Here is a 124,839-nt window from a genome sequence, read left to right on the forward strand (position 1 = left end):
GATAAAGCCACCTATAGTCTTTGAAGGAGCTTAAGTCTAGAGCATCAGAGCTCTATACATTAAAGGTATCCAGCAAACTTTTTAGCTATATCAAGGGTTGCAAACTCAAGTGTCTTCAGGATTTGCATTGGTAATGCGGATGAGAAGAGCAGGTCCCAAGTGAACGTGGAAAACTTGGGGACAGCCATGACGCAGCTTCAGTCAGCTGATGATTGTCATGGGGCTCTATAGCCCAGGTACTTCCAAGATCTTCTGATTATTCACAAAACAGAAATCCAGGTATTTATGTGAATCTCCCAATTTTTAACATGTAAAGTCTCACATTTTTTATAATTTCCACACACCCCAAAGAAAATGTAACTGTGCACCAGAGAAGTCCCAGAGGTCCAGCTCGCACCCCCAGGCTCACATGCTCCTCAGTCTAGAGCTGGTTTCACTCCACAGCCAGTGTCCGGCCAGAGAGCCTGTTCAAGGACCGAGGGCTTTTGGCGTGGCACAGGAGGATCTGGGAATTGCAAGGAGCTCTCTCAGACAGGCTCTTTGTCCTTAGACTCAGCTGCCACCCTTTCTGAATAGAACCCCATAAACTCTGCATGTGTCAGTCACAGAGTTCCAGGAGCAGGTCCTTGGTGGTGGCCCTCAAGATGACATATTCCTTACTAGAGCTTGTCCTAGGTCACAGGAGCGTAATGCTCACTAAGTTCACATCTAGGAAGTGTGACTCGAGTTCACCCCAGCCTCCCTAAAACAGGTAGAGTTTCCTTCCCTAGAGAACATCTTCAGATGACCAGGAGCTAGAAAGGAGCCCTAATTCTCCCTCAATTTAGTCCCTGAAAAGCCCCAGGCAAACGTATTCAGGGATTCTCAATGATACATGATGAGGGGTGGCCATCTCCACCCCCAACACAGTATTAGAAATATTTTTTAAACTCTCTCCACATTTTTAGAGACTCCTAAGAAGACTCATGACCAGAATCCCGCTCATTATGCCCAACAGTAAACATTCCCTGAGCACTTAATATGCATAAGGGACTTGAGGATGGCCTAAGGACAACTCTGGATATCACTGCATCTCTGTGAATTTAGGCAACAATTTAGAAGAACTGTTGCTTGTGGGTCAGCATTTGGGAGTTTTTGCAAAATTTGTGGTATCTCTGCTTTTGCTTTATTGATCTCCCTGTGAAAATTTTAACCCAAATGATGGGAAATAGCCCAGCCTTTGCTTTTGAAAGTATAACATTGTGCAATTGTGTTACTGGGAATCTTGCTAAAGTGAATCAGGTTGTAAGCAGAGATTGTTAAAGCTGTGATGTCATTCTGTGTCACAGGGAACATCTCTTTTTTGGGTGACAGGTCAGCACTTACACCAATATCCAGAACAGTAGTGTTCTGGAACCAAAGCCTGCTAGGGCCTGACCACCTTTGACCCACATCTTTGACTTCCCAGTTAGAAACTCAGAAACTCTCCCTCCCAGCCGGATGGCTTCCTCAGTCTCTCGCTTCCCCAAACCTCCATGATTGAGGCCAGGAACCACAGCTCTATTGGGATGGATAGAGACACCAGCACAATATCCTCAAGACCTGGGTTTGCATATGTGTAAACAAAATCAAGCCATCCTGTGACAGATAATCAACTTTAAAGACAGATTTTTCTCTTTTAGAAGGATCAAAAATTGTGTCCGTAGAAATGTCTGTACAAGTCATCTTCCTCATTTGAAAGTACAAGTGGATTTTTTTAATACACTGATACCCATGTAAATCATTCAACAGATCTCTGATTTCAGGTGTATTGTTTGGAGACATATAATGAGTCTCCAAACCAAAACTCACATAATGAGTCTCCAAACCAAAATAATTTGGGGGTAAAACTAGTAAATTTCAGCATCTGAAATGGAAGCTAACAAGAATCGGTATAAAAACACAGTGACCCTCCCTAAGAGATGATCTGTTACATGTGTTGCTCGTTCGTACATCAGCTCTATGAGCATTTAGTGGGTCCCCGCTAAGCACCAAGAGATGAGCTCAGCGCAGTATGATGGTGTTTTCTAAGCCTCTATCTGGGAAGTCATGTCAGGGTTTCAAAGAAGGCTGACTGGTAAGACCCCTAGAAGGAAGGCTAGAGTCCTTTCCATGTGTTTGAACTTTTCGAAAATAATTATTTTGGGGCTTCCCTGGTGGCGCAGTGGTTGAGAGTCTGCCTGCCAATGCAGGGGACACGGGTTCGAGCCCTGGTCTGGGAAGATCCCACATGCCGCGGAGCAACTAGGCCCGTGAGCCACAACTACTGAGCCTGCGCGTCTGGAGCCTGTGCTCCGCAACAAGAGAGGCGGCGACACTGAGAGGCCCGCGCACCGCGATGAAGAGTGGCCCCTGCTCGCCGCAACTAGACAAAGCCCTCGCGCAGAAACGAAGACCCAACACAGCTAAAATATATATATATAAATTAATTAATTAAAAGAAAAAAAGAATTCTTAAAAAATAAAAATATAAAAAATTATTATTTTGTCACTGCAGTTGGTGGGGCTGCGTGAAGACTGTAAAGAGACAGCTAACAGGAAAGGTGTCCCTCAGCGTCACTGCGGCACTGTTCCAGGGGAGGCGGGCCGACTGGCCAACCCAGGTCTTCTAGTTGACGTGGGTGCCGTCTCCCCAGAGCGCACAGAGCGCCATGTTGTAATATGGATATATAGCTGATGGTGCATTCCACTATGATTGGCAATTTCCCTCTGCACAGACGTCATGCTTCTATGAAGCTGTAAGCTCCATGAGAGTACAGAGTCCATCTATTTCACTCATCATTATATTCCCAGTGCCTGGCACCAGGTAGGCAATAATTATCTACTGCTTTTTCATCAAGCAATCCTGATAAACACCTGGTTCCCTATGCAAGCTTTGCTATATGTGCGTGGGCACTGGGGGAGGCACGTTGGAGGCAGAGAGGATGAGCTAAATAGATGGTCCGAGTCCCCTAGTTCAGGCACAGCAGCGAGTCTCAAACTTGAGCACTGATGAATTGGGAGACTGGGATTGACCTATATACACTAATATGTATAAAATGGATAAGGAATAAGAACCTGCTGGGTACAATAAACAAAATAAAATTCAGAAAGAACCTTAACTCTTAAAGGTATTTTTCAATAGTTGAATTTATAATTGAAGAGAGTGACACTTTCATCATAATAGTCATTAATCTAGAGAAAGAATTTTGTAAGAGAGGACTTAGGAGATTGATATAGTCTGAAATAAACTACTTAAAGCTTTAAAAAAAAAAAGAAAATTGAGCACTGAGAGTCACCTTCACCAAGAAGTCTTATTAAGACGCAGACTGATGGGCCCATTCCCCAGAGTTGAAATTAGAATTGGCATTTGCAGTGCTAACAAATTCCCAGGTGATACTGACGCTGTTGATTAGGGGCTGCATTTTGGTAAACCCCTGACAGACAGAAAAACATCCTGAGTTACACATCTCGTGTGCTTAGTTAGTGTACTTCACTTCCTCGGACATGGATTATCTTTTGTAAACTGAAGCTCAGATCTTAGATCTGGCGTGACTCAAAGTGCAGGCATCAGGAAAGGCCTAGTAGAAAGCAGCACTTTGTCATCTTTAGCCTGCAATTGTTGTTGAAAACTCACATTAACAGTGTCTACTTACTAGATACACACGTACGTATTATTTGCTACAGCAAAACTAGAAGCAATCCTAGAGAGTGTCTAGTCAAACCTCTTTGTTTGATAAAAGAAAAAAAAAAAAAGCCTGGGGAGGTAACGTACATACCTAAAGTTGCACAGCTCACTGGCATCGCTAAGCTCCCACCTAACACCGATAGAAGAGACAACCTCTTTATAGACCAGGGAGTGGTCCCAGACCATCAGCATCAGCTGGGAGCTTGTCAGACATGCAAATGACCAGGCCCCACCCCAGACCTACTGAATCAGAACTGCTGGGGATAGGCCCAGCAATCTATGTTTTAACAAGCCCTGCGGTTGACTCTGAAGCAGCCTCAATTTGAGAACCACTGGCTTACAGCAGGGCTTCTCAAGTTTTAAGGTGCATAAGAAGCACCTGGGGTTGCCAATGCTTCTAGTGCACGCATCTCTCGGAACAGCAAGCAGCTCTAGAACATTCTCAAACATTGCTGCACATTAGAATCACTTGAGGACCTGTCAAAAATCCCAAAGCCCAGCCCCATCTCATAACAATTAGATCAAGATTTCTGGGAGTGAGAGCCAGGCATCCGTACTTTTTTTAAAGACTCCCAAGCGATTCCAGTATGCAGCAAAGTTCTGCAACCGCCGATTGAGAACAAGGGTAATATGAAACTATAAGCTCTTGACAAAGATTCTCTCCCTGACCAAACTCTACCCAGGCTCCTATGAGCCCTCCTCCCTACTAGGCCTCAACCTTGGCCTAGAAAGACTTGAACAAAACAGTAGCATAATTTCGAACAGCTCAAGGCCACAGCCCTGGGATGATCCTACATCCCCTTAAAATGCCTGCCTGAGAAAACACAAGGCTGCCAAAAGATTTACCGTTTGTTCCAGCCAACACCTGAAGATAGGGCCCCTGTCCCCTGGCCTCTGTGGGAGGGTAGGAGGCTAACTTCCATAAGCATCAGTTAGCAAACCCAGATGGGCTTCCCATGGACCGACCCCCTCTTCCTGCTTTTTGTAATTTTTCACTTCCCCGACTCATACTAAGTCCCTGCGTGCATACTTCCTGTTCCCCCATTCTCCCTCTAAAATGCCCAGTGACTGCTGTACAGATCAAGTTGAGCCCAGGTCACGCCAGACTCTTTTTTCTATTGCAGTAGTTATTACTGATTAAAAATCTGTCCTTACTACTTTAACTAGTGGCCAGCTTTGTTTACCTTTAACACTGTTAATATAACCAATTTCAGAACCACTCCCTGTAAAAGCACCATCTGAAATGGAAAGAAAATGATTTTTTTGACCTATGAACTCACCATGGGTAAGCTGCTTGTGAGCACAGCTTTTATCTGACTATAGTGTGCAGGGAAAAAAAAAAAAAGTACAAATTCCAAACCTAGAGAGGGAACATTTAACTATAGTGAAGGACTAGAGGGGTCTGCTGAATGGTGAACTTCTGATCAAGGACAACCATGAACAGTAGGGTCTGCTGGGAACAGCATGGGCTTTACTGAGGACAAGGAGACCTGGGTTTGCCCACGTATAACCTGTGTGACCTGTGGCCTCCGTTTTCTCATTTATAAACTGTAAGCCACAGTGCCTAACTCAAGCTGTCTGCCTTCTTCATACCAAGGGCTCCTCCAAACTCTTTTTCTCACAATTAAAGTCAAATCTTCAGCATACTAAAAAGCAAAATCCTTAAGTACATTCATTCAGGTTCCAGAACATGCCCTGGTTAGTTAATCATTATTTCAGTGGTCAGCAAAGGAAACCATAAACAAAATGAAATGGCAACCTATACACTGCAAGAAAATATTTGCAAATGACACTACCGACAAGGGCTTAATTTCCAAAATATAAAAGCAGCTCATACAACTCAGTAACAAAAAAAAACAAACAACCCAATCTAAATAGACATTTCTCCAAAGAAGACATACAGATGGACAATAGGCACATGAAAAGATGCTCAACATCACTAATTATTAGAGAAATGCAAATCAAAACTACAATGAGCTACCACCTCACACCAGTCAAAATGGCCATCATTTAAAAGTCCACAAACAATAAGTGCTAGAAAGGATGTGGGAAAAAAGGAACCCTCCTACACTGTTGATGGGAATGTAAATTGGTGCAGCCACTATGGAAAACAGTATGAAGCTTCCTCAAAACACTAAATATAGGGTTGCCATATGACCCAGGAATCCCACTCCTGGGCATATATCTGATTAAACTATAATTCAAAAAGATACATACAACCCAATGTTCATAGCAGCACTATTTACAATAGCCAAGACATAGAAACAAACTAAATGTCCATCGACAGATGAATGGATAAAGATGTGGTACATATATACAATGGAATATTACTCAGCCATAAAAAAGAATGAAATAATGCCATTTGCAGCAACATGGATAGACCTAGAGATTATCATACTAAGTGAAGTAAGTCAGAAAGAGACAAATACCATATGATATCACTTATATGTGGAATCTAAAATATGACACAAATGAACTTATCTATGAAACAGAAACAGATTCACAGTCATAGAGAACAGACTTGTGGTTGCCAAGGCATGGGAGGGAGGAGGATGGTTTGGGAATCTGGGATTAGAAGATGCAATCTATTATATATAGAATGGATAAACAACAAGGTCCTACTGTATAGTACAAGGAACTATATTTTACCCTGTAGTAAACCATAATGGAAAAGAAAAACAAATATTTCAGTGGTCAATTAAGTGACACAGGATATGTTTTTTTCAGGGACAAGCACAATTTATTTCCACATTATATTTCATGAAACTTGAAAGTTTCAGTGTCACAAGCTAAACCACAGAAGCTGCCTGTCAATACACCACCCTAGACCCTTTCTCTCTGACCAGCCTGCTGGAATCTTCTGGATCATGCTGGCTTAAACTATTTGTATCCTATCATAGGTAATGAACTTCTATGAGAATCTGATAAGAAATCATTGGCTTTCTCCCAAGAAAAATGCACATAAACATAAGCACATAAATTCAGCATACAATTTTGAGGCCTCCAGAGTCTCCCTGAAACACATTCATGGACTCTGGCTGAACCCCCTGGTCTAAACCATTGCCTGCAGAGGGCAGCAGGGCAGCTGGAGCCCACATGGAGAGCTGCATTCAGGAAAGCTGGGGACACTGTAGAACTTGATTAGTTTTTTGAAGGCACTTTTCTTTAGTATCATCATCTCTTCTGGAAACCTAGAAAAGATTCTGACCCGGGAGGAGCCGCCATTCTTCACAGAGCCATCTGTGGGCAGTGGCTTCTGATCGCCTACAGGCACACTGTTGCAACTGAGGGAACGCACTGCCTTCTTCTTATTCTGCACAGACAAATAATTGAACAGGAAGGAGGACAGCTTGTGCTTGGTGAGGTCTGGGGCCTCTTCTGAAAAGCAGTCATCAAGTGGGTCCAGCAGGGTTTCAAGGTGGCAGCTGCCTTCCCCTCTCACGGGACTGGCTCCCACATGTGGAGGCTGCGTGATGATCTTCCTGGCCTGGGCTGGGTCATCTCCTGCCCCGCTGACAGATGGAAAGGACAGTTCCTTGGCCAAGGCTCTGGGGCCTCTGGTTTGGGGGATGAGGTTCCCCCCCTGAGGGCTAGGCTGGGAAGTACAATGCTGACTCAGGATGAGAGTGGCAGCATCATGAATGAGATTCCAGTCTCTCAGGATGTCATCCCTGGTGGTGAACTGGGATGTCACAGTGAAACGGATGATCAACTTGTCCTGGATAGTGGCTGGGATGAGGAAGAGACGGCCAGCTTTAGCTGTTTCCTTTAACACACTTTCTGTGAGGCAATTAGGACCCTGTTTGAAGGATAAAGAGAAGTAAAGTCTGTATCACTTTCCCTGTAAGCATCTGCAGAAGCCCAGCATTTACATTTCCGAGAGGCTGAAAATTACCAAATAACATCCTTCACATGAGATGGAAGATGGCATTACCTTTAGACGAAAAACCACCAGGCCAAGGTGCCTCTTGGCAGGAATTTCAAAGAAAGGTTCGTTTCTGACCAGAGATTCAAAATACTTAGCCATTTCAGTACCCTAGGATTGTGAACATCAAGAGAACTGAGATTAATAACAGGCGAGAGAAACCGTGCATAAACTTCCACACTGTTAAAGGGGTTTAAACCAGTCACACCTTTGAACTATAGAGACCTAAGTGGCTTCTGCCTGATTTTCTTCTCCATTTGATTTTGCTCATATTCCAAACTATAAAACCTCCAATGGCTCCCTATGTCTTGTCACATTAGCTCCACTTTGAGAACTCATGTCTCAGGGCCCTCTTTCAACCCACCCGCAGAACCAGAAGGCTTGTGGGATCCTGTTCCCCGACCAGGGATTGAACCTGGGCCCTCGGCAGTGAAAGCGCAGAGTCCTAACCACTGGACCACCAGGGAAGTCCCAGAAGACATTGGCTTTGCCATCAAGGCAATGTACCCTCATATCCCGGCTTCACATATCTTGGCTTACAGACAAGCCAAGAGGGCTAGCAGGGGCCACAACATAGCCCATGTTCTGCATTCCCAGCCAGGTGCCTCTTATGGGCTACAAATGCTCAGAGGAAGAGACTTTTGTTTCTCCTGTACATAAAGGCACCATGTGAGCTGTCAGCAGCCCTGCCCCCATATCCTAAGTCTACATCTTCCCCTTGCCTCTCAGACCTTTTCACCTCAAATGCCCTTCATCCCCTTTTTTCTGACATTCCACAAAGAACATATTTTTCATATCATACCCATGTACACCATGGAGAAGGCTTTAAACCTGTTTAATGGGTACAGAGTTTCTGCTGGGGATGATGGGAAAAGTTCTGGAAATAGCAGTGACAGTTGCACACATTGTGAGTGTACTTAATGCCACTGAATTGTACGCTTTAAAATGGTTCAAGTTGCAAATGTTATGTCATCTATATTTTACCACAATAAAAAAGTTTTAAAGCTTTGTACCATATTAATCTTTCACTGAAGTTATCATTTTTTAATTTCCTTTTTTTTTTTTTTTACTTAGTATTACTAACTAAACAAGGACAGGACTTGCCCTTTCTTTCATTTTTAAAAATTTCTCCAGGCATCCAGAAGGATCTCAATAAAATATTTTCTAAATAATTGCTATCACCTGGTTCTCATACTGGGTACTCTATTTCAAGAGAAGTCAAAGGGTTTAGCTAACAAGTTGCTACAAACCCGATCCAGAACCACTTTCTCTCTCCACTGCATGGTCTGTTTAAAATGGTCTCCAATCCCTACCCTAAGCATTTTTCATTGTCAAGTCGTAAGGCTCTCTCTGGGAAAGCACGCTGCTAAATGTTTTCTCACTGTTTTATACTTTTGCAATTTACTTTCTAATTTTGTCATGATTCTCCGCTGTGCCTCCTTCCCTCCAGGCCCATTTCCATCCTGTCCTGCCAATTTTGAGATCTTTCTGTGTAAATGTTTCTTAAGTCTACACGAGTAAGACATCTCAGGTACAGATCTAGAATCAGGCTAGCCAAAGACCATGAAACTGATACTTCTGAGCAAGGAAAGAGAGCCAAAAGTCATCTTTGTTCAACCTCTTCAGTTTCTAGAAAGAGCCAAAGGAAAGTGGCGTCCCCAAGGTAGCAGTGGCAGAATGCAGGTCTCTGGTCACCAAGCGCACCCCCTACCATGCTCTGTTGTCTCCTGTAACACACGCTCTTGGCAACAAGAGAGAAGAGGGGCCAGAGGAGAGAGGAAAGAGCCCAGGCAACATCCTGCCACCAGAAACCACCTACCTTTACGGGAGATGAAAGCAGGGCTACAACCAGTGCCCTTGTACCATCCTAGGGCAGAGGCGGGAAAACTGCAGCCCCCAGGCCAAATAGAGCCCCACCTCCTTCACACCCGTTTTTGTAAATAAAGTCCTTTGGAACACAGCCACGCCTATCTGTTAATGTACTGTGTATGGTGGCTTTTGTGCTACAATGACAGACTTGAATACTCACAACAGAGACCATATGGCCTGCAAGGCCAAAAATATTTACTATCTGCCTTTTAAAAAATAGTTTACAAACCCCTGTTGTAGGTGATAGGAGATGATGGTGACGACAATGCTGACTTATTATCATTAGAAGAAGGAAAAATTGGAGGAGGAGGAGGAGGAGAAAAGGAGAAGAAGAAGGAGAAGGAAGAGAAGGAGAAGGAGAAGAGGAAGAAGAAAAGAAGAGGAGGAAGAAGAAAGAGGAGGAGGAGAGGAAAGGGGGAGGGGAAGGGGGAGGAAGAGGAAGTGGGAATAGGAAATGTTTGAGTACTTAGTGGAATATTAGGTCTTGCACTAAGTAAGGGCTTATGTGTATTATTTATCATCACCATAAACCTTTGAGAGAGGTATTATCATTTTCTCATTTTATAAATTAGGAAGGCAAACACGGAAAGTTTAAGTAATTTGTCAAAGGTCACCAAATAGTAAAGGGTAGAACTAAAAAATCAAACCCATATCCCATTCTCTAAAGCAGTAATCTATAACAGGGAGATACACAACTTGGTTTTATATGACTTTCAAGAGCTCACATAATAGAAAATAGCCCAGAACTGTAAAGAAAGGAGGCCCTCCTCTCTTAAGCAGGGCAATTACCATCTCTGAGCCTCACCCATAAAATGGGGTTCATCAGGGTGACTGCCCCAAGCATTGTTGTAAGAACCTAATGAAACCCTATAAGTTATTTCTTTAAGACACTGTGCAAGTAAAAATAATTATGATCGCAGTCAAGCTGAAGAGATAAAATTAACTCACATCAAACAACTTCATTGTAGTTCCACCCTTTACTTTTGTGGGACATTGGTAGCTTTTAGAGCTCAGTTTTGTAGGTGTGCTTGAGTAGGTGGTCCTAGGAATGCCGAGCAAGCAGAGACGAGGGCGGATGGAATAGTCAGGGAAGCTCCTGGGAGGAGCGGAACTTAATCCATTGGCAACATTTGGAGAAGAGAGGGTGATCCAAGAGGGCAACGCACAGGTGAAGGTGCAGAGGCACACTGAGGATGGAGTTGGAATGGGTCATTGAGAAGCCTGAGCTTAGAGGCTGATAATTGGGTCCTCAAAAGCCAGGCCCAGGAGTCTGGGCCTAGTGTAGGCAAAGGGGAGCCGATGGGAATTCAGGGCTCTGAGTTGGGAGAGGCAGCATGAGGGTAATTAGCCAGCACCTGCACGTTGAATATCCAGTCCTGAGTTGGAACCAAATGATAACCTGTAACCTCCACCACCTCATCCCCCAGCTACCTACTTTCCAGTCTTGAGTCTGAGGATAGAGAGAGAGCAAAAATGCCTAATGTCCCTGGGTGACAGCCATTCATTGATAAACATCCAGTTAACCAACACCTTGATGTTGATAACAAGTGTAAAGTTACCAACAGTTAGCCAGTCATACGTACTGATTCAACCACTGCATTTGGCCTTGTGTTTGCTTAATGAGGACGGAATTCCCTAGAGGAAAGGTGGCCAGGGAAAGACACGCAGAGGAACAAAGGACAACATCTTTGGAGTAACCCTGTTGTATTTATCAATACCTTTGTCTTTCTCATAGGCACTCATAAAAATGAGAGAAAATTGCTGCTGACCAAAATTCTTAGTTAAGTTCCACCCCTTCCATGAAGACTATGACAGAGGAACTGTGCCTGTCTCATTCAGCTCTGGGTCTCTTTCCTAGCACAATAATTCTGTTGTTGAATTGAGTTGAAATAAATTGTACCAAATATGCCTTCAGTAAATACCTCTTGACATCATGCAGGGATGTTTGTTCCAGACTTGCAGGTCTACATGTCCAAGCCAGGCGAACCCTGTTTCTGGCATAACCATAATAGTGACTAAAATTTTCAGACAGCCATGACAATCAGAGTAATTTTTTAAAAGATAGGCTCCTACCCGGGCCACAAGCTGACCTTTGATTTACTTTCTATTTCTTTCTCTGCAAACCAGGCTCTCGGGCCATCCCTCCCCAGTGCTCGATGATAGCAGAAGGGATGGTGAGACAGTCAGGTGGCGGGGGTGGGGGGGGACACACCAGACAGCCCTCAGTGTCATCTTCTGCTCAGTGATCCTCTAGCTAGCAAACAGACGGCCTCCCTGAATCATCAAGTCCCAGGAGCTCACAAACAGGCCCAGGCACCTGAGCCATACATCACACATCCCCCCCGGGAAAGGTCTGCAGAGCAGAAAGCAGCCTTCCTCCCCACTAGGCCACAAAGCGAGCCTGGGCTCCTCCCAAGGTCTGCCCACTACATACATGTCTGATGTGTGCTTGAAGATTCTTCACCCCGAAGGACCGGATCACAAACCAGAGTTTAATAGAGCGAAACCGCCTGCTCAGGGGGATCTGCCAGTGCTAGAACAAAGGAGCACAGTGCCATGGTTAGAGACAGGGACCCCTGCTGCTCCCACACACACCCCTGAGCTTTATCATCTGTCGTCTGCACAACCCTCCATGGATGCAGAGTGTCACCAGGATGCCCGAGGCTGTTGCTAAGGAGAAGCCAAGGCAAGATACACAAAGGCTACCTCATCATGTGACCAAACCTTTGTCCAAGAGCAGCACAGGTAGAAACCAAGTCCATGACCCTGGGCCAAGGAGAAGACACTTTGCTTTAAATGCTGCTTTAAAAATCTCATCCCAGGCTGAAATTCAAGATAGGGGCAATACGTTTCTTCTCTAAAAGAACCTAAGCTACCTTGAATAGCAGAAAATAGAGTTTGATTTCTCTTCCCCACAACAATGTAAAGTATAGGGTTCAAGAGCTCAGATGCTGGAGCCTCACAGACCTGGGTTTCTCCTCCATCTCTACCTCTTACTTGGGCATTGCTGCCTCTCTGGCTCTTTGTGAGACAAAGAATGAACAGCACCTCTAGGGATGTGGTGTGAGGAGAACCAGGGTGAAGGGCTTCACAGGAAGTTGTCAATAAGTCCTGGCTATTTAGATGATAAAAATGTGAGCCACAAATCACAATGGTGTTTCTGCCTAGAACCAAGATGATTATTATTTAATTTCACTGCCCTGACCTTATTTTTCCTGTGACGTTCTATGCCCTCAGGAGGACACCAGCCCTCAGACTGCAAATAAACATCTATATCTCGGCCTTTGTTAGACTAAAACTGACCCTCTGTTCCTGATGACCAAATTCAACAGAGCTTAAAGTTCAAGGTTGCGGGCACCAAAGGTCTGAAAATTTTCAAACCAATTCCAAATCGATTTCTCAGATCTGTAAACAGAGCAAAGGGTTTAGCACACATTTGCAATTATTCTGATGAGTAGTGTGATTTCTAATGACCTCTTCGTCAAATGTCAGAAAGCATCACCACAATTTCTGTTGACTAAAAATAAATATTTTTCCCATCGAATATTTATCTGTTCCTCCATGGGATTGCCTAATCCTCAAAACTGTGCACACCTTCATCCTTTGCCCCAGTTTCCTGACCCAGGCACAGTTTGGACATGACCCCTTGGTTGATGGACAATGTTTCTCTATATCAAGCACTAAGCCTTTGATTTCCAAGCAAAACACTCCAGGGCTGAGGACCAGCATGGGGACTTTCTTTTCCCTGTAACAAGGAGAGCGTCAACTCCACCCTTTGTTAGATGGACACTCCAGATGGAGACTAATGAATGGATAATAGTGGCCTCTGAAAACATTGTTTTCCAGATGGTTATGGCCAATTGACTACAATAATTCACGAGCCAATTAAATGAGAGGCAGAGATGATTTTAATTTTGATTTCTTTACAGTCTGAACATATCCCCAGTTGTTCCTCCTGTCAGTATTCCACAACCAATCCATGCTGACCCAGCAGGGTGGTTCTAGCAGATATTTTCTGCTGGAACAGGAAATTTGGACATGGCTCTTCTTTAACTCAAGCCATTCCCAAGTCTCCTCTGTGTCCTATCAAGGTTTTGCCGGTCTCACAGCCAAGAACAAGACAATTTCCCCTGCACTAGTTGGGGGGAGGAGAGGGAGCTTCCTGATGTCAGAAGAATCTAGCCTTGATTTTAGGTGGCTCCAGGGCCCGAGGGATGAAGTCCCTAAGTCTTCTCTCCCAGGATGCTGCTCTATTTCTGGCTCATCTCAAAATGGTTGGGCTTTTATTTAAAGCTTCAGCCACCTGGGTGAAAAAGAGCTTGGGGCAAGGGGCAAAGTAGCAGTGAAGACCCCCAGGATCATAACAGACAGCAGCTTCAGTTTTCTAGGAGTTTCTTTGAGACTTAAAAATTAAATCCATAGGATTAGAGGTGAGGGAAGGAAAAGATAAAGTAACACATTCTGGACCAGGGCTAAGAAAAGTATAATTTAATATTTTTATAAGTGATCTGGAAGAGAGAGAGCAATGTAAAATCTCTGAACTGATGGGAATGAACCACAAAAAGATCCTGAGATACTGTTGTGGACAAAAAACAAAAACACAAAAAAGTAACATAAAATCCAAAATGGGCCAAGGTAAGAAAATGCTCTTAAGTTATGATGATCCAAGTTCACTTATAGAAAAATGGGCATTGGGCTCCGCTGGTGGTGCAGTGGTTAAGAATCCACCTGCCAATGCAGGGGACATGGGTTCGAGCCCTGGTTGGGGAAGATCCCACATGCCGCGGAGCAACTAAGCCCGTGCACCGCAACTACTGAGCCTGCGCTCTAGAGCCTGCGAGCCACAACTACCGAGCCCACGTGCCACAACAACTGAAGCCCACGTGCCTAGAGCCCATGCTCCGCAACAAGAGAAGCCACCGCAATGAGAAGCCCACGCACTGCCACAGAGTAGCCCCTGCTCGATGCAACTAGAGTAAGCGCGGGCACAGCAACAAAGACCCAACACAGCTATAAATAAATAAATATTTTTTTTAAAAAAAGCATATATTAAAAAAAAAAAATGACTCCCAGATGGCAGACATTGCTCTCTGTGCTTCACTGTATTAATTCATTTATCCCTCACAGCAAGGCTAACTAAGAAGCTAGTACTGTTATTATCACCATCATTTTACAGATGAGAAAACCTAAATAGCTTAAGCCATTTGCCCAAGACCACACAAGTTAATAAATGGAGGAGCCAGAATTCAAACACAGGTCATCTGTGTTTTTAACCTCTTCACTATATAACAAATCTCTGCAGCTTAAAAGGAGAGCTTTTAGAAATATCACACCTACCATTTATTAATCATGTACCACATTCCCAGTAAGAAGTGATCTACATATATGTTCCCATTGCAGCCTCACAATACCCTGTGAAATCAGTGCCACCATGCCCATTTTGCAGATGAGAAAGTCAAGGCTGAGAGAGGTCCACTATGTCTCCCAAAAGCCCACTGCTGGTATGGAATTCCAAATCAAGCTTGTCTCACTCTGCCTAGCCTTGGCCATGTTATATGTAACTTATTAGTTTACATCCCTGTCTCCCTTACAATTAAAGGAAGGGCTCATCTTCAAACTGAGGAGTAAATCTGAAGAAGTTGTCTCCCCAAGAGATAGTACAGATTGAGAATGTGGGCAGGGTCGAGAGATTGAGGTGCAGCTAGTGGGCAAGGCAGGAATGCCTGGAGGCACCCAGAACCTCGGGAAGGATAACTATTGCCCCATCCCCACCGTGGAGCCTCCCACAGTGCCTCGATGGGGACAAAAGGATGAAAACAGTTTAAGGAAGGAGCCTCTTTTCCTATCCATGGAAATTCTCCACCCTGCCCTGCTGCTAGGGAGTGAGCAGAGAAGATTATCCAGGACAGAGGCAGAAGGGAATTGGGAGAATTTTTAAATGCCACAAATACTCAGGAAACTCGCATCCTACCTCAAAGGTTGGTTTCATTCTCTAGGGTTTTTAAAGTTTTCTGGGTTTTATTCTATATGCTTAGGCACAGCTTGAAACCAAAGGTACACAGTGGAAATATTATGGGATGGGCTTATAGTGTGAGGGAAGGAGACCCTCATCAGACTCAGGCCGTTTCCATCTCAGAGGCTGCCATGCTGCCCGTTCCTGGCCACTCACCATGAAGTCGGTGGCCGCACCCGAGTCGGCATGCCTGAGGTAGACGGGGTTCACGCTGAAGGTCTGCTGCAGCTTGTACTTGTCCTTGACCCTGTGGGTTTCCAAATGGGCATTAGTAGCTGAGGATGGCTTTCCCACAGGCTGGGAGCTTGGCTGCCACACTCACCAGAACCCAGTACAGTCAAAGTGCACCATCATCCACTTGGAAGGATTAAAGGTGAAGGAATCGGCGTACTCGATGCCCTTCAGAAACCCCCGGAACTCAGGGCACAGGAAGGCAGTGCCCGCGTAGGCAGCATCGATGTGGAGCCACAGCCCCTCGTTGGCACCTGAGGAGGCAAACATCACCCATTGGGGGTGGCACTGGGGGTGGGAGTGGATTGCCACCAGCCAGCTAAAAGGCATCTCTTACCTGGTCCATCCAGCTGCTGGGCTGCAAGGGAAGGGCTGAGAAAGGATGCCCATGGCTGATTGAGACACGGAGGCATGTGGACATGGGGGGAGGGTGTCAGTGCAAGGAGTGGGGCTGAGTGAGGCACGGCCACACCTGCAGGGAAAGCCTACAGAGCCTCACCTTTCACTGACCAGAGGGTCGACACCCTCTTGGCCTCCACCCAGAGCTTTCTGGAACAGAAACCAACTTACCACTGGCCCAGAGAGCAATGTTAATGCATCTAATACAAATGTTAGAGAGGGGGTGTCTCTCTTTCCTAGTGGGTTTCTTGCTTGAGGATTTTGAACAATCACATTTGGGTTTCCTTTCTGCCTTTATCTCCCCCTCACCCCGTGGTTTCCCCTACCCTACCTTTTCATTTTCATTTTCTCAGCCTAGACTAGAAAATATTCCACTATGACTCACTCACCCTGTGTTTTGGATATGTCCTGCTTTAAGCAGATTTCAACATACAAGTGAGAGAGTGAGAGACCTGAGGTCCTCCCACTGTTGCCTCTGAGGACAGGATGCAAGGGGGTCAGTGACCTGGCTGCCTGGAAGAAGGTACTCATGACCTCTGGTGGCTCTTCCTACACTCTGTGCATTGACCACGGAAGGACCAGAGAATTGCACTGAGCTGGTTTCAGGCTCTTGCTCTAGGGAAAATTTTAAAACTCATTACTTGTCTTCCTAGCCAGACAGGGCAGACACTTACAGATGGGGCCCAGCTCTGACAGGCGGTCAAATGCACAGACCCCAGTGGTCCCCAGTGTGGCACAGACCTGGAGGAAAACAGAGGAAGTTAACATGGGAAGGTGGGCTCGTGTGACACATTCGGCCTGAAAAAAAAGATTTCATCACAGATATTATCAACCCCCTCCATCCCACTAGAACAGGGTATGTTTCACACTGTATTTTACCATGACCCACAGTAAGAAATACATTTTGTATAGCAACCTAGGACATATACACATGTGTATCTGAAATAAAAGTTTTACCAAACAATGCATATTCTCAACACAGGAACGTACTCTCATATTTTCCGTTCTATTTCTTTTTTTTTTTCCTTATTTTTTTAAAATTAATTAATTATTTATTTTTGGCTGTGTTGGGTCTTCGTTTCTGTGCGAGGGCTTTCTCTAGTTGCGGCAAGCGGGGGCCACTCTTCATCACGGCGCACGGGCCTCTCACTGTCGTGGCCTCTCTTGTTGTGGAGCACAGGCTCCAGACGCGCAGGCTCAGTAGTTGTGGCTCACGGGCCCAGCCGCTCCGCGGCATGTGGGATCTTCCCAGACCAGGGCTCGAACCCGTGTCCCCTGCATTAGTAGGCAGATTCTCAACCACTGCGCCACCAGGGAAGCCCTTTTCTTCTTTTAATGTTGGTTCTGACCCACAAAATTTATTTCCTAACGCACTAACTCATAATTTGTAAAACATTGTATTTGAGGACATTTCTGCTCTTGTTTGCAGCATGTTACTTACCTGAATTCTGCCAAAATTCCTTCCTCACCTCCCAGCTCTATCATTCTAAGCTCAGAACATGGTCTGACTTACAAAGACGGGCACCAAGCCCTGTTCTCTGTCCTCCTTGATGGCTTTCTGAAGAACTTCCCCTCGGAGTGAGAAGTCGTCATCCACAGGCAGGAATTTCATCTTGACCAGAGAAATCAAACCAGCCTTCTCCACCGAGGAGTGGGCCTAGAAGGACAGTGGAAAGCTCTTAGCAGAGTCATCCTGGAACGAGCACTCCCAGAAACTGCTGAAACCAGACCAAGGGAAGCAATCACAACATGTGACGTTTGCCTTCCCCCAGGGTTCCTTGGACAACCTCTGAGGCCTGGGCTGCCCTGAACCCAGCGGGCTCATGTCTACAGAGAAATCACTCAAGGACTAAGACTCCAGAAGCCAAGCCCTACCTGAAGGTTTGGCTTATGTTGGGCAACTCACCTGGTCGGAGGCATAGGCAACAAGCCGGGCGTTCAGGGAAGACTCATCCGCCCCAGGCTCAGATGCTTTTATTTCCAGGATTTTGTTCTTCCTTGCTGCCAGCAAGGCGATCAAGGTAGACTCACTGACAGTGCTCTGCAATGGAAGAAGGTTCCCAGTGGCAGCCTCTCCATGTATTTCCTTGGCAAATGCCCCAGGTTTTGTAGGTGTGTGTGAGTGTGCTTAATAGCTATTCCTGAGGAAGTACACAGCGCCTGCCTAAGGAGTTGCCCTTCCCCCCAGCTCACATGCCTCTTCTACATTCTACATTCACAACTTCCTATGCATTCCTGGGACACCTCCCTCTCCTATAATTTTCAGGGTAGTAATGAAAGCAAATTTTCAACATCTTTATTAGGCCACAAAGACCAAAAAGAGAATGTTCAGGGAATGTTAGATACAAGTCTGCTTGTAGATATGTTCGTTCCCCATGTTAAAAAAAAAAAAAAAAAAAGAACTTTCCATGTATTAGGTGTGGAAATGGAGTTTGTTTCCACAGAGATATCCCAGAGAGAGAGGGTCCTGGCCTACTTGAGAGATAACTTTGGCCTCAGTTTTGCTGCCAATGGCTCTTGTGACCTTGAGCTAATATTGCCCCTCCAGAAGGCTCGTTTCCATTTATAAAATAGAGAGCATCCCTTTAGCTGCCTACCAGAGTGGGAGTATCAATTAACCAAAAAAAGCGTTGGGTAGGATTTTGCTCTGGCCACGATTGTGGGAATCCTGGGGGCCACCTCAGCAACGTCACAGAAATCTTGATGATTTCTCATCATTCATTTGCTCAGTCTTTGGTGTCTTTGCTTCTTGAAATCCTTAGGTGACCTACAGCTGATTGCTCCCTGCTGAAAAGCCTAGAGACTGTGTCACAGGAAATGCTATAGACCAGATCCCACAAGATATTCAGTGGCTGAAAATTACTCCACAATTAGGAAGCCAGCAGAATAGTAATAATAATATAATAATACCACCTTCCATCTGTATAGCTATTCCTAGTTCACAAAACACTTTCTGCTATCGCATTTGCTCCTCATCACACCTGCGACACTTGTGATTCCTGTCTACATATGACAATAGTGATGCTCAGAGAGGTTACAGAACTAAACCAAGTTCATGTGGCTGATGGATACGGGAGAAAGCATGGTTTGGATTTAGACAGGGTCAGGTTTGACTCCTCATTCTTCCACTTACCAGCTGTGTGACCTGGAGCAAGTTTTTAACCTCTCTGAGCTTCCGTGCTCTTATTTGAAAAATTGGGGATGGGGCTTCCCTGGTGGCGCAGTGGTTGAGAGTCTGCCTGCCAATGCAGGGGACACGGGTTTGAGCCCTGGTCTGGGAAGATCCCACATGCCGCGGAGCGACTGGGCCCATGAGCCACAGCTACGGAGCCTGTGCTCCGCAACAAGAGAGGCCGCGATAGTGAGAGGCCCGCACACCGCGATGAAGAGTGGTCCCCGCTTGCCGCAACTAGAGAAAGCCCTCACACAGAAACGAAGACCCAACACACCCATAAATAAATAAATAAATACATACATACATACATACATACATACATACATACATACATACATAAATAGGGGATGACACTATTTACCTACAGGGTTCTTGAGATAATTAGATGAAAAGCAAGGTCATGCCCAGCAGGCATTTAGCATGTTCTTCCAGATATAATATTTGAAGCTATAACTATCTGCTAACAACCCAGAAGGTCCACAACATGCAGTAATTTGTCTTTCTTGTGAGGGTCAGATTTTAATCTTGGTACAAGACTGGAGTGAGAGAGGGAGTCACTTAGCTAGCAAACGGGCCCAGCAAACTTTCCATTTCTCATCTCAGGGCAGCATGGCTATTTTTATTTAATAGAGGAAATCTTTGAATCCTCACATCCACCTTTTGAAGGAATTATTATTATTATTATTTCTCTATCTTATATATCATAAGATCAAGAAAATTACACATTACAGAATAATTCAAGAATTTGGGGGTTCTCAAAGGTCTCAGAACCAAACCCTCATGAATGTCAAGGGTTTATAGATGCAAAAGTACCTAGCAATGTGCACGGTCTACAGGAGGCACTCCTCAAGCTCCACTATGCTGCACTACTCTTGATAAAAAAAGAAATATTTGAACAACTGTCATTTGACAGATATTCAAAAGACAGGATTATAAGATACATCGATCTACATTGTTAATTTCTCTCACTGCCAAAAGTCTCCTGGACCTAAGAGGGAGGAAAGAAGTTTCTACTCGCCTTCTCTTTTCTACTTACCATAAGGCGTAAAATGGGACAAGAGAGGGGAGATGTCAGATTAGAAACTAAGAAACGTGAATCAAGGAATACTAGAAATGTGATAATGTGTTGACTTTTTAATTTTTTTCAAAGAAAAACTAAAAGAAAAGTGGAGACAGTCGTGGCCATGGTGTAAAGGCAATGGAAGTCAAGATGGTAGTGGCAGCAAAGGTGGGAGCGGGGACTGTGGTGGAGTTGGTGGTGTGGGTGATGGTGGTGTCAGTCATGATAGTTATGATGGTAATGGTGATGGTGCTGGCAGGGACGGTGGTGGTGTGAGTGACATGGGGGAAACTCCACGGAAAACATGAGAATCACCCGGGTAAGTTTGGCTTATCTTTCCCTACTTAGTCCCTGTGCTAGGAGGAGCTTTGCCAATGGAGGCACCTGCAAGACGCCTCCCCCCTGGCTGCCAGGGTGGTGGTGCAGGAAGTGCTCTGGAAGCCCCAGCATTTTTGCCAGCCAGTCCATGACATTCATCTCCAGTTCCGTGCACACAGGGCTGGAAGCCTGAAAGAGGGAAAGCAATGTCATCTGGATTGCCCCAGGGCACCAAGATGTCCCCACCAGCCCCAGAAACACATCCGTCTCTGCCTTGACCCTCCCCAGGCCTGTCTTGTTGCTGGAGAAGGCGCCACTTTTAGGTCCTGTGGCGCCTTCATCCTCTGCCAAACCAGAAAGGGGAAAGAATGTGGGGCTTTGGTTCATGCCATCCTCAATGAGGTGGATTCTCCTGTGACTCCAAGGCCCGATGGAAAAACAGCCCTAGAAATGATTGCTTCCATTTGGCTCCCCAAGTCCCTAAAATACCCAGCTGAAAAGCATTCTAAAGGCCAGGGGGAAGTTTTAAGACCAAGAAAGAATGCACTTCCTCCTGGAAAAGATAGCAACTCTCCCAGCTTCCAACCCACTCCACCCACCCACCCCTACACACACACACACACACACACACACACACACACACACACACACACATCCTATAACAGTTCAGGCTTAAAATAGAGAGCTGTTCTAGGAGGCTTGTGGCACAATTTAAAGCTGATTGGTGCTTAAGGAGTTATTAAGGGAAGCCTTAGGGCATATCCCTAACCCCTCAAAGACAAGAGCAAGGGGAAGGTTGTACCCACAGGGACCAAAGTGCTTAGAGAGTGTAACAAATTGTGGCAATAACCAGATCTTGGTCCAAATCTCATCTCTGTCTCGAGAACTATGTGGTCTTGGGGAGATAAATTACTTAAGCCTTCATTTTTTAATTCACCCTTACAAAATGGGGCCACTACTCATAATTTCACAGGGTTAAAGAATAAGATGAGATCATTTATATAAAGCTTAAGCTCAAGTAATGTAGCCATTGTTAATATCTAACTTGAAACCCTGTTCAGAGACCCGGACAAAATATGTCTGCCCCAGGATTTCACTTCCTGCCATGTCCCCTTTTCCACTGGTTATAGCTGCAGCCATGGTTACTCACCCAGGTAAATCCCAAGCAGTTGATGGCATCAGCCAGCATGTCTCCCAGAAGTGATGGCCAAGAGGTGAGAGCTGGGTAGTAGGCGTGCATATGGGGGCTTTGCCAGTGTACCACCTGGAAGCAGAGCAGGTACACGGGTGGCACCAGGGGCAGCTACCGGCGGCTTTCCTCTTCCAGAGACCCTCCCTGGCAAGGGGCAGCGCCCACTCTAGAGACTGGCTGACACTTTTAAGACAACCAACAAGTGACACAAATCCATAAAAGTAAGGCATAGTCACAGTGTTCTTGCCGCCCACGTTTCTCATATTCTGAGCTAGTTCATCCGTGGAGCTTTGCACACACGCAGAGACCAGAAGGGAATATGCAAGATGAAAATTGCTATGGGAATTAGAGTTGTGGATTCTGGGTAGTGTTTGCATTAGTCTCCAAAGCTTACCCCCCGCACGGCTCCTACCCAGTAATAAGAGGAAGGGGAGACTGTGAGCTCTGGAAGAGCAGGTTGCTTGTCTCATTCAGTCTCTTGCAAAAAGTATCCAGAGTTCTTTGGGCATGCACTCTTGCAGAGGGCCAGTGTGCCTGGGTTCAAAGCTGTCCTTAGCTTCCCAGTGGGGATGGAGTGAGGAGACTAGAAGACAGAAGTGCCAGCCCAAGGGCATGGGAAACTGCCTCCAGGTTAACCCTTGAGCCCACAGTTAGATTAACCGGACGAAAGGAGGGGCCCGTGGACAGGAAGGGCCTCCTTCAACTGCTCTCAGAAACATTTTCGGTGCCTCATTGGCCTCACTGATTATCTAATCTGGCTTCATCTCACTGTTCTACAATCATACCCTGTTCGTATCTGCGTTCATGTCTTTGAGCAAAGCTGTGTCCCCTGACAGGAAGGCACTTCTCATACAGACGGGACCTTCCAAAATCTGCTAACTCTTAGAAAACCACTAAATATTCATTTCCTCTATGAACCCTTCCCCAGGTCCCCATCCACCTTTGATCCCTTCCCCGGGCCCATGGAATGTTCTCATTCTAGATGTTTCACGCTACTGAGAACTCACAAGATAACATTTTAGTGTATTATCGAGTTATTTCGTGTACACAAATCCCTTTAACCCTTTAAGAGCAAGGACGGTGTCCTGGATAGTGTGTATGGTAGAAGGAGCATAAGATTTAAGCCCAAGGACACAGGTTCCAGTCCTAACCCTGCCGTAACCAGCTGTGTGACCCCGTAGATTTATTGTGAAGCTAATGAACTTAAGCATCAAGGTCCCATGTTTGCATGGGTCTCTTTCAAGATCCATTCTTAATTTTTTTTTCTTAAGTGGGGGGGGGGGGTCCCAATTTTTTCATCCAATTCCCACCCCATAAAACCAGGATCCTCCCTGTACCTCTCTCAACCTCAGTTTCTCATAATAAAATAAATCCTGTCTCCTGGGGCTGTTGTGTGGATCAGCCTGGGAGGAAATTTGTAAAATGTAAAGCACTAATGTTAATGGTAAGCTGATCACATGGTGATGGACATATCACATATCCTGACTTGACTCTTAGATAATCAGACCTCGTCCTCCGACTTTCACCAAGCAGACGGCATCATAGGTAATGACAATATCTTCCACTTCCTATGCTTTATCTTGTTTAATTCTCACAGCACCCCTATTAGGTAGGTTCTAACATTATCCCTGTTTTACAGATAACAGTTGGGGCTGGTGGAGAGAGAGAGCATTCCCATGATCACGTACACCTCATAGGGACAGATGTCAGAAACCCAGGGCTTCCTGACTCTGGAGCCCAGCACCTAAGCAGTTTGGCACCCTGCCTTCTCCCCCTGCTCTCCTCTCCCTCCCTCATGAAGAGTAGGTGGGGTTTCTCTAACCAGGGTTGGAATTAAAGCAAAAAGACAGTTTTTCTTCTCCTTGTGTCTAGGAGGTGGCATGGAGGGGGAAATTAATCCAGTTTTAAAGGAGGCGCTGACCCTAATGAGAAAGCAAAGGGCTGATGGCTTTCAGGCCAACTCTCAGAGGCTGGTGCAGCCTGAGAGATGAGATGAAAGATTGGGTCTTCATTACTGATGTGATTAGTGACAGTATTTTGGAAACCCTGGAGAAGGCCTTCCACCTCCTGGCCCTATCAAGAGGCAATTGTCTGTTCTAATAAGATACATAAGATAAGATAAGTCAAAGGAATGCTTATCAAAACAGACAGACCTCTTGGTCCAGAAATGAGCCTCTTTAACCGTACCCCCAGCAACTGCTGGAATTTCTTTCAGTCAAATGAATCAGCTCATTTCCCTCTCTTCTGACAGCTGCTTTCAGTCTCACTACCAAATTACGGTTGGCCCCTCCACAGATTACATTTCACAGAATGAAATCCATGAGATAATCTTATCGGGGAGCTAGCCTCCCTGGTAGAGTTTTACTGATACGGAAATTTTCAAAATATGCTTACGAAATAGGCTGAATGGTCAGAGAGAGATGAATATTTGGCTTTGTACAAACTTGCCATCACTTTCTGTGTTTGAAAGAAAACAGAAATATCTCACCTCCGCCTCCAGGTGTATTTCTGTCACATCTAAGTCCAAAGCTCTTTGGGGATGATGGGAGCAAATACCAAGTCATCCTGGGGAAGAGCTGCTGGACACACGTGGTTCATGACACCAGTGCCCCAAGCAGGGAGACCTGTGACTCTGGGAAGACAACTAACTTCTCTGAGCCTCAGTTTCTTCATAAAACATGGATCGTAAGGTCCTTTGGGGATAAAACAAGCCAGTCTACCATGTGGCTAGTACAGTGCCTGGCACGTGGCGTGGAGCACAGTAAAAGGCAGCCCTTCCGTGAGAGGAAGATGGTCCACTTTCAGCAGGAGCGCCTGGCACAGCTCCCGGTGCTCGGGGACACTGTCACAGCACACGGCAGCTTCAGCACAAGCCCCAGGCGTCAGCCAGCCTCTGTTTGTTCCCTGGACCCACTAGCACTGTCACCAGGCTATGCCCCTTGTCACTGAGAGTATAGATGATTCAGGGAAAGCTCCTTCCTACTCCTGAAAAGCAGTTCAATCAGGAGACCTCCCTTGGTTAGGAAGGACGGGGTTCTCCACTTCATGGAGGAGAAAGGAGGGGGCTGACCTGGACTCGTTCAGCTTCCCGGCCCACCCAACCTGACAACCGGGGTACCCTCGGAGAGGTGTGCTTTGGCTTCCCTCCTTCCCTTTGGCACGTCTCAGGATTCTGTAGGAGAGTTCCCTGGCTCTGCCAACAGGGGCTTCAGGGACCATCTCCCACCTCCTCCTCTCTCCATCTTGCTCCCCACGTCTGTCCTTTCCCCTCGGGCCCAATCTTCACTACTCACCTCATCCCATCTGACTTCCACCCTTCTGTCAGACAGGCCCTGGGATGCAGTCCTTACTCCCTCCTGCTCCCTACCCAACTCTACAGGTCAGCCCTGGCACCAGAAACCTAATTTCAGTCAAAGTCCCGGCCCTCCATATGCCCAGAAGACAGTCTGGGATGTCGGTGGCCAAGGGGCTGAGGGCTTATCTTAGGGTTACCCAAGGCTTTCCAGGCCCATCGCCACCCGCCCACCTACACCCCGACATCCAGAATCACCCTGCGGTGACTGCGTCTCACCCCGGGCATGATGATTCGCTCAATGTCCCCAAAGATGCTGTCCCAGCTGTCGGGCTCCTCGGGCGCACTCTCGGGCAGCTGGGCCCGCAGGTAGCCAGGCCTCACATCCGGAGTCACCCGCCGCTCCTGCACGCTGCTCAGGTACTGGCAGATGTAATCCACCATCTCCTTTCCTACAAGGGAGGCAGAGAAGCCAGGCTCATGTCCCCTGACTGGGCCTGGCCAATTCGTGCCCGTCGCCCTAGCATCGGGATCAGGAGACTGGGTGAAGAAGGAGATGGATTCATGGGCTGAATGGCGGAGGGCCTGACCCCCAGTACACAGCTTGTCTTCAATTAAAAAATTTAAAAGTGTGCAAAGGAGTGAATGAATGATGGAGGGAGAGTCTGACTCTATATACATGAATAAGAGGGAAAATCTCCAAGGCATCAAGCTCTAACACCAAAGTAAAGGATTTCTTTTTCCTCCCCTTCCCTTCTCCATATTAATCTTGATCAGCTCTCCCACCTTTCTTTTCTTCTCAAAAACAGAGGGTCTATGCATTCATCACCTTACAGATTCAGTAGAAACGCTGTGGCTCTTTCCATCCAGAGATTGAACACACACGCACACACACCCCCTATACTTGTGCCTTGTTGGCACAGATGGCAAGCTCCCACACTAGGGTCTGATAAAAGGTAAAAAATATATTTGTTCACCATTCCCATTGGACCAGTAATTCCCCACATTTTTGGACCCATGAACTTCTTTGAGAATCTGATTAAAACGGTAGACTTGTATACACACAATTTTGTGTGTAATCTCTGAGGTTCATGGACTCCCTAAAGCACAACCATAGGCCCAGACTAAGAACCCTGCACTAGCCTGAAATCTTGGGAAATGCAGGGCCATGTCTTAATCAATTTACCTCCCTCGCTTCTGCCTCCACCAATACCTCAGTACCTAGAACAGTTTTCAGATGCTCAACGAATTTTATCAAATGAATGAATAAAAGAATAAGGAAGAAAAACAGCCAAGTCGAATACTTGAAGCCACTGCAAATTATCTATTCTTTCTTCCCTTTCATTTCTCCAGGAAAGGGTCTCTGTCTTCAGAGCCTCTGTCTCTTCATCTCTATCTCTTTTTCTCTCTCTCTCGTTGCTTCTCTTCCGCTCTGTGTCTGTGTGTTCATCTCTCCTCCCTCTGTGTCTCTCTCAATATCTATCATTCCTCCTTAGTACTCCCTAGCCTCCTTTTCCCCCTGCAAAAGAGGGAGAGAGAGTGAGAGAGACAAGGAAAGGCAACCCGATGTCTTCCCACTGCATCAGCTCATGCAAAATTCTTATAAGCAGGACCAGTCCCAGACAAAACTGTGAAAACTTCCAGCACCCTTCTCTCTTCTTTGTGCTCTCCTCCAACCCTCCCACGGCCCGATGACTTTCATGACTACAGCAGCATCCCTCCAGAGCTCTGAGAGCCCTGGACCTAGCCCTCCACTTACCCAGGGACCGTATGGAATGTTTTTGTGTTCCACTCACAGGATAAACATCCACAGGATAAACATCCACAGCTGATAAAACCAGCTCTCGGCTGAGTGCCTTTGGAAAGCAATGGAATAAGCTAATGTCCACTGAAGTGTAAAGACTGATAGTCATTCAGCCTGGATGGGAGGGGAGTTTGGGGGAGAATGGATACATGTATAGGTATGGCTGAGTCACTTTGCTGTGCACCTGAAACTATCATAACATTGTTAACTGGCTATACTCCAATATAAAATAAAAAGTTAAAAAAAAAAAAAAAAAAGACTGATAGCCACTTAGTGAGTTATGTCTGGGTAGAGGAAAGAGAGGAAAAGTTGGATTTTAACATGGGACCACACCTTACAGCAAAGAAATTTTAGGCAAAATAACCTACTAGAGGGGATGAGGATATAAAAATTTATGGAGAGAGAAATTATAAGCAACTACTTACTTTCCCTCTTAGGACAGCCGTGCCTGAAGACAAGATAACCATTTGGTTTTGCTCATCACACAAGGCTTGAGACAGAGTAGGTGCTCTTTAAATATTTATGGAATGAATGACTAAATGAAAGAAGTCTACAGACAGATTCACACATAGAGAAATGAAGAGGAAGGAAGATGAGATTTTGCATGACTGCAGAATACTTAGGGAAATTCTTTTCTACTTCAGAACATGAATAATCCCCCTTTACCCATTTAGTATTTCAGAAACCCAAATCCCCTATTCCGTGGGAAAGAAGAAAGGAAAAGTCTGGCACAGTAGTGTGGACGCACATGAGAGTTGGTGTATGAGGGAGAGAATGAAAGAGAGGCTGAGAAAAGTTTTAAACACTGATCCCACATTCCCTTCTCAGGAAAAACTTTGTGGAAGTCAACTCTCAGAAGGAAATTCTAACACTCCAGTCAAAAGACACCCCAAAATCTAAGCAGCAGTTCCTACAAGAGTGGCAGCAGGGAAGAGGGCCAGGGATGCCCCTGCTCACCTCTCCTTCTGTACTCCTCAGGTTCCATCGTCTCCCTGGGGCTTGGCTCCTTCTCACAGACAACACGGAGGAGGTGGAATGTGTGCTCCTGGGCAGCCCATGTGCGCCCTTTATTTAAAGGGTTCTCCTCTCTTCCACCTTAGCTCCGCCCTTCCGTGGCCCTTCCTCTAGGTTTAATTAATTCCACCCCTTCTTCCCCCAGTCCTTGCTGGGAACAGTGACCACAACTTTAGCTGGTCCAGAGATCGAGGATAAAAGGCACTTCTAAATTAAACAGTGCACTTCGCAGGCAGCCTCCAGGTGGATATGGTAAAGAGCCCTCACTTCTTTCTGGTCCCAGATTCATACGAGAGATCCCAAGCCTCACACAAAGCTCCCAGCTCAGTAGCCCAGAACAAAGGCAAGGGTGTGCAGAATAAGTAGCAAGGATTGTTATTATCATTCCTGCCACTGCGTCCCTGTCCATGGCAGGGAGGGAGAAACAGGCACTTACAGCAATGCTGCTCTTCTGGCCACGCTGTGCTCAGGAACAGGCAGATGTTATCATCTAACACGACGGATTTTTGTTGTTGTTGTTACTACATAATACTTATTGCTGTAGAGAGATGAGAAAACGCAGATAAGCAAAAAACAAAAAAACAAAAATTGAAACATCACCCAGATTTAACACGTTTAGCACTTAAAAGGCTCTGTATGCGTGTGCTTGTAAAGGGATGTGCAGAAACTACTGTGGGGAAGGGAGACACTACTCTTGGAGCTTTATTTCTGAGTAAAAAGTGATCGAATGCTTTCAGGTTGCCAAAGAGAACAGACTATTTGGTTTGTTTCCAATCTTCATCTTCCTTGTCCTCTGGGTGGAGTTTGATGGTTACTCCTTCCAAGGCATCGCCCCTCCTGCTCCACGTGCCACCTCTCTGGCTGTTTGTCTCCTCCATCTGGCCTTTAAATGTGGGCATGCTCCAGGAGGTTGCCCTCCTCTCATCTTTCTTCCTCGGTGGCCATATCCATTTCTATGACTTTAAATGCTACCAGGTGATATTCTTATAAGTATAAACCCTGTGTCAAATTTATACCATGAGGCCCTCCCAGTCTTCTGAGCTCCCAAACCTTACATCCAACTGCCTACCTGACAAATAAGCTTGCATGGCTCTTAGGCACCTCAAACTTAACATGTTACAAAACCGAATTTTAGTCTTTCTCCAAAAATCTGCTCCTCGTTCAGTCTTCCCCATCTCAGTTTATTGTATCTCCATCCATCCAAGCATCCATCCATCCGTACAACAGAATATTATTCCATAATAAAAGGGAATGAAGTACTGACACAAGCTACAACATGGATAAACCTTGAAAACACTATGCTAAGTGAAAGAAGCCAGTCACAAAGGGCCACATATTATAGCATTCCATTTATATGAAATGTCCAGAATAGTCAAATTTGTAGAGACAGAAGGTAGATTACTAGCTACCAGAGTTTGACAGCTAAGGGGAACAGAGTTTGGGTTTTTTTGTTTTTTGTACTGGAGGAGGGGATGGTAGTGATTAAAATGTTTTAAAATTCTTGTGATGGTTACCAACTCTGAATATACTAAATGCATTGAATTGGACACTTTAAATGGGGGGATTTACTATGACAAAGGAGACAAGAATATAAAAGGGAGAAAAGACAGTCTCTCCAATAAGTGATCCTGGGAAAACTGGACAGCTACATGTAAAAGAATGAACTTAGAACATTCTCTTACACCATATACGAAAATAAACTCAGAATGCATTAGACCTACATGTAAGACCAGAAACCATAAAACTCACAGAAGAAAACATAGGCAGGACACTCTCTGACATAAATTTTAGTCATATTTTTTTGGATCTGTCTCCTAAGGCAAAGGAAATAAAAGGAAAAATAAACAAATGGAACCTAATTAAACTTAAAAACTTTTGCACAGTACAGGAAACCATCAACAACATGAAAAGACAACCTGATGAATGGGAGAAAATATTTGCAAATGATTTGACCAGTAATGGGTTAATATCCAAAATATATAACTCAACATCAAAAAAGCCAAAAAATGGGCAGAAGACCTGAATAGACATTCTTCCAAAGAAGACATACAGACGGCCAAAAGGCACAGGAAAAGATGTTCAACATCGTTAATTATCAGAGAAATGCAAATCAAAACCAAAATGCAGTATCACCTCACACCAGTCAGAATGGCTATCATCAAAAAGTCTACAAATTGGGCTTCCCTGGTGGTGCAGTGGTTAAGAATCCACCTGTCAACGCAGGGAACACGGGTTCGAGCCCTGGTCCGAGAAGATCCCACATGCCTCGGAGCAACTAAGCCCATGCGCCACAACTACTGAGCCTGCGCTCTAGAGCCCATGCTCCACAACAAGAGAAGTCACCGCAATGAGAAGCCCACGCACAGCAAGGAAGAGTAGCCCCCGCTCACCACAACTAGAGAAAGCCCATGCGCAGAAACGAAGACCCAGTGTAGCCAAAAATAAAAAATAAATAAAAATTTCAAAATAAAATAAAATAAAAAATAAAAGATTCAGATTTTTCTTAATAAAAAAGTCTACAAATAATAAATGCTGGAGAGGGTGTGGAGAAAAGGGAACCCTCCTGCACTATTGGTGGGAATGTAAATTGGTGCAGCCACTATGGAAAATCGTATGGAGGTTCCTTAAAAAACTAAAAGTAGAGCTACTGTATGATCCAGCAATCCCACTCCTGGGCATATATCCAGAAAAAAAGAAAACTCTAATTTAAAAAACTACACTTGCCCCAACGTTCATAGCAGCACTATTTGCAATAGCCAAGACATGGAAACAACCCAAATGCCCATCAACAGATGACTGGTTTAAGAAAATGTGGTATATAGATACAATGGAATATTACTCAACCATAAAAAGAATGAAATATTGCCATTTGCAGCAACATGGATGGACCTAGAGAATATTATGCTTAGTGAAATAAGTCAGAGAAAGATAAATACTATATGACATCACTTACATGTAGAATCTAAAAAATAAAGCAAACTAGTAAATATAAAAAAAAAGAAAATAAATAAATGGGAGGGTTTAAAGTATGGCAATCTCAATAACGTTACTGATGAAGAAGGAGGAGAAGAAGAAGGAAGGGGGGGGAGGAGGAGGAGGGGGAGGAGGAGGAGAGGAATGCCCCGGGAACATAAGGTCTTTGGTGAACAAATGTCCTAGTGGATTTGGACTCCACTGATATTGTCAGTAGTATAAATCTTTCCTAGGAGCAAGAGTAGGAAAAATAGTAATATTGACAGTGATAATAGGTAACATTTATTGAGCACATGAAGACCAAGTTAGGAACTTTAGATGAAAAAGTATCAATTACTTTTGGGGCTTCCCTGGTGGCGCAGTGGTTGAGAATCTGCCTGCCAATGCAGGGGACACGGGTTCGAGCCCTGGTCTGGGAAGATCCCACATGCCGCAGACTAACTAGGCCTGTGAACCACAATTGCTGAGCCTGCACGTCTGGAGCCTGTGCTCCACAACAAGAGGGGCTGCGATAGTGAGAGGCCCGCGCACCGCGATGAACAGTGGCCTCCACTTGCCGCAATTAGAGAAAGCCCTCGCACAGAAACGAGGACCCAACACAGCCATAAATAAATAAAATAAAATAAAATTTTTAAAAAGTATCAGTTATTTTCTCTTCGCTTCTGCTCCATTTTCTCCCTTTTATTCCTCTGCAACTCCAATTATGCCTATGTTAAACTTTTTACCTTATCTCATATATATATATTTGTGTATACATATTACATATTATATAATATGTTATATAAATTATATTTTTATATTCTTTTCTTTGTTTTCCATCTTCTTTTCCCTCTGAGTTTCAGCTTGGAAATTATTCTCTGATGTATCTTTGATTTCTTTCTTCAGATATTTCTAATATGATGATAAACCTGTTTATTGATTTCCTAATATCAGTTATTATATATTTTTCAGTTGTAGAATTTCCATTTGGTCTTTTTTGTTTTCACAATTCTTATATTCAACAGAGGACACATCCAGATATATAAAGAACACCCATAAATCAATTTTAAAAGACAGTATACCCAATAGAAAAATAGATAACAGATTTGAGTAGGTACTTCTTCAAACAGGATATCTAAACAGTCAATAAATATGCAAAAGATGTTCAATCTCATTAGTCATCATGGATGCTACCACAAAACCCAGAATGGCTAAAATGAGAAAGACAGCAAATATCAAGAGCAATTGGCTCTCATACACTCTGGTGGGAGTATAAATTGAAATAACTATCCTGGAAAATATTCTCTCATAGTATCTTCCAGAGCTGAACGTATTATATGTATATATATATGCTATAACCCAGCAAGTTTACTTCTAGGTACTTAACCAACAAAAATACTTTTATATGATCAACATAAGACATGTGGAAGTATGCTCACAGAAGCAGTATTCCTAACAGGCAAACACTGGATTCAAATGTTCATCAATGCTACGGGTAAATACATCCAGAAAAAAAAATAATAAGTTGCATCCAATCCTCACACCATGTACCTCGATAAATTCCAAAAAAATTAGATTTAAATGTAAAAAATAAAAGCATAAAATTACATGAAACCATCACTATAATCATGGTAACAGACAGTTTCACAGGTGTATGCATATGTCCAAAGCCATCAAATTATATACATTAAATATGCACATTTTTTGGTATATCAATTATACCTCAATAAAGCTGTTTAAAAAATGACAATGAAAATTACATGAGGAAAATTTAGGTGCTTTTCTGGTTAACTTCAGAGTGAAGAATATCTTTCTAACTATGGCTCAAAAGCCAGAAACTATAAATTCAACCATATTTTTAAAAAAACCCAGGGACTTCCCTGGAGGTCCAGTGGTTAAGACTCCGCACTTCCAATGCAGGGGGCGCAGGTTCAATCCCTCATCGGGGAACTAAGATCCTACATGCAGAGTGGCACAGCCAAAAAATTAAAAAAAAAAAAAAAAAAAAAAAACCCATAAGGAAAGTCAAAAGACAATGACAAACTGGGGAAAAATATTTGCAACTCACAGCACAAGGGCAAGAAGAAAAAGACCAGCACTCTGACAGAAAAAATGGGTGAAGACTGGTAAGAGAAATTAGCATAAAGGAAAACACAAAACCCATAACTGAGAAAATCAACCTAAATCTATACTCAACTACATATCAGAATAGCACACCCCCAGTTTGCTAATACAGCCTGTGGGCAAGGCTGTAGGGAAACAGGTGCTCACATGGAAAGAGAGGTGGCAGGGCAATCTGGAAATATCTACCAAAACTGCAAATGTATACTTGCCTTTGACCCAGCTATTCCACTTCAGCATATCCTAGTACATGTGTGAAATGACAAGCGTACAAGGTTATTCTTTGCAGCACAGTTTGTAGTAGCAAAAGATTGAAAACAACACAGCTGTCCAAGGCTAGGAAACTAATTAAACTAAGGCACATGCACACAGTGCAACTCTACAAAAAAAGGAGTCTGCTCCAAGGGATGAGGAAAACGGCACGGTGCAGAACAGAGTGTACCACTTGTGAAAAAAAAGCAGGGGGAAAATGAGAACGCAGACTATGTTTGCTTTTATGTGCCTCACACCCCGTGCAAAAAAAAAAAAACATTGAGGGCTTCCCTGGTGGCGCAGTGGTTGGGAATCTGCCTGCCAATTCAGGGGACACGGGTTCGAGCCCTGGTCTGGGAAGATCCCACATGCCGCGGAGCAACTAAGCCCGTGAGCCACAACTGCTGAGCCTGCGCGTCTGGAGCCTGTGCTCCGCAACAAGAGAGGCCGCGACGGAGAGAGGCCCGCGCACCGCGATGAAGAGTGGCCCCCGCTCGCCGCAACTGGAGAGAGCCCTCGCACAGAAACGAAGACCCAACACAGCCAAAAATAAATATAAATTAATTAATGAATTAAAAGAAACGTTTAAAAAAAAAAAACATTGAAATTATTAGTAAGTAATTAATAATGGTAGTTACCTAGAACAGGAATTGAGCGGATGGGCCCAGAGGTGGGAGGAGGAGGACTTTTCACAGATACCTTTTATAACTTTACTTTTTGCTGTATTTATTTATTTACTTTCTTATTTACTTACTCATTTAATGAGCATTTACTACCTATTAAAATTAAACTAAATAATTTTTAAAATTTATTTACCTTATTTATTTATTTATTTTTGACTGCGTTGGGTTTTCGTTGCTGCGTGCAGGCTTTCTCTAGTTGTGGCGAGCGGGGGCTACTCTTCCTTGCAGTGTGCGGGCTTCTCATTGCGGTGGCTTCTCTTGTTGCGGAGCACGGGCTCTCGGCACACGGGCTTCAGTAGTTGTGGCACGCGGGCTCAGTAGTTGTAGCTTGCGGGCTCTAGAGCACAGGCTCAGTAGTTGTGGCACGCGGGCTTAGTTGCTCCGTGGCATGTGGGATCTTCCCAGACCAGGGCTCGAACCCGTGTCCCCTGCATTGGCAGACGGATTCTTAACCACTGAGCCACCAGGGAAGCCCAAAACTAAATAATTTTTAAAATAATGTAATTATAATAAAATTTAACCTTCTTAAAATGGCCTTCAAGACCTTACATGACCTGCCTTTTTCCCCAAGCTTCTCCCTCGCTCACACCCCCTACTCCCTTTTGCCACAGCCTCAGGATCACCTTTATCTTCTCAAATAGCTCAATTTACTCTCAATTTATTTCCCATCTCATGGGCTGCTTGCCTAAAAGGTGCAACTCAAAATTCAGCTTAACAGCTCTCGTCAGAGGCAATAATGACGAGGCTGGGCACCAGGATCAGCTCTGTGGATCTCCCCGTGGATTCCTTTTCTCAAAGGAAGAACAAAACATTCCCGGTAGTTTGTTCAGAGGACACTTGGCAAAATCTGGAGACGTTTATCGTTTATAAAGCGGAGGAGGGAGGTGTTACTGGCATCTACTGTGTAGAGGCCAGGGATGCTGCTAAACACCCTACAATGCACAGGACAGCCCACAACACAGAACTACTCAGCCTAAAATGTCAATAGTGCCAAGGTTGAGAAACCCTTGTCTCCTTGAAAAAAAAAGGAAAAGAGCTAGGGTTAATTTCTGACACTCATTACTTGGGGAAGCTTTGTTATCTCCCTCATTCCCCTGTCTGTAATATAGGCACAATTAGAATTATTTCTTTTTTTTTTTTAAACTTCATCTAGAAAAATTAGGAGCTCTGATACACAAGGAGGAGAATGTAAAACACCCCACCATCCAGAGAACCAGAGCTGATTCTCACCCATTCATTCAACAGGTATTTGTCAGGGACCTTCCTTGCGTCGGGCACTCTTGTGAATGCTGAGGACGTCATGGTGAACTCCTCATGGAGCTTACAATCTGGTGGGACAGAGAGAAAATAAACAAAGGAAACACATAATATGTCAGAAGTTATAAGTGCAGGGAGAAAAAAAAGAAAGCCAGGGAAGGGGTAAAAAGGGTGTAAGACAGGATAAGTCAGAAAAGATCTCCCAGGGCTTCCCTGGTGGCGCAGTGGTTGAGAATCTGCCTGCCGATGCAGGGGACACGGGTTCGAGCCCTGGTCTGGGAAGATCCCACATGCCGTGGAGCAGCTGGGCCCGTGCACCACAATTACTGAGCCTGCGCGTCTGGAGCCTGTGCTCTGCAAGAAGAGAGGCCGCGATAGTGAGAGGCCCACGCACCGCGATGAAGAGTGGCCCCCGCTTGCCACAACTAGAGAAAGCCCTCGCACAGAAATGAAGACCCAACACAGCCATAAATAAAAAAACAAAACAAAATTAAAAAAAAAAAACAAAAGACAAACACCTAAAGTCACCAGATTTTCTGTAGCATTTGACAGTTTAAAAAAAAAAAAAAACTCCCAGAAAAGGAGACATTTGAGCAAAAGTCTGAAGGAGGTGAAAGAAGGGAACTTAGGTATATCTGGACAAAAAATGCTCTAGGTAGAGGGAATGGTACATGCAAGGTAGTACGATGAGAGTGAGCCTCTTGTGTTTGAGGAACAGCTAGGAGGATACTTAGCTTGGAGTTGAGTGATGGAGCCAGAGACTAGGAGGAAATGGGGTCAGAAAAGTAATGGGAAGAGGTGGGTCAGATCAGGGAGGGCCTCTCTAGTCATTATAAGTACTTAACCATTTACTTTGAGCAGGATAGGAAACCGTGAAAGTATCTGAGCAGAGGAGTAACATGAGCCAGCTTCATTCTTGAAAGAGTCACTCTGGCTGTTGTGTTGGGAGTTGATTTGGGGGAACAAGGAGTCAGGCAGACCAGATAGGAAGCGATTATAATTATCTAGAGAAGAGATGATGGTGGTACTACTGGACCAGTGTGACGTGATCTGACTCTAGATATATTTTGAAAGTAAGACAAGCAAGATTTGCTAATGGTTTCGCAGATGTGGGATATGAAAGAAAGAAAAGAGTCAAGGGTGACTTCAAAGTTTGGAGCCAAGAAACAGGAAGGAGTAGAGAGGAGTTCAGTTTTGAGCACGTCAAGTTTGAGATGTGTATTAGAAGTGTCAGTGGGACTATCAAGGGAGTAGTTAGATGAGTCTGGAGTTCATGTAGAAAGCCTGGGCTGCAGATACAAATTTGGCAGTCATCAGCCTACAGATATTTAAAACCTTGAAACTGGATGAGATCATCAAGCAAGTGAATATTCAGATAGAAATACAAGGATGTTGTGTCACGTAGCCTTCCAAATACTTTTGTATTTAGAGTTCTCACACTTTATTCTCCACTCCTGCCCACTCATACTCCCAGTTTTCCTCCCCATCCCATCTCACCTGCCATACTCATACTCACATTGTACGCCTACTTGTAACTCCCTCCTTGTAACTCGGTGTATAGACTCGTCATGTGCACACACCTCACACTTAGACATGTAACATAAAATTTCTGAATGTTTAACATTTTAATGGTTGTATAATATTCTATCACATGCATATACTGCAATCTTCAACCAATCCTGTATTTGGACAATTAAGTTTTGGGGTTTTTGCTTTTTTGTTACTATTAATAAGAATGAGGTAGAACAATTTTGCCCCTTAGATATTTCCTTAAAATAAATTTCTAGAAGTAGAATTGCTGAGTAAAGGAGTTTTGGTCGGTTTTACAAAATGCCTTCCAGAAAGATAGAGGAAGTGTATCAGTGTTTCCCCATCTCTCCACACGTAGGGACAGTGACTTCTGTTCTCTCTTTCTTTTAGATGTGAACAGATTATATAAAATAAAATTAAAAGTTGTAGTAACAATTCTTCTTTTATACAATTTGCTGTTTGTAATGTTTTATTAAATTCTGCTTAAGAGAACTGAGATGTGAAGTCTTCCATATTTGGTCCATCCTTCCTGCTTATAGCTGAATTTAGCGAAAAAAAGAAGTTAATGGTGTGTGCCTTAAAGCCAGGCAACAACAGAAATAAAAGCCTGGAACTCCAACTTCACTGAGAAACTCCACAAAGAAGTATTATGCTTGTCTGATTAACGGGGGGAGTGTGAACTTCAAATGAAGTGGTGCAACTGTCACTAAGGAAACGAGATTTTACTGGAAACAGAGGGATTACTAGGACTTAAGACAGGGAGCTGTGCCCTCCAAGGAACTACTTAGAACTGAGGAATTGGTTTCACTTTCAACCATGTATTGAAAGGGGATTTTTGTGCCCATCGTAATGGTATTTTGCCCTCTGGAAAAGCACTGGGTACAGATGTGATACGGATGTAGGCTAGAGTTAGTCTACAAGAGGCTACATGATAGGAGGGAAAAGGAAGTCCAACTTCTTTCAGGGAGCAACCAGCTGTACAAAGAGCAATCAGGCTTAGCTGCTCACTTAGGAAGGTAGCATAAGGATGGAGTTGACAAATACTGCCTTAGGACAGCAGAAAATCACACCTTTTTGTCCAGAGGGAGAGGGTGGGGCTGGGATGACTGACAGTCCTTTATATACCTTCAGCAGGTTCTATCTCTTCCACATATTTCTTCAAAATATACTTAGCAAATGTTTACTATGTACTGACCACTGTACCTTGCACTTTTAATACACACGATTAGATTTAATCTTCACAACCTAGTGAAAGCCATCTTCTATCTCATCCTTGAGAAACTTAGTCTCAAGGAAATTGAAACAATTGGCTAAAATTACACAAAATAATAATTGAAGGGGCCAGGATTTGAACCCAGGATTATCTGATCCAATACCCATGTTCTTTCCATCACACCAGGCTGCTTCTCTCAACTTTGGTATCTACAGACCTCTAGGGTAAGGGGCTAGTGGAATTTTAATTTTTGGAGGCTCTGCTAAATGCTTCTGAACACTTTAGAACACATCATGTGCAATAATCCAAACACTCATTGCCCTTTCAAATGTAATTTAAAACACACAACTATAAAATATCGAAAGAAAAACTTAGTGCAAGAATGGAAAAAAATTACATTAAGTAGTACATTACATCTTCTAAAAATGGTTTAAGTGTGAAAATTAAATCTTTCCCTCACTAATTATCTGGAAAAGCATATATTGTAAAATGGAGACAGTATTCAGCTAAAAGAGAAAAAGATTCAAGTTGTAAATTAAAATTCTAGTCCACCTTTAATAGGCTCCTTGAGTGTTAGACCAATATAACACTTGAAATTCTACCTCAGCCTGGTATTGAGAGTTGCACATAATAGATACTCAGTAAACATGTACTAACTGAGACAATTAAAAAAAAATTTAAGTCAGACAGTGAGAGAAGATATTTACAACTCGTGCAACCAGCGAAAGATTAGTTTCCAGAAAAATATTAAACTTCAACAAACCAATAAGAAAAACTACCCAATAAAAAACAGGCCATGAACTAGCAATTCACAGAATAAATGCTAACGGACCAGAAACAACAGGGAAAAAATGTTCAGCCTCACTAATAATAGGGAATTGCAAATAATGAGAACAATTTCGTATCAATGAAGGCTGGCAAAAACAGTGTGATAATATCATGTGTTGGTGAGATGTGGGGAAATGAGAATTCTCATCACTATTCAGAGCCACTCTGGAAAGCAATTTGACAATGTCTGGTAAAACTGCCTACCCTCAATCTAACAATTCCATTTTCCGGGGAAACCTGGCACATGCATGCACATAAGAAGATAAACATATGAGGATGTTCATTACATCACTATTTATAATAGCCAAAAATAGGAAGTGACATATCTATACAGAGAACAAAGGATAAATACATATGGTATATTTATTTAATTTTATAAGTCAAAATGAATGATTAGATACTCAGATATGAATGTCTAAAATATTGATGAACTGAAAAAATCAATATGCAGAATGACATATATATAAAATGATAACTTTAACAAAGTTTAAGAACCATAGAAACCTTACCCTATATTTATCAAATGTGGTACGCAGAAAAAGCATGAAAATGTAGATAGAACAATATATTTCAACCTCAGGAGAGTGGCTGTCTTTAGGAGAGAGGAATGAGATGAGAAAGGGGAAAAAAGGGACTTAACTACATCTGTAACATTCAATTTCTTAACAGAAAAGATTTGAAGCAAAGAAGGTAATTTTAAGATTTATTAAATTTGTAGAACACTCCCTAACACCATACACAAAAATAAACTCAAAATGTATTAGAGACCTAAATGTAAGGCCAGACACTATAAAACTCTTAGAGGAAAACATAGCAGAACACTCTATGACATCAATCACAGCAAGATTCTTTTTGACCCACCTCCTAGAGAAATGGAAATAAAAACAAACAATGGGATCTAATGAAACTTAAAAGCTTTTGCACAGCAAAGGAAAACATAAACAAGATGAAAAAACAACCCTCAGAATGGGAGAAAATATTTGCAAATGAAGCAACTGAAAAGGATTAATCTCCAAAATTTACAAGCAGCTCGTGCAGCTCAATATCAAAAAAACAAACAACCCAATCCAAAAATGGGCAGAAGACCTAAATAGATATTTCTCCAAAGAAGATATACAGATCACCAACAAACACATGAAAGGATGCTCAACATCACTAATCATTAGAGAAATGCAAATCAAAACTACAATGAGGTATCACCTCACACCAGTCAGAATGGCCATCATCAAAAAATCTACAAACAATAAATGCTGGAGAGGGTGTGGAGAAAAGGGAACCCTCTTGCACTGTTGGTGGGAATGTAAATTGATACAGCCAATGGAGGTTCCTTAAAAAACTAAAAATAGAACTACCATACGACCCAGCAATCCCACTACTGGGCATATACCCTGAGAAAACCATAATTCAAAAAGAGTCATGTACCACAATGTTCATTGCAGCTCTATCTACAACAGCCAGGACATGGAAGCAACCTAAGTGTCCATCGACAGATGAATGGATAAAGAAGATGTGGCACATATATACAATGGAATATTACTCAGCCATAAAAAGAAACGAAATTGAGTTATGTGTAGTGAGGTGGATGGACCTAGAGTCTGTCGTACAGAGTGAAGTAACTCAGAAAGAGAAAAACAAATATCGTATGCTAACACATATATGGAATCTAAAAAAAAAAAAAAGGTCATGAAGAACCTAGGGGCAAGACGGGAATAAAGACGCAGACTTACTAGAGAATGGACTTGAGGACACAGGGAGGGGGAAGGGTAAACTGGGACAAAGTGACAGAGTGGTAGTGTATATATGGACATATATACACACCACCAAATGTAAAACAGATAGCTAGTGGGAAGCAGCCGCATAGCACAGGGAGATCAGCTCGGTGCTTTGTGACCACCTAGAGGGGTGGGATAGGGAGGGTGGGAGGGAGACGCAAGAGGGAGGGGATATGGGGATATGTGTATATGTATAGCTTCACTTTGTTATACAGCAGAAACTAACACACCATTGTACAGCAATTATACTCCAATCAAGATGTTACAAAAAATTTATTAAATTTGGGTGGTAGGTACATGGATGTTTGTTAAATTATTCTCTATGCCCTTCTATATGTTTTGAAGTTTTCATTAAAACAACTGAGTATTAAATTGTATCTAACAAAAGTAGCAGACATTCTTAATATGCTTCAGTGTTTGATGCTGAGAGTCTATTATACTTGGCAGAAATGTTTGGAAGTAGAGTCAGTTCTCTGGCAGACCGAGAATTTTTAATGAAAAGAGACTACAGATTCATTTAAGTGTAAGCTTTCTTAATGTATGTTATTTTTCTATAGCAAAATATGCAAATGCAATTTAAACTTTAAATAATTCTTGAGAGTTATAAGGATGGCAGGCAAAGGATAATTATGAAAAATAGTAATACAAAAAATGAATGCTTTACTGACTTTCATCTGGCATGCAAGAAAAATATTTTCTTACAGAAAAACCAAGGAGACATTAAAATAATTCATAAAATTCAAAATTATAATCAATAGTAATCAATGTAATTAATCAATAGTAAGACTGTAATTGCGTATATTAATATATGTAGAAAACATTACATATCAGCCATGCACATGAGATCTAAACTGTTCAAATGAAAATTTGAGTAAGCAATTAATAAAGCACAGTGGATAGAATCACAGAGATCAGGTCAAAATTTTTCCAGGAAGAAAACAGTAGTTTTGGGGGGAATTACAATACTTATCTAAAAATGAAGAGCCCCAAGAACTATATCTAAATTATATTCACTACTTGATTATCATTAATGTGAAATATTTTTAAAGGATCTCAGGGTATCAAAATGATGTAAAAAACTATAAGACTATATATTTGGAAAATACTTTTAATAAGTCACAAAAATAATGATATCAAAATTTTGACTTGGAACCAGAAGCGTATTTTCCATCACAAATTACACAAAGTAATCTGAGAATGAATTCAAAGAGCTTACGTCAAACTGAGTCCATGTACATTGAGATGTTCTCACCTAACGTAGAGAAAGCAAATAGCAAACATCATTCAAAACTACAAGAGACTAGTTATCTATAATGAAATCCAAGTACAGTAAATATGACTTAATGAAATAACAAATATATTAGTTAGTTCATTCCTAAGTTGATCTGACATGATGGAAGGAGATATTTACTCAATAGAAGCTAGGTGAATAGAAATTTTTTTTGTCTATTTGCTCTATAAGCCTGAGTCCTAATGCCTTGGGAACCCATCCATATGGATATAAAGGTTCCTACAATTGTTTTGTGATTTTTATCTGAAAAGGGTCTTCTTCTTGATACATTTTGTCAGTTCTCAACATCTTTCAGGTATTAAGACACAAAGAAACTTTATAGATTTCATCTGGAAGAAACTTTGTACAGAGTAATAAAAAAAATTAGTCATATCAGCATAAAGCATCCATGAATGAATATGTCTATCAACTCATCAGTTCCTGTTATGGGCAAGGGTTTCTTCTGATTTTCAATAAATAATATCATAAATGACCATGTTGAAGAAACATACTGGCATAGATTTTCATTAGCAATATGTTTTGGATAAACATTTTGTATACAGACCTTTTTGTTAAAAACAAGTATAGTCCAAATTATATATTTCACATTTATTTCCTTCTCTCTCTAGCTGTTATTTTGAACGTCACAGAAGAAAGCTCTCCAACTCCCAACCCTCCACCATCATAAACAAATAAAGTAATCCGGTGGTAGAGTAAAAGAAAAACTACCTGCTGTTGATATCAGGAAAGATTGACATAAAAAAATAACTTCTAAAAGCCAGTAAAAATAAATGACATCACAAGCCTTTTGGGGAAGTAACTGAGACATAAATAAAGTAACAATAAATGAAAATTAGTTGAGAAGCACAGTCTCTGCAGATACCAGTCGTCAGATGAGGCTTTCTGAATCATCACAGACCCAACCTAGAATTTGTAACCCCCGAGTTCTAGCGACTGTACACAGTGAAGTTTTAAAATCTTAAACAAGTAATTAGGCAATCAAGACATCTAATGAACTCAGTGTGTAGACAGTACATAACCAGTACTATTCCAGATGCACAGAACAGAAACTAATTCATTACAAGGAATTAATTCATTAAGCCCTAACATTTAGGGCATTAGAGCTTGATTCTCTTGCAGAACCCTGGTTGAGAAGGGCTGCTCAAGAAGGTGTTTGTTCATTTAAAATCAATATCTCATTCCCTTCATGAATATACAAACAGAAACATCCTTAACCCAATACAAAAATTAATATCCCCATGCATCTTTCTTTACCACACAAATATTGAAATAAAGGAAAGTGTGGACTGTTTTCTAAAAAAAATAAAATAAAGAAGGTGTTTGTTCACACATAAGTGGAAATAATTAGCCATCAATGTGGCAACCTGATGACCTTTAACTATGAATCCATCATTATGTACTGGAAACACATTAAGTGTGGAGTTCTGAAAACTTTTACTATTATTTTATTCTGTCAGTTCTTTTAATCTTCTGCCCATAACATCATTGAGAATAAGTAGAATGCAAAGCTTTCCCAGTCCACCTCAAAACAGAAGCTAAAAAGAGAAAGAGAAAAGAAAAAGCAAATGCTTTTTTTAGTTATAAATTCTTGTTTAAGTTCTGATTTCATAGTACAGTGAGTCAGGTGTAGATGATTAAGGAATTAAACAAGTCCAACATAACAGACTCTGAAAAACGTGGACTTCCCCCAAAGACATTTCAATATCGACCTGATACTATCATATACTTATTCCTCTTAAGTATCAATTACTTTCTCCCATCTATGGCAAATGTTATTATAGATCAAAATTCTTTCTTGCACCAGGTAAAGTTTCTAGCAGAACAAAGGACTAGAAATCAAAGAAGGCATTAAATTCACTTTCAGAAGCTAGTTTCCAACACTTTCTCAAGGATCTTCAGGGCCAATCTGGTCTTGGAAGCAAAACTATACAGTGGGGTGAACACACTGCCCCTGCTCCACTCTGACACTGCATACATTAGGGTGCCCTTCCTAACATAACAAACCCATAAACGCACTAACGTGCTAAAAAACAGACATAGAAGAGCAGCTTCACGCAACTGAAAATACGACTTGGCATTTGTAAAACCCAGTTTTAGATACTTTAAAGACACAGTGTGAAGAACTTATAATATTTTCATACGGTGGAATATGGCCGTAATACACAGAACAAACTTTTTAACATGTGAATAAAATGTGGTCAAAATATAAGTCTACACTGAACATATGTGGAAAAGATATTTAATTGTAAAATAGAAAAGTAGGGCAGAGTACAGTTTTAAGGGTAATTGCTTCTTTATACAGTATAGGTAATCTAGAAGGGTCTTAGGGTTAAACATTTTCATAAAGCAATAAAACATTAAAAAATAAAACAAGAAAAAGGACTTGAAGTTATGTTTACAAAAAAGAAGGAACACTATGTCAGAGTTTAATGTCCATACATTGTGGAATTGAACAATATTGTGATGAGAGCCAGTCACAGCACAGACATACAGCTTTCACAGGGAAAGTAAAAGCTATGTTAGACATATCTGTAGCATCACCGTAGTACAAAAAGTTCCTGTTCTACATACAAAAGCAATTTTTTTCCATAAGAATAATTTCCTGGGGGGGGGGGGGGAAATGAGTCCATGAAATATTTCAGAAACCCATATGCTTTGAGTTTTCCAAAAACATTATCTTAAAATCCAGTGCCTTAAAGTGCTTTCATGTGGAAATCATGATGGAAGGCACAGAATAGTTTCACGTCCCCACTATGAAATTTTCAAAAAAGCATAGATTTTGCAGTTTGCAAATTCAAGGTATCTTGTAAGCTGCTCCTTCCAAGAACATTGTCGTTCCAATAAAACCAGCTGCTAGCTTACTTAGTTTCAATGACCTATAGAATAAAAGGGTTTCTTTCTTTCCTAGTAACTTGCATCATCTTTGTGGGGAAAATACCTATGCAAGTGATGCATTTTGAAATTATAAAACATGCAGAATATGTACAAACAGAAAGTTTTAAAAATATTTGCTTCATATACATGTAAATCTACTTGGGTATAGCTGAAATTGAACAAATATAAAAATTTGCTTTCTAAAAATTGTTTTCAGAGAATCTGAGACAACTTAAAGCTGTACAAGATTTCCTGGGAGAAATCTTCTCTTCATATAGAAGTTTATACCTACAAGAGTTAATTCCAGCATCAGTCCACCACATAATTATTACACAACATTTGGTCTAATCAACAACGATCACCCTTAAAACTGTTCTGTTTCTGAGAAATTAAGGTTTGTACTAAAATCAAAAAGAATTCACAAAAAACAGTGGCTTATTGTGTTTGGGGATCTCTTCAACACTCTTTATCAACTCATTTGGAACTGTAAAAAACAAAAAAAACTATTTACAGAATTCAGTTTTAAATACATTTCACAACTTCTAAAGTAAAGTTTTATGTTACAAGAATTCAGAGCTCATGGCTTAAGTCCAATTATCAAGCTGCAGTCTCTTTTATTATCCTGTCTTCCCATGACTGCAACTTACTGTGTACAGTTCAAGACTGTATTCTTTCTTGACCAAAAGTAAACTCAAACTATATGTTCATTTCAATTAAACAGCTTCTTTATTAGTCTGAAGACGAGTCATAGCTTCTAATTTCTGTCTGTAGGCCTCTGCTTCCTGTTCTTTCTTTAGAAGTTGCTGTCGATATTTTTGTGCTTCTCGATTAGCTTCATCCAGCTGTTTCTGAAGAGCTTCTCTCTCCTAATTTAAAAAAAAAGTTTTTTTTTTCAATTGTTGCACAAATACAATAACACATACAAGCATGCATCTTTCAAATAAAAAAATCTGTAGGAGCTAAAAGTAGCCACGTATTGGTATTTCTGAGACATCTTGCCTTTTTCACCAATTCCCTTATAATTAAAGCCCTCATTTCGAGCTCCACACTAAGAGATACAGATTAGTTTCTGACCTCAAGGAAATTATTTTCTAATTAGAAATAAGACTAACATAATGAACCCAAATTGGGTACCTGTACTTTTATACATACTACAAAAACTAGTGAAGAACTTTAACAAGGAAATATACCACCATACCTCTTCACATCTTTATCTGTGATGTTAAAAAGCTACTAATTATAAAAAAATTCATATTTATTGAGCACCCATTATATATATAAACAAGGTGATTTCCAATAACAAGTCTCTAAGATAGATATTATGCCCATTTCACAGATAAGGAAAATGATGCTCAGAGACAATGTAGCTTTCTCATGGTAACACAATAAGGAGTCAGGGTTATGAGGTTCTAATATTACTGCTTTTAAAACTATCTTTCCCGGGACTTCCGTGGTGGCACAGTGGTTAAGAATCCGCCTGCCAATGCAGGGGACACGGGTTCGAGCCCTGGTCCAGGAAGATCCCACATGCTGCGGAGCAACTAAGCCCGTGCACCACAACTACCGAGCCTGCGCTCTAGTGCCCACAACTACTGAAGCCCTTGTGCCACAACTACTGAAGCCCGCGCGCCTAGAGCCTGAGCTCCACAAGAAGAGAAGCCACCGCAATGGGACGCCCGCGCACTGCCACGAGTAGCCCCCGCTCGCCGCAACTAGAGAAAGCTCGCACGCAGCAACGAAGACCCAACGCGGCCATAAATAAATAAATAAATAAATTTTTATAAAAAAATAAATAAATAAAACTATCTTTCCCTATGATAGCAAGCAAGATTCCTCATCTTTAAAATGAAGAGTGCTGGTCTAGATTAGTGTTTCTTAAATTATACCATTTTACAAACCAATGAAATACTAATTTCTCTACTGTGATTCATTATATTATATGCTGTAAAATATATGTATTAAATTCCTGAATAAATTGAGAGGAAAAACACAAATCTGGTGCAGTGTAAGTGGTATTCTTTCTCCTCTCCTCACTCTGCCCCTATACAGTTGCCTAAGGGAAAACACTTCAAAGATTCCTTTCCCTTACCACTAGTAAGCACACGGACAAAAACTCAACTTGCCCAGGTCCAAGCTCAACCTCATTACAGAAGCCCAGGCCTTCTGCTTGGGGTGGGGGCTGAGGGTAGGACTACTAATGACAAAAAGAGGCCAGGTTCACACTGGACAAGACACTTAAAAGAGAGAACTGAAGGTAAAGGCGAGGGGTAAGCAGCTTGCTAGGAAAGAGGACACTGTGGTCTCTTCCACTGCCTCCTAGACCCTTGTCCATTGTGAACACCAAAAGATTCCCTACCCTCCACTATTCACATGGTCCACAAGGAGGAACATGTATAATACTCCTGCCTTCCTGTGATCCCACTGCCTTCCCCACACTGGGAATGAAGCTAGATGTAACATTTATTTTTCCCATGGGTCCACCAAATGTGGGAGTGATTGATTATACAAGTAGTCTCCAAATCTTCCAATTACACAAAATGTACAAGTAGAAGAAATGCCTAAGCCCTATCCAGCTACCCTTTTCTCCTTACTTCAGGCAAGATGCCAGCCTCACGTAAGCAACTGACACCAGTCCCTGGCAGTGAACTATGCAGGACTTTGGGCACCAGTGGAAGGGTGGGAGCTAGACCCCTACCTCTGGCAGGAGCACTCACAGCCATGCATAAGTGTTTTACACTTTTACATGTACTAAGAAATAAGATTCTTTGGCAGCCAAAGTTTTGAATATGGATAAAAACTTGCCCTGATTTGGTTGGAAATGTTAGAAGAGATTAACTCTAAGGTATCCTCTAGTATTACCTATTTAGTCACATTCAGAAACAGCAAGAGATTCACAATTATTTCAGAAGATGAAAGCAGTAAGGAAGATATCTTACACTTCAACTCCAAGCCCAAGCAATATATTATGATTACATTAGGCAAAAGAATAATAGAACAAAGAAAGACTTCGAGTTTGCTTTTTTATTTCCAAACAAGATTCTTGAATTCTGCTTCAGCTATTAGCAATTATCTTTTCACAGTTTTATATGTAATTTTCTAATATTCAAATTTATTTTACTTTAGCTATTATAAAGCAAAAAAACATCATTAAAGTGATTTATCTTCTACCATACCGCAATATAAATTTTAGAAGATAATAATAATACAACTAACAGTTACTGAGCATTTACTATATGCTCACCACTGTACTACTCCTTCACATGCATTCTCATTTAAACCTTACAACACTCTGATAATGTAGGTGCTATTATTTTCCCCTTTTTACTGATGGGGAAGCCAAGCCTTGAAAGGCTAAATAACTTGACCAATCACACTCAGAAAATTATCATTCAAACTTAGATCTGCTTCCAGACTCATATTCTTAACCATTAAATGTTTTTTTTAGAAAGAGAGAAACTAGGCAGGGTGTATGAGCTCTCTACTTGTCCATTGAGCTGTCCATTTTCTAACTGCCATGGGTCAAATACGATCCTGTTTTTATAAAGTTTTACTGAAATACAGCCATACCCACTCATTTCCAAATTGCCCGTGGCTGCTTTCCTACTACAACTGCAGAACCGAGCGGCAAAACACACATTGTAGGATGTGTATAGGGTTTAGCAACATCCCCAGCCTCTATCCACTAAATGTCAGTGGCATGTCCCTCATTGTGACAACCAGAAATGTATCCAGACATTGCCAAATGTCCCCTGGGGTCAAAATTGCTCCAGTTGAGAAGCACTGCTTTACAGAAACTTTCTGGGTTAATGGCTAAGCAATCACTTAGAAAGGAATATAAAAATATACCCCCAAGATAACCCTATTGGTCACCTCGGAAAATAAAATCAAAAGAACTACTTATGTACTATAAGGAAATGATTACCTGGTTTTAGAAAACATTGGAGGTCTCTCTTCATTCTGTATCCCCTGCCCACCTCTACCATCTCTACTCACTGTAGGCTTCAAAGTCTCTCTGTAATAGCTCTAACATTGTGCAACTTTGGCTTGAACATTTCCAGTGACGGAGAATAAGACTTCCATTACCAGAAAGCTCTAATTACTAAAATTAAGCCAAAACTAACTCGTGAAGTTCTTTATATCAAGCTAAAATTCCATCTCCCTGAAGTTCTAATCTCCTTGGTTCTAGTTAATTTATATACCTCAATTCATACTTTCTTGTTACTTGCGATTATTCTCCTCGGTCTCTGAAAGACTGTAAGAATGGAATTAGGTTGATCTTTGATGAAAACAGCAATTCTCACTGGTTGTTAGGTAAATAAAGGTACAGCCTGCACATTCATTATTTTGAAAATGTTGAATTGACATAAATCCACTATACTTCAATTAAAAGAAATGTTGAATTGGGTCAGTTTATGTTCAATAAAAATTCAAGTAATTTAAAAATGTTTTATTAAATAGTTAAAGCAAAGTACATGACAAAATCTTTCTCACCTTATATGCCAGAAAAAAAGATCAACTGATTTATCAGTAAAAGACATTAAAGATTTTTAAATAATAAGTATACTGATACCATTCAATGAAATAAATGGTTAGTTTATAAAAACTTCAGTGTACTGAATATCACCTTAAATTTTGAAGAAATGAAACAACTCACCCTCAATAATTAAAGTCACAATTTTATCAAACATTCTGGTTAAACCATGAATCAAATTCTTCTTAACTCAATAATATGTCCTTTGAGATTGTGGCCAAAGATGTACCAATCTTATATGTAAACGAATTTGGGCAAGGATATTTTCTAATAGTCCTCAGTCAGAATTACGTTGCCTTTAGGTGGCATTTTTTAAAATCCTCTCTTTTCTATGATAACAAAGAATTCCTAAATGTTCACCAACATTTACTATTCACACATATTAGATATTATGAATGTGTATATAATGAGTATGCTGACTTTTTCAACTCTCATTAAAACCCCAAAATACAGATATTGTTATCTTAAATTCCAATTTGGGAGAAAATAAAACAGGAACTCAGAAAGGTAAGATAACTTGCCTCAAAGCTAATAGGGAGGGGCAAGAGGTGGGATTCAAATCCAGCTCATTTAATTTCAAGTCCAATATTCTTTTCTTTACACTGCAGTTGCTCTTTCAGAGTTATTCAAGAATGATCTTATTTTCATTTGATGTAAGTTAATATCAACTTTGGAAAACATAACTTTATTTACAGTCATGTGAGAAAAAAATCTGTGAGGTAATAACTATGGTTTGGTTACACTTACAAACTAGTTTACAATTACAAACTAGTTTGGCAGAGGGAAAAGAAGGTGAATCCTAACAACAGTTAGTCTAAATTTAATTTCCTTAAGGGACTTGAGTGAAATAAGCAGTTACCTATGGCTTTTTACAAAATAACTCAGCTGACAAACTTCAACATTCTTTAAGAGGATCTTCCAGCCCAAATAGGCATTCGCCTTTCACTTTTGAAAGAAAAAAATTTTTTTAGTCAATATATAGTGACATTCCCTTTAGTGACTTGGGAGAATGATGTATGTAAATTTAATAGAAAATAAAGGATGCAGTACAAGAACAAAAGACATTCCAATGTTACCATGATGACAGACTTTGTTACAAACAAATTCTTTACTCATTCATTCATTCATTCAATATTTATTTATTGAAGGCTTGCTATATGTATAAGGCAAAAAAATTAGACAAAAAAGTACTCATTCTATATCAAAACAATACTGTCAGTAATAAATATAAAAGACAAAAAAAAAAAAAAGAAAGAAAAACAAATGGAATTTATTTTGGATGACTGCAGCAAAACACACCGGGTAAAAGACTCCTTACTTCTATTTCTGCAGACTCCACCCGGTTTTCAATTATTTCAATACATTGTCTCTTGGCTGGTGGTTCTTCACTTATAACAGTTTCTTCAGCAATGTCTGTTGCTGGTACTGTTAATACTAAAATGAAAACACGTACACATTACTTCATTTACAGATAGGTTTAGAAGAATTAAAACTAGTCTTGAGATTGTTGATGCAACTCATCTAAAATAAATATATTCCAAAAACAATAATTTCAAAACACTGATTTGCTTTTTTATGAGAAATGTCCGTATTTGTCTTCAACTTCTTGTCTATTTATTGAAAACTACTTATTGTTTAAGGTACCTACTTATTTTTTTTAATTTTAGACATAATACATTCATTGGCTCAAAATCAAAATAATACTTAACAAGCATAGTTTGAGAGGTCTGACTTCACACTTGCTAAAACAGATACTTTTACTGGTTGCTTATACATTGTTCTTGTGTTCATTTATGTAAAAACAAACATGAATATACATTCTCCTTTTTCTCTCTCTCACACAAAAGGTAGCATACATACAAAACATATATTCAAACATACATAAGATAGATACATCGTTCTGTGTCTGCTTTTTTCACTCCATATATCTAGGGTATCTTTCACCAACACATAGAGAGCTTTCTTTCATTTAGCTGCATTATATTCCACTGTGAGGATACACCATTATGAACAATGTCTGTTTATAAACTTTGCTTGTTTTTCCACTGGGTTGTTAGACTGTCCCAATTTTTAGTATCTCTTTACATAAATGTAAATATACAGAGAGCGAGAGGCTGTCCTTGCTTTGCATACCAGTGCGGGAACATAAACATGACTGTGCAAGCTAAAACTATGCAAAACAATCTTAATCATCAATGGGAAAAATTGCAACTGTCCTACAGTCTTTAATGTTGTCAAAACATTAAAAACTCTCCTACTGTCATTTATAAATGTAAACAAATAAAAAATAGTAAAACTATCATTTATTTAGTACAATGTAATTAAAAACATTAGAAATATTGAGAATTAAAGTATTTCTTTTAACTCATACCATATTACACTACACTTATAAATTCACTCAAGAAGAGCTGAGAATTATATCTGTTTCACTGAACTATCTACATAGTCTATATATTCATTTGCCAGTTATAATTTTTAAATTATGAAAGCTTTAAAAGTTTATTTTAATATTCAGTAGGTTCCTCTCATTGCTCTTCTTTTCCAGTTATCCTTATTCTTCTTCCCTCCTCCCCCATCAAAATAAACTTCAGAATCTGTTTGGCTAATTCCAGAAAAAGACCTATTGGTCTTTGTTATGGCTTGAATTGTGTCCCCCTCAAAATTTAAATGTTGTTAAGTTCTAACCCCCAGTACCTCAAAATGTATTTGGAGATAGGGCCTTTAAAAAGGTTAAAAAGGTAAAATGAGATTTTGGTTTTATTTTTGGCTGCGTTGGGTCTTTGTTGCTGTGCATAGACTTTCTCTAGCTGTGGCGAGTGGGGGCTACTCTTCGTTGCAGTGCACAGGCTTCTCATTGCGGTGGCTTCTCTTGCTGCAGAGCATGGGCTCTAGGCACGCAGGCTTTGGTAGTTGTGGCTCGCGGGCTCTAGAGCACAGGCTCAGTAGTTTTGGTGCACGGGCTTAGTTGCTCCGTGGCATGTGGGATCTTCCCCGACCAGGGCTCGAACCCATGTCCCCTGCATTGGCAGGCAGATTCTTAACCACTGCGCCACCAGGGAAGTCCAAAATGAGGTCATTTAAGTGGGTCCTAATCCAATATGACTGGTGTCCTTCTAAGAGGTTAGGTCACAGACAACACACACAGACTGAGGGATGACTATATCAGGACACAGCAAGAAGGCAGCCATTTGCAAGCCAAGGAGAAAGGCCTCAGAAGAAACCAAACCTGCCAACACCTTGATCTTGGACTTCCACCTTCCAGCACTGTGAGAAGATAAACTTCTGTTAAGTCACCCAGTCTGTGGTAGTTTGCTATGGCAGCCCTAGCAAACTAATACAGTCTTTTTTTCCTATCACATTACATTTATCAATTAACTCAGGAAGAATTGAAAGCTTTAAAATAGTGAGTCATCCTATCCAAAAACATGTTTCTTTCCATTTGTTCATCAATGAGATTAGACTGTGTGTATAATGTCAGGTTTTGGAAACAATGTTATATCTGCTTAAAACAAATACTTTGAAAGTTTCTTCTTTTCTATATAATTAGAATTAGTTCTTTAAAGTTTTGTGAAAAGTACCTGGGCTTGATCCAAATCTTGGACCACCAGCAGAAGATTTCTGCATAGTGGTGAGAAAAGCCTCCTAGGCTCTACAGGTCAAGGGTTTCTTCCTCCACTGCTATGGCAACAAAATCGTTCCTTGAGACCTGGTCTCTCTGCAGGGCCATACCTCCACTATCACTCTAAACCAAACCTGGTTTAGGAGAACTTCTACCTCCAGCCCTTCCCTTCCCTAATTCCTTCACAGGCCATGAAGAGGCTTGGTCTCTGCAATCCTAGTCATTTTCTAAAAGGTTATGTGTGCACATACTTTTTTTGGTGGGGGTTGGGGGTGTATAGAGTACTGGGTACAGGGTGATGCTTGTTCAGATAGGAACTTTCTGCACCTTCTCTTTCTGCTTCCTCCAGCTTTCATGCTCTAGTCTATCTTAATCCTCCTTGCAGCACTTCCTACTCAGATTGGGCCCTGTCTTACTGGAAGTGTATATTTATTGCTGATTTCTGAGCTCAACCCCTTTTCTTGATGCACGACTGGGGGTTTCCCTGAGGGTTCTACTGCCCTGGCTTAGATCTTAAGATGTTTTTGGCAAGCACTTAAAGTATGGAATTTTGTGGTTTTCTCAGTCTTTTAGTTTCACTAAACATGAAACTGGGGCTTATGTTTCATCTATCTTATTACTACTCTCTTATTACTCAAAAGGAAAAAATTGGGACAATTATCAACAAAGTTGCTAAAAGTTGTCACTGTTCCTACCATAACTCCTAAGTCCAACTTTTTTTTTTTTTAATTAATAGCTACTCTATTTATTTATTTATTTATTTACTTACTTACTTACTTACTTATTTATTTATTTATTTATTTATTTATTTTTAGCTGTGTTGGGTGTTCGTTTCCTGCAAGGGCTTTCTCTAGTTGCGGCAAGCGGAAGCCACTCTTCATCGCGGTGCGGGGGCCACTCTTCATCGCGGTGCGCGGGCCTCTCACTATCGCGGCTCCTCCCGTTGCGGGACACAGGCTCCAGACGCGCAGGCTCAGCAGTCGTGGCTCACAGGCCCAGCTGCTCCGCGGCACGTGGGATCTTCCCAGACCAGGGCTCGAACCCGTGTCCCCTGCATTGGCAGGCAGACTCTCAACCACTGCGCCACCAGAGAAGCCCCCAACTTCTTTTTAAGTAGCTTTTTTTCACATGGTGTTTTTAAAAGCCCGTATGATATCTGATTTGTATTAAATGGCCTAGGAAAGTACTGTCCAATACTGATTTTGAATTACTTATTTAAGCTCATTTTCCAACCAGAATACTTTGGGGCAATTCCTCTTTCTACCTAGTATACACTCAGAGAAAGCAAGCTAATTTTAACAGTAGCCTAAGCAAATAAAACTAGGCAATTAAGTCTGCTGCAAAAGGTTGCAAAAACAAAATTAAGGCAAAAACAAATGCTTTGAAAAACATGTCACAATTTCCTGAGGATTAAGAATAAATGCAAACTTTATGTAAATGCCATCTACCAACCTTGTTGTCCATCTGGCATGGTCACAATGATGGGCTGACCTATTCCGCTGGTTGGAATGGAGTGCAAATTTCCAAGCTGAATTCCATCTGTAACTATTGTGATGACCTGCTGACCCCCTGAACTAACTACTTGCTGAATTGCACCATCCACAGATTCTGCTGTAACTACCTCCTCCGTAGCCACTACTGGAAAAAAAAAATATATGTAAAAATCAGTGAACATATATAAAAGTATGAACAGAAGTTTATTTTTGCTCTGCTACCTTTGCTGTCCTTACTTCTTTCTTATACAGAAAAGCTTTTACATGTTTTTTAAATTCAGTCTCCAGTGGTGTTGTAGATGCCTATGTAAACAGTTGACTACAAGTCCCACAATTTACAATAAGTGAGTTCCAACTATCTATGCATGCACATGTTTAAATAAACTATCTTCATTTAGTTCTATGAGGTACGAAATTTAGAAGCTCTCCTAAGGTCACAGATATGACAAAGGTTATGCCAGCTTAATAAGATTCCACAATCCAAAAAAGAAAATATTGTATGTGGTTATACTCCATTCAAATTTACATATATGAGTTGATATACATTTCCTATCCAACAAAACATGGATATTTGTATTCTTCAAGTAGAGAGAATAAACAGTATTCCCTTTTTGGACTGTGTGAGCAAGGGTTGCCTTCATAATAAGTGGCAAATAGATCTGGTACTGTAGGCTATGAAATAATATATTAACATTTACATAAATAAGATTCAAAACTATGTTCTCAGTGTTTTATGAAAGGTTCAGAGAGGATTCTGGCAGCTGAACACAGCACTCCAGGTCTTGCCTAGGTAAAGAAATTGCCAAAATCCTTTCCCACAAGCAATCCTATGCCCAACTACTGATCCCAAAAGACTACACATAGCAGCTTTACTCAAAATAGTCAAAAACTTGAAACAAATCAGATATCTGTCAAAAGTAGAATGAATAAATAAACTGTGGTAGATTCATGCACTGGAATACTACACAGCAATTAAAGTAACTCCTGATGTGATGCAATAGGAGATTACAAAATATCCCTGTGTTCTTACTGGAAATGTTTGACCTGAATCTAATTATTAAGAAACAAATGAATCCAGAATGTGAGTGATCCTGCAGACAACCGGCTTAAACTCTACAAAGATTTCAGTGTCATAAAGAACAAGTGAGGCAGTAGGACTGTCCTAGATTGGGGGAGACCAAAGAGACATAATAATCCAATATAGTGTGTGAACTTTGATTAGATCCTGGGTGAAAACAAACAGTTATAAAGGACATTTTGGGGATAACTGAGGAAACTTGAATATGGACCATATGCCAGATAATAGTAAATTACTAAATTAATGTTGATGTTTTTAAGAAACATAATAGAACTGTGAATATGTAGGAAGCTGTCCTTGTTCTTGGTAGATACATGCTGAAGAATTTAAGGATGAAGTGTCATGATGTCTGTAGCCTAGTTTCAGATAATTTGGCAAAATAAAAGCGTGTGTCTGTGTTTGTGTGTGTGTGAACATGCAGGTGTGGCAAGATGTTAACAGGTGGTGAATACAGATGCAAGGTATAAAGTTTATTCTCCAATTTTTCTATGGGTTTTAAAAACTATCAACATTAAAAAACGTTTTAATATAACTAATTCTGAAAAAACAATGACAAAAAAAACTATTTCTAAATGATACGGTTTTCTGAAATGTGTTATTTGAGGCAACACTTTACCAAAAGTGTAATGAAATAAAATCATTCTCTCCTGAAGTCATGCTACCCTTCAGATACACAGTTACTCTGAAACACGCTAAGTTGCTACCAAATTCCAGCAGAATGTCATGGATATCAACGACCAAGGGATTTACTAAATACAGAGATGCCCTAATGAAACAAACTCCTTTTTTAATAAAAGGCAAGATAAGTACTGGGACCCTAGTTTTCAAGGATGAACTCATGGTAACAGGCCTGGCTGCAACCCTGTTACTGTGTTATTTGGGTAATCAAGGGTCACAATGCAAACCACAGATGATGTTCAAAATGCAAAAACCTTTATGTTTTGAGTTCTCTCATTTTTGTTTGTCTTAAACCATAATTAGGCTTTATCACCAAGCACTTAAGAAAATTTCAGGAAGATAATTATAAAATGAAATGTAGGGCATAAAATAGTAATGTATTCAATAGAACAACTACTGAGGTTTTCAAAGACATTAACTATTGCTTTGATCTTTTAAAAAAATATCCATATGAAAAACAAATGTTCACTATAGTTGAATGTTAACTATAAGTAGCAAATATTTTTAAAAACATAATCATATGTAAGAAATTTCTGAGATCACATATAATCAAGGCACAACTCAAGAACTTTCATCTTTGCACTATTTGCAATGACTGTCATTAAGATAAGAGAGTTCTTGCCTTTCATCTAAAAAGCTTTCTTTTTAAGTTGTGCTATGGTAAGGAATTTAAGAAAAAATTATAAGGAAACCAATTATGTAAGAAAACAAAGAACCCCCTCAGTAATCCTAAGAACAACCCAGCAGTGAAATGTTGAAACATGTAAGAATAAAACAGAAAGCCTAAAAACTTTAAAAACAATGTTATTTAAAAAAATATACATAGATATATCCAAATATAAAACCCCCAGATAAAAAAATAACTAATAAATATTCATTGGTCTAATTTAAAAGTCAAGTTGCAATATACAAAGAGAGTCTAGATAATCTACAGCATCTTTGAAAATGTTTGAGACCTCTGGTTCAACATGACTTTTGAATTTTAATGCCACAGAAGTCAACTAAGACAAGGAAAAAACTGTCTTTGAGATGTTACTAGAAGATTGAAAATTCTATATGCATATAAATATTTCAATAAAATAGAAACTATGCTTACTGAAGAAAAAAATAACATTTCAGAAGTAGGACTGCCTGCAATTGAACCTGAAATTTTTTTTAAAAAGGCAAAAACAAAACAATCTTATGAAGCCCAGTAACATATACCTGAAAGCCAATTCACTTTTATTGATCTACTTTAGGAACAGACAAAAAAAAACAACATGCAAAGGGGACCTGACTCAAATTTCACTATTAGGAGAAAGGAGGGAAACAGCCACCAGATGCATTATACCTTTGGAAAAAAACACCTTATTAACAACTAGCTGAAGTTGCTCTAAACACAAAAAGAAGGGTAGTCACACATGTCCATTTAATGGGATTATATAGCTGGGCCGCAAGAAAGAATAAGGCTAAGCAATGCAAAATCAATACAAGACTGCAGGCTAGAGCCATAAAATATTGTTTTATGAGAGTTTCATATGGACTAAACTACACTGCAGATGTAACGCCTACATCCAACCGATTTTAACTTCTGATTCTACATCCAAATAACTCTCAAATCTATTCACTTCTTATTATCTCTTTGCCAAATCCTAATCCACGCTACCATTATTTCTTCCCCAGGTGACTGCATTAGACTCCTAACTAAACTCCCTTCCAGAGCCCACCAAAGTAATCATTTTAAAAGTCCTACATAATCTTACCTTCAATTACCATGAGTTACTCTCCCACTTGCTGAGCTCAGCCACGCTGGTCTCTGAGTCCTCTGAAAGGACAAGCTTTCCTGCCTCAAAAGCTTCACATGTGTCCTCCTACCTAAAATGTTCTTCCCCCAAGTTTTGCTCCACTAATTCCTACTTCGTCTTTAGTTTAAATGTCTCTTCCTCTAGAAAGACTCACCAACTTGGTCAAAATCCTGTATTCTTTATATATACCACGAATCACAAGTATTTATCTGAGTGAATAACTTTAATATCTCATTCTACTGAAAGACTACATGTTCCATAAAGGTTGGGACTGTATATGATTGTTTACCAGAACATAAGAGATATTCAACAAAAATCTGTTCAATGAATGAATAAATAATATTTTTCTAATTGTAAATGAACAGCTATTTGTAAACCAATATATGGAAAATTTAGCTCAAGAACAGTTTTGAGTTATTCCTTTAACATAAGCATGAAATATCCCTCCATGAATTTTTATTATTTGTACATTTTTATTTTGTTCTAAAGCAAGAAGAGAGAGTAAGGGTGAGAGCTTCCTGGAATTTTGATTTTCCAAATAGGAAACACCTGTAACAGACTGGCGTGTAAGCTTTGGTAGAAAAATAGGATAACATGATTGCCTCTGTTTATTAATAGTGTAGTACAAAGTGGTGGTTTTCTTATGAGGAAAAAGGCAGCTGCAATCCCCAAAAGAAAACCTTTACCTTTTTGTATCTTCATTTTGGAATACCTTCCAAAATGGAATAACTTGAAATGAGTTCTTATCTATCTAAATCCTTAAATCCCATTCATTCTTTAGGGTACAACTCAACCTCACCCCATCCCACTCCACCCCTATCCCACCTCACCCCACTCCCCTAGCCCCATGCCCCAACTCCAGCTAAAAGTAATCTTTGTCCTCTGAAGAACTATAGTAACTGTATAATTTTTTTATAAATCTCTTATAGAACAATTTTAAAACATTTTAACCTATTCTAACTTTTCACTTGTTTATTTCTCATTTCTCTAACAAGATTATATGTTCCTACTAACTATAACTCTTCCCTCACCTTTTCCCTGACTTCAGTTTCCCTCCTCCATTCCTAGATTGGAATACTAAATTTCAAATGTGTTAACAATTTTTTTGGAAAAATAGTAGCTACAAGCTGGCTCCAAAAGAGCTGCCTGATCATTCTACTTCTGAAGTAGAGACATCTAAGCTCCAAGCTTAAAACCCTGAAAGGAAACAAAACCTCCCTGATGTATAGTATCTGTAGCCATTTGTAAGTTCTGATGGCTCAGAAACAAATACAGAAAAAATAGCATAGGGAAGCAGTCACTCATGGGTAGCTCAAAATTTTGTTTTCTGCACATAGCAGGCATAAAACTTAGTGTAAAATACATGCTCAGGTACCTTAAAGTGTATAGGATGGCCAAAAGTAAAGAAATCAGCAGTCACAATGTTTAATCCCTTTAGTTTCATGCACAGGAAAATATACTATGAGAACACTTCAACTATGTACGTTTCAGGAAGATGATTGCTTTTTCCAGAATTAGTGAAATGAGCATAAGAAAAAAATAACAAAGTATATTTTAATGGAACCTCTGCACATCTTCCCAGTCAACTGAAATGTTCTATTGTGTCTGAACATATAGAACTTGCACATTATTTTCTGATGTTAAATCTCCTACCTGGCCAGGCAACTACTGTGACAAATCAAATAAAGCAAAAGAACCCAAATACCAAAGAGGAAAAAAATGAACTGAAATTAGACTGCAAATTAGACTCATTTGGTATTAGAAGGTGAAATATCGGCCAAAACAAAAATATAATTCCTAAAATTATCAAGCATAATGATGGGAACTACCAGCAAATATGGTAGATACTTTCTTAACTTAGAGGTAATTTAAAAGATGAAAAAGAAACATTCCCTTAGTTCAAACAGATAACCACATTTACTTCCCTGAAACAGTATATATGTGTTTTTTATAAACAGAGGTCAGTAATATTTTCTTTAAATCGAAATTTTATCAAAGCTTACCAATCAGCACCTGTTAGAGATAAAATTTCATAGGAGTTGCCATAATCTAAAAAATGTTTCTAATCTGAGCAGAAATCAGCGTGTTAGGTAACAGTATGTATAAATAAGGGAAAACTTAAAGAGGCACATTAAGTTAGAGATACGTAAGCCCTACTGGGTCTACAGACTGTGGGCAGTGAATAATTACTCTGTTTTATATTTAAAGTTCTCAGCATGATAACATTCTTCTCATCTCAATTTGAGAAATGTGGTCTTGACAATCTCATTTTTGTTTTAATTATATCCTAATTACCTGAAGCCTGCTCCTTAATTACTCAGTCCTTAAAAAGACTAAATAGCAGGCATACAGATATACTCAACTATTAAAGCTATTAAGAAAGCCATTCCTCTCTCCCACATCTTTTCCTTAGTAGAGATTCACCTACGCACCCCATAAACAGTTGAATAAATATTAAGTTACACATAAAAATGAAATAAATAAGAAATATATATTATTCAAGCAAATCTTTGCTGTAGTATACTCACAATCTTTAGATATTTACTATACAATCTATTAGTAGTAAGAAATAGATCTTTTAAAATTTGGGTCAAATTCTTAAATTTTGGTGTGTCATCACACCAAAATCACTTTTGAGATCATGTTAAAAATATGGATGTCAGGGCCCCACCCTAAACTTACTGAATCAGAATCCACTGGGGTAGAACTGGGGCAAATGATTGTTGAGAAGGTGATTCTGATTCACACAAAATTTAAGAATGCTGCTCTTGTTGATATTATCATATTAATTCAAACTAACTGAGAGGAGTTCAAATTAGCAGAAAACTTGAATCACAGAATATTTAAAGTAACACAGCCTTCTAATCATTGGGTACATAAATTAACAAGATAATTTCCAACTATTTCCAAGCAAAAATTCTACTAGTTTGTTTGAAGAACCTAGGGGCAGGACAGGAATAAAGATGCAGACACAGAGAATGGACTTGAGGACACAGGGAGGGGGAAGGGTAAACTGGGACGAAGTGAGAGAGTGGCATGGACTTATATACACTACCGAATGTAAAATAGATAGCTAGTGGGAAGCAGTCGCATAGCACAGGGAGATCAGCTCGGTGCTTTGTGACCACCTAGAGGGGTGGGATAGGGAGGGTGGGAGGGAGACACAAGAGGGAGGAGATATGGGGATATATGTATACATATAGCTGATTCACTTTGTTATAAAGCAGAAACTAACACACCACTGTAAAGCAATTATACTCCAATAAAGATGTTAAAAAATAATAATAATAATGTAAAAGAGAAGGACAATTATTATATTAATGTTAGAGCTGCCTGATACTTCTCCTGAATTATTCCACTCCAAAATTATGAAGGATGTTTTAAACAAGTATCTTGAAAACTGTGTCTGCATACTTTTAAAGGCTGTAAATTTTTTCACTGATTTGTTTCCAAAATGAGTAAGGTAATTTCATGTATCAAAAGACAGTTGTATCCTCACTTAAAAAGAAATTAAAAATAAATAACTTAGTATTTTGATTTATGTATCACTTTCTTATGAGTTTGCTGAGTGTGAGTAGTCCCTTATATTAACCCAGGATATATTAATAAAATATTTCTGAAACCTCAAAGCTGAAAACTAAACCTCAGTCAATGGTCAACGATAGCATCTTAATTCAAATGACTATTGCGAGATGAGATAATACACGTAAAGCACTTAGCATAATAACAAGCTTATAGCAAGAACCCTATACATATTAATCATTATTTTTCTATAATTCATTATGCCAAGTTAAATTTATGACTTACATCAAGTGTTTCATCATGTTTTTCTGGCCTGGCCTGGACCTAGATAGACCTAATGATTATTTAATATAATTATGCACATTAGCATAGGCCTGTGGGCTCAGGAACTGAAATAAAAACTCCCAAAAAACCAATTTAATAAAAATGAACATTAGCAACAAACTCTTCAGGGTATAGAGATTTATCAAATTTTTTTTTTGTACTTCTATCAAACAGACAAAGAATCATGAAAATTATGTATGGAGATTAAAAATTTAATCAAACAAGTTAAATGCTTGGAAAAATAAAGGTTTATGAGAAAAGAATAAAACTGGAAATATTTACATAAAAAATGCTAGTAAGGAAGCAATTCAATGAGAGATTCTAATCATCAAACATTGACAATCTGAAGTTAAGAAGTCTGAAGTTAACAATCTGAAGTCAAGAAGACAGAGGTATCATTTGGTTTCACAATGAAAGCATTATACTAGACTGATTTCCTTTATGATGTTCCCATTGGACTAACATTAAGATTTGTTTTATATGTCAAAGATAGTCCTAATGTAAACATGAAAGAACTATTTAAAGCCATAGTTCAAATGAAACAGCATGGTATCCTAGGCTATCATAAGTACCTCCCCTCTATATATAGGACCATGTCAGCCAGCTAGCTTCCATTTCAAATGCAGTCCATTTGCTGCTACACTGGCTATTTATTATCAGAAGATGTGTTTACTGTACTACTTAGCCAGTAAAAGAAAAGAATAAGAGCAGTACCAATTAGTGTACTGATGGCTCTTATATTTTGTTTTTCAATCATTTAAAAAGGGGAAACAGGAGAACATTTATTTCAAAAGACTGCTCCAAAAGATACACCTCAGAAGTAAAACTAGGAATAGTGATGCTTTTGTTTCATATAAGACAAAGTGATGATTACACAAATATTTATTCCTATCACAAACCAAATTATAAACATTCTAGAAGAGACTCGTCCACTGATCACCTGAAGAAACTGCATAGAGGAAACAGTATATTTAGTGGTCACAGACACACAACTTGGGAATCAGTCAGACCTTGAGCACAAACTTTCTTTCACCACTTAATAGCCACGCTACTTTGGACAAAATTATTTAACCTCCACAAACCTCAATTTCATCATATATAAAATGGGAGTACTACTTTATTTCCCATATCCTGAGATGTCCTTGAAAAAACATATAAACATTTCTAAATCAGGATGAGTCTGACAAATGATGTTAAAAGAAACTGGACGGCCAAGAGGCAGAGAAATAACTTGACTGAGCATGTGCAAACTGACCTGCAAGAAGATATTTCTTTATGTGATTACACACCTCAGCTGAGTTGTTTATACTGGTGGCAATGTACTCACCTGAATTTTAACTTAATTCAAGCTCTTAAAATATCTTCAGAAAGATTTCACTATGATGTAGTATTGAAATGAAAAAATTATTGTGCTCACAGAAGACTGTAAGTCACATGCAATAAAAGTCAACTAAAATTACCAATTCTCTCAGACTAGACCACACATAACATTTTCAAAGGCAGAAGTTAGAGAAGTTGGTATGACCAATTAGTGGAGTCAACATCTAAATGTCAAAACTTTGAGCTGACTTTGAAGAAAAGATTAATTTTCAGAGATATGTACTTTAATAAAGGCAAAAAATTTACAAGTTTAATCAAATAGAAATCCACCAATGAAATTAATTTTCTTCGATATACTTATGCAATTACAAAGGTGCTGAAGAGATCCAGGCATAGGTCATAAAAGCAGCATGTCAATAGGATGATACACATAGCTGCTAATGGCCAAAAGTGATTCAGAAAAATCTTAAGACTCCCAAATATAAAGGTTTAGATTCAAACATTGATTACAATGCTAAAGAAGCTGGAGAATGAATAAATGTTTACTATTACTAGTTGAGGGGCATAGGGGGAGGGAGGGGGAAGGGAGGGGGGAGAGAGAGAGAGAGAAGAAGGAGAGAGATAAGTAACCACCCCCCCCACCACCAAAAAATACATCATCCAATCATCACCTTGAAGAGTCAAATCCAGTAATATCTACCTTTGATCTTTTTGGTGAGGATTAAATGAGACATGTAAAACATCAGCCACAGTGCAGAGCACACACAGTAAACATGCAATGAACTGTTGTTGTTATTATTAGTCACGTTTTGAAAAAAATTAAATAATGAATGACAACAATATTCTTTACTTTCATAAACATTGGTCCAAATAAAATGGCTTAAACTACAGTAAGAAAAATACTTTTGTGGAGTTTTTTAAATTCCCTAATTAAAAAAATATTTTACTTACATAATTATAGCAAGAACTATTTTGGTTAAGTATAAAGGTAAACCTTATCAAACCAGCTATTAATACTGTTTGTAATCATTTAACCCCAGGTTATCCTTAATGGTGGTTGTTGGTATGCTATTTCCTAGTTTTGTCAGTCATTAAGATTTTATGTCATTCTAATAGAGATGCCAAAAATTAAAAGTTATGAAAAAGACAGCAGGTTCATATATATTTAGCTAATTTATTTATACAAAAAGTCAGACTAGTAAAACAAAGCCAAATGGGATACACAGACATGTTTTCTGTGAACCACACAAGTTTGTTTTTAATTTTAATTAATTTTAATTTTAATTAATTTTAATTTTAATTTAATTTTAAATAATTGCCAAGATTTAATATTCTTTTAAAATCCAGATTTTCAGCTTCCCTTGAAAAAAACAGAGTCTGGCAACACTGACTGAGCATTTTACTATAATCAGTTAGAGCTGAGTAGGAGATGCACCCTTGCCCTGCCCCACTCTCCTCAGACGGCCATAACCTCAACCCTGCCCCCTTTAGTCTTTTAAATTTCCTTCCTGGCCTGTGCAAATATTTGAATCTCCAACTTTCGATGTACACATTTGACTTGTTTTTCTAACCTGGAGTTTCTGAAGAATTGGACAGTGGAGCAGATGCTTCAGCTAAGGCAGCTAATGTAGCTAATACTGATGTAGAGGAGTTTCCAAATTGAACAGCAGATACACCCGTTTCATCTAAGAGAAAGGAGAAAACATGTTTGAATTTTTAAGGAATTTAATCTAGTGAATTTTTCTGATAATCTGTTTTACTTTATTCAACTCTTAAATGAAGCTTAGGTAATATTAGTTTTGTGAAAAACAAGCTTGGATAGCATTAGCTTTTGAAAGGTAATATTGCAGTAAATTTTGCAATATCACCTTTCTTTAGATTATTTTGCCTCATAAAAATTTTTTTGCCAATTATAACAAAGAAAACCAAGGTGGCTGATATAATCTTACCCTCATTCTCCAACAGTCCTTTCTTAAAAGGATGAATACCTACTAAAGCATAAAATCCCAACAGCTATCCTATATGCATCTCAATACCTGTTGCCTTGGATGAATTTTCTGAAGATACCAGACCTGTTAGGTTCACCACCCCTCCAGGTCCAATGATAAACTGTGGTGTTGCAGCGTGTATCGTCACAGTGTCAGGACTCTCTGGGTTTGTGTTGATTTGGTTCTGCATAGCAATCTAGGGGACAAATTACCACAGTGTTTTCAGAATTGTAACCAGAACATATTGGACAGACTTTCAATGTAACATCCTGCAATCTAAGAATCATATAATAAAAATGGAAATCTTTGTTTATGGTCTACTGAAAGTATAGTGGTAAATCACAGATATGCATTTATATCCTGAGTTCCCCTATTAGGTAAAGCAGCAAAATCCCATGTGAGGAGAAGAAGAAGGTATCTGAAAGGATTTTATAGAACTCAGTTGAGTGAATTCCCTGGTGGTCCAGCAGTTGGGACTCTGCGCTTTCACTGCCAAGGGCATAGGTTCAATCCCTGGTCAGGCAACTAAGATCCCACAAGCCACTTGGTGGGGCCAAAAAAAAAAAAATCTGTGTTCTATATATAAATAGAACACAGTTGAAAGATATCCTGCTGCCCTGCGGCTACAGAAATTAAATTACTTAAATCAAATTATGTTCTCTACTATATTTAGCAATATATAACACTACCTATATAAAGCACATCCTTCCCAGTTAATTGTCCCCTATCCTCAACCCCAGGCTCCAAACTGCACTCTTGGGAGTAAAAGAATTGGAAGAAGCACAGCAAAATTTACTTTCCTGAACACATAACATCTTTTAAGTAACTAGCTGAAGTTCAACAGACTCAGATAGTCTTAGAGAAGAGTTCTACTGGGAAGGAGAACAAGAAGATAGGCAAGAAGAGGCAATAAGTAAAGAAGAAAATTTACATCAATGTTGTCTAGCTAAAGAAAAGAGAAGTAATGTTGGTTAGTAGGAAAACTTGTTCAAAAACCATAAATAACTATGTTCATAAACAGATTTTTTTGAGGATGGTGAAAAAATAAAAGAAACCAATCAGAATGATGAAGACTACATCACTCACTGAGGGGACATGATTATGGTTGCCAAAAAAAATGTTAGTGGAAGTATAACAGACTTGAAAAACCATAAGGTATCCAAACATGCAACAAAATAATTAATAGACTAAAATGTATAGAATGGAATTCAGAACCTTACAAACACTGAAAGTAATCACTTTATCTAATCTTCTAATGTTACATGCAAAGACTGTGGTCTTACAATTAGGAAAATGAACAGCAATAAACAAAGAGGAAGTGAAAAAGGAATAGCACTGTCCAAAATAAGTCCAAAATGAAAAACTACAAGCTAAATAGTTCAAATCATCCATATGACAGAGATCCTTTTATTTTCTTAAATTAAAAGCCAAAAGTTACCTGTAGTATCTCTGCTAAATCTTCATTCCCATTGTCTATTGAAATATCAAATGCAGTTTTACAAAATTTACTTTGCGTGTGTACATCAGCACCATATTTGATTAAGAGTTCCACCACCTCTTGATGATTGTGTTCTGTGGCCCAATGTAGAGCTGTCATCTTCAACATGTCCTTTGCATTGACATCAGCGCCATGCTATACAAATATTTCAAAATAAGAAATTTCTAAAATACGAAATATAAAGAAGTCCTGATATGAAAATACTAGCCACTGTGCTTTAAACCAAGAATCTGCTACTAATATGACCAACTCTCTATTTTTGTGTGTTGAATAATCTACACATTCCAGGAATCACCACACATCTGTCACATAATCAGTTTCCTATCATGTTGGCTTTCCTAATTGCATTCCTTCTAATTTCTTAGGAGTACAGCAATTATTTTTTCAGTCACCCAGCCATGAGTATGAAGGGCTAGAATGGCATAAGGTGTGAAGGAAAACTATGAACATTCCTCCAAAACCCTCCAGCGCCTTATTTACACAAAAATATCCCTTGCTTTCAAAACCAGTGCAATATAATGAATTAATAGGGAGTTATCAAGAGATACACTATCCATTATGGTCGTCACTAGACACGTGTAGCCGAATACAGATATGCTGTGCATGTAAATACACACTGGAATTCAAAGACCTCACACCAGAAAAAGGATGTAAAACATCTCAATAATTTTTAAATTGATTTCATGTTGAAATTATAACATTTTATATATACCGAGTTAAATAAAATATAATATTAAAATTATTTTGTTTTTACTTTTTTAATGTAGCTAATAGAAAATCTAGAATTACACGTGATTTGTACTCATGGCTTATATTGTATGTTTTTTGGATAAGTTGATCTAGAGGCCAGAATAAAAAGAATTAAGAATATCTAAATCTATCACTCTCTGTTTCAGAATTTTCTCTTTGGCATTTAGATGATTAAAGAAAAAGCCCTGCCTGTATTATTTGTTTGTTAATTATTCAAGCCTAACATTCCCTTCCATGTGGGCTTTAAATGTGTTGAGTAAGACAAAGCTGTAGTCCCTCACCACGGCAAAGATCAAGATCTAAGAAATCAATTGTCCGACTTAACTAAAAACATACAATGAGGAAGTTTTTCCCCCCACAAAATAACACTTTAAGATAATTTTCATTTAAATGAATGCTTACACACAAAAAATGAGATAACATGGGGGAAAAAAGTAGACATGCAATAAAACTGAGACAGGCTGGGACCTGGGCCCCTTTGCTGCAGGGCTTGCACCTGGACAAACATCTCTTCCAGCAATAGAATACAAAGAAACTAATATAAGGGACTAAAAATAACTGCGTGCATGTGCAGTTGGGCAAATTATGAACAATAAGATACAAAAAGACCAAAACCCAACTGCCACTTCTGAGGTGTTGGGAGCAAAAGCAGGGCACTACATACAGCACCACTAAGGGGGTGGGCAGACCACCCAAGCCACCCCTCCCATACGACCCCTGGACTGGCCCCTACCCTCACAGCATTTAAGGGACCAGCTCCTCCCCCGTCAGGGAGCAAGCAAGGGAACCTGTTACTTGTTTTCGCTCCCTAGTGCTACAGCACGAGTCCTAATAAAGCCTTGCCTGAATTACTTGTCTGGACTCTTATCAATTTCTATTGATTAAGGAGTCCAAGAACCCTGTCAGTAACAAAACTAGTTCCCTTCTCCCTCTTATAAAACCACTATGGTTTTATAGCCTCTGGGGTCTTACTTTCAAAAGCAAAGCGCAAAAAGAGAACACATACCTTAAGCAAAACCTCCACTATGCTGGCATGGCCCTCAGAAGCTGCCATATGCAGCGGCGTTCGGTCCACTTTGGTTCTGGCATCCCTACTTACACCAGCTCGGAGTAGTACTTCTGTGGTGGAATAATGTCCGTACTGTGCTGCCAGGTGAAGTGGAGAAGTTCCCAGCTACACCACGAGAAAAAAAAATCCACATCTATAGTCATTTTTAAATACACTTCTATTTCTATCTTCTACTTTATATATTCTATTTCTATCTTCTACTTTATATATACTTTATATATTCTGTTTACAGAGCAAACATAGTAACTCAAAACTGAAAAGGAACAGTCTCTCCATAGGGGCCTTCAAGAATTCCCATTCATTTCTCAGTGAGGAAGAAATGACAATATTTCATTTAATTCAAACTTGCTTTCTTTATTTTGTTATCAGATAGTCTAAACAAAATTAATTTCATCAGGAATTAGACATAATTAGGGTCTGAGAAATTTTTGAGCATTAGAACGTTTTCCTCACACCATTCACACAAAACTTTTCATCTATGAAATTCATATCAAATAAATGTAACAGTGTACATTTTTACATTAAACTGTTTCTAGGACTTAAAAATAAATTAATTAAAGCACGTCAGTGATCTTTTTAAAGGAGTTCATATAGTCATTTTTCAAGGAGAAAATCTGATGTGAGGTGCACTTGCCAAAGGTGAGTTAAGACGGAACCAAAACATACAGCAGAAACTAACACAACATTGTAAATCAACTATACTCCAATAAAAATTTAAAAAAGGAACCAAAAGAGAGCCCAGTTCTCCTGACATTGGTTCCACGTGGCCTAGTCATGCTACATTCAAAATATACAGGAGAAGTACATGCTAAAATGTGAAGAAGAGCCTTATCAGAGGTATAATTTTTAATAGGTGAAAATTAGAATTACATCACATGCATTTAGAAGCACAAAAAGTCCCTACAACTCTCTGATTACCAAGGCACTCATGTTCTAAAGAACCAAGATAGTTCACTAGAACATGCAATTTGCTAAGACCACTACTGTAATAATAGCAACTAAGGTTTTTATTTAAGCACTTTCCATAGCAAGCACTATTCTAAGACCTTTACACCTATTGCCTCATTTAATCTCCTCAAAACACAGGTACTATTACTATCCTCATTTGGCAGTAAAAGAAACTAAGGCATGACCAGGGGATAAGGCGGGGATAAATTGGGAGATTGGGATTGACATATACACACTACCGTATATAAGACAGATAACTAATAAGAACCTGCTGTATAGCATAGGGAACTCTACTCAATACTCTGTAATGGCCTATATGGGAAAAGAATCTTAAAAAAAAAAAAAAAAAGAGTGGATATATGTGTAACTGATTAACTTTGCTGTATACCTGAAACTAACATAACAATGTAAATCAACTATACTCTAATAAAAATTTTCAAAAATTTAAAAAAAACAAATAAGGCATAAAGAGGTTACTAATTTGCCTGAAGTCACACAAGTAAGAGTCATAATACAAAGCTAGGTATGTGCTCTCAATATATGTTAAAAATGGAAATCATTTACCCTGGGAATAATTATTTTATTACTATTAAAAGCCTTGTATTTTTAAGGGACGGCCATTCCAGCAGATTAAAGAAGATTCTTAAACAATCCTTTCTTTCTCCATGCTCTATCGTACTTTTCTAAAACTGGCCCTTTCTATACTCTTAAATTCTAATATTTAATGAAATATCTCCATAGCCTATTTAGCAACCATGAGTTCTGCTCAGTGTGATATAATGGTTTCTTTTGTAATTTTTTCTTCTCGAGACCTTACCTTTTTGGTTGATGATACAAAATATATATATATGTACATATATGTAGTTTGAAGGAGGAAAATAAGGTAAATACCATCACAGTCTAGAAATAAAACATTACCAGCAATTTAGAATCTTCCCACGTGCCACTCCCTAATAAACCCTTCCCTCAACCCCTGAGGTAATTACTAGTCTGAATTTTGTAATAAACATTGCTTTACTTTGCTTTTTTTAAATTACTATGTATCCCTAAATACTATACTTTGGTTTTGCCTGCTCTGAACTTTACTTAAATAGAATCACATTGCATGTATTTCTCTTGAGACTTGCCTTCTTTGGCTTAATATCATAAGATTCACCCATGTTGATGAATACAAGTATAGTTCACTGATTTTCTCTGCTCTATGATTTCTACCAAATGAATAAGCCAAAATCAATTTAACCAATCCACTGCTGAGCATTAAGGTTTCCAGTTTTTTATTATGAATAATGCTGCTACTAAAAACAGTCTTATACATGTCTCAAGTACATGAGCAAGAACTTCCCTTGGAAATATTCTTAGAAGTTCAATAGCTATGCCAGAGGGTATGTACACATTCAAATCTACTAGGTACTGCCCAACTGTCCTCCAAAATGTTTCTATCAATTTATGCATCTCCTCACCAACGGTTGGTACTGCAAGACTTTTTTGTTTAGTTTTTGCTTATCTGATGGATAAGCAATAGTATTTCATGATTTTACTTTGCATTTGCCCAATCATTAATGTAGCTGAGCATCTTTTCACGTTTATTGGTCATTCAAACATTCTCTTTAGTAAAGTACCATATCAAGTCATTTGCCCTATCTTCTTTGTCTTGTTTTTCATTGCTGTCATGGGAATCCCTATGTATTATGGACACTAATCCTTCTTAAGATTCTTTTGTCTTTTTTTTTTCAGGGTTTATAGATATTTTTTTAATTGAAGTATAACTGGTTTACAATATTATATTAGTTTCAGGTGTACAGCATAGTGATTCAGTATTTTTATAGATTATACTCCATTAAAAGTCGTTACAAAATAATGGCTACAATTCCCTGTGCTGTACAATATATCTTTATTGCATATCTATTTTATACATGGTAGTTTATATCTCTTAATCCTATACCCTATTTCGTCCTTCCCCACTTTACTCTCCCCACCAGTAACCACTAGTTTGTTTTCTGTATCTGTGAGTCCAGTTTCTGTTTTGCTATACACATTTGTTTATTTTTTAGATTCCACAAATAAGTGGTATCATACAGTATTTGTCTTTCTCTGACTTATTTCATTAGGCATAATACTCTCCAGATCCATCCACATTGCTGCAAATGGCAGAATTTCATTCTTTTTTATGGCTGAGTAATAGTCCACTGTACATATACATACCACATCTTCTTTATCCATTTGCCTGTTGATGGACACTTGGGTTGCTTTCATATCTTGACTATTGTAAACAGTACTGCTATGAACATTGGGGTGCACGTATCTCTTCGAGTTACAGTTTCCATTTTTTCCAGATATATACCCTGGAGTGGAATTGCTAGATCATATGGTAGTTCTATTTTTAGTTCTTTGTGGAACCTCCACACTGTTTTCCATAGTGGCTGCACCAAATTACATTCCCACCAACAGTGCACGAGGATTCCCTTTTCTCCCTATCCTTGCCAACATTTATTTGTAGACTTTTTGATGATAGCCATTCTGACAGGTGTGAGGTGATATCTCATTGGTATTTTGAAGGCTCTTTTTGTCTTGATGTACTACAGGATCACTATGATGAGTCTAGATATAGATTATTTTTATTGATCCTGCTGGAGATTTTCTGGGCTACTTGAATCTGTGAGCTGCCATCTTTCATCAGCCTTGGAAAAGCTAAACCATTATCTTTTAAAATTAATTCATCCCTATTTTCACTCTCCTTGTGGATTTATGATTAGACATATGTTAGACTTTCTCATACACTAGCCTTCATGACTCCTGACATCTTTTATATTTTTTTGTTTTTTTCTGCACCACATTCTGAATGATTTTTTTTTTGTTTTTCAGTTTACTAATTTTCTCTTCAGCTACTCCTAATCTGCTATTAAAATCTTATCTAAAGTCCTTACAGGTCTGCTTATGTTTTCAGTTGTTCCAGTGGCTTATTGTCCAAGCTGCCTTGTGTCCTTGTGTGTTCAGTTTTGTTGGTTTTTTTTTTTCGTTTGGCTGCACCACGCAGCATGCGAGATCTTAATTACCCGACCACAGATCAAACCCACACCCCCTGCAGTGGAAGCACGGAGTCTTAACCACTGGACTGCCAGGGAAGTCCCAGTGTTCAGTTATTTTTGACTGTTCATTTTCCTTGGAATTTCATTTGTGGATATGAAGGGTGGGATGAACGCAGGTTCCTCCAAAAAGGATATTCACTTGCTTGTGTCAGGAACCAAGGGTAACCTCTAGTCCAAAGATAATTTTAAATTCATTCTTCAGTTCAGAGTTTTGCAGAATACATAAGTATTTATGAGTTAAGGCCACAAATGTGTGCAAAGGATGGCTTTTGACTCCAAATTCTCATCAACAAAATTCTTCCTCTCTCCATTTGGTACCTTAGTTCAAGCCAGTTCATTTTCCTTGCAGTACCCTAACAACAGGGGCAGGGGCAGGATCAGGTAGGAGGAGGGAGGGGGTATTTCTGGTTTACCCTTACAACGAAGGTACATCTCTTTAGGATTCCAGTATTATGGGGAAAGGATCTCTAGGAGACTTCCCTCTATGAGCAGTCTCAGGTCTTTATCTTAAGTAACCTATGCCAGGGAAGTAGAAAACCAACTGGCAAATTTACTGAGTTAGCAAGTGTTCTAAGGGTGAAATTTCTCTGGGTTATGCCCTTTGCTTAGTTTTTCAGGTTGATAATCCCTTACTTTCTTTCTAACTCATCAGTGCCCTTAAGATTTTTTTTTTAATATACTCAGTCAAAAAATCTTTATCTTTTAAAGACAGATGCTGAAATCTATGGATGAAACAAAATGGTTCCTGAAATTTACTTTAAAATAATACTAAACAAAGAAAGTAAATGGGGTTATAGAGGAAATAAGATTCACTTGATTTGATAATTTTTGAAGGGTATACAGGGGTTGATTTATGTTTGAAATTTTCCATAATAAAGAATATTGTTTTGAATGAAAAATTAAAAAGAACATGGAACAAGTAAGCTAAAAACAACAAAATCAAAACTCTGGAATTTTTAGTTGTTACCAGTGGGAGAGTTAATCCAGATTCCTAACCCTCCATATTCCCAAGAATATCCCTTTTGATTTACCTGCAGAATTAAATAGAGTTATGGTTTCTGTCTTCTTCACAATTGCCTTCTGTAATTACTAAGAACTCTTCCTTTTCCTTTCTTCCTTCTGGGTGATGTTTGCAATAGTTTTACAAGTATCAATTGAAATGCAAACATTTTTTCTTTTTTAGAATCAATTATAACATTAACACCAAATTTGTTTTTTCTGAATTATAAATTCTACCTGTGCTATTTATAAGGCCTTTAAATTAAATCCCAAGCAGCTACATTTTACATTCATCCTACATTACTGAACTCCGTAATTTAAAGAAAAACCCATGTGTGGACAGAATATTTGGATAAGGTTGTCTATATAAAAAAAATTATATGAACCATTCTCTTTAAAAGCAAGCTATAATTCTAAAATTGCAAACAAATTTGCAAAAAAATTAAATTTTCACCACTTATAAACACAATACTGACTAAACTTTTAACTGGAAAAACTCAAAAATGAGAGGAAGAAGAAGAAGAAGGAGGAGGAGGAGGGGGGGGGGAGGGGGAGGAGGAGGGGGAGGAGGAGGAGAAAACAAAAAACAAAAAAACCCCACAACATTAAAATCATTCTTTACCCAGTCTGTAGTAAAAGGAGCTCCATTAGCCATCAAAATACGAACTTCATCATCTTGACCTGCTCGAGCCGCTTCTAAAAGCTTCTTTCCCAAATCTACCAGGGACATCTAAACAAAACATAGATGAATTTAACATCTCCATTTATACATTATGACATAACTTCTTTCCCTTCTGTCTTTACTAATAAGTCAGTTCTCAATTAGACCTTCAAAAGGTTGTGATACAGTTCCTCTGAAACTACAGATCATACAAAAGCAATTTTTATTTGAATTTTGGGAACAGATTTTTCTTTCTTATCAAATTTTTAGCTAGGATAATAAAATTAATTTGAATTCTCCGAACATAGCTGGTAAAAAATAGAAGAGGTAAGTGGCAAAGAAAGCTTGTCTAAAATTTAAAACTGTTTTCACTGGAGGAGTTGCAGCAATAAAGTTTTCTCACAAATGTAAATAGAAATAAGGTAAATATATTACCCTCTTTAAGTGGTACAAAATTTAAAATAAATCTACCATAACTTTTTTTTAGCAACAGTGAATGTGCTCAGAATTTGAAAATAAGTATTTTCAACCCTCGTACAGGCAATGTGCATGTAAGTTCTTTCAGAAAAAGGCACAATTCAGGGCTTCCCTGGTGGTGCAGTGGTTAAGAATCCACCTGCCAATGCAGGGGACATGGGTTCGAGCCCTGGTCCAGGAAGACCCCACGTGCCGCAGAGCAACTAAGCCCATGCACCACAACTACTGAGCCTGCACTCTAGTGCCCGCAAGCCACAACTACTGAGCCTGCGTGCTACAACTATTGAAGCCTGCACGCCGAGAGCCCGTGCTCCACAACAAGAGAAGCCACCGCAATGAGAAGCCCATGCACCGCAATGAAGACCCAATGCAGACAAATAAATAAATAAAATTAATTTATTAAAAAAAAAGGCACAATTGACACTCAATGAAAATAATGAAAAGAGAGTCTAACAGTATTATCAATAGAGTATGTGTCTCACTAAGAACCTATAAAGTAAGTATGCCCCACATCCTGAATACAAGATATCTGAAAATGTCACAGCCTAGGGTGGGGGTGTGTGTGTGTACGTGTGTTTGTGTCATCTTGAATAAGAAATATTGAAATATGTGTTAGGGAAAGATCATGTCAGGAGTACATAGGGGAAGAAAGATTTGAAAGTATCAGAAATGCTCAAATTCAAAAGATGACACTTCTAGAAAAAGAAAGTTCCCAAATCCAGAAAGACTATTCAATGATGTTATATGTATCTGGAGGAAAGGCAAACAGGTAGAATTTGAAGGTTGTGGGGATGGGAAGATATGGAACCCCTGAAATTTACACAAGAAAAAATGTGCCTGGGGTATGAATTTGTCTCAAAAAGTGAATACTCTTTGGGCTTCCCTGGTGGCGCAGTGGTTGGGAATCCGCCTGCCAATGCAGGGGACATGGGTTCGAGCCCTGGTCTGGGAAGATCCCACATGCTGCGGAGCAACTAAGCCCTTGCGCCACAACTACTGAGCCTGCGCTCTGGAGCCCGCGAGCCACACCCACTGAGCCTGCGCTCTAGAGCCCGCGAGCCACACCTACTGAGCCTGCGCTCTAGAGCCCGAGAGCCAGACCTACTGAGCCTGCGCTCTAGAGCCCGCGAGCCAGACCTACTGAGCCTGCGCTCTAGAGCCCGCGAGCCACACCTACTGAGCCCGCGAGCCACACCTACTGAAGCCCGCGCGCCTAGAGCCTGTGCTCCACAAGAGAAGCCACCGCAATGAGAAGCCTATGCACCGCAACTAGAGAAAAGCCCTCATGTAGCAATGAAGATCCAACGCAGCCAAAAATAAAAAATAAATAAAATAAATAAATTTATAAAAAAAAAAAAGTGAATACTCTTTGAGTTGAGGGGAAATAAATTATAAGAGAGGAATGTCAGGTTGATTAGTATATCCCAATCTGGTATGAACAGGAATTACTCAGGAAAGAAGGGAAAGGAGTATGTGTGTGAGAAGAATGTTGACAGAGCTTGGAGAGGTTATTTATACCAGAAAGGAACAGAATGCATCACATAATTAGAGGTGTTAGGAAATCTAAAAGGGTTGATTAAACGTTGATTTAAAAATGTCCCCAAAAGAACACAAGTTTGTGCTTAAATTATTGTATTTTTTAGTAGATTTCATAACACAGAAATAACCAAACATAAAAAGAGTGACCAGGAGCAGACGTTAATACTGGGAGGCTCACACATGATTAGGTGAGATGTACATGTCCAAAACAGGCATTTGTCACCAGACAGTAAAGAATTTTTTATGGTTGTTCTCTTTGTAAGAATAGAAATATTCATAATATATCCTATGGTGAAGAATAAGAAAAACAACCACATGCACTTGTGGGTTTTATGTGGGGGGTCTTTTATGCCTTTTTGTGACATTCACGACGTTTTCACCCTTGAATGTCTGATTTCCTTTCCTTTTTCCTCCCATTCTCTCATTCATACGTTGGTGGAGTCACTGGAACCCAAAATATTCCTTAATCCCACTAAAAGCACTAAAATCAAGAGATTACTGTTCTTTAATGAAGGATTTTTCCTAGGGAATATGTACCAGCTGGATATGAATTAATAGCATATTCAATAGGCAAAGAATCTGAAATAATAATGTTCTACTAAAGGCAGGATAAGGTTAAAAAAAAAACTGATCTCTCTTCTACAGAAATACAGTAAAATCTAAACTGGCCATACTAACAAAGACCGTGTTCTATAGTCTGGATGACCAAAATTTAATATTAACCTGGTTTTACAATGAAGTAAGTCTTTCCCCCAAATACACATTTTTAAATATGTCTTACACAGTAATATAAAATCAATCTGCATTCATTCAGCATACATACTGCCAGATGGTTTAAATATCTGGATATCTTTTATGAAGTGGTGGTTTAGGGCTTTTCCTCATTCTTCAGAAACTGGATTGTCTGCCTTTTTCTTAATGATTTGTAAGCATTCTATATACATTCTGGATATGAGTGCTTTGTCAGATATAATATGTATTATAAATATCTCCTTCCAGAACCCTGATTTCTTGACTCCACATCCCATGTTCTTTCCTTGATATCACATACTATCTTGTACAAGTAAATAACTGTCGTCTCATAAAAATACAAATAAAATAATCAAACTAAAATCAAAGATAGCACAAAAATGAATGTAAGAAACATTGAAATATTATTTAAAAGGTCTGATTCGAAAAGAGAAAAAAAAAAAAAACCCACCAAGCACCCAACAGATCAATAGTCAAAGGGCAGACCACACACTTTCTAAAAGAGAAAATAGAAATAATTCACAAGAGTAAATATGTTCAGTATCACTGATACTCAAAAAATGTGAAGTAAATAATTTTTAAAGTCAATTTGCAATATTTAACAGAAGTTATAAAAAAATGTAACTTTTGTTAAATATTAGCCTAATCCTAATGACCTAATAAATGATCCCAGTTCTGAAGACCTATCCTAAAGGAAAAATGAAAATATACTGAAACAGATAAAAAATATGTATGTGTGTATGTTTTTATAACGTGAACAAACTAAAGGTAGGAAAACAGTTAAATTGTGGAACCTAACAGAATAGGATGCAGTAATTTAAAATAATAGTTTTGAAGTTATATAATAATATTAAAAAGTTATGCCATGTTGAGTGAAAAGATAAGACACAAAACTAATTTTTGAATGTCAAAATATGCATATACAGAACAAAATACTGAAAATATTAGCAGTTGTTAGGGTGGTAGGATTATGGGAAAATTTGCCTCCATTTCACAAAGTTTCTGTAATATCTTCCAAATTTAAACAATGGGGTTTTTTTAAGGGACAAATTGTGTGACTGTTAACTAAGTAAACGCGGACATTAAACAAAGTTATATACTACTGACTTACTAAACAGAAAGAGTGGAAAAAATAAAGAATATGGAGGCTACTAGGGACCTAAAATAGCAAACACATTGATCTGCTTATAAGAACTGCAACAAAACAATGATGCATTTGAACAAATCAACTTCTTACATAATTCTGCAATTTTCTTAACTATTTAAAACATCATATTTAAGGACCTAGGATGCTTAAGTTACTGTGGTTTTGAAATTCCATGAGCAATACAGGTGTGTAGATTAATGTAGCTAGATACTTTTAAATTGGTGGTTCTCAATGGTAGCAGCACTGCCCCCTAGAGGACCCTTTGGATTTGTAGAGAGGCATTTTAGGGATTACTGGGAGGAGGGATGGGATGAATACTTTATCAGCAATTAAAAGGCAAGTGCCAGAGATACTAGAGGTCCAGCAATGCAGGAAACAATCCGGTATGGCAAAGAATTGTCACATGTCTTGTTGACTTTCAAAGGTCCCACTGAATATATCTAAGACTAGAACTTAACTAATATGTAAACAAAACGAATTTTCCCACAGTATTAATGCACCCCAAATTTTCTAGACTGCAACGATGCATCTCTTTGTTTTATTCAGAACTTTACTAAGAGTTTTTCACCATTTTGGAAAATCATGTCACCAATGCCAATGCCACTTGGGTATCTGAATCACCAATATGTATTATAATCAGCTTTCACAGCTACCACATTCACAGTGATTCATAGTCATCCTATGTACAGGCGCAAGCATTTGACTACCTCTTTTTTCATCTAGTGTAGTCTGCTCCAGTACTTATATATTGAAATACACATTTTATTATAAATTGCTTTCCTTCTACTTCTCCTTTACATTAAAATTAGGGCATCATAATGATTTTTTGAAGTTGTGCAGATAGTTAATATTAACTATGATTTTCATTTCAAGTTAGTAAAATGGGCAATACAAAATACTCATTATAAAAGAGAGCAATGGATGTAATAATATTGAAAATCAATGGAAGAAAATACATGTGAGATCAAGTAAGACCAAAATCAAAGATTGTTCTAATTTTCTTGTCAAGAAATTTAGTGAAAGTTAAGATGACAAAAATACCAAAATGTAGCAATTTCACTCCTGATTCTCACTGGACAGGAACATGCACATCATAGTAGAGTAATTCTGACCCTTAGAGGAACTCAATTGAGTTATGACAACAAAATTGACCAAAGGGACCATAGTTCCATGTCGAGCCCTCAGTTTACTTAGTTCGTTACCTCTATATTAAATCCTCAGAGATAAAGTGTTGGATTTACTTAAGATCAGTTAAAGGCTTAGCAGAAAAGGTTGCTTTTTTGGTGTGGCAAATAACTTTTCCACAAGCATATGGAGAAGCCTAATTAAATTCAATAAATTTTAAAGAATGTTTAAAATACTTACTGAAAATATATTGTGTGTATGGTACTGAATGCCATTTAGTTTAATACTCCATTCTTCTTGAGAAGAAATCCAAAAAACTCCCACTAATAAATTAAACCTTGAATGTCTTTACTACTTCTAAAAAAAGCTTATCATATAACCTGATATAAACCGTTTTTAACTCCAATTAAAATGTATTTTAATAAGATCTATAGGGGAACTTCAAGCTGTCTATAAACTTGCTACTTTTGCTCAAAAGTACATGCTGAGAGGGCCATCTAGTGGTAACAGGAACTACTACCAATAATTACATTTGTAAAGTTTAAAGTCTATTTTGTTTTGATTTTCTATAATTCATAGTTCGAAGAGCTATTGTAAGAATTATAGCATCTATTGGACATGAAAACTCTCTCTAAGACTACAAAGTACTAGTTCTATGTGAATTGTTATTAGCACTCAAAAAAAGAATATGAATAAAAACACTTAGAAAATGTAAGCCTACTGTATAACATACTTAATGATAAACTTTGCCTCACTAAAAATTTTAGAATAGGACTTCCCTGGTGGCGCAGTGGTTAAGAATCTGCCTGCCAACGCATGGGACACGGGTTCAGTCCCTGGTCCGGGAAGATCCCACATGCTGCAGAGCAACTAAGCGCATGTGCCACAACTACTGAGCCTGCACTCTAGAGCCCACAAGCCACAACTACCAAGCCTGCGCGCCACAACTACTGAGCCCACGCACTGCACCTACTGAAGCCCGCATGCTCTAGGGCCCCGCGTGCTGCAACTACTGAGCCCACGTGCTGCAACAACTGAAGCCCTCGCACCCTAGAGCCCACACGCCACAAAAAGAGAAGCCACTGCAATGAGAAGCCCACATACCACAACAAAGAGTAGCCCCCGTTCGCTGCAACTAGAGAAAGCCCATGGGTAGAAACGAAGACCCAACGCAACCCAAAACAAAAAAAAAGTTAGAATAAAATTTGCAATATCACCCCTATGCTCAATGAGTACAATTATAAATCCAATAAAATTCTTTTGAAGTTTTGCATCAAGAAATTTAGCACTGTGTATGCATCTAAAGTTTTTATTTATTTTTTGTATAATTTTTAAAATTTTATTTATTTTATTTATTTATTTTTGACTGCATTGGGTCTTCGTTGCTGCATGCGGGCTTTCTCTAGCTGCAGCGAGTGGGGGGCTACTCTTCATTGCGGTGCGCGGGCTTCTCGTTGCAGTGGCTTCTCTTGTTGCGGAGTACGGGCTCTAGGCGCACGGGTTTCAGTAGCTGTGGCACGTGGGCTCAGTAGCTGTGGCTTGTGGGCTCTAGAGCGCAGGCTCAGTAGTTGTGGCACACAGGCTTAGTTGCTCCGCAGCACATGGGATCTTCCTGGACCGGGGCTCGAACCTGTGTGCCTTGCATTGGCAGGCGGATTCTTAACCACTGAGCCACCAGGGAAGCCCTGCATGTAAAGTTTTTTTAAATGTTCATACTCTTTCACCTAGTAATTCCACTCATATAAATCATAAGAAAACTCTTTGAAATATAAATATATTAACAGCAATGTTATTTAAAATAGGGAAAAACTGAAATGCCCTACTACAAACAATAGTTAAATTAAGATAGATCATAATGGAATGTTGTAGTCTTTTATTTATATTTTTTACTTTTTATTATGGACAATTTTGAGCATATATAAAAATAGACACAACAGTATAATGAAACTCCACATAGCCACCACCTAGCTTAAATATAGATTATGCCCAGCCCATTTCCCACCCACACTCACAACGTTGTAATAGGGGAGAACAAATCTGACTCCATATTGGATCTGTTTCTTTTACTTTAACCTTTGTATTCTATTGCTTTTGCTACAAGTTAAGAATGTTGTCTATAGCCTGAAATGTACAAGATAGCCCATTCCCAAGGCTCTGACCTTTAAAGGTATAACACTTTTCCATTCACACAGAGATATAAAATTGCAGAACAGATAATAACATGTCTTATTGGAGGTTTACAGGAGCATCATGACCTGACCTAGTGGACAGATGCAAGAACAAAGGATTCCGACACCAAGAAGTTTGCAACAACCAACCACGCCCCCTCCCCTTTTAATATAAAAGAAGCCTGAATTCTAACTAGGGTAAGATGGTTCTTTCGGTCACTAGTCCACCATCTTCTCAATCTGCTGGCTTTCTGAATAAAGTCACTGTTCCTTGCCCCAACAACTAGTCTCTCAATTTACTGCCCTGTTGTGCGGTGAGCAGTACAAGCTTGGACTCAGTAACAACATCGTATCATTTTTTTTTTTTTGGCTGTGTTGGGTCTTTTTGCTGTGCAGGCTTTCTCCAGTTGCAGTGAGCGGGGGCTACTCTTCATTGTGGTGCACGGGCTTCTCATTGCAGTGGCTTCTCTTGTTGCGGAGCACGGGCCCTAGGCACGTGGGCTTCAGTAGTTGTGGCGCATGAGCTTAGTTGCTCCACGGCATGTGGGATCTTCCCGGACCAGGGCTCGAACCCGTGTCCCCTGCACTGGCAGGTGGATTCTTAACCACTGCGCCACCAGGAAAGTCCCCATATCATTTTATCTGTACATATTTCAGTATGTCTGTCCAAAAGATAAATGTATCTTTTAAACATAATAATATAGTTATCTAAAAATATTATTTACAAAGAATATGTAATAGTATAAGAATCAGGACTCTAATTTGAATATATCATGATCTTAACTATGTAAAAAATGCATAGAAAAATACCTAGAAACAATATACCATGATAATGAAAATTACGGATTTTTTCTCTTTCTTTCTAGTCTTCCCTATTTCTTAAGTTTTCCATAATGTGCAGATATTGCTCATGTAATTAAAAATAAACTTTTAGGCCCTCCTCACCTTCTGAGATGGCCCACACCCTGTCTGCGGAGCGTGTTTCTCCCAAGGCCGCTCTCGCTTTCTGAGATGGCCCACACTCCGTCTGTAGAGCGTGTTTCTCTCTAAATAAATCCCCTTCAGGACTTCCTGAAGAGTAGCCCCTGCTCGCCACAACTAGAGAAAGCCTGCGCACAGCAATGAAGACCCAATGCAGCCCCAAAATTAATTAATTAATTTTCAAAATAAATAAATAAATAAATCCACTTTTACCTATCAAATAAACTTTTATTAAAAAGTTTTTCATCAAAAGTAGATTACAGATAAGCCTTTAATGTAGAAAATTAGATGTTGAAAGAACATTAATGGTAAAAAGATGTAAAATGGGACTCCAAGTAAAATTAAGCGTATTATTAACCATGTGTATATGTATGAAGATATTCTTGGGCATCAGATTTTACATTCTCATAAGAAAACAACTTCAGTAACAATAAAAGTAGTGCCTGGCATCTTGCTACGTCTTAATCTGCATCTAACCAAGACAGTTATTGACTCCATTTTGCAAAAGAGGCAAGCGAAAGGTAAAAATTACCAAAGAGCACTGGTTTTGGTCAAAAGATAAGATGCATATTATGACCTCCTTTCAATGTAGAAAACATTGGGAATCTGCTGGGATGTAAAATAGCATGTCCTCCAAGGATTTAAGCTTAGTCTCTCCCTGTGTAATTCCTCTGAAGGGAAAAATCATCATATGAACTCCAATATTATTTGGATTTTTCTCCCATTCCCATTTTGTCTAGTGGAATTTTTCCCATTTTTTAACCTTAAAAATAAAACGACGTTTTCAAATACACCTTAAAAAAAATGATCTCCCATTTACTTTTTTTTTCAGAAAACCACTAGAAGATATGCTCCACCAAAGCCAGGAGTAAACAAGAAAGAAGAATTAAGGGCTTCAGGAAACAAGGGATCCAATATAAACAGAGTGGAAGAAGACCCCACAGATGATGGTAAAGGGAGACCCCAACATCCTGCAGACTTGGAAAGAAAATCCAGGCTGGAGCCAGAGGACAGAGTTTCCAAGGAAGGAGGTTCCCAAGGAAAAGACATGCTGGTAAATCTCCTAAGAGTAAAACTTTTCTCTTTTTTGAGGTGGGTTAATCATGGATATAAGAAATCTCAGCAAAAGAAAAAGACTAGACAATTTCTTTTTCAGAGGGAAAAATAACTATACAAGAAAGGAATTGTAATCCCAATATATACATATATGACAGGGGTTAGCAAAGAATAATAGTTCTAGGGCTGCAGTAACCAGTGAAAACTAATCCAAGCAAAATTTTTGGTGTAATTCTATTGAGAGGATAAAGGGCAAGGAAAATATGCATAGAGATTGTTTGGTTTAAAAGAACTAAAACTTCATCTTCATAAGTAGGAAGTCAAAGATATCTAAAATAGAAAAATCAAGAAATAGCATACCCTTGTGATTTAGAAATATGAAGGGAAGTACTAGAGGAAAAAAAATACTAAAACATAAGATAGATGCCTCTGGGAAAGAGGGTTCTGGAATGGGAAGGGATGACACAAGGGACTGCAGGTTTTTTACCATAAGCCTTGTATTTTTTACTTTTTCAACTATGGACATGTACACTCATAAAAATAAAATTACAATAATATGTGTTCACTGTATACAAGAAATGTATAGTTCAAAATCAAAGTCATCCCCACACCTCCTTGTGTTTTTACTCCTCAGAAGTAACCACTATTTAAATGTTTAGTGTGTATCCTTCCTGATCTCTTCTATGCATGTTGAAACACACATAGACACAATGCCTGCTTCTTTTTCAACAAACAAACCAAAAAAACACACACGAAAAGGGAACATATTACATTGTTTTACAGCTTGCTTTTTTTCTCTTACCAGGGATTCCTAGGCGACTAGAAAAGGAAAGAAAATGGATACTCCCCTAGAGCCCCCAGAAGGAACACAACCCTGCTGAAATCTTAATTTTAGGTCTCCTGACCTCCAGAACTGTAAAGTAATACATTTGCATTGTTTTAAGGCACTAAGTTTGTGATGATTTGTTACAGCAAACAGGAAACTATTACACTGTAGACAGAGGAAACAAATACACGGAGTATGAGTCCATTAATTATTCGATCCCATTTTAAATTTTCATTTTTACAAAAGTGCTGCAACACCACATACATAAAACATGCACTTGTGTTTGCATTTTTATAGAAATTATTCTGAAAAGTTTAGTTGCTAGATTTTTTTAAATCACGTTTTAATTGTAACAGACATTGTCAAATTATCTACCAGAAGATTATACCAATTTACACTCCCACTATCAGTGTACAAGAGTGACTGTTTCTCCGTAAGGTTCCCCACTCCCCTAAGAACTTGATCCTGGGTCAAGATCTCCTAAAGTCAAGGCCAAGGATCCAGTGAAATCATATTCACAAAGCTTATGAAAAAACTTCCTTCCATAATAACTTTCTTCAGGAATCATGATCTGAGGAAATTTCACTACTACACCAGGAGAGCAAGACTTAAGTACAAGACACAACTCTTTACCATCTTTAAAGCCTCTATTAAAAGGACATTCTTTGCCCCCAGCTGGGAGTCAGGGAGAAAATGCCCTTCTTGGATTCTCCCATGACATTTTTCACCCACTTTACCAGTGAAAGCCTGCTCAAAACCCTGTGTGTTCTCATTTGACCCACCAACTCACCAATTATTAAATGACAATAATTCCTGACATTTATAAAACAGCCTAAGAATTTTACACATATTAACTCATTCAATCTCACATAATATAAAGTAGGAATTATTATCATCATGATTTTACAGATGAGGAAACCAAGGCACAGAAGGTTACACTGCCCAAGGTCAGCCTGCTAGTGGGGATCTGAACCAAGGCAATCTGGCTCCAGAGTGCAGACTCATAGTCACTATGCTCTACCCCTGGTCTGAACCTCCTAGTAACCATAGGCCAGATGTCCCCACTGAATGCAGGCACTACCAGTGCTACTCCCTGGCCTAAACACTAACCACTATCTCTACCCACCTAATTTTATTTCACATTGAACATAGATGTAAAACAACAAAACTCGCCACCAAATTATACTCTGATTTGCATTGGTCACCAAATAGTTCATGTTTATGTGTCTTATCTAAATTACAAAATGCCTGGAGGCTAGGATGGTAGCTAATGTGTCTTTCCACAGGATTCCTTTCCTTTTCCCCCTAAATATTGGCAGTTCCTCAGTGTTCCATTTTTCAGCCCTTTTTTCCTTTCTCTACATTCTCTCCTCTAGCAGATTTTACCTTTCTTAGCCATGGTTACCTGACGACTTCCAACTCTATCTTCAGTCCAAGCCTCTCTCCAGAGCACTAGACCCAAGTATTCACCTGCATAGACACCTCCACCTGTACATCCCAAGGCACTTCAAAATTCAAATTTTCCAAGTACTGGCTTGTTCCCTAGGGTCAGAAACTTTGGAGTCGTTTTTGACTCCTCCTCCTTCCACAACCCCCTCAATTCCAAACAATCATCAAGACCTGCCACTTTTACTCCCTCAATCTCAAATCATCTACCTCTTTCCACTGATACACAGTAGGCCTTCAATAAATATTTGTTGACTGGATTTTCTCCTCTGCCACAATCCTTGCCCATGCTTCCAACCTTTCTCTCTTAGAGCACATCTAAACTAGCGTCTATGCCTCAGTCTTGCCCTCCTCTAATTTATCCTCCACTCTGTTACCAAACTTCTTAATCATTCTTAAAGAGAAATCATGTCCCTCCTCAGTTAACTCAGATAAAGTCAAACTCTTTGCCATGAGATTCAAGGCCTTTCACATTTGGCATCTGCAGCTGTTGCCCCCCACTCACACTGAATTCTATACTCCAGACAATATGTTGCACTAGGCTCTTTTTCTCATCTTTGGGCATCTATACACAACATTCCCTCTGCCAAAAACAGTGTTCTTCTCTCCATACCCACTTTGCCATATTTATTCCTACTTGTTTTTCAGAGTTCAGTTTATCTCCTCGGAGAAGCCTTTCCTGATGGCCCCCAAATTAACTCAATTATCTTTCCTGTGTGTTCTTCTAGCATCCTAAGTTTATCTCTATCATGGCATTTATCAAACCACATTAAATGTGCCCATTTACTTGGCTACAGTTTGTCACTGTGCCTGGGCTATGGTGCTTGGTAAATGCTCAATAAGTATTCTTTCACTGAATAAATAAACAATGTTTGGGTACCGTAGAAACTGCAGAAATACTTGGGATAACTGATAAAGTCACAACATTTGACTTTTTTTTTAATTAATTAATTTATTTATTTATGGCTGTGTTGGGTCTTCGCTTCTGGGCGAGGGCTTTCCCCAGCTGCGGCAAGTGGGGGCCACTCTTCATCGCGGTGCGCGGGCCTCCCACTATCGCGGCCTCCCTTGTTGCGGAGCACAGGCTCCAGACGCGCAGGCTCAGCAATTGTGGCTCACGGGCCCAGCCGCTCCGCGGCACGCGGGATCCTCCCAGACCAGGGCTCGAACCCGTGTCCCCGCACCGGCAGGCAGATTCTCAACCACTGCGCCACCAGGGAAGCCCCGACTTTTTAAATGTAAATTAGGCTGAGAGCTTCACAAATTCTAGAAAACAGCAGAATCAATAGAATGCTCAATGAATTCCTATCAACCTGTAACTAAATTCCTCATAACTGAAGAGGCTAGAACTTGCCTGGATATTCTCCTTTTACTGGCAGCAACTCAAATTGACAGATTTGATCCAAAATAATCTGAGGTCAAGTCTATGTTTGCTGAGTCAAAGGAGAAAATTGTGAACATAATCAGTAAGTATGGATAATGGCTTCGTCTGGGACCCTCAGAATCACTCTTGGACCTGCCAAGTTAGTAATCTGGACAGCAAGCCAGAACTTATCTAATAACCAGCAACAGGAGAGTGAAGCAAGATCAGCTCAGGGCCACTCTCAATGACAGTGGATCAAATCAGTACCAAACTGAGTTAAAAGGTTTCAACTCAGTATGTTCTAGAACTGAACCGTCCAATACAGCAGCCGCTAGCCATATGAGGCTACTGAGCATTGAAATGTGGTTAGTCCAAACGTAAAATATCTCATTAATAATTTTTATACTGATTACATGTTGAAATATTTTGGATATATGGGGTTAAATAAAATATATTAAAATTAATTTCACCTGTTTTTATTTTTTAAATAAATTTTACTTTATTAAAATTTTATTAAAATTTATTTTAAATAAATTTTTGTGGCTATAAAAAGCTTTAAATTTAACATGGGGCTCACATTATATTTCTATTGGACAGAGCTGTTCTAGAACCACCAGTCAAAAATTCTTACAGGCACCTACCTTAGAATTTGCAAGAAGTTGCAACATTTTAAAGTAAGATATGGGGCAGGGGTATGCTGTGGGGAATGAGAGAAATAAGTAAGGGACATTAAGATGCACAAACTTCTAGTTACAAAATAAATGAGTTATGGGTATGAAATAGACAGTGGGGAATATAGTCAATAATAATGTAGTATATTTGTATGGTGATAGATGGTAACGACTTATTGTAGTGATCATTTTTAATGTATAGAAATATCAAATCATTATGTTGTGCACCAAGAAACTACCACAGTGTTGTAGGTCAATTATACTTCAAAAACAAACAAACTCATAGAAAAAGAGATCACATCTGTGGTTACCAGAGGCAGGGGGTGGGGGGAGGGGGAATTGGATGAAGGCAGTCAAAAGGTACAAACTTCCAGTTAAAAGGTAAATAAGTACTAGGGATGTAATGTACAACATGACATTAATGTTGGACAACATTCATGTTGTACAATATTAATGTAACGTACACTATGTTAACATGGGTTAATATAATTAACACCGCTATATGTTATATATCAATATAAAAGGGTTTTTTTTAATTTTTGAATCTTATTTTATTTTTTCATACAGCAGGTTCTTATTAGTTATTCATTTTATACATATTAGTGTATATATGTCAATCCCAATCTCCCAATTCATTACACCACCACCACCCACCCCCCCCCCTTTCCCCCCTTGGTGTCCATATGTTTGTTCTCTACAACTGTGTCTCTATTTCTGCCCTGCAAACTGGTTCATCTGTACCATTTTTCTAGGTTCCACATATATGCGTTAATATACGATATTTGTTTTTCTCTCTCTGACTTACTTCACTCTGTATGACAGACTCTAGGTCCATCCAGGTCTCTACAAATGACCCAATTTCGTTCCTTTTTATGGCTGAGTAATATTCCACTGTATATATTTACCATGTCTTCTTTATCCATTCGTCTATTGATGGACATTTAGGTTGCTTCCATGACCTGGCTATTGTAAACAGTGCTGCGACGAACATTGGGGTGCATGTGTCTTTTTGAATTACGGTTTTCTCTGGGTATATGCCCACTAGTGGGATTGCTGGGTCATATGGTAATTCTATTTTTAGTTTTTTAAAGAACCTCCATACTGTTCTCCATAGTGGCTATACCAATTTACATTCCCACCAACAGTGCCAGAGGGTCCCCTATTTTCCACACCCTCTCCAGCATTTGTTGTTTGTAGATTATCTTATGATGCCCATTCTAACTGGTATGAGGTTATACCTCACTATAGTTTTGATTTGCATTTCTCTAATAGTTAGTGATGTTGAGCAGCTTTTCATGTGCTTCTTGGCCATTTGTATGTCTTCTTTGGAGAAATGTCTATTTAGGTCTTCTGCCCATTTTTGGACTGGGTTGTTTGTTTTTTAATATTGAGCTGCATGAGCTAGTTATATATTTTGGAGATTAATCCTTTGTCCGTTGCTTCATTTGCAAATATTTTCTCCCATTCTGAGCGTTGTCTTTTCGTCTTGTTTGTAGTTTCCTTTGCTTTGCAAAAGCTTTCACGTTTCATTAGGTCCCATTTGTTTATTTTTGTTTTTATTTCCATAACTCTAGGCAGTGGATCAAAAAAGATCTTGCTGTGATTTATGTCAAAGAGTGTTCTTCCGGGCTTCCCTGGTGGCGCAGTGGTTGGGAGTCTGCCTGCCGGTGCAGGGGACATGGGTTCGAGCCCTGGTCTGGGAGGATCCCACATGCCACGGAGCAGCTGGGCCCGTGAGCCATGACTACTGAGCCTGCGCGTCTGGAGCCTGTGCCCCACAACAAGAGAGGCCGCAACAGTGAGAGGCCCGCGCACCGCGATGAGGAGTGGCCCCCGCTCGCCGCAACTAGAGAAAGCCCTCGCACAGAAACAAAGACCCAACACAGCCAAAAATAAAATTAATTAATTAATTAATTTTTAAAAAAAGAGTGTTCTTCCTATGTTTTCCTCTAAGAGTTTTATAGTGTCCAGTCTTACATTTAGATCTCTAATCCACTTTGAGTTTATTTTTGTGTATGGTGTTAGGGAGTGTTCTAATTTCATTCTTTTATGTGTAGCTGTCCAGTTTTCCCAGCATCGCTTATTGAAGAAACTGTCGTTTCTCCATTGTATATCCTTGCCTCCTTTGTCATAGACTAGTTGACCATAGATGCGTGGGTTTATCTTTGGGCTTTCTATCCTGTTCCATTGATATATATTTCTGTTTTTGTGCCAGTACCATATTGTCTTGACTACTGTTGCTTTGTAGTATAGTCTGAAGTCGGGGAGCCTGATTCCTCCAGCTCCGTTTTTTTCCTTCAAGACTGCTTTGGCTATTCGGAGTCTTTTGTGTCTCCATACAAATTTTAAGATTTTTTCTTCTAGTTCTGTAAAAAGTGCCATTGGTAATTTGATAGGGATTGCATTGAATCTGTTTTTAAGTTTTTAAGGGAATAAATCCTAAGAGTTCTCATCACAAGATTTTGTAACTATATAAGATGATGGATGTTCACTAAATTTACTGTGGTAATCATTTCATGATGTATATAAGTCAAATCATTATGCTGTATACCTTAAATTTCTACAATGCTGTATGTCAATTATATCCCACTAAAACCAGAAGAAATAAATACGTATATAAATATATATATGTTCAAATATACATATACATATATATATATATATATATATGGCATTCTTTTAGAAAAACTGCATCTGATGAATTTTCCCTGTTATGATACTGGATAGACTTTCCCTCTAAAAACTATAGGAGGATATAGCCTTTGCCCTTGTAAGACTTCACAAACTGATTTGGGGATGAAGGCATCCATAGATTCTACTAAATTCTCTTCATCTTTGCAACCCACTGTCCCTTTACCCCATTCAACTACTAGTCTCTTTTAAATCACATGTATTCACCCCAGGAAGAGACTGAGGCTTGAAAGGATTATGAGCAGAGAATGAAGATAAGGCTAGAACTCTATTAGACCTGGACCATTAGATGGTTTTGAATTAATCAGGAAAGCATACCTTACCTGTTTACTATAAAGTGAAACCAACAAACTGATAGATGTTGTAAGTCACAAGAGTGGAACATCAATATCCTGCCCAACAACAAGAATGCATACACTTTGATCTTTTCTCTCCAAGATTTCTCTCATAGTCATCCCTTCCTCTCCACTACCTCTAGTCTTACTCACTGCCTCATACTTTAAACATCACAGTAGCCTCTTAGTTGACCTAACTCTAGTTTCTCCATCCTGCTGCCAGACAATCCCCTTAAAATACAATTTCATTCAATTTAAACATTTCTATATGAGTCTCTACACAGTACCTACCCTCAAAGAATTCACCATCTAGTAGAGAAGACATACATTTCATGACCCCTTTGTCTAAAATTCTCATCAGTACAATCATTTTGAAGAACAATTCATTGATATCTAGTAAAGTTGAAGAAGCATCTACCCTTTGATCCAGGGATTCCACTGCTAGGAAGCTAGCCTATTTCCTTGTGTACTCTACAATATGCATACAAGGAGAGGAACATGTATAAGAACATCTATAGAAACATTATTTGTAATAGAAAAAAAGAAACTACAAGCAACTTAAGTGTCCATCAACAGAAAAACATTTTTAAAGTTTTTATTATAAAAATTTTCACATATAGAAAAATATATGTATATGCATATATGTGTATATATGTGCGTATGTACACAAACACACATACCCATATGCCTATCACCCACATTCTAAATTGAAAGTTGGCCATCTTGCTTCATCCTACTCCTTTCTATAAAAAGTACTTTACAGCTGACACACACTGCAGTTGGTTGTTACATCTCTAAATTAGTTTTATTCTAGGTAAATTTCCCTTTCCCCCATCTACCCCACCTGTTTTTCTCCCCCATGACATTAAATGACCAGTTCATCTGTATCTCACATTCTGGATTTTTCTAACTGCTTCCTCAAGGTAGTACTTAATTTCTTTCATCTTGCATATTTCTTTATAAACTGAAAGTCTTAAAAGTTTGACTAAACTCAGATTTTAAATTTTAGACAAAAGTATTTCATAGATGATGCTATATACTTGATATTGAATCACATCAGGAAGCATACATTTTTTGGTTCATTTTTAGTGATGCTACAATTAATAATTAGGTTGGTGATAGCCTGATCCTTCCACTGATACAAAGTTTTATCGTCTTACTTTGAGACCAACCAGTACTCTGTGGAGTTGCTTTGGTTCCATGTGAATATCCAATTCCCAATGAACCTTTTGCCTAATGGTTTTAGCATCCATTAATGATCCTGGCCCAAGTCAATTATTTCATAACAGGTTGTAATAAATTGTGATTTCTAAATCTATAATTCCTTCTATATTTATTACCTGGCATCCCTCATTAACTGTAATATAGTTTCTACTAAAGGGGCAGTTCGAATGTTTAATTACCAATTTTCAGAGTACAGAACAGGTATAAAGGCCATTTCCATTTGTTTTGTTTTGTTTTTTGTTTCAATATTCTCCTTATTCTTTTTGATGTTCAACCTGTCCCAATTTTGGCCAACAAGAGCTTCTCTGGGTTGGCTTTTTGTTATCTTTGAAAGCTTTCTTGCTTCTGGCAAAACATGTTCCAGTTTCACTATGTATGCTCTCTGCCCCAGTCTTGGAATCAGTCATTTCTTTGAGGAGTGCTGGATTCTAAGTAGAAGTATTTAAAGACCAAAATTGGAGTGAGGGCAGTACTCATATCTACCAAAGGGACACACTGTTTCTAGGTCCTTTCAATGGACAGAGATAAGAAAGAAATATGTATTTCGATAGAATTAAGAAATAAATATTTTAAATCATGATTTCACATTGATATTTATAATTCAAGTTCAACATTGTCAGGTTTTTTGCATAACTTATTTGATTGTACACAAGTATCTCTACTGCCTCCTAATATATAAACATAAAAACTTATGGGCTTTATCCTACAATACATAACAAATGCTGTCAAAATAAAAATACCAATAATTCCTGAGCATATATCCAGAGAAAACCATAATTCGAAATGACACATGCACCCCAATGTTCACTGCAGCACTATTTACAATAGCCAGGACATGGAAGCAACCTAAATGTCCATCAACAGAGTAATGGATAAAGAAGATGTGGTACATATATACAATGGAATATTACTGAGCCATTAAAAAAGAATGAAATAATGCCATTTGCAGCAACATGGATAGACCTAGAGATTGTCATACTGAGTGAAATAAGTCAGACAGGGAAAGACAAATATCATATGATATCGCTTATATGTGGAATCTAAAAAAAGGGTACAAATGAACTTATTTACAAAACAAAAATAGAGTCACAGATGTAGAAAACAAACTTATAGTTACCAGGGTGAAAGCAGGGGGGAGGGGAGGAATAAATTGGAAGATTGGGACTGACATACAAACTACTATATATAAAATAGACAACTGTATAGCACAGGGAACTCTTCTCAAGACTCTGTAATGACCTATATGGGAAAAGAATCTAAAAAAGAGTGGATATATGTATACGTATATTGATTCACTTTGCTGTACAGCAGAAACTAACACAACATTATAAATCAACTATACTCCAATAAAAAATTTTTTTTAAATACCAATATTACAACTAGCAATAAAATGAATGAAGTTTAAGATTTCTTTGCAGTTCTTTTTGTCTTTAGCATATATGCCATTTAGTGTTGAGCTCAAAAGTCACTTGAGATAGTGTTTTTCTTCATGTATTTAAATAACTATTTTGATATATACATTAGTTCATTTGTTCAAGTTCTCAATTTAAGGAATTGTCTTTCATCTACTTTGACTTAGTATAATTTTTGCATATGTAAAATATTTCCACAATTCAAAAGTCAAAACTAAATAAAAAGGTAAACCCAGAAATCTCACGTCCATCCCTGTTTCCTTCATGTCATTCCCACCCACCCCACCACAGGGCAACAATTCTATTCTAGTTTGTCTTTTCGGTTTTTCTTTTTGCAACATAAGCAAATTAGTATATATATTCTTATTCCTCCCACACACACACCTCTTAACACCAAAAGAGCATAGTACATACATTGTTCTGCACTTTGCTTTTTTCTACTTAATATATAACCTTGAAAATCTCCTTAGAGATTTTCCTCATTCTGTTTTACAGTAGCATAGTACTCAGCTATGTGAAAATACCAGTTTATTTTTAATTTTAAAAAAAAACCTAGCAATTGTTTACTCTCCAGCAATCAAGTCAAGACTTCAACTTACAATTCAAGGTCCTGTATCAACTGCTTCAACCTCACACGTTCACCTCATCCAGTTTTCTCACCTCCCACTTAATAACCCCCAACAGTCATCAGAATCTAAACAGTTTTTCCTCATCCCATACATGCCCATCTTATTCCAGACCCAGTGCCTCCCCTCATGCTATTTTCCCAGTTTGGAATGGCTTCATCCCTTTTCTCCAAATCCTAGACTCCAACCAAAACCCATTTCAAAAATTCCTCTTCCCCAATAAGCTTTCCTTAAATGAGCTAACTCCTCAATAATCCTTCCTTTCCATTTTTCTCAGCAATTTATGCCATAATCCATATATTTCCCTTTCATTCATTACACAAATGTTTACTAAGCATACACTATCTGCCAACAGAAAGGTGAACAACGACAGACAAATCCCTACCCTCGTGGAGCTTGTGGTCTGCAGGGAGAGCCTGGAAATCAACCAATCAATCAGTAAAAGTAGTAGTAGTAGTGATAAATGCTATGAATAAAATCTAAGACAGGGTAAGAAAATATAAGGCAGGGTAAGAAAATGGAGAGTACTGGATTAGGGACAGAGAACTGCCATTTTAGACAAAGTCTAAGGACAGGGCTCTTTGAGGAGGTGACATTTGAGTAGAAACACAAATGAAGGGAAGAAGCAAAGCAAGGAAGGATTCCAGAGAAGAGCATGATGGATATGTCACTCTTTTAGCTGCTCAACATCAGAACACCTTCATACACCTAGGGAATTCTCCTCTTGAGTCTTCAAAGGCAGAAATGGCCACCTATTACTAAAGCTAGATATATACTTTCCCAGCTTTCCATGCAGCTAGGGCACAGTCATATGATCGCCTCTCAAACAGAGAAGTATCTATACTGGAATTTAACTTAGATGATAATGCATAAAAAAAGCAGGAAGTACACAGAATCCATTATGGCAAGAGTGGCAGCAGATTCCAACGACAGTAGTGGTAGCAGTTTCTTCCTGTGATAAATTCCTTTTCTGCAAAATTAACCAGAGGTAGTTTCTGGTGCTTAGAACTAAGAGTTCTGACTGTTCCTGGTGATCCAGGGAGATGCAATAACAAGTATAAGGGCCCTGAGCTAGAGTGAAGAAGAAGAGCAGGATATGCAATCACAGAGAGATGAATGGGCCCCTTCATGTAGGGCCTTATAGGCACTACTAAGGCGTCTGGATTTTATTGAGTTTACTAGGAAGCTGTTGGAATATTTTAAACATGTGTTGTGATGTGGTTGATCTAGTTTTCAAAAACTACTCTTGTTATTATGTGGGTAATACATAGAAGGTGGCATGAATTGAGGCAGTAATACTAGTTAGGAAAATATTTTGGGCTGATGGTGCCTTGTGCTAGGATGATACCTGTGTGATCATTTAGACATTTTACCTTTAAGTACTATCTATCTAGGTTTAAATCTAGCATCTTATTTTGTGCTTTCCATTGTTCCCTGTCGGGTTTCTTTTCTCTCTTTCTTGCCTTCTTTTGGATTGATTCATTTTTTTTTTTTTTTAACATTCTATTTCCTCTACTGATTTGGAAGTTATACCCTCTCTTCTTTCAGTGGTTCCCTAGATATTATACCATGCATTAAAGTCTAAAGTTAATCAAAACCTTTAGTTCCCGCTTCCCCAAAGAACCTATAGAGTTTAGAAAACCCAAGCAACACATCAACCAAATGCCATGTGTGGACTCTGGATTCAATTTGAAGAAACTAAATGTACATTTTTAAAAGTCATTTTTTTAGGGCAGTGAAAAAATACTTGTATGATACCATAATGATAGATACTTGTCATTATACAGTTGTTCAAACCCATAGAATGTACAATACCAAGAATGAATCATAATGTAAACTACAGACTTTGGGTGATTATGATGTATCAATGTAGGTTCACCAATTCTAACAAATGTACCACTCTGGTGGGGGATACTGACAATGGGGGAGGTTATGCATATATGGGGAAAGATGGTATATGGGAAAACTCTGTACTTTCCCCTCAATTTTGCTGTGAACCTAAAACTGCCCTAAAAAAAATAAGTTAAAGAAATCATTTTGGAGATAATTGGGGAAATGTGATCACTGATTAAATATGTACTGATATTAAGAAATTATGTTGACTGTTTTTCTGGATCTGATAATGATATTGCAGTTTAAGTTTGTATCTTTTTAGAGATTAAAAACAATATATTTACAGATTAAATGATGTGATACTTGGAATTTGTTTTAGAATAATTGGGGGATATATCAATATATGAAACCAGATTAGTCATGAGCTGATCACTGTTGAAGCTAGGTAATGAATATGTGGGGTTCATTATACTCTTTCCTTTCCTTTTATATATTTAAAGTTTTCCACACAGTTTTTTTAATTTACCCTCCTTCTAGATAAGGACCCTAAAACCCCACTTATCCCCCTTCTCCTATTGCCTTGTTTTTTAATCCATTAGATATTTTTTACTGTTTTATGCAGTCCATATTCATTTTCATTTTCTAAATATACATCACTTTCTTTACTTTTCAGCCCTTCATACATTTTATTCCCACCATGTGAGATTCACTCTGCCTGATGTATATCCTTTAGAACTGCACTAATATGGTGCATGTGACCATTTAAATTTAAATTAATAAAAAATTCAGTTCCTCATTCACAATAACCACATTTCAAGTGCTCAATAGTCCTATGTAACTTATAACTACAATACTGAACAGCACAAAGCATATTCCTATCATCACAGAAACTTCTATTGAATGGTGCTGGTTTAAATTATCTTTAATAAATGTTGGTAACAGTCTGTTTTTGTTTAAAATATCTTTATTTCACCATCATTCTTCAATATTTTCACTGGGTATAAAATTCTAGGTTGGCAGGGTTTTTTTCATTTCATATTGCAGACATCATTTCACTATCTTTTGATTTCTTTGTTGTTGAGAAGTCATCTGTTAGCCTAATTCTTGCTACTTTGATGGTTATCTTCTTTTCCTCCAGCTACTTTTAGATTTTTCTTTATGTGACTGGTTTTCTGCAATTTCATTATGCTGTGTCTAGGTGTGGAATTATTTCCATCCTAATTAGGATTCATTGGGATTCTTGAATCCTGGTTTGGAATCCTTCATTGTTTCTGGAAAACATCAGCAATCACCTCTTTAAATGTCCTATTTTTTCTCTCCTCTTCTTCTGGAATTCCAATTAAGGCTTTCTTACTCTATCCTCCATATCTCTTACCCTGTCATCTATATTTTCCATCTTATTGTCTTTAACCTACATCCTGGATAATGCTGTCTGATCTATATTCCAGTTCAGTAATTTTCCTGATGTGTCCAATCTGCTGCAAATTATATCATTAAGTTTTAATTCAGTTACTCTATTTTTTATTTCCAGCAGTTGTATTTGGTTTTTTTTCAAATTCACAATGCCACTTTTTTTTTCCTGTTTCCTGTCTTCAAGTTTGTTATTTATTTCTATAAACACAGTAATCATGGTTGTTTTATCATGTATCTTCTAATTCTAATATATGATGCCTATGACAATCTTTTTCTGCTATTGTTTCCACTGGTTCTTGCCCATGTCTCCTTGTCTCCTTGTGTGCCGGTTATCTTTGACTATGTGCTGGTCAGTGTCCTTCAAAAATTATTTGTGGGGAGGCATAAGATGAAGGAGCATTCCTCAAACGAACATTGGCATTTGCTTCTGCCAAACAACTGAGGGATAATACCAGTCAGGGACCAACCTAAATTAAGTCGTGACTTAAGTTTCCCTTACATAGCTAGGCTGTGATCACAGTTTTGTAGAGAGTTTTGTCTCCTTTCTTTTTTTTCTCCTGTTCTGCTCAGTACCAAGACAACCTGCCCTGAAGTCCCTTGATATTTGACTGGGAGGTAGGCAATGAAAGGGGATCCATATGAGTTAGTTCTGGTTCACCCTTCCCTCTCAGGTGTAGACATATGGAGTTCAAGCCTAACAAGGAAGGATCTCTTATAAGACTTTACCTGCCCACATGTGGGTAGGCTCTGAGTCTTGATTTCTGTCCATCTCATCCCACAAGGCTGATAAACAGAAACCTAAATTTCCTGGTATCAGCAAACATACTCAAGGCAAAAGTGGCTTTAGTTCTCTAGGTATTCTGCTAACCTCTCTTGGTTTAGGCTTTCTTCCAGAATTTGACTTACCAGATTCCACTATCTCCCCAGTTCTTCAAAGCTCTTAAGGTAGTGCTTTATATATCTTATCCAGCATTTTCAGTTGTTTCCAAAAAGAGAACTGGTTTAAATAATCTATCCCACCATTACCCAGATTCATGATATATTTCAAAGTAGAGTTAACAGGTCTTCCTGATGTATCAGATGTCAATGCACACAAAAAAAGGAGGAGTCAAAGATAATAACTAAGTTTTTAGTCTGAACAACTTGGTGAAAAGTGGGATTATTTACTGAAATAAAGATGGCAAAGTGGGATAGGGTGGGTCACTTGTTAAAGAGTTTGGCCACATACTTGTTAAGTTTGAGATGCTTTAGCTAGGTTTTAAGTTTCTTGTGGAGAGAGACATGACTTTCTTTTAGTGTCATTTGCACCCATAACTACTTTAGAGCAGTGCTACATACATAGTGGGTATTCAACTAGCAAGGCATTCTCCACATTTAGCATCATCTCTGGTCTCTACCCTTAGATACCAGTAGCAACCCCCTCCCCATTTTATGACATCAAAAAAATGTCTCTAGATATTGCAAAATCACTCCAACTGAGAACCACTAATTAAATCCTTCTTGAATTAGTTAATTTCTATACACTGTGCTATCAGCATCCTTTCCATCACCATCCACTCAACTGGACATATTAAAGATATATAAGATATATATGAGTTGATCCAAGCCAAAACTGTAGCTAAGCCCAATTCAGCATTTCCCAAAAACTCCAGAGGACTGCAGTACTGAGAAAAACATGGAGTGAAGGAGTAAGTACAGGTTGGAGGCTACAAAACAGTTTCACCCTCGCTCAGATAAGAACATCTCCAGGGACTTCCCTGGCTGTCCAGTGGTTAAGACTCCACGCTTCCACTACAGGGGGTATGGGTTCGATCCTTGGTCGGGGAACTAAGATCCCACGTCACAAAGCGCAGCCAAAAAAATTTTTTTTCTAAAACAAAAACAAAAAAAACAAGACATCTCCAATTGTTACATGATCCTATGTAACATTATTTGTAATTTTTAAAGCATTTTTAAAATAAAACTGTTGCCAGTAAAACATCTTCTCATCAGATATAAAATGGTTAAAATTTTAAATATCAAGCAGGAATTATTAACAGCTCTTTTTTATTGCTACTCCACACCCAAATCCCTGTTAACATAAACCCAGAAAAGAACTACTAATTCATTTGCAAGTCCTGGCATGTATGTGCTTTATCTGTGCTCCCCTTTTATTTTTTTCACTTTAGCCAAATAGAAATCAAAACTCATATGGATAAATTAGGGCCTATAATATCAGATTCTGAACTACAACTCATTCAAATAAAGTTTAAACCCTAAATTATACAGCAAGAGCTTGTTTTAGGCAACATCCATGCATTTCATGATTCCTTTCCTTCATTAGGTTAAAACCTCTTTGTCTTACACAGCTACTCCCCAATGTACCATATAAAAAAAATACTTTTATGATCTACTATAAACTTCCTTAACTCAGCTTTAATATTGTTTTAAATATTATAATATAATCTCAAATACCTTAAAGATCACTTCGTTATTCAAAAGCCATTTTTATTTCTTTGAATTTCAGGCATCAAAAGTTGTAATTAATTTGGAACCATGCTAATAAATTAAGTTCCTACTTCCCATATAAGCTATGTATTTATCAGACATACATTCTCTGTCTACATTCTATCAATATCTGTGCACACCGATGTCCCTATTTGACTGTAAAATTGACATCATTACAAAGCTGTTCTCCAAAAAAACCAGAATATAAATGTCTGTAATCTAAGCATAAAAATGTTTATTGATGACTGTTTACTATTCATGTTTAAGCTCTAGTACCATATCTAAAGCACATAAATTATACACACACACATACACACATAAATTATACACACACACATACACACAAAAGAGAAAAGGAGTAAGCATTCATCAATTGGCATGACCAGAACTTCTCATGCACATGTCAAAACCTAGTCTTCCTCTTGTATCCCTGATGACACTACCATCACCTTTACCTCCCAAACTAGAAATCCAGGAGCTATCCTCAACTCCTTCCTCTCCCTCATGTCTCTACATACAGTTGATCAAGTCCTATAGAGGCTACTTCACTTCTCCTTTTCTCTTTTTTCAATAGCTCAAAAATCCAAAACACAGAAATGTAAACATTGAAAAGTCTCAATGAAAGTATTTATGCCATTCCCATCTTCCTCCCAGGCACAATTATTCACCTTTACTAGTTTCTTGGGTATCCTTCCAGTATTTCTATAGTTACTAGAAGATTGCATTACTATATACACTGTTCTGCACTTGCTTTTCTTACTTAACACATCCTGAAAATCTTTTCCTATTAGTTCATAGAGAGCTTCCCCATTTTCTGTATAGCTGCTTAGTATGCTATTGTGTGGATACGCCTCAGTTTATTATAGGTGGACATCATTGCTATTATAAACAACACCGCAATTAATAAGTTTGTAGATACATCATTTCACTTCATGTAACTGTAGGATAAATTCCCTTAAGTAGGATTGCTGGGACAAAGATAAATACAATTGTTAATTCTGATAAGATACTAAACTGCTCTCATGTCATTTTTTAAATTAGTCCTTTACTCACCATTCTCTTTGTCACTGCATTCTCATGCCTGTATTAATGAAGTACCCCCTTGACTTGTCTCCCTCCTTCCCCAACCATTCTCCAACTTATTGTCAAGCTAACCATTATTATTTTTAATAAATTTTTAAGTATACAATATAATAATTCTAATTTTTAAATTTTAAAGATTATTGAAAAGGCTAAAGCTCCCTGATCATCCCTCCCAATCTTTACTCCCAAACCCCAATCCTCTATCCACCACCCAAGAGTTGAGCACTATTATCAGTTTAGTATTTATCTTACCAGACCATATTGTTTGCATTTGCACGTATGTATCTGTACACCCCCTGCAAAATACAGTATTCTTCTGGGTTTTTTTCCTTATTTATATAAATGCTATCATACTGTATATACTGCTCTACAACTTATCACTCAATAATATATGTAATTTATTCATTTTTTTAAATTCTTACATGTTACTCCATAGCATGAATATACCAATTTATTTGGTCATTTTCCTAATAATGATCAGTTTTATTTTTCCAGGTTTTTACTATTGTAAACAATTCTGTAGTGAACATACTTGTACATGCCTCCTTATGTACATATGTAAGTGTTCCTCTAGTGCAGAATATGGACAGATTTGTTGAGAATAGCATTTTAAATTAATAGATACTACCAAACTGCCCAAACCAATTTACACCTCCAAATTGGCTATACCAACCTATACGCCCAACAATAGCTTATAATATTTATTATTTCCTCACAATAACCAATTTTAATATTACCAATCTTTTTAAATTTTTGTCTGTATGACGGGTACAAAAGGTTACCTGTTTTAATATGTATCTCTCAAATTTTTAATGAGATTGCATATCTTATCAAATGTTTGTCAGTCACGTTTCCTCTTCTGAAACTGCCTATTCTTGTTCTTTACCCTCTATGTCACTGTTTCTTTGTAGGAGTGTATTTTATGTATATTTCTGGTCTATTATACATGTTGCAAATATTCCTCCCAGTCTGTTTTAAATGTCCATATTTTGAATAGTAGTTTGGTCAAATTTATTAAAATATCTTTCTAAAACATAGATATAATCATGTATTTCAATCACCTATAGAATACAACAGAATTTAGCCATATGTATATTTAACTTGAAGTGAAAAATACTTTAAATCGTTGGCCACCTACCATTCTGCTTTATAAACACAAGTCCCAGAATTAGTCTGAAACGTGAATCTCCCCCATTTCCTCAGTAGGTCTTAGTTCTCAAATGCTTCTTATAAAGTGAACCTCACACTGCAATGGGTGAAAGTTTAATGTTTAACAAGATTTTCTTTCTGGTACAACATAGCCCATAAATGTAGGCCAACTTCCTCTAGGGCACAATTGAAGAAACAGCGATATGTTTCATCAGTAGAGGAAAAGTTGGCTGAATTGGACTTATTGAGAGACGATAGCTCTACTTCTCATGTGGCAACTTCCTACAAGTAATTTTGACTACACATAATTTTCACCTAATTGCATAATCACTGAATTAGTGATGGCTGCAATGTAGTTCAGATCTTTTAAAGATATGGCCCACGCCGCACTGCGGCATCATCAATTCACCATTTCCCCCTTGGGAACTCCAACAATACAGTTATCTATAATTACCCCTATGTACTATTCTATCTCATGGGACCATTCCTTTATTCATTATTCTGCCTGAGAAGTCTTCTCCTTATCCAATTTACCTGATCAAGTATTCATATTCTTCCTCCAAAACCCAGTTCAGACATCACCTCCTCCAACAAGCTCCCCTTGACCTTCTTAGCAAAAGGCATTAACCATTTGTCTATTCTCTCATTATGCCCTGAACCTACTTCCATTAATGTATGGATTCCACCATATTATGAACAATTGTTTAGAAGCGCTCCTCTCCCATAAGCCTCAGGTAATCAGGCAGGGTTTACCTTATTCTTATGTGTATTTTATCAGTAGTATCCAGCAGTTTCTAGCATCCCACTGAATAGCTATTTGCTAAATTAAACAAGTCTTCTCTATTCAGCACTATAGTAAACATTAAAAACCTATACACAAAAAAGTTGAACTCAAAATCTTTAACCAAAAATATTTTACAACCTGAAAGAATATGTAGATTATTAAAAAAGCAGTCTGTAGTTCCACTTTTTTGGTTTGTTGTTTTTTTAAGTGGGTATGTACCACAGATCAGTGTTTTTCAAACTGTGGTCATAACCCATTAGCAGACTCTGAAATAATTTTAATGGGTTAAAGCCAACACTTTAAAAAATACCAGCATATATCAAATATAGTAAAGTCATGTTTCATGAATTTCTTCCAGCCATACACATGTGCACACATACACACAATACACAAACAACAATACATATGTATGCTAACAATGTTAAATACACTTCTTACCGTGGGTCACAATAAAAAATAATTTGGAAGCTACTTCCATAGTTGCTATATGGGTTTGGAGAAGCTTTAAATTAACAAACAAAAGTATATAGTCAGGAAGGCTTCTTCAATGAAAGACTTAACCAGCTGAAGCATCATCTAGCTCCCCACTACCTCTCTAATCTCATCTATCACTTCCCCTTATTTATTCTGCTCTAGCCACACAGGTCTTAGTAACTATTCAAACAAGCCAAACATGTTCCCAGCTTAGATCTTGGAGATGTTGTTTCCTCTGACTAGAAAGCACTTTACTCGGATAACTGTACGATTTACTCCCTCATTTCAGGACACCCAAAGAGAGCAGCTTTCTCTGATCACCTAAAATAGGAGCCACTTCCCACCATTCTATCCCCTTATCCAGCTTTACTCTTCATTGCACTCATTACCACCTGACATTTGTTTACTGTGCCCTCTCTCCCCCCACCCTGAATGACAGCTTCAAGAAAACAGACTTTGTCTTCTGTGTTGTTCATTACTGTAACACCAGAGATTAGAACAGTGCCTGGCACAGAGCAGTTAAGCTGAATAGGTTTTGACAGGCAAGGAAAAGGAAAAGGAAGAACACATAGAGTTATGCCTAAGCATGGTGTAATACAGAGAGGAAATACTACCTTGATAATGTTAAGGAGTAAAGAATAAGGTTGAAGAAGCAGACTGTAATATGAAAAGATTTGAAAGCCAGAAAGTAGAGTTTGGACTTTATCCTGCAGACAATTGGGAGTCGTTCTATGTTTTGAGCAAACAGTGATCCATTCAAACATTTATTCAGCACAAGTTCAATTCACTTTGCTTGGCACAATGGAGAGTGCAAAGGTCAACAGTACATGTTCTCTCTTCAGACTGCTTAGGTTTAGCAGCAATGGGTTCAAAAAAATTTTTAGGAAAATTATTCTGGCAGCCATATGAAGGATGGATTGGAGGAAGGTGACTAAAGTTAGAAAGGGCAAATAACAGGCAATGCAGAATCCCAAAAACAGAGATCCAGTAAAGAGTAATCTAAAGAATCATGCTGACTGATGGATATACAAAATAAAGGAGAAACATGTATCACAGACAACTTTAAGATTTAAGCATGGGGACTTCCCTGGTGGCGCAGTGGTTAAAAATCCGTCTGCCAACGCAGGCGACACGGGTTCGATCCCTGGTCCAGGAAGATCCCACATGCCGCAGAGCAACTAAGGCTGCTCATCACAACTACTGAAGCCCATGCGCCTAGAGCCTGTGCTCCGCAACAAGAGAAGCCACTGCAATGAGAAGCCCGTGCACCGCAACAAAGAGTAGCCCCTGCTTGCTGCAACTAGAGAAAGCCCACGCGCAGCAACGAAGACCCAACGCTGCCAAAAATAAATGAATAAAATAAATTAATTAAACAAAAAAAAGATTTAAGCATGATGATGATAAAACGAAGAAAAACAGAGTAGGTGGAAGTTGGGTAATAATAAATCAAAAAGTGAAGGAAATTCCTTGAGCCTCTCAATGGAAGTATTCGGTAAACCACTGGAGATAACAAACCTGGAGAGTACACATTGATGAGCCATCAACATATAAAACATCCATGGAGAAGAGACAAAGAGAGGTGAGCAGAGGGCCAAGTACTGAGAAAAATAACGACAGTGGTTAAGAGGATCATGAAACAACCACCACAAAAAAAACATAAACGTAGTAGCCAGAAAATCAGGATGCACACTAACGTGAAAGGCAAGGAAAGAAAGTTAAGAAGCCTAGGTGGAAGTCAACAGTAACACATATACACTGACTGAATAAAATCAGGAGGAAGCCAATACCATTGGAAAAAAGGATGTCCCTTGAAGCAACAGTCTGAATACGTCACATTCACATGTAATGTCATTACAAAATTGCAGTAAGCTAGGGAAGAAGTAGTAAAAGGGCTGAGGGCAGCAATTTTAACTAAGGTCTTAAAATTTTTGAAATAAAAAAGAGAAATGAGGAAGATACCTAGAAAGAACAGTAGCAATAGTTAATCAAAGTTTATTTTTTTCTCCCGAAATATGGAAGTCTGTATATACTTGAAGGTAGGGAGGAAAAACCCCTGGAGATAACCATCAAAGTGATCACAGGAAAAGTTAAGTATGGCAGCAAGATTCCTAGAAAAACAAGATTCCTCTTCCATTCAGTTTACAAAATAAGGTGAAAGAATAGAGATTTGTCATGGTGAAAACAAAACAAAAAAAAATGCAAGCTTGTATTCTATTTTCTTTTTCAATTAAGTAGAAGTCAATGGCACCTTCTGAAAGAGAGAAAGATATATCAGACAAAAGCAAAATATTAGATTAATAAAATGATTGCCAAGTAGCAAGGGTCCATTGGATCTGTCCAGCATAAATTTATAGTGGCCAAAAATTTTCATAATTACCCACCTTCCTCCACAAATACACTGTGACCTATGAGGAAAAACAGAGGAAATAGATGGGTAGGAAGATTTGACAACAGGAGCCCAGTAAAATATGAAAAAGTGACTGATGCAAGTTCAAGCTATATATAATGCATACAGGAATAAGCTAAGGGAGAGAAATTGAGGGTCCCTATGGAAAAAAATAGATAAAGGAACATAGGTGGAGTAATCGCAAAGATCAAAGAGTTCACACGAGCCAGTTAGGATGTAAGAAACTTTTTAGATCATTCACTTATACACCATACTGTATGCTATGGTCTGAATATTTGTGTCTCCCCACCCCTCAATTTTATGTTGAACTCCTAATGCCCAAAGTGATGGTATTGGAAGTGAGGCCTTTGGAAGGTGATTAAGTCTTGAGGGCAGATCATGAATGAGATTAATGCCCTCATAAAAAGAGACCTGAGAGAGGTCCCTTTGCCCCTTCTACCACGTGAGGATACAACAGAGAAGTCTGCAACCCGGAAGAGGGTTCTCACCAGAGCCCAATGATGCTGGCACCTCGATCTTAGACCTCCTAGACATGCTTTAATATTAAAAATGTTTTAATATTAAAATAAAATAGTACTCAAAATTGAGTAAATTCCACAGGTTCCTTAACTGCAATTCCAAAACCAAAAAAAGCTCTGAAACCCAAAATAATGCATTTGGCAGTAAAACCTTACCTAAACTGACATGAAGCTATTTATAGTCTTTATTTACCCCATTTAGTGTAAACATTCATACATTTTGCTGCAGAAATAGTAACTTGTTTGAAGAGGGCTAGTGCACTGGACTGTTGAAAGGTTACATAACACTACCTTAGCTATATCCAAAAAATTCTTAATTCCAAAACCTATTAGACCACAAGGGTTTTAGTTGACTATGATCCTACAATAATTGCTAACATTTACTGAGCTATTAACCATGTGTCAGACACTGCTCTGATCACTTTATATGCAGTAACTCATTTAATCCTTCCAAGCACCATGAAGCAGGTATCATAATTATTCAAATTTTACAAAGGAGGAAAGTGAGGCACAGAGAGATTAAGCAAGTCACAGAGCCAGAGAGTGACTAAGCTGGGATGAATACAACATTTAAAATATTACACATACGGTGAAGAAAACATAACAAAATATAGAACTGATTATAGTAGGGTGGTAGGAGTCAGTGATATTTTTCTCTATTCAATTAACATATTACTTTTAGAATGGTAAAGAATCAAACACTTCATTTGTTCATTAAATACAGAACACTTCATGCACTTACAAATTCTCATTTATGTGCAATTCCTTAGTCAACTTGCATGAACTGCACAGTATAAAATCCAAACTCCTCAGCTTATGCTAATATTTTTAATTTTTTATTGAAATATAACACCTTAATATCTTTTTAATCACAAGCAATACACAATAATACATATTCATTGTAGATGTTAGAAAATTTGTATAAGTAAAAAGAAAATAATCACCTATAAAATTACACTCAAAAATAACCACTTAACAATTTGGCACATTTCCTTCCAGATGTCAATGTATTTGTTATTTAATCAAAATAAAATGTTTTAAAATTTACTTTTTTCACTTAACATATACCAAGACATAATTTCATGTTTTTATTCTTCTAACCATCATTTTAATGGCTAGGCAGTACCCCACTGTAGGGATGTATCCTAACAATCACTGTGAAATATTTAAGTTGTTTATAATTCCACAGCATACAGTCACCGGCTCTGGGGGTCAAACTGTTTGGAATCAAGTCCATGCTCTACATTACTAACTCTGCTACCCTGGGCAAGCTACCTAATTTCTCTATGCCTCAGTTCTCTCTTCTGAAAAATGGGGATAGTATAACCTACTACATGATTAATGTGGGGAGGAGGGTCAAATGTGTCAATATACAGCTTTTATTATCAACAATGCTGCAATTGGTATGTAAACAGCTACCAATTTATTGGCATATCTTTACTACACCAAAATAAATTCATTTCAATAGGAATTTCCACATCAGAAGGTATGCCTATTTTTCAGGCTTTGAATCTGCCAAATTACAGCTGGGTTTAAAACCTTCATCAAATAGCTCTCTCACTTAATACTCATTTCTCTTTATCCAAGAAAATGAAAACTATGATGCAGTTAAGCTAACCAGCTTGTTTCAATTAGCTTTTGCTCTTCCACTTTTGTACCTGCAAACCTAGACGGATTTCATAAAATCTGTTTGTAGGGAAATTAACAAAACCTGGCCCAAATCCTCATTCAGCACATCATTTTCTCTACCCTCCAATCCCTAACGTTAACACTGTCAGTGGGAGGGGACAGCCTGCCACCCAAAACAACCCATTATATTTTTACTGTTTTGAGGAAATTTTTCTTGGAAGAATGCTGAAATCTGCCTCCTTCTAACTTCTACCCCTTGATCCTACTTCTTTCTGGTCAAATCAAACCTGATTTTTCTGTGTGACAGACCTCCAAATATTTAAATACTGCTATCATTTCTTAGATGAGCTTCTCTTTTTTGGGCCAAACATCACAGTTTTTCAACTTTTCCTCCTTTCCACTTCCCCCACGATCAGAATTCTCTGGCTACGCTCTATAGTTCAGTGGTTTTTAAACCTGATTGTCTATGACCTAAGGAATGTGAGAAAAACAGAGTGGCCCTGTTCCTATCTTACTTAAGCTTGGGCCTCCATGGTTTTTTTTAATTAGCTCTCCAGGTGATTCTGATACAAAGTTTGAGAACTGATGCAAGGTCCCACTTACTAATATGATATATCGTATGCTACCTGAAAATCTGACATAATACCCCAGGTATAACACAACCAGTACAAAGTAAAGTGGGGCTAACACCTTGCTCTTTCTATATGCTATTCTACCTACTTCAAAATGACATTTACTTTTAAAAAAATTATAAGTGTTGATTCTTATTAAATGTACAGTTAAAATGATCAAGTCTTTTCCACACTCTCTATTTGTGCATTAGCATCTTGGGCCCTAACTACCAACCTTTATACTCATTCCCATTAAAAGGTAAGAGAACTCGGGCTAAGAGTTTTAGATTTCTATTTCTAAATGGATCAATGGCCCTGCATGTGGATTTACCTTCAGTGGAGAAATCACTTCATGCTTAAGCCTCTACACTTACATTATGGACATACTCAGCCCAAATAAAAGTGCACTAGCCCACCAACGACTGAACTGACAGTTGACTGCACCAAAGCATCTTCTCTGTGCAGAGCACTGTTGTCAACACTATGAGGTAACACATAGGCCCTAATACTAATACTAATAAATTGACCTTCTAGAGAGCATGATGGAACAAACATCTTCAGAAAAAGTTAAGTATAATACTAATTATCATTGTCCCAAGGTAGACACATTAGTGCTGTAGAAACATATGATTACTAGTTGGAAAGCTCTGGGACCAAAGAAATGACTCATTAGAAAACTAAGTTGCCCTGAACTCTAAGGTTTTGTTTCAGTTTGTTTTTTAGCAATTGCAGAGAAGAGATGGAGCCCATCCACACTCAAGCTACTTGCAAAAGGGCACTGCACCCTCAAAATTAATTCATGAGTCAAAATTTCTTGCAATGACTTCTGAATCCCTAACGACTTGTTTGCTTTACCTGTTACTATTTCTAACTTGAGGTGCTCAAGGGCCAAAAAAAAAAGTCCATTCTATGGACAATGAGGCCCATTATAAATATATCTTAAGAGTTGAGGGTAGGGGGAACAAACCAAGATCCAATCTATTTATTTTCATTTGAATAGCAAACATCAAAAATATACCTGGCATTTTCTAACAATTACATGAAGAATGACCAGATGCTTCCTGTTGATGGAACAGAACTACAGACTGACAGAATCAGACTAAAGTTCACAAAACTAGAAGTGAATTTAGCTTCATTTCAAAACCATTAAACCAAAGTAAGTATGGCCGTAAATTTTCACACATTTACAATTGTCCCCCAACCTAGAAAACCCAGATTGATTCAAAGAGACAGACAATTCGAACTCTAAGTTACAGAGAATTAACTCTAAGTTCGTACACACATTACAGTACAAAAGCACTGTTTCACCAAAGGTTTCACTGCAGGATTCCTTTTAAATCTGGCACTCTTATATTGCTTTGAGAGTGTCCTATCTTCAAAAATTCCATTTACAAACAAGTTTTCACAAGCAAATCTAACACGGAATTCATGGTTTACTTGTGTCCATCATTAAAAATAAGTTGTGGAATTAAAAATTAAGTTTAATCACTTAAAACTTTTTCAAATGTTCTAAATCCCAAACTGAAAAAAAGTTGGAGCCCAAGAAAAAAGCACAGGAATCAACCGTCTTATCCGTATTTTTTAAGTGTGTCTTGTATAATAACATCCTGATTTGACTTGTATGGTGAGAGCAGGATAGAAACGACACATTTTTTAGTTTTTAAAAAAAGGCATGAGTATACAGTGTTTTCCAGTGGTTACATGGTGTGACACCACATCAGATTGAATGCAGAAGTAGGTTTAAGAATCTAGCTATCTTCTGTTAAACCTGACATTAAAGACTTGCAGAAATGCAAAACAATGTCACTCTTGCCTAAAAGGTCACTGATGTGAACATGCAATGGATTTTTCTTTTGTTATTTTTGGACAAATAAATACTTCAAAAGAGAGAAAAGTTAAGAAAAAAGATAAAGCCGTCTTTAGTTTCCTTAAATTCAAAATCTGAGCCTGAAAGTGGAAGTGTCAAGGTCGATGGTTACAGGTCAGTGAGAAGAAATTTAAAGTAAGCTGGCTGGGTCTATGTGTGAGATAAACTATCTGCAAAAAGAACTTTTGACCACGAACTTCTGCATAATAAACTATGGTGCTTCTTTAATTCTGGGATGGCAGACTACTGTACAAGGATCACTTACTCACTACATCAAACCATTTTCGAGATAAAAACTGTACTTCAGAAAGTAACTTGCCTGAATCGAGACAGCAAATCAGTGTCCAGAAAGAGCACTTAAAATATTTCCATACTACCAAGTCCCCTTCAGAAGTACTGTGGTCTCTGCCCCTCCTTTGAACAGATGTCTGTTCGCCACAGTCCAATCAGGTTTAAAGCAACAGTCTGTGTACTGAAAACAGGCTTCAACTGGGAAAACACACACAAAGCAGGCCTATATCGTTCCTTTGGTTTCAGTTTTCACGATGCACCCCTGAGGCTAGGCACGCTGGTTCAACACGGCAGGAGAGTTTCAACGAAACACACTAAATACACACTGATTAACTGTGCCCAGGAAGAAATGACCTGGCAAAATTCTCAACTTCGCCCCCGAGGCCCTGCACCCGCAGATCCCGGCGGCTAAGTCCCAAGAACAGAAGTGCCCAGCATCCTGAGCGGCTGGCTTCGTCCCCTCCGGGACTCGAGTCCCCAAGGCCGAGGCAGTCGCCGGGGCGGCCCAGCGCAGGACCGGCCGGGCGCTCCCGTTAACCCTGTCCGGACCGGCCGCTCCCGCCGCGGCCGCTCCCGCCACCCGGCCCCGCGGGCCCAGCAGCGCAGCTCACCCGAAGCCGGCCGGCCCCCGCCGTCCCTTCCCCGCTCCGGTGAGCCCGGTCAAGCCGCCCAGACAAAGAGAGCGGCGGCTCCCGGGGCGGCGGGCGCCAAGGCCGTGCCGCGCCTGCCTGCCTGCCTCCCTCCCTCCCTCCCTCGCCCGCCTCCAACAGAGCCCCCGCAGCCCCGACCCGACCCCATCCCGCCCCGGGGCGGCCGCTCGGGACCGGCCGAGCTATGAGCCGCGGGGAGGCCGCAGCTCGCCGGGGCCGAGGAGGGGGCGGCGGCCGCCACCATGTCTGCCCGCCCCTCCCAGAAGCGGGGTGCGAGCGGACAAAGCGCGCCGGCGGCACGGGCGGCGCGGGGGCCCAGACCGACCCCGCCGACCCCCGCGGAATAAGCGGGGCCAAGAGCCCCGGAAACCCGGCGCCTTAATGCAATAAACAGGAAATCGCGGGGATGATCTGGGTTCCGGGGGAAGTGGAATTATTTTTTACCAGCGAAGAGATCAACTTCCACATCCGGTGGTAACAGGGCCCTACACAGACCCGCACTGACCTGGAAAAGCTTCGGGAGCGGCGACCGGGGAGCAGCAGGAGGTGGTTCGGGGACCCGAGGCGCCTCGTACCCGGCCGGGCTGACGCGGCCCAGCTAAACACAAAGCGCTTCAGCTGCACAGGGCGCTATTTTCCGAAAATGCCGCGTCTGGTCGGCGCCCAAAATCCCCACCGAAAAGTCCCCCGTGCTGCGCGCGGAGGGACACATGGTGTGCGAGTGAGTCAAAGCTCCCAGCATCCCTCCCGGACCCGGCCCTCGTCAGCCCCTCGTCTGAGCCTTTCCGCCCCTGCCCTGGTCAGCAGATCCCTCTCCCACCCACTCCCCGATCCCATTACGGCGGGAGGAAGGGGGCGAGACGGCCTGATTTTTCTTTTTAACAAAGGGGAGGAAAATATGCCATTTCTAGAACTTGAGCCACACAAAGAAAGCGGCGGAATGATCCGCTGTCGGCGACCGCAAGTCCCGGCTCGCCCGGCGCCTGCGCGGCACGGGGGTAGGAGCTGCGGCCGGCCATGTGCGCGGCGGGGCGGCAGGTCGGCCACCTAGCCTTCCCGCCACTTTCTGCGGGGCTAGGCGTGGGAGGCTGAAGTGCGTGTGATAACGTTATGTCTTCGGCGTGAAAGCTGAGAGACGGGGAATCCTGACCCCTTCCAGATTAAGCTGAGCCATCTAGCAGAGTCCTGGGAGACGGAAGGGCAGTGAGAAAGCTAGGATTTAACTTGAAGCGGCCCTAGATTCCACTAGGCTGCCTGGGACAGGAGTCGCTGTTGAGGTACAAGGGGAGGAACTACGGATGTTATTTCTCCACTGCACTTAAACTGAACAAGTAAAGTTCGTGACGAAAACGTACATATTCCTGTAGCCACCCCCCCGCCTTTTTTTTTTTTTTTAAGCATTCTGTTGATGGCTTATACTTCTTAGACCTTTCGTAACTGCTCGCCGAATTCCCTTGGATTACTGTAACCTCAGAGGTAGAAGTCTTGTTTTTCCGTGGCTGGAATGTCAAGCTTTTTGTTGTGTTGTATTTTATTAAGAAAGCAGCAAAATTTTATTTGTGGATGGTGATTTACAAAGTAAGAGTCTTACGAGTTTAAATTACTTGTGATGATTTTGCTAAAATACCCACTACACTGGTAATGTTTTTAACAGATGAGTCTGGGAATGACTTTTCCAACCTTCTAACCTTACAGCTTTTGGCTTCCTATATCTAGGAATTGGGAATATGTGAGAGAGCGCCAAGATTTTAATCTAGAAGAGTTTACAAACAAATGAAATACCTGTTGTCTACTGATTTTGGGTGGCCTCAGATAAACAATCTTTCTCCACTTACCCTTTTGTGTTATTGATGTAGAGATTTGTAAAGTCTTTGTGTAGCTTATTAAAGCGTTGTGCCTAAAATAGAAACAAAGTGAATGGCATAGGAGCCGTATTCTATTTTTCTTTCAATTTAATATTTTCAGTGCTTCTTTCCATAGTCCCATGCTTCTCTTTAACATTGAGTTTATCTGAGTAAACATTCAGCTAATGGTTGTTATAGAATCCTTGCCCTCATTAATCTTATGCTGTAGAATGCAGACAAGTAAATAGGCATCATCAGCAGTATAATGAGGGTAAACTGCTGAATGCTGTGAAATTTTATATAGGAGGAATCCCTTACTTACCTGTCAGGGAGGCATGGAATGGGACTGGAGAAGCAATTAGCTTTAATAAGGGAGTTGGGGAAGAACCTTCCAGACAGGTGAAGCAACAAATGCAAAGGTTAAGAGGAGAACTCTGGAGAAATTGTTGGGCAAAGAAGATAATGCTTTTTCAGGAATGCCTAGAGATGTGTCTGAAGAGGTCTAGTCATAAAGACCTTGAATGCCATTTGCAGAAATTAGCTTTTGAGAGCTAAGACGACGGCATTAAAAGATTTTAAGTAGAAGCAGTCAGATTGGATTTGTATTTTAGACAGATCACTGTTACGCAAAAGTCAGAGGCAAAGAAAACAGTTTGGAGAAAACAGCAATCTATGAGAGAGTAATGACTTGGACTGAGAGAGTGGCAAACAGGAGTGAAGAATATGACCAAAGATGTTGTTGAGAGCTTGGTGATTTGGTTGACTGGATAGGGAATGACTGAAAAGATGTCAAAGATGACTCCCAAGTGTGTTGAGGGAGCAGTTAGGAGGATGTCTTCACTGAGATTAGAAGGGAAGAGGAATACATGTTACGAGAGGAAGGTGGTTCTGTTTTGACTGGGTAGAATTTGAAGTGCTTACGAGCCAACCAAGCAGATATGTCTAGTAGGCACTTAGGTATTCTTTCGTGTAAGTTGTCTCGAGAGCAACTGTTACTGGCACTGTTCTACACATTAGAACAGATTAAGCAGGAACAAGACCAACAAGGTTCCTGCTCCTGTTTCCGTGGAGGGAACAGATTATAAACAAGTTTTATAAAAGAAGAGGAAAGGTAATATCACATAATATCCTTTATGAAAAGAATAAAAGGGTATTTGGATGAAGCATTTCTCTGGGAAGAGAGAGCAGACATAATTTTGAAGATTGTTCAGAAATGGCCTCTCTGGGAGTTTCCTGGTGGCCTAGTGGTTAGGATTCTGGGCTTTCACTGCTGTGACCCAGGTTCAGTCCCTGGTTGGGGAACTGAGATCTGACAAGCCGTGTGGCACAGCCACAAAAAAAAGTGGCCTTTCTGAGAAGGTATTCTTTGAGCTAAGACCTGAATGGGAATAAGTTGAGGGCAGTATTCAAGACCAAAGGGAATAGTAAGGCAAAATACTTGGTGAGAAAGCAAGAAAGGCAATGTGGCTAAAGTCTAGAGAGCAAAGAAAGGAATGGTAGAAGATGAAGTCTGCAGCCTTGGTAAGTTTCAGAGCTCTAGAAGCCACTGAAGGGTTTTAAGGTATGTAGTAACATGGATAGTAACAGTAGAGATAAAGTGGATGCATTGAAGATATATTTTGTGATTAGACCAGACCTATATTGCTAATGAATCAAACAGGGAAAGGGAAAAATCAAGAGTGATTCCAGGTTTGGGGCATGATTGTCTAGGCCAACACTGTCCAATATAAATATAACACAAGCCACGTATGTAATTTTACAGTAGCCACATTAAAAAAGTGAAAGAAAACAAAAAGAAATTAGAAGTAATCTTGTTTGACCCGATATATCCAAAATAGTATCATTTCATATGTGATCAATATTAAAAAGTATTAAATATTTTTAAATATTTTGCATTCTTTTTCTCATTACTAAGTAAGTGTTCGAAATCTGGTGTGTTTTTTACATTTATAGCATATCTCAATAATTGATTTCATAAAATTTACAATTGAAAATGTAGATTCACATACTCGAATCATTCCAAACGTATTTCAAAAGTTTTGCAGTAATTGAATTATGTATAAGATTTTTTATTTTAAATTAAAGTTAAGATTAAAATTTTACTTCCTAAATTAGCCACATTTCAACTGCTCCATGGCCACTTGAGGCTAGTTGCTACTATATTGGACAGTGCAGGTCTACTAGAATAAAGAATAGTGGAAAATCAGACCAAAAAAGTTGTGTGGAACCAGCCTGGAAGGCCCTTGATGCCATGTTAAAGGATTGGGATCTTACCCTAGAGACAGAGGGAACAGTGGGTAGTTTTTAAGCTAAGGAGTGACACAACGTTGTGCTTAAGGCTAGAAAAAGTCCAGTAGGTGACCAGCTGATGACTCAGGACCAAGAGCAACCCTTCAGTAGAGTCTCCACATTCTAGGACCTACGTCAGCCCTTCAAATTCAGAAGTCAGATTTTTGTCAGTGCACTAGAGCAGTGCTACCAAAAGTATGGGCCACGGGCCACTGCCAATCTGTAAACCCTTTGTTATTGGTCCAAGGCATTTACAGAAATCGAGAGTAAGAATTTAGAAACTTTTATAGCAATTAGTGTTACACTAATTATATGTCTGTGGTTCTAATAAAAATTGGGGGCTTGTATTGTTGTATATGCCTTTGTTTTCTTTGTTTATTTCCCTTCTCTAGTGATTTATTTTTATATTTTATAAAAGTATCTATGATCTTTCACCACAGATTATTTTTGAAGCACTGCTCTAGAGACACTGATGAAGGGAGTCAGAAGGACCAAGTTCCCAGAAGATTAAACCCAGTGCCATTTTTTTTTAACTTTATAGTGAGAACTATAATGGCTAATAGGGGAATGGACATCTACTCATTTTCTCCCCCTATACCGAAATGGAAGGCTACATGGAAATAACCAAATTTATAATGGCTACCACTTATTAAATGTTCCTGTTCGCCAGCCACTATGCAAAACCTGTTACATATTATTGTCTCATTTAACCCTCATAACAACTCTTAAAATACGTATTATTAGCCCCATTTTTCCAAAGAGGATACTGAGGCTAAAACAGTTTAAATAACTTGCCTAAAGTCACCAAGCTGGTAAATGTTAGAGACAGGATTCCAATACAAGTCTCTTTTCAAAGCTATTATCCCTAATCACTTTTTTTGCCATTATATTCCAAGTATCTAGCAGATTCCATGGCACAATAACTCTACATTGGTTTAGAGAGAATGCACGAAGTTGACCGCATTACCTCCCAGAGGGTCATTAGGGAATTTGGGGTTCTGCAGAGTAAGAGGAGTTAGTGGTATTCTAATAGCATCCGACAAATGCATTCATTTCTACAATAGAAATATGTCTGTTTTGCTGCTATTCAGAATTTATAGACTCCCACAAATCAATAAAAAATAGAGACAGCCCAACAGAAAAATTGGTAAGATTTAAACAGTCACTTCACAAGAGGATATCTAAATGGCCAATAAACATGTAAAAGTGCTCGACTTCTGTAATCATTAGGGAAATGCAAATTGAAATCATAATGAGATACTGTGGCACACCCACAATAATGGCTAAAATGGAAAACAAAATGTCAAGTATTGGAACAAATGAAACTATATACAATGTCAAGTATTGGAACAAATGAAACTATATACAATGTCAAGTATTGCAACAAAAGAAACTATACGATAACTATACATTATTGGAACAAATGAAACTATACACAATATGAATGTATATTGGTATAGCCATTTTGGAAAAGTCACAGTTCAAGAAAACACATGAAACCAAACTAGATTTAGGGATACAGGTTTAGGTAGTAAAATCTATAAAGAAAAGAAAGGAAATGATTAGCTTTGGGTGGGGGAGTAATGCTTGGGAGGGTATGTAGGGGTGCTTCTGGGGTGCTAGCAGCGTTCTGTTTCTTGACGTGAGTGGGGGTTGCATAGATGTTCACTTTGTGATTCATTGAGGTGTCGGTTTTGGGGTGGATGACTTTTCGGTAAGTGTATTATATATTTCATGGTTTTAAAATTTTTGCTGAAGTTAACAAGTTAGAAAAAATATCCCATGCTGGATACAGACTACCAACTATTACCTTACTGACTGAGCCAAGCGTTACGGATGTGAAAGATAAGGCAGGCCTGAATTCTGGGGTGGGCAGTGGTGAAGGAGAGGAGAGACAGATGCAAAAAAATGCTGCAAAACTTGAGGCAGTATGAGATGGTGAAAGAGCATAGCAATTGGAGTGAGGAGTCCCAAGTTCAGGACTTAACTGGTTTTTCATCTAGACTCTAACCACTCTCTAGCTTATGACCTGGGTGTATCTCCTAACTTGCCTTAATATCATTTTTCCCACCTGGGGCTGAGGGGAGTTTGATAGAACGTACATTTTTGTTTTGTTTATAACACTTCGTAAGCTATTAAAATGTCATATAAAATTTTTACTGATGTTCAATTAGATGTGATGGGAAAGGGGGAAGGAGTTAGGATGATTGAGATTTTGAGTCTGAGTGATGGAGGTTATGGTGATAGCATGAACTAAATGATTTGGAGAAAGATTGTATTTAAACTCTGTTTTATACGTGTTGAGTTTAAGATCATGCCAGAACATCAAGGTGGAATTTTCAAACAGATTTAGAACCTAAGTTTTGGTACTCTGAAAAAAGGGTCAGAATTGGTCATAGAAATTGGAAATTACCCACATAAGGGTAATAATTAAAGCCATGGGCGTGAATACGATCATTGGAAGAGAATATAGAAAAACAGTACTGAGGACAAAGAAGGAGAGAGGTAAAGGAAAAAGGGAAAATCAGCACTTACTGAGCACCTGTTGAACTGTGTGCCAGCTGTTCTATATTTGTTATCTCGTTTATTCCCCTCAAATTCCAGGGTAGCCAGTTGAGCTTCGTTTGGTAGACTGACTTTGTAGACTCACAGTAAGGTAAAGAACCAGCATTTAAAACCAGCTTGACTCCAGCTTGTATGGTGCAATACACCATGCCTGTAGAGCCAAGTATCTAAGTCCATGGGGAGAATTTGAGTCAAGGAAAGATATGCCCTGAGAAAAGACCATTGGAATTTTGTGATTTGTGACCAAGGGTTTCTGGAACATAAAGCGGTGCCTGTACTCTCATATTTGTTGTGCTTCTGTGAGCATGGTTAATCCAGACAAACATTTGTGTTCTAGACCTCTGGCAATAAGAAAAAAGTCAAGGTGGTAACTGTGAAAATTAGTATAATGAAAACAAAGTCAGTTATTAAAGCCTAGCTAGATACTCTTGTGCCAAGTGCGTTAAATCATGCCAAAGCATGAAAGAGAAACGGGAATAACTCATACGTGATTCATTGTTGTTTGCTGCTTTGTTCGCATACTGCCAAGAACCATCTCGCATATCACCAGTGGTATGGATCCTTCACATTGGAAAACACTGAAATGTTATATAATAGTGTTCACTGTTTACAGGCATTTTCAGTCACCTGAAATTTTAAGGGGAAAGATCAAGATGGCTTTGCCAGCCAAGGACATTATAACTTAGAATGAAAGATAATTTTGCTGGTGATAAGCACTTGCCTTTTGGAAAGCAGCAATACCTCCTCAAAATTTAGAGTAATCCATTGTATCTACGAGGAAGACTTTTCCCTACTAGGTTTACTAAAACTATTTACTCTTAGAATAGCATCTTAACATTAAAAAAAAGTAGAAGAAGAATGTTCCACCACAATACAATTACTGGTTTCTTACTGTGTGTTTTTAGATTTACAGATGAATAATGTGTGCATTTTTGGAAAACAGACTGTTGAGGAACTTTAAATTGATTGCAGGAGACTGATGTTTTCTGTCTTTATCTACTCCCTCTTTCCGAGTTCTAGAGAAGACCTCCAATAAGCAAGTGAAACTCTTTGGCGTAGTCACTGATCTCAGAATCCCCCAGGAGCACCGAGAACTTTGATTTCCAGGAATTGGTTAGGCACAGCCACTTCACTCAACCTTACATTTTACACCCCAGAGTAAAGGTTGCATTTGGGCAACCTGATTTTCCTTCTTTCTGTTTTAAGGCAGTGGGTAATTAATAATTGTTGGTTGGTTACAGCCTCCAGTCAGATTTGTTAAAATAGATAATCCACCCACAGGTGCAAAAAACTTTTTAAACATCATCACTGTCTTCCATCTATACATTTCCCACCCCCAAGGTAACCTCTACTCTTACTTTCTTGTGTATTTTTCAAGAGTTTTTCTTCATGCTTATACATGTAATTATTTCATGCCTTTACATGTTATTTTTCCCCATTTTTATATAAAAGGGAGGATACCGTATACAATATTCTGCACTTTGCACTTAAGACATCTTGGGCTTTTCCATATAAATGCATAAAATACATCCTTTATTCTTACCCCTGCAGATTATTTAACCAGTCATTATCCAGTTGAAGAACATGAGTTTCTTTTTTCTTTTTTCTTTTTTTTTTTTTGGCTGCGTTAGGTCTTCATTGCTGCATACAGGCTTTCTCTAGTTGCAGCACGTGGGCTTCTCATTGCAGTGGCTTCTCTTACTGTGGAGCACGGGCCCTAGGAGTGCGGGCTTCAGTAGTTGTGGCCTGCAGGCTCAGTAGTTGTGGTGCATGGGCTTAGTTGCTCCACGGCATGTGGCATCTTCCCGGACCAGGGATCAAACCCGTGTCCCCTGCATTGGCAGGCGGATTCTTAACCACTGTGCAACCAAGGAAGTCCAGAACATGAGTTTCTAATCTTTTATATTCTAATTAGTGCTTGGACGGGTATTGTTGTACACACATCTTTTCTTGTATATTTAAGCATGTCTCATCTCAGTTCCCAGATTGGAATTACTCTGCAAAAGGGCGTATGTGTATTTTTAATTTAAATAGGTACTGCCATATTGCCCTCCATGTACCAAATGTTTCTCCACAGCATTGCTGATAGACTAGAGTATTACAAAATTTTTTGATATTTCCCTGTGAACTTTTGAAGGGTAGATTATTTCAAGTCCTACCTAATATTTTCAGGACCAGTAACAGAATCATTTGGTTAAACTGGGGGAAATGAGATTTGGTTTACACAGTTTGTTCAGGACACAAATTATTTGCTGCAGATCCTGCAGCTACACACCCACAACTAGTAAAAACATGGTTGCTTATGCAGTGGAAGCAGCCAGCAAAAACCTGGAAAAGTGCCAAGAATGACTACAAACAGCTCCATCTACCCTTTTTTGTGTGTGTGTGTGGCAAATTTGCAAGCTTAGCAGTATCTAAAAAGATCCTTCAGCCTTTGTTTGAATTACAGAGAATCAACCTGGTAAGAGGGAGGGAGTTACTCATTTCATGAAAAACTCCCCTGATATGATAGGAGCTGAAAATGATTTTTATTTAATTTTGCTTCAGTGCTGAAGTGGCACAGGGAGGGAGAAAATAGAGCTGTTAGGCTATGGGGTCCACCTGCACTGGGGGTTATGTTAGAGTGTGAAGAAAGATTTCCAGGAATGATAATCTCAGTTACTTGGAGCCAAGGTAATTTACAGAGGAAAAAAAAGAGTTCAATGTGGCATGCTAGCTTACTGGCTTTTCAGACTTTTTTTGTTTTTGTTTTTTTAACATTTTTTTAAATTGCAGTATAGTTGATTTACAATGTGTCAGGTATACAGCAAAGTGATTCAGGTGTGTGTGTATATATATATATATATATTCTTTTTCAGATTCTTTTCCATTATAGATTATTACAAGATATTGAATATAGTTCCCTGTTCTATACATTAGGTCCTTGTTGGCACTTTTAAATCATTTTACAAATTTGTAGGCTTTTATGGACTAAATGTGTCTCCCCCTCTCCCCCAAAAATATTCATAACTCCTAACCCTTAATGTGATAGTATTTGGAGATGGTGCCTTTGGAAGGTAATTGAGGTTAAATTAGGTCATGAGAGTGGGGCCCTTATAATGGGATTAGTGGCCTTATAAGAAGAGGATGAGAGAGATCTTTTCCAGCTGGAGCACAGAGGCACAGAGGAAAGACCATGTGAGGACCCAGTGAGGAGGCCATCTGCAAGCCTGGAATAGAGCTTCCTACCAGGAACTGAAACGGCCAGCACCTTAGTTTTGGACTTCCCAGCATCTAGAACTGTGAGGAATAAATTTCTGTTGTTTAAACCACCCACTTTATGGTAGTTTGTTATGGCAGCCGAAGTTGACTAAGTGTATCTCTTGTTTCCCACAGATTCATAAAGGTCCATCCAAAAAAAATTGTGATGACTATTAATAGTGTCCTGTCTTTCGTCAAATTAACTGCAACCAACATAGTGTCTGTGTAGTTCCTGCAAAATTTGGAAACTTACCTCTTTAGGCATGGCAGGTGACTACTGGGGAATCCTTCCATTTATTTAATATACCCAAATGTTAACTTGCATCTCAGGAGTGGCTTAGAATTTGGAATCCTTCTGTCTCTTGAGTTGGAATAAGAGGCATATAAATGCAGGCCTAAACTCATTCACTTGATGGGCTGTAAGTAGTGGTACACACTGGTGATTGATTGGATATTCGATGATACCAAAAAAACATATTACTTTTATTGAACTTTGATGTTTTGTTATGATAATAGTATTATGATTAAGTTTTTTAATCCAGAGTCTTTTAGACATGATATCTGGGTTTGTTTCAAAATAATGTGGTGTTGCAACAGGGTGTAAATTGTTGGCAGTATCAAGGAAGTAATAGTGGTCTAGGGTATATGATAATTGGAGAAGCTAAATGACAGATACTTGGGGGTTCTTTGTATTGTTCTGTACTTCTGTATATGTTGACATTTTCTGTACTAAAAAGTTGTTAAAATAATTTATGATTGTCTATAACTAGTGACTTATAATTTTACCTGCTGAAATTAACATATAAAGAATCTTCAACTTAAATGTCTTCTTAAGCGTGGGAATTTAAATGCTGGCCATGAGCATGAATTGGACTTCACTTACCATGCATTTATTTAGCAGCTGCTAAATGCTTTCCTGTAGATTTTTCTCATTTAATCTCTGCAAAGGTATGTGTCATCCCCATTTTACAAATGAGGGAAATGTAAACTCTAGTAAGTAGTACACAGGTAGAAAATAGCATAATTGGAATTTTCCCCCCATTTGGTCTGTCTCCCAAAATTCATGTTTTATTTCTACCATACCATGCTGCTTCTCAGACATACCTGACCACCTTTTCCTCCATGCTGTTTTCCTTTTAGTAGTGAAAGCTTGGCACAACAGGTGGACAAACATATATGAAAATGTGGAAGATTTCTGGGGTCTTTGTCCTCTCCTTTCCTGTTAGGGCAGCTAGAGTCCCAAAGCAGGAGTTAAAGGTTTGTTGTACCTAAAGGAATCCATGAAGCAACGAATTGATAAAATTCTAGACCAAACTCACCAACCTTTGGTTCTGCAAGAATTCATTTGACGATTATTACATATATTTGTGTCAGTTACTGTTCAAGATACTGAACTGATACTCTCATCTCACTTTCAGAACATAAATTAAGAGCTCAACCTTGAGGACTTTATGCTAACCTTGAGAGCATTATGCTAAGTGAAGTAAGTCAGAGAAAGACAAATTCTGTATGATCTCACTTATATTTGGAATCTAAAAAAACCAAACTCTTAGAAACAGATTTGTGGTTGCCAGGCATAGAGTAAGGGGAGGGGATGTGATGAAAGAGGGAGGAATGGGTGAAGGTGGTCTAAGGGTACAGCCTTCAGTTATAAGCTAGATAAGTTCTGGGGATCTAATGTACAGAATAGTGACTATAGTTAATACTGTATTGTATAGTTGAAACTTACTAAGAGAATAGATCTTAAAAGTTCTCACCACAAAAAAAAAAAATACAAGAAAAAATGGTGTGAGGTGATAGGTGTGTTATCTAAACTTATTGCAGTAGACATTTTGCAATATAAACCTATATCAAATCATCATGTTATGAGCCTTAAACTTAATGTTATGCATCAGTTATATCTCAGTAAAGCTGGTGGGGGATGGTGGTGCTCAGTCCTAACACACTTACCTCTCTCCTCCTCCCTCCTATATCCCTACTCCACCCTCAGTTAGAAGCAACAGCTACACAGCTCAGGAAATGGACTAAGTGCAAGGTAGAAACACTGAGCAACCTGTCCAGCCACTCATTGCTTTCTCCTTTCTCTTCCCAAGAACATGCCAAGTTTGCAATATAAGGGAACTTGGGACAACCCCCTACTTCCATGCCAGTTGTAACAATGGAGCTTTAAGAATACTTAATATATAGTGTGGCACAGCTTAACAAAAGTCCCATCCTGAAGTGTGTGGAGGGAAAAGACCAGATTTTATAAGCACTTGTGGTTAAAGCAAGACTTGCATCCAAGAAAGGCTTTATGTGCAATCTGGATATTTACACTCCCTTTATTCTCCGTCACCCACCCATCCCCAAATAAAAATCACCATACTTAGGCAAATCTAGACTTAACCTGTGCTTAAAATAACCCCATGCTGACTAGCCTACAGAGTGGGTCATGTGGGATAGACTTTCAGCTCCATGGTGTACTTTCCCTGCCCCTGAATTTCCACATCTCTAGGCCAGAGAAACCTAACATGACAGAGTTAGTAAGAGCACAAACTCCAGTTTTATCCACAGAGCTGTCCTTTGACCAAGCAAGAATGCTGAATTACTGGAGAAGCTATAACATGTTTGATTCTTTAAAAAAAGATTTGATGCTTGAGCCCAAAGAGTTGGAAAACTAAGAAATGAGAGATTGAGAGTTTCAAGTTAGAGTAAGAGAATACCTACAGATTATTTAAGGGCATAAATTCAAAAATGCCCCTGCCCAGCCTCCTGAGAAGGCTTTCAGTAGGATGGAAAGCTGAGAGCTGCCTTTCCCCCTGGCTAACCCACCTTTTGCTGGCCGCAGGCAATCAATAGGTGGAGTAATGTATTATTTAGTAAAGCAGTGAAACCCATAGCTTGATTTAAATTTAGATGTTTAGTTTTTCACATGTACTAAAAACTGATTTGTCTGCCTTTCTGCCATCTGCACACGTGTACAGGATCTAGAAGAAGGTACTTCGGTTTCGCTCTTCCCCTTAAACTCTTCAAATGAAACTTGTTTTGCTTTTCGCCTCCCCAACTTTTTTATCTTTACCAAGGTGCCACCTTTCTAAATAGGCCAGGCTCAAAACTTTATCTTCATTTTTCTCATTTAGTTTTTATTTCATGATCATAAACTTAACTATGCAATCCAACTAGACTTGGAGGGGAATAAGGAAAATATAGAACCCAAAGAGCTGCAGCACATGAATAGATGTTGAGTATTTTCAGACAGCACAAAGATTATAGGATAGAGTGAGCAGATGAAGGTGGTGGGGTACACTCCTGAGCTATAGAAGGAATGGTATGGAAGTTAAAACACAAGTCAAATTTATTGGAGTTGTCTGTAGTCAGCATTAAAGAGCTTCTCGGTGGTTCTGCCATTCCTGGACCGAAGCACTCCATAGCTTCCACAATATTCATGCCCTCTTCTACCTTGCCAAAGACCACAGGTCTGCCATCCAACCAGTCCGTCTTGGCAGTGCAGATGAAAAACTGGGAACAGTTTGTGTCGGCTCCAGCATTTGCCATGGACAAGATACTAGGACCCATATGCTTCAGGATGAAACTCTCATCATCAAATTTCGCCCCACACATGGACTTGCCACTAGTGCCATTATAGCATGTGAAGTCACCACCCTGACACATAAAACCCACAATAATTCTGTGAAAGCAGGAACCTTTACAACGAAGTGCTTTATCCCCAGTGCTCAGAGCATGAAAGTTTTCTGCTGTCTTTGCAACTTTGTCAGCAAACAGCTTGAAAGA

General features: G+C 39.1%; 2 protein-coding genes and 1 pseudogene across 5 annotated transcripts; all 3 read right to left on the reverse strand.

The window, feature by feature from the left end:
- Positions 1-6,436: 6,436 nt before the first annotated feature.
- HDC (histidine decarboxylase) lies at positions 6,437-27,947 on the reverse strand. Of its 2 annotated transcripts, XM_068536005.1 has the most exons (12): positions 27,920-27,947; positions 25,438-25,610; positions 21,825-21,938; positions 20,741-20,863; positions 18,028-18,162; positions 17,635-17,778; positions 16,796-16,862; positions 15,814-15,976; positions 15,648-15,738; positions 11,913-12,011; positions 7,619-7,720; positions 6,437-7,483 (listed from the first exon to the last, which is right to left on the reverse strand). In XM_068536005.1, the coding sequence occupies exons 1-12, from the start codon at positions 27,945-27,947 to the stop codon at positions 6,737-6,739; spliced, it is 1,986 nt and encodes a 661-aa protein (XP_068392106.1). In that variant the 3' UTR covers positions 6,437-6,736. The 2 variants fall into 2 exon arrangements, with proteins under 2 accessions (XP_068392106.1, XP_068392117.1); XM_068536016.1 differs by lacking the exon at positions 11,913-12,011.
- Positions 27,948-44,114: 16,167 nt separating this feature from the next.
- On the reverse strand, positions 44,115-111,818 carry GABPB1 (GA binding protein transcription factor subunit beta 1). 3 transcript variants are annotated; one of them, XM_068551461.1, is made up of 9 exons: positions 101,889-101,907; positions 74,059-74,166; positions 68,341-68,508; positions 66,525-66,719; positions 65,135-65,282; positions 64,670-64,783; positions 54,352-54,537; positions 50,599-50,714; positions 44,115-45,615 (listed from the first exon to the last, which is right to left on the reverse strand). In XM_068551461.1, exons 1-9 carry the CDS (start codon positions 101,889-101,891, stop codon positions 45,463-45,465), a joined length of 1,191 nt encoding a protein of 396 aa, XP_068407562.1. In that variant the 5' UTR covers positions 101,892-101,907; the 3' UTR covers positions 44,115-45,462. The 3 variants fall into 3 exon arrangements, with proteins under 3 accessions (XP_068407562.1, XP_068407569.1, XP_068407578.1); XM_068551468.1 differs by lacking the exon at positions 101,889-101,907 and adding an exon at positions 111,636-111,818 and having other exon boundaries at positions 44,116-45,615; XM_068551477.1 differs by having other exon boundaries at positions 44,116-45,615; positions 65,171-65,282; positions 101,889-101,906.
- A 12,584-nt stretch (positions 111,819-124,402) lies between these two features.
- Positions 124,403-124,719, reverse strand: LOC137759600 (peptidyl-prolyl cis-trans isomerase A pseudogene; annotated as a pseudogene).
- Between the last annotated feature and the right edge of the window lie 120 nt (positions 124,720-124,839).

Source organism: Eschrichtius robustus, chromosome 1, assembly GCF_028021215.1.
Source record: "Eschrichtius robustus isolate mEscRob2 chromosome 1, mEscRob2.pri, whole genome shotgun sequence".
Taxonomy (NCBI): domain Eukaryota; kingdom Metazoa; phylum Chordata; class Mammalia; order Artiodactyla; family Eschrichtiidae; genus Eschrichtius; species Eschrichtius robustus.

Excerpts from the sequence above, each read along its gene's own strand:
- GABPB1 (XM_068551461.1), bottom strand. Across the intron at positions 66,720-68,340 it reads TAGTGGAGGTTTTGCTTAAG|CATGGCGCTGATGTCAATGC; the intron begins GTATGTGTTCTC and ends ATATTTGTATAG. Across the intron at positions 45,616-50,598 it reads TGGAGTCTGCAGAAATAGAA|GAGAGAGAAGCTCTTCAGAA; the intron begins GTAAGGAGTCTT and ends TTTTTAAATTAG.
- HDC (XM_068536005.1), bottom strand. The coding sequence starts at position 27,947 with ATGGAACCTGAGGAGTACAGAAGGAGAG. Across the intron at positions 16,863-17,634 it reads AGGGCTTGGTGCCCGTCTTT|GTCTGTGCCACACTGGGGAC; the intron begins GTAAGTCAGACC and ends GTTTTCCTCCAG. Across the intron at positions 12,012-15,647 it reads GTGCGGCCACCGACTTCATG|CACTGGCAGATCCCCCTGAG; the intron begins GTGAGTGGCCAG and ends CCTTTGTTCTAG.